General features: G+C 41.1%; 2 protein-coding genes and 2 pseudogenes across 4 annotated transcripts; 3 read left to right on the top strand and 1 right to left on the bottom strand.

Moving 5' to 3' along the window:
- Positions 1 to 10008: 10008 nt before the first annotated feature.
- Positions 10009 to 14179, top strand: LOC136335323 (high mobility group nucleosome-binding domain-containing protein 3 pseudogene; annotated as a pseudogene).
- An 8974-nt stretch (positions 14180 to 23153) lies between these two features.
- Positions 23154 to 24632, bottom strand: IL5 (interleukin 5). Its single transcript, XM_066277804.1, has 4 exons — positions 24489 to 24632; positions 24263 to 24295; positions 23361 to 23489; positions 23154 to 23252 (listed from the first exon to the last, which is right to left on the bottom strand). Exons 1-4 carry the CDS (start codon positions 24630 to 24632, stop codon positions 23154 to 23156), a joined length of 405 nt encoding a protein of 134 aa, XP_066133901.1.
- Positions 24633 to 37204: 12572 nt separating this feature from the next.
- Positions 37205 to 141797, top strand: RAD50 (RAD50 double strand break repair protein). Of its 3 annotated transcripts, XM_066278393.1 has the most exons (25): positions 37205 to 37575; positions 40998 to 41081; positions 65141 to 65292; positions 72000 to 72185; positions 73366 to 73570; positions 87974 to 88102; positions 88310 to 88475; positions 90755 to 90948; positions 91733 to 91939; positions 94055 to 94237; positions 94688 to 94845; positions 97023 to 97198; positions 99046 to 99283; positions 102119 to 102308; positions 102627 to 102753; positions 103197 to 103390; positions 105159 to 105269; positions 105677 to 105769; positions 105839 to 105952; positions 119057 to 119184; positions 121923 to 122147; positions 136865 to 136950; positions 137478 to 137620; positions 139932 to 140065; positions 141451 to 141797. In XM_066278393.1, exons 1-25 carry the CDS (start codon positions 37447 to 37449, stop codon positions 141635 to 141637), a joined length of 3939 nt encoding a protein of 1312 aa, XP_066134490.1. In that variant the 5' UTR covers positions 37205 to 37446; the 3' UTR covers positions 141638 to 141797. The 3 variants fall into 3 exon arrangements, with proteins under 3 accessions (XP_066134490.1, XP_066134492.1, XP_066134493.1); XM_066278395.1 differs by lacking the exon at positions 72000 to 72185; XM_066278396.1 differs by lacking the exons at positions 65141 to 65292; positions 72000 to 72185; positions 73366 to 73570.
- LOC136336013 (transcriptional adapter 1-like) lies at positions 55867 to 57178 on the top strand (annotated as a pseudogene).
- Positions 141798 to 144179: the final 2382 nt, after the last annotated feature.

Below are 144179 nucleotides of genomic sequence, written 5' to 3'. Positions count from 1 at the left end.
ATGGAGATCCAAGTTCAAGCCACCAACCCTAGAGCAATGCCTCCTAACTTATTTCCCTGGTTAGACATTGACACCTTGTCTGTTTCTACACAATGCAAGTTTAAAGAACATAAGTCAGATAATGTCCCTTCTTTGCTTTAAACCTTCAGTCACTTCCCATTACTAGAAGAAATGCAAAATACTCTCTGCAGCCTATGTGGATCCACCCTTTTCTCCCTAGCCTCATTTTCTACCTGCCAACTAATGTGTTCCAACCATCGCTGTCTTCCTGTTAGTCATCAACCACACCGGGTTCATTTCCACGCCAGGACTTCTACACTTGCTGATTTCTTCTGTTTAGCCCTCTCTTCCCCTATACTTTCACATAGCTGGCTCCTTTTTGTTATTTAGCTCTAAAATGTCACCTTTGCAGAGGTGACTTCCCTGACACATTAGGAGGCCCCTGCTTCCCAGTATCTACTTCCCTAATCTTGCTCTATCACATCAGTCCCTATCCTTACCGCTCTCTGAAATGGCCTTTGCTTATTCAGTGACTCTTCCTCCACTATGTTGTAAGCACACTGAAGCCAAGACCTTGCCTTTCATCTTTACTACTAACTCTCAGTGCCTGGTACATAGCGGTGCTCAGTAAATATTTTTTGAAAGAATAAACGTTGCCTGACCTGTGGTGGTGCAGTGAATAAAAGCATCGACCTGAAACACTTAGGTCACTGATTTGAAACCCTGGGTTTGCCTGGTCAAGGCACAGATGAGAGTTGATGCTTCCTGCTCCTCTCACCCTTCTCTCTCTCTCTCTCTTTTTCCTCTCTTTGAAATGAATAAATAAAAAACCTAAAAGAAAAAAAGAAAGTATGAATAAATGTTCAGGCCCTGGCTGTTTGGCTCAATGGATAGAGCATTGGCCCAGCATGCAAATGTCCCCAGTTTGATCCCCAGTCAGAGCACACATGAGAAGCTACCTTCTGCTTCTTTTCCTCTCCCTCTCCCTCTTCTCTCCCTCTTCCCTTCTCGCAGCCAGTGGCTCGATTGGTTGAAGCATCCATCCCAGGTGCTGACTAAAGCTCAGTTGATTTGAGCATTGACCCCAGACAGGGGGTTGCCAAGTGGATCCTGGTCAGGGCTCATGCGGGACTCTGTTTCACTATCTCCCCTCCTCTCACTTAAAAAAAAAAAAGAATAAATGTTCCATCAACTCTATTCAGTAGGTTTGATCACTTTCAATCTATAGAAAGGGAAACTGAGGTATAGAAAGTTTAATTAACTTGCCCAAAGTATAGATGCTAGAGGCAGACTGACTTTCAAGCTTATACCTGGACATTGGGTTATTTTACCTCTACCTCTGTCTGTACTTTCCTGGATAGCCAGTTTACAGCGGTTTTGTTTATTTTTTGCCTGGTCCCTCTGTGGGTGTGATGCTGCCAGAGCAGAGCTGTGTCCTGCTCCCTGACATGTCTCCAGTGCTTAGGACAGTGCCAAACACATTGGAGGTGCTCAGTGAGCATTTGCTGTGTGAATAAATAAACAACTGATTGAACAGACAGGGGAGGACTGAATGTGGAGGCATATGTGTACACTAGCAGTTCAGACTTTCCAAGGCCCCAGCTGGAGTCCAGTGCCCAGAGCCCAGCATTCCTTGGGGGAATGGGGTCTACTAAGAAGTTGATACTTGCTGTTGTGAAAGGCATCTTTTGGGGCAGATGAGGATGGCCTCGCTTGCTCTTACAGAAAGAGTCACTTGCTCTATGACTCTTCACCTTTAGGGTCATTCCCTGATGAAGGACCAGGGTTTGGCCTTTGCTCTGACCACAGCTGAGAAGACAGCCTGTCCACAGGGGTGATACCCAGGATTTTGGGTGGGTCTCTGTGAACAGCCTCCCTTCCACACTTTACAGTATGTCAGCACCTTTTTCAGCTTCTGAGAAACAGAAAAAAACCATGATGTGTGGTGGGATTTGAAAGGTTGATAAGAGACATGATCGTATTTCTTTGGTTTGGGTATGGAGGGCTGGAGTTCCTGTTTGCTCTGACTCTAGCTCATTACCTTTTTCCTTAAGCCAGGATTCTGGAGGATGAGGACTGCGTGGAAAATATGCCTTAGAGGGAAAAAAGAGCAAGGGGATAAGGGTTTTTAAAAGTATTATTATAAGATGAAAGGAGATTTTAGTTGGACTGGTGAACAAACAATACAATATACAGATGATGGATTATAGACCTGTCCACCTGAAACCTGTATAGTTTTATTAGCTAGTGTCACCCCAATAAATTTAAAAAAAATTAAACAAAAGAAAAAATATATAAAAAAGGAAAAAGGAATAAAATTATCATGAAACATATACATAACAAAAAATAACCAAATAAAAATCCATGTGTTCACCATCCCATCCCAATAGCATCACACTCCATCCTCACCAGAGTAACCGCATTCTTGATTTTTGTGGTTTATCATTTCTTTGCTATTCTTTAAAGTTTTATCACATTTGCAAATAACCGCAAATTATAGATGATTTTGTTTTGCTTATTTTTTACCTTTTTATAAATGGAATTGGGCTGAATGTGTTTCAGACTTGCTTTTCCTGCTCAACAAAATGTTTTTGGACTCATGCTGCCCATTCATTTACTCTATGATACTTACCTCACTATAATCCTGTGAAGGCGTAAACCACAACTTATATATCTATTTTATACTGATATTTAGGGTTTTGGTTTTTTCCAGTTTTAGCTATTAAAAACAATAATGCAAAAAAAAATTGTGGTAAACATTAAGGAAATATGGATAAGGTGGCCCTGGCCAGTTGGCTCAGTGGTAGAGCATTGGCCCAGTGTGTGGAAGTCCCGAGTTTGATTCCCAGTCAGGACACACAGGAGAAACGACCATTTGCTTCTCCACCCTTCCCCATTCTCTCTCTCTCCTCTCTCTCTCTACTCCCCCCCCTCACCCTGTAGCCATGGCTCAAACAGTTTGAGCAAGTTGGCCCTGGGGGTTGAGGATGGCTCTGTGGCCTCCTTCAGGTGCTAAAATAGCTCAGTAGCCGAGCAACAGAGCAGTGGCCTCAGATGGGCAGAGCATCGCCTGGTAGGGGGCTTGTCAGGTGGATCCCAGTCCCAGAATATGCGGGAATCTGTCTCTGCCTCCTCGCCTCTCAATTAATAATAATAAAAAAAAGAAATATGGATAAGGTATAGACTTTAGTTAATAATAATGTGTCCATATTGGTTCATTAATGTAACAAATGTACCATACTAATTTAAGATGTACTATTAGGGGAAATCGAGTGTGTAGTACATGGGGACTCCCTGTACTTGCTTCACAACTTTTCTGTAAATCTAAAATTATTCTAAAATGAAAAGGCTATTAAAATTGTTTTTTTCGCCCGACCAGGTGGTGGCGCAGTGGATAGAGCATCGGACTGGGATGCGGAGAACTCAGGTTCGAGACCGACGTCGCCAGCTTGAGCACGGGCTCATCTGGTTTGAGCAAAGCTCACCAGCTTGGACCCAAGGTCGCTGGCTTGAGCAAGGAGTTACTCAGTCTGCTGAAGGCCCACGGTCAAGGCACATATGAGAAAGCAGTCAATGAACAACTGAGGTGTCTCAACAAAAAACTGATGATTGATGCTTCTCATCTCTCTCCGTTCCTGTCTGTCTGTCCCTATCTATTCCTCTCTCTCTCTGTCTCTGTAAAAAAAAAATTTTTTTTAATTGTTTTTTTCAATTACAGTTCACATTCCATGTTATAAGAAGGTTATTTTGTTAAAAACCCAATTAGGAACATACTTGCTTATATCTTCTAATGCACATGTGCAAGAATTTCTGTAAAATATGCTCCAGATTGAAGTTCTGGGTCATAGAGTACATGCATCTTCAATTTTACTAGGCACTACGTGTCAGAAGTATCAATTGACTGTCCCCCACACAATGTATAAGAATTCCTTTTACATCCTGGGCAAGACTTGTAATATCTGACTTTTTAATTTTCGCCTGTCTGGTGGGTGTAAAATGTTATCTCTCTGTGGTTTAATTTTGCATTTCCCTGACTGCTAACAAGGTTGAACATCTCTTTATATGTTTATTGGCCATCTGTGTTTCCTGTTCTAAGAAATGCTTATTCATATCATTTACCTTTTTTAAAATTTTTTTCTAGTGAGTTATCTTTTTCCTATTGATTAAGAGGACTTTGTTACACATTCTGGAAACTACTCCTTTGTCATTAACAGTGATATATATTTGTCCTAGCTTGTGGCTTGTCTTTTCACTCTCTTTATAGTAAATTTGATGAATGTTAAATTTTCTCAGTGATCGGTGCTTTGGGTGGTTTATTCATAAAATCCTTCCATTTGGCTGGAGAGCTCCTGTTTGCTCCTTCAGATCCACTTCCAGCCCTCAGTTAGCCTTCTCTGTGTCCTGGGAGGGGAGGCAGATCTGTCTGGATTACATTAATGACTCCTTTGGTCATGGACTCCCCAGTGGGTTTGGCCATAAGGAGCACTGACAGGCAGTCAAAGGTAAGTGAAGTCAGGGTATTTGTCCTCCCAGCTCCGTCCTTGCAAAATTGTTGCAGGTTGGCCGTGTCGCTTGACTGAAGGTCCCCGCTCCTACCAGTGGCCCTCCCTGCACAGCCTTCTGTTTCTCAGAGTTTTAGTAGCTACTCCCTCTCCTATTACAGCCCCTGCCAGCCCCAGAGCACTGCATTTTTCCTCATGGTTTCTCTATGCCCTGTCCTCATGTTTGTAATGGACCCTTCATTAAATAAACTTTCCTAAATTACCCACAATAGGAGTATTGCAGCTGTTCTAGATGCATATGCTCACCCCAAGGCCATATTTTCTTTCTTTCTTAATTAGTTTTTTAATTGGTCTATCTCTACCCCCAGATTTCTCAACTTTGGCACTACTGTGCTGACTTTTTAAATGGGATACTACTTTGTTGTGGGGGCTGTCCTATGTATGGTGTAGTAGCATCTCTGGCCTTACCTGCTGCTGATGATAGTATCACCTTCTTCCTCTTCAGTTGTGACAACCAGTAATTGCCAAATATTTCCTGGGGTGTAGGGACAGGGGAGGGAAATCATTCTCTGTTGAAAACCACTGCTCGACCCCATGTCAATACTATGCCTACAGACCTAATTACTAAAGCTTGGTCTCTAGTGACACATGTTCCCTGATCTGATCTCCCTTAGGTCTGTATTGGCCATTCTGGTGCCCTCATTCTTCCATGCACATTTTAGTAAGCACCATGACCATTGGGATTTGATAGGAGTTACATTGAATTTCTAGATCCGTTTCCAAAGTATGGTTTTGGTTTTCCTATCCATGGACATAGTATAGTAGGTCTTTGCATTTGTTAAAGTTCTTTGTAATGTCTTTCAATAAAGTTTTAATTCTTTTTCCATTATTAGATTTATCCTTTGATACCTTATTTTTTGTAAGTATTATAAATATCTTTAAAATTATATTGCTATTTGTTGGTGATGTATGCAATTGATTTTGTATATGATCTAGCAGTCATTTAGCTGGCTCTATATTATTTTTGGTTTTATTTTTGTCACATTGTGTCATCTGCATTTATATGCATTGTGCATGCATATATATGAATTTTGTTTCTTCCATTACAATACTCATATTAATTAGTTCTACTTTTATATCTTATTGCAAAGCCAGGATTGTAAGTCACAGTTTTTAATAGAAATAAAGTTAATAGTATCCAGAACCACTACTAGCTCATATACAATCTTTGTGCATACAGGAAACAGGAACCTCTTCCTCAAGACACTTTACTTCCATCTGGTGGGAAATCATCACAATACATATTGAAATTTAAATGTCTACAATGTATAGTGCTCCTTGGTCTTGTGCAGCACACACAGTAGTCCTGCAGGTGTCCTGCTCTTAAAGGAATACTTTTTAACATATTGCACCATTTGAGCATGGTATTTGCTATAAGCTTAACAGATTAAAGAAGTTTCCTTCTGTTTCAACTTTGCTAAAACTAGTTCTAGTAAATGGATATTAAATTTCATAATGCTTTTTGTGCATTGCTATAATGTGATTTATGTCTTTAATTGGTTAATGTGGTAAATTACATTAATACGTTTTCTAATGTTCAATCTTGAATAAACTTGACTTTATTACTTTGTAATGTTCTTTTACACTAGTTTTGGATTGAAAACATTTTGCCTGCTATTTTAGTGTCCATATTCATGAGTGAATATAGGATCATAATATTCTAATCCTAATACTGTCTCCCTTTGATTTTACTATCTGTTAGCTTCACAAAAGCAGCTGGGAAATACTCCATTTTGTTTGTTTTATAGAAAAGTTTATCTATGGTTGGAATTACTATGACTTTAAAGTTTGGGAAGAAACTGGCCTTTGGATATTTTTTGCGGGAAGACTTTTTAAAACAATTTCTTCTATTTCTTTAATGGTTCTATAACCTTCGAATGTTCTGTTATTTTACATCAGTTTTTGTAAATTTTTTTTGTATTGGTCACAAACCTGTGCTGCTTCTCAGCTTTCTCCCACCTCCTTCTCTTTCTTGGTCAGCACCCACCCACAACAGGCTACCCCATCACTTCTGGATGTAGGTGAGATGCACACTGTGTGATGTGGGGTCCAGCTTCTTACATGGCCACCAGTGACCAGATGATGCGCTTCAGGAACTCAGGGAAGTAAGCTCCTGTGGAGTAGACCTTGACCAATGGGATACAAGAGAGAGAAAAGGAGGCAGCATATAAAAACTCCCACTCCTTTGCCTCTTCTTTGCTGTCGTAAGGTATACATGCTTTCAACACTTTGGGAGAAATTCCATTTAACAAACCAGCCTACCTGCTGAAACACTTGTGTCCTTATGCCTCAGTAGAGTGCCGTAACAGTGTAGTAGTGTCTCCCTTCACATTGCTGGCTCACATCACTCACTGCACACCTTCTTGTCTCACTTCCACTTTCATCCTCAACCTCACCAACCTAGGCTTATAACTCCCAGATAAATTGCCAGCACTTTCATCCTTGCCTCAGGCTCTGCTTTCAAAGGACACCTGAGCTATGACAATTGGTATCCAATGTAACACACCCTTGGAATGAAATTTAATAGTTGGATTGCTCACCTCTCTATAATAACAGAAACCTATTGCTGTTTTTAGGAGGTAGACAATAATTTCTAGCATTCAGTGGCTTTTCTTTTTCTGTTTCTTAAACTTTTTTTTTTTGAAGAGAGACAGATACAGAGAGAGACAGAGAGAGGGACAGATAGGGAGAGACAGACAGGAAGGGAGAGAGATGAGAAGCATCAGTTCTTTCTTGCGGTACCTTAGTTGTTCATTGACTGCTTTTTCATATGTGCCTTGACCGGGCAGGGGGCTACAGTTGAGCCAGTGACCCTTGCTCAAGCCAGTGACCTTGAGCTCAGGCCAGCGACCTTTGGGCTTAAGCCAGCAACCATGGGGTCATGCCTATGATTCCACTCTCGAGCCAGAGACCTTGCGCTCAAGCTGGTGAGGCTGCACTCAAGCCGGATGAGCCTGTGTTCCAGTCAGTGACCTTGGGGTTTCAAACCTGAGTCTTCTGCATCCCAGACAGACATTCACCCAGTGTGCCACTACCTGATTAGGCTCTGTTTCTTAAGCTTTTGACTCTGGTTCTTTCAGATGAAGGGCAGCGGGAAAGACAATGGACAATGAAATGAATGGAATATGTGAGAACCACATTTTTTTTTTTCATTTTTCCGAAGCTGGAAACGGGGAGGCAGTCAGACAGACTCCCGCATGTGCCCGACCGGGATCCACCCGGCATGCCCACCAGGGGGCGATGTTCTGCTCCTCTGGGGCGTCGCTCTGTTGCATCCAGAGCCATTCTAGCGCCTGAGGCAGAGGCCACAGAGCCATCCACAGAGCCATCCCCAGCGCCCGGGCCAACTTTGCTCCAGTGGAGCCTTGGCTACGGGAGGGGAAGAGAGAGACAGAGAGGAAGGAGAGGGGGAGGGGTGGAGAAGCAGATGGGCACTTCTCCTGTGTGCCCTGGCCGGGAATCGAACCTGGGAGTCCTACACGCCAGGCCGACGCTCTACCACTGAGCCAACCGGCTAGGGCCGTGAGAACCACATTAATAACAAGAAATACAGAGTACAGTGGCCCTTCTGATAGCACTGGAGAGCTTACTAAAGGCAATGGGAGGCTCAGGGAAATCTAATTCCAAGTAAAGTAAGCTGGGAATGCCAGGAGACTTCTGTGGAACTTCAAAGGTGGTCCTTATCTTCTGCAGCCACAGGCACACTGAGCTGAAAATTGGGCTCAGAGTCCAATGATCGATGATAGCGTGCAGGTGTTTTCTAGAGCTTAAAGGAGAATAGTTGTGCACCTGTGACACTCTTCTGGTCAAAGTTGGGGAAGGGTGTGACTGCGAGACCTGGATTAAGAACATTTCAGTGTAAACACCAGAGAAGACAGTAAGGGGGGACAAATGGTGATGGATGGAGACGACTTGGGGTGGTGAACACACAATACAGTATACAAACAGTGTGCTATAGAATTGTACACCAGAAACCTGTATAATTAACTAATATTATCCCATAAAATCAATTAAAGTTAAAAAAAAAAACCTGAACAGCAAGATTCTAGTAGCAATTACGGTACCTCATCTTTGACTCTCAGGGATCTATAGTGGTGGTTAATACATTAAAGTGTTCCTAGAGGCAAGAGAGGTGGATAATCAGTCAACATGCTAGTCGGTGTATATGTAGTCAGATAGAATCAAGAGATTGTGGGTGGAGGCCTGACATCAGCCACCACAATGGAAACTCGGGCCCTTCCACCACCTCTCCAATCTAAGGCAGTTCATAAACCCAGTCTCCATTCATCAAATAGGAGGACCTTCTGATTCCACTGCACATCCAGGCAATAAACTTTCTTCGGCTCTTTATTAAGGAGACTAGAGCCATTATCACAATAACCATGCGCTGGTAAAGGAAATTCCCAGGCTTTCAAAGATTAATACATACGAGGTCTGAGCTGACACTGACACCTGGAAAACCTAAATGCCACCATGATTATCTGGTTAGAATGGAACTTATATAGGATAAGTAATAAATAGAGCTGTGGCATAAACCATTTTACACCCTGTGATTCTTTTTCTAATGCTTCACTATATGAATAGAATATAGTGTGTCTGTAAAGTCATGGTGCACTTTTGACCGGTCACAGGAAAGCAACAAAAGATGATAGAAATGTGAAATCTGCACCAAATAAAAGGAAAACCCTCCTAGTTTCCATAGGATGATGTGGCAGAATGTGTGCATGCGCAGATGAAGATGTAACACCGTGTATACAGCGGAGCAGCCCACGGCCATGCCAGTTGAGATGTGGACGATACAGAGGAAAGTTCAGTGTGTTCTGTGGCTCGCTAAATTTGAATCCATGACCAAAGTGCAATGTGAATATCGGCGCGTTTATAACGAAGCGCCACCACATAGAGTAACATTACTTGGTGGGATAAGCAATTGAAGGAAACTGGCAGTTTGGTGGAGAAACCCCGTTCTGGTAGGCCATCAGTCAGTGACGAGTCTGTAGAGGCTATATGGGATAGCTACCTAAGGAGCCCTAAAAAATCTGTGCATGAGCCCACATTGAACTTCACTGAATAGGTATGAAACTGGGAGAGTTTTCCTTTTATTTGGTGCAGATTTCACATTTCTATCGTCTTTTGTTGCTTTCCTGTGACTGGTCACAAGTGCACCATGACTTTACGGACACACTGTAAATATTCCTAGCACCCGAAGGACTTTCATATGGGTTCTCAGATCTATGAAGTGAGGGTCAAATGGGAGACCTGGAAGTTATCAACCCTGATCAAGATAGTAGATCAAAGGCATTATACAATACAATACTATTTCTGGATCATTGCCACCATGGCAAACTTGAACCCACAAAAGTGCTGTTCCCTGTCACACTCCCATTTAGCTTTCCTTCCTGGCCTCTGTGAGAACCAGTACAGTCCAGCTCAGGCTGTGGCAGGCCATTCCTACCAGTTACGAACAAGTAGGAAAGCTTGTCAAATAGTTTTGAAAATCTGCTTGAAAGAAGCCGAAAGCTAACATGGCGATGAAGACTTGGGAGACTCTGTTTTGAGAAGGGAAGTGCAGAAGCAAGCCTGGCCATGGGCACAGCCCTTGCCTTGAGGCCCTTACAGACTGGAAAGTTGAGGTCTAGGGGTGGAGAAGCTGATAGACTGAGAAGCTGAAAGACAAGCTGTGGCCAAGAAACTGTAAGTAAAGCAGAATTTGGGGCAGTCTCAAGGGTATAGAGGAACAAAAATTGGAATTCAGAGCCCCCCAGAGGGAGGGGTTTCTGTAAATACTTTTAGGCTTTCCACTGGGACCCCTGAGGAGTTGTACTCTAAGAGTAAGAAACAACTTAAAATAGACCAGTCTTTTAAAACCAAACACAGCTGGCCCTGGCCGGTTGGCTCAGCAGTAGAGCGTCGGCCTAGCGTGCGGAGGACCCGGGTTCGATTCCCGGCCAGGGCATACAGGAGAAGCGCCCATTTGCTTCTCCACCCCTCCGCCGCGCTTTCCTCTCTGTCTCTCTCTTCCCCTCCCGCAGCCAAGGCTCCATTGGAGCAAGGATGGCCCGGGCGATGGGGATGGCTCTGTGGCCTCTGCCTCAGGCGCTAGAGTGGCTCTGGTCGCAACATGGCGACGCCCAGGATGGGCAGAGCATCGCCCCCTGGTGGGCAGAGCGTCGCCCCTGGTGGGCGTGCCAGGAGGATCCTGGTCGGGTGTATGCGGGAGTCTGTCTGACTGTCTCTCCCTGTTTCCAGCTTCAGAAAAATGGAAAAAAAAACAACTAAAAAACAAAAAACACAGCTGCCTGGCCAGTTGGTGGCGCAGTGGATAGAGCATCCACCTGGGATACAAAGGACCCAGGTTTGAAACCCTGAGGTCACCAGCTTGAGCAAGGGATCACTGGCTCTGCTCTAGCTCTCCCCCTCCCCCCACCGGCCAAGGCACATATGAGAAAGCAATCAATGAACAACTAAGGTGCCCCAGTGAAGAATTGATGCTTCTTATCTTTCTCGCTTCCGAGGGTATCTGGAAAACTGTATTTTCTGTTCAGTTTTGCTGTGAACCTAAAAGCTCCTCTAAAAAAAATTAAGTTTAGTTTTTAATAAATGGTTTTAGTTCATTCTTATTTTTGTAAGACAATTAACTGTCCACAAAATCTAGGTTAACCATTTCCCCATCTCAGCATTTGAAAATAACATTTTGCTGCTAAGACCTCAGCTCTCAGTCTTACTGCGTTTCCTTTGTAGGCGATCTAGCTTTTATTTTTTATTTTTATTTTATTTTATTTTTTACTGAGACAGAGAGAGGGATAGACAGGGACAGACAGGAACGGAGAGATGAGAAGCATCAATCATTAGTTTTTCGTTGCACATTGCGACACCTTAGTTGTTCATTGATTGCTTTCTCATATGTGCCTTGACCGTGGGCCTTCAGCAGACCAAGTAACCCCTTGCTTGAGCCAGCGACCTTGGGTCCAAGCTGGTGAGCTTTGCTCAAACCAGATGAGCCCACACTCAAGCTGGCGACCTTGGGATCTCGAACCTGAGTCTTCTGCATCCCAGTCCGACAGTCTATCCACTGTGCCACCGCCTGGTCAGGCAAGCTTTTATTTCTTAAGATCTCTTTTTCCTATGGCCCTCAGAGGAGTGAAGCTGCTGGCTGTGGGGTTGGGCACATACAAGGGAGCCATGGGTTCCTCTGCCCGGGCTCCAATGTCTTGGCAGAGGGTACTTTGTGCGGATGTCCATGCTGTACTATCATAAAAACCATGGGCCCCTGAGATGGTTTTCCACACTTTGTTTTCAGACATACAGCCTGCTGTCTCTAACCTCTGTGTGTTTCTAAAATAAAGGAGGAGAAATGTGATCTAGCTGCTCCTCATGGAGATGGACCCCTGGTGTCAGAGGAAAATGTTTCCTTTTAGTGTATATTATGGATTGAATTGTTTTCTCCCAAAATTCATATATTGAAGCCTTATCCATCGGTACCTCAGACTGACTGTATTTGGAAATAGGGCTTTTAAAGAGGTAGGCTCTAATGTGGCCTCTAGCATGGGCCATGACCCAATCTGACCGGCATCCTCATAAGATGAGGAGATTGATCCACAGAGAGAGATTCCAAGGAGGCACACACATGTGAGGACACAACGAGGAGGCGGCCATCTGCAAGCTGAGGAGAGAGGTGGCAGAGGAAACCAGCCCCACCAGCACCTTCATCTTGGAGTTTCAGCCTCCAAAATTGTGAGAAAATAAACTTCTGTCGTTAAAGCCGCCCAATCCCTGGCATTGTGTCATGGCAGACTGGCAAATAAATCCAGTGTGAACTAAACTTCAACCCTTACATCATCCTGCTGATTGTCAGCAGAGCAGAATCAACTGGGCTGGGGAAATCTCACTCTTTGAAGGCCTTGCAGGTAGTTTTGCAGTTATACAATAGTGATGAGGGATGGGGTCTTCCCCACATGAAAGCGACCAAGTCAGGTGTCTTAGCCTCAGTGTTTGTTCAGATTTCAGAGGCCCCTGAGCCATTTCCTCATGAAGATGTCTGCCGGGGACTAGGCTGATCTTGTCTAGCAGAAAACCTTGCATTGTATTGAGAGGAAGAAAGGGAGTCGGCCATTTCTGGTCTCTGAGCACTGATTTCTCTGCTCAGATGTAGCTAGTCACCTGGGATTTTTTGGCGTCTGCACTTGACTCTAGGCAGAATGGTTCGGAGGGAAATTGCTTAACAAGGACCTGTCCAGGTCGCCTGAGTACTTGTGGTGTGTCACTTGGTTGCTGGTTTAGTATGATTGAGATTTGGTCCAAAGACATAGAATGGTCCAATTTATTGGGAACCAGTTGTCAGTATACTGACCACAGCCCTGAGCCTTTCCTGTTGAAGGTGTTACTGTGTTGGCTCTCACTGGCTTGTGTCAGAAAGGTACAGGTCTGTTCTTCCGGAAAGCAAGCTTTCTTGGTTCCTGGGAACCACCACAGTCTGGCCACAGAGCAAGTGTGAGGTAGTGACTCCGGAAGAATTGAATGAATTTCTCAACTCTGCAGGTCTAGTCTTTTGGGCCTGGAATAGCCTCCTCTTCTTAAAAAAATTTTTTTTATTTTTCAATTACAGTTGACATTCTATATTATATTAGTTTTAGGTGTCAATTCCTTTCTTTACTCACTGGGTCAGCTGGACAATTTGGAAGAAAAGATACATGAGCTGGTGAACTGATAAGTGAGGTCAAAACCAAAGAACCATGCCTGCACTTCCTCCAGCCCACAGTGGGATGTGAAAACGGGCAGCAAAGACAGGATTCTATAGAGAAGAACTCGCTATCTTCCTCCACCCTTACCCTCCCTCTTTTCTTCTCCTTGTAGCCACTTACAGGTGCCACTAACTGTGATGAGGACCCCACAAACAGCCAGTATGGATGTGCTACTCAGCCATGTTATCCCCTTCCCTGATTTTTAAAACTTAAAATAAAATTTTTTTCCCACAGTGTGAGCAGCTGTAACAGTGGAGGCAACAACACCCAGCGGCAGCGGCAACAGTTTCAGCCCGTTGCTCCACTTTTAGCTGCGCGAGCATAGTCATTATGCCAAAAAGAAAGTCTCCAGAGAACATAGAGGGCAAGGATGGATCCAAAGTAACTAAACAGGAGCCCACAGACAGCCTGTCTGATTGTCAGGGAAACCTGCTCTGCCCAAACCTGAACCTAAACGAAGAAAAGCATCTGCTAAGACAGAACCTGGAACAAAGAGTAACAAAGGGGCAAAAGGAAAGAAGGAGGAGAAGCAGGAAGCTGGAAAGGAAGTTCCCACACAATCGGAAAATGGTGACACTAGAGTTGAAGAGGAACAGAAAATGGTATCTGTAGACAATGAGGGAGAATGAATTGTCATAAAAAATTGGGTTGATTTTACATACCTCTTGGGACAACCTTTAAAGCAATTTTTACCAAGTATTTTGTAAATGCTTTTTTTTTTTTTTTTTTTTGTATTTTTCTGAAGCCGGAAACGGGGAGGCAGTCAGACAGACTCCTGCATGCGCCCGACCGGGATCCACCCAGCATGCCCACTAGGGGGGTGATGCTCTGCCCATCTGGGGCATTGCTCTGTCACAACCAGAGCCATTCTAGCACCTGAGGTAGAGGCCACAGAGCCATCCTCAGTGCCCGGGCCAACTTTGCTCCAGTGGAGCCTTGGCTGCGGGAGGGGAAGAGAGAGACAGAGAGGAAGGAGGGGGGAGGGGTGGAGAAGCAGATGGGCGCTTCTCCTGTGTGCCCTGGCCAGGAATTGAACCCCGGACTTCTGCACGCCAGGCCAACGCTCTACCACTGACTGAGCCAACCGGCCAGGGCCAATGCTTTTTTTTAAGAACTCTACTAGTTGGCATACAAGAATATACAAGGATGAACATTTTACCTTCTCATAATCAATCTTTTTGGAAATTTCCATCATCCTCAAGTAAAATAAATTTAATATTGTAAACTGTGTGTAAAATTGATTCAGCATTCCACACATTTGCTTTAAAATTTTATTCCTGTGTATACTGTGGTGTTTTTACTATGCATATTTGAATTATTCACGTAGTTTTTCTAGAGCAATAATCCTGGGTGCTTTTGTTCCTAGGTTTATGTAATTTTAATGAAACATGGATAGTTGTGGCCACCAGCTATTTATGGTTTAAAATAAGAAGTTTTCTTGCCTGCAAAAATTTTTTTTTCCATTAATTGAGAGAGACAGAGACAGAAAGTAAGTGAAAGAGAGAGAGAGAGAGAGAAGCATCAACTCACTGTTCCACTTAGTTGTTCCATTTAGATGTGCACTCGGTGATTGCTTCCCATACATGCCCTGACTTGGGATCAAACACGCGACCTCAGTGCACCAGGATGACACTTTATCCACTGAGCCACCTGGCCAGCGCTGCTTAACTGATTTCTAAAGGTTAAGAGAATAAGACTTCTTCAGAATAAGACATATCAGGGTTTGAATTCCACATATTAACTGTGTGACCTTGGCTAATAATTTAAACTCTCTGAGACTTTGATTCTGTATTGTAAAAAAGGAATAATATTATCTTGCATTGTCTTGTGATGAGAATTGATTGAGATACTGATATAAAGGATCTAGGAAAGTCCTAATCCCAAGTAGTGGTGGCTTACTTTTCTTCCTCAGCAAAGCACTGGGACACTGTGAACATTTGTCGAGGGTCTATTGTGTTAGATATGGGTGCTACTTCTCAGTATTTCGATTGTCCTCTCTTCTCAAATGGTATTTCTGCTGCTTCTTGAAATTACTCATGGCAATGTGGCTTGCTCTAACTAATGTGATATGAATGGAAGTATTTAAGAATGGATATGTGATTCTCCGTGACTCTTGTTCTCTGCCATGGGAATGGCAAAAGAAAGTGAGGATATGGAGGCACCACAAGACAGAAGCATCATGGAATGAGAGCCAACATGGGGGAGAGGACCACGCCCACAGTAGACTCTGTGTGACTGAGAAACAAATTTCTGTTGTGCCCCACCACTGGGATTCAGGGATGAGCTGTTACTGTAGCATCACCTGGACTATTCAGACTGATAAATGTACAGAGATGTAGAAGGTGTATCTGGAAACACTGCAATATAAAAACCAGGGCTCTGATAGAGAAAAATGTTCACAGTACTGCAAGACTCTGAGAAGGGAGCAACTAATACTGCTGGGCTAGGCAGGAAGAGAATCAACAAGGAAGCATTTGAGTTGGACTGTGAGAGCCAAGGGGGAGGAATGAATGAAAACACCTATGGGACAGTTACCTGTTCCCTGTGTGGGGAAAGACAGATGTACTGAGTCAGTGTGGGCACACAGATGTGAACATTCACAGGGTGTTCTGGGAAAAATAAGACCTAGCACTCCCTATAGAGCATCTCCCCAATCAATGTTTTTTACAGAGAGCTTTTTTTCTTTTTCTTTTTAAAAATTTATTGATTGACTTTAAAGAGAGAGGAAGGGAAAGAGAAACATCTGTTCTGTACAAGCCAGCAACCTTTGCTTATCAGGAGGACACTCCAACCAACCCAGTTATCTGGCCAGGGCCACAGAGAACATTTCTTCATAGAACACACATGTCTTTCAATACAATGGCTGTCTACTAGTATTTACATAGGAAAAATATTATACTTACATCACCCAAACTTGATGCATTTGAAACAAAGTGGTAGGAGGAAGCTCAAAAGAGAAAGTTTTTAGGTTCACTCCAAATATGATTGGTAACATAAGCACATTCACAGAAGACAACCAGAGAGGCCCTGAAGCTTCACTAAGGGGACACGTGCATGTCGTACAGATACAGCAACCACGTTAATGATTTAGTGATCAGAGAGTAGTACTGCTTTAAATATTTTGCATCCTTATTTTACCACAGTTTACTAAATAAATAAATAAGTACCAAAAAAAGTTTTTTACAACCTAACAAGTTAGCTTATTGCTTATATACAGGCATTTTACTGTGTTTTATGTTTTGGAAAATTGGATTTTCATTTGAGATGTAATGCATTAAATATGTCAGTATTTCAAATAGTGGGAATGAGGCTCCTGGCTAGCATTTTCTCGCAAACAATGTTAAGTGAAAGATGCCCATATATCTTGGCAGGGCTTAGAGGGGGCAGGGGTATGAACTGTGAAGGAGCCTGGACTGGGATAGCAGTGAACCAGGGGTTTTCTTTTCTTTTTAAAAGATTTTATTTATTGCTTTTGGAGAGAAGGGTGTGTGAGAGAAAGAGAGAGAGAGAGAGGAAGAGGGGAGAGGAGTGGGAAGCACCAATTCACAGCAGTTGCTTTTCATATGTACCTTTGGGCAAGACTGGGCAAGCCTGGGCTTTCAAACCAGCGACCTCAGCATTCCATGGTCAATGCTTTTACCCACTCACCATGAGAGGTCAGGAGAGCCAGAGGTTTTCATGCACAGGAGAAACATGGGGACATAAGTGTATTTTATCAGCAGCCCTGCCACACACATGGGAGAGCCTGACCCAGCAAGCTAGCAGTGGCGAGTCTAAGTGAGAGGCCACAGGGGTGGAGACATCTCAGAGGCTGAATGCTGGTGGAAAGACACGGAGGGTGAGAGTCAGCAACTTCCTCAGAAAGGTGATGGAGAGGAAATCAGGGTTCTCAGAGCTAAAATGAGAAAACCTCAAAGGAAGAGGAGAAGGAAGGAGAAGAAGGAGAAATGTAAGGACCAAGAGAAGATCAGAAAATAAGCAGGGCACTAATGGAACAGGGAACTTAAGGGTTACAGGCAGGTCCTGCTCCTGTTCTGTTAGGAATAACATGCCCAAGGTTGTTCAAGAAGCAGAGACAGATAGGGACTCTGGGAGGCTGAAAGAAAGAGAGAGAAAAAAAGGAAAAAGAGACAAATGTTTGCATTCTATTGGTTAAGAGACCCTTATCAGAAGTTTATGTTTGAAATTCTCCACTGAGTAATACCCCCCCCCCGTAACTGCGCACAACCTCCCTAGCCAATGACTAACAGCCACATCAGCTTCTGTATGATGCTTGCTCATCCTAGACAGCCACCCTATAAAAAGGAGCCATTTTAGAAGCTCGGAGCTGCAGTCCCTGCGCAGGTTTGGGGGGCTGCAGTCCCTGTGCAGGTTTGGGGGGCTGCAGTCCCTGTGCACGTTTGGGGGGGCTGCAGTCCTGTGCAGTTTGTTAGCTGTGCAGGTTTGGGGGGCTGCAGTGCTCCAGTCTCTTCGGAGGCGTGGGTTGCCTGCAGTCCCTGCGCAGGTTTGGGGGGCTGCAGTGCTCCCTTGCATGGGTTGCCTGCAGTCCCTGTGCAGGTCTGCAATAAAACTTATAAAATTCACTTTGGGTCTGCTGCAGTCTATCTCGCTAGGATGTAACAGATGGAGGCCCCAGCGAGATTGGCCATGTAAGACCCCTCCTCACAGAGTGGGCTGCAGCAGACGTTGGTAGCTGGCCAGCCTCCGGCAGTTGCCGTTTGGAAACTGAATTTGGCTGATTCGAAACATTTAGAGTCTTGAGACTGTTTGTCAAGCCCCTCAGTGAGATCTTCTGAGCATGGCTTTTAAGGTCTATAGTGACCAAGGAAGTAACAGAAAAGGCAAATAAGGCCCAAAAGAAGTCAGGAAATACCAACTTTTGGCTCCAGCGCCCTAAGGGGCTTCATAGCTGTCATCAAGGCCCTGCTCCAGAGTGGAAAGAAAGGTCATTGAACTGAAGCCTGCCAGGCTTCCCGGCCCCATCAAGGGACACGTCTGTGCTGTGGAAAGAGGGACATGAGAAGGTAAGCTGCCCCTTTGCTCCATGGAGGGAGGGTTCAGTCTCTTCTAGTCCTGCTCCAGCTACCTGTGACCTGACCTTGCCCAGCGTGCTGGGAATTGCCACTGAAGGCCCAAGGACATCGTTCAGGAGCCTAAGGTATTTCTTCCAAGTAGCAGATAAGTTAATCTCATTTCTTGTAAACACAAGGGCCATCTACTATGCCTTGCTTGAATATTTAAGTTTTATTTATCCCTCAAAGATCTCTACTGTGGGTATTGACAGTCTGGTTTTATTGCTTTATGTTTAGTATCTCCTTTGATCCTCCTATCTCAATGCCCCATGCCTATTATAGGCTGGGACCTGCTGCTAATTCCAGCTAGAAGCAGTAGTCACTAGGACTTAAACTCTAACTGCAATGTGTAGAAATGTAACACCCTTTCCCTAAGTACTTACAGGTTTTATAGGTTACTCAGCAAACTGTTCAAAGACTGTCCAAGAGGCACTTCTAGCAGTACATCACCCAAGGACTGACTCCCACGTAGACGGGTCCACACACCATGAACCTGACCACTCCCACTACTGCCAAGGTAGAAGGCATACTCGCCTGGGTCCACCGCAGCCGGCTGAAGCTTGCAGTCCCAGCAGAGACACCTTTGTGGACAGCGAAGACTGACCCCACCAACCCTTGTAAGCTGACCCTGAGAAGGACAGCATGCCCTGCTTCAGCCACAAACCAGAAGTTAACTGGTCCACGCATGGAGACTTTGGGGAGGGAGGGAAACTAAGGTAAATGAAAGTTATGTATGTGCTCATAGCTACCACTATAGAATAATCTGTGAATATTGGTCATGTGTCCAATAGGCTACTTATGAAAAGGACACCTCCAAAAAGCAATCTTTAAAAGAGGATTACTTAGTACTAACTTAGTCTTTGCTGAAGGTTAAGGTTTTTAGGAATTAAGAATTCTGATAAATTAAAAAGGAATTGTATAGTTTTAATAATAAAAGGTATGAAATGTAGAGGTACTTTTGAAAAGAAAAGGAAAAGCAAATTATTATGAAAGCCAGTTATTTCTGGATAAGAAAGTACATAAAAGTTGAAGGTTTGTGTAAATTGCAGAAGGTTTGTGTAAGTTGCAGAAGGTTTGTGCAAGTTGTAAAAAGTTAGTACAGAGAAGAAAAATACAAGGCAAAAAGAAATTAGTCTATAAAGCTTGTAGTACTAAGGGCACACTATCAGCGTGCCAGCACATACTAGGGAGGACCCCTGACCTAATTAGCTTATAGCTACAGCTAAAGTAGAAAATTCTCATAAGCCCCAGACTTATACCATTCTCCCCACTGATGAAGAATCAAGGGTTTGATTTATGCCCTAAAAGGAGTAGGGAATGTAAGGACCAAGAGAAGATCAGAAAATAAGCAGGGCACTAATGGAACAGGGAACTTAAGGGTTACAGGCAGGTCCTGCTCCTGTTCTGTTAGGAATAACATGCCCAAGGTTGTTCAAGAAGCAGAGACAGATAGGGACTCTGGGAGGCTGAAAGAAAGAGAGAGAAAAAAAGGAAAAAGAGACAAATGTTTGCATTCTATTGGTTAAGAGACCCTTATCAGAAGTTTATGTTTGAAATTCTCCACTGAGTAATACCCCCCCCCCCCGTAACTGCGCACAACCTCCCTAGCCAATGACTAACAGCCACATCAGCTTCTGTATGATGCTTGCTCATCCTAGACAGCCACCCTATAAAAAGGAGCCATTTTAGAAGCTCGGAGCTGCAGTCCCTGCGCAGGTTTGGGGGGCTGCAGTCCCTGTGCAGGTTTGGGGGGGCTGCAGTCCCTGTGCAGTTTGTTAGCTGTGCAGGTTTGGGGGGCTGCAGTGCTCCAGTCTCTTCGGAGGCGTGGGTTGCCTGCAGTCCCTGCGCAGGTTTGGGGGGGGCTGCAGCGCTCCCTTGCATGGGTTGCCTGCAGTCCCTGTGCAGGTCTGCAATAAAACTTATAAAATTCACTTTGGGTCTGCTGCAGTCTATCTCGCTAGGATGTAACAAGAAACAGGGGCAGGTTTCACAGCATGAGGATGGTGGATAAACAGTGACTTTGGTTTGGGATGCATTATGTTGAGGGGCTCTCTGGGAGGTGTCCCTCAAAATCCAGCCTGATAGCCTGCACTGACTCCCCCCACTGGAAGTAATAGAGTCATTACTAAGGTAGAGTGAAAATGGAGGCTCTGTTAATGAGATAGGTTTTGGGAGGAAGAGCAAGACTCATCAAAGTATTCCAATAACTTGGAGCCTGCCAAATCCCTCTCCCCTGATCCGCTGGGCTCTGGAACCCCACAGAAATCAAGCTTGGGTGAGGGGCAATTGATGAAGTAACTGATAGACACCCTTCTCCCTCTGGCCAGGGTCCATTGGGATGGTTTTGCTTCTACAGAGAAGGCTGAACCAGCTGGAGAATATAGTGTCTGCCTTAAACATCCTTGGTACATCTAAGGACTTCCATTTTGCTCAGATGCATATAGCCCTGATTGCTTTCAGCTTCTTGAGTCCTGGCAGATTGATAAGAGTTCATCAGTGAGATTTTGGTAGGATATTCCAGTCTTAAATCCACATTAACTATAGTGGACCTTAATAAAGAAGTGGAAGATAACCCTTTTTGAGAGAATATAAGTCTATCAGGGCAGAGAATTTTGTCTGTTGTATTCAACGATGGATCCTAGTCCCTAGAACAGTCCTGGAACATATGGGAGCTAATACATATCTGCTGAATTGAATTAAATTGAGTCTGTTCACAAATGGAGTTTCCCACTTCCTGTCAGTTTCTAGAGCAGTCACTGTGGTGCTGTGCTGACCCATCTTCCTCTTCATTGACTCAGCACCAGCTCTCAGGGCTTGGTGGGAGCACAGGTTAGGGGCTGGGTCATGTTAGAGTGCTGGGTTTGTGCAGGAAGGAAAACACATCTTTCACAGCTGACTTGCATTCTCCCACCTGGGAATCTGTTGACTGCTCTGGCCCCTCTCTCATGCCCAGAAACAGTAGGAGAGGTTGCTTTACACAAGCAACTGAACACATCACTTGCAATCCATGCAGATAACCCCCAGGCAATGGCATCGTGTGTAAGGACCTTTAGCACATGCTCACAACTGTATCCCAGCAAACAGAATAGGGCCTGTGACTAGTAACTGAATGAGGAATCAGTGGCATAGCTAAATTTGTTACTGGGTCTCTCCTTTAGGTTTCAGAGGTTTTTAAAAAAGTTTTTTTTTTTTTTTTTATTAAGTGAGAGGTGGGGAGGCTGAGAGGCAGACTCCCGCATGTGCCCCGACCTGGATCCACCCGGCAAGCCCCCTACGGGGTGATGTTCTGCCCATCTGGGGCTGCTGCTCCATTGCTCCGCCACTGCAACCAAGTTATTTCAGTGCTTCAGGAGGGGAAGAGAGAAAGGCAAGAGCGAGAGCGAGAGAGTGAGAGAGAAGGAGGGAAGAGTAGAGAAGCAGATGGTTGCTTCTCCTGTGTGCCCTGACCGGGTATCAAACCCGGGACTTCTACATGCCGAGCCGATGCTCTATCGCTGAGCCAACAAGCCAGTGCCAGGTCTCAGTTTTAAAATACATTGTAAAGAATGTATTTTCTGAATCCTTGAGCAATTTTCTTAAGCAGGGCAACCTTTATTTATGATCCTGAGAGTCATAAACAGGCAGAGTGTTGTCTGCCTAATTTCCTTCTACCCCTGAGAATACAGAATGGTGGGGACCTTTAAAACCCAGCCTTCCCCATTTAACTACCTGCCAGTGCTTCTCTGCCCCTTTTGCTTTGCCACAATGCCAGGTGAAGAAGAACTCCCCTAGGCCACAGGAGTCTGGGCTCCACAGAGGGTTTCTGGTTCCTTCCCTGAACCAGTAGTAGAATTGGTCTGCCAAATTCTTCTCATAGGCTGAGATGAGGCCTAGTTACAGATTCATACATTATCCTCCTCCCAAGGGGAGTCCTGAAACTCATTTTTAACTATGTGGCCCATCCTGGAAAGCCCATTCAATCATGCATTCATCACCTATCATTTAGTGCCCATCATCCTGGCTCTGGGTATACCGTGGAAAGGACACTAGGGCCAGCCTCTGCCCATGTCCCCACTGCCCACGTCCTCCCTCAGTCCTGCTGCATCACTTCCGCTTGTGGTACGCCTAGCAGCCCTGGGACTTGTGCCCCAGGGGATGGGAGTGCTCGCCCACACCCCTGCAGGCTGCCCCTCCACACGCAGCCTGTTCTGACACAGAATGCCTTGCCCTCACTTTAAGAGTAAGACAAAGGCCTGACCTGTGGTGGCGCAGTGGATGAAGTGTCGACCTGGAAATGCTGAGGTCGCCGGTTCGAAACCCTGGGCTTGCCTGGTCAAGGCACATATGGGAGTTGATGCTTCCAGCTCCTCCCCCTTCTCTTTCTTTGTCTCTCCTCTCTCTCTCCCTCTCCTCTCTAAAATGAATAAATAAAAAATTTAAAAAAAAAAAAATGTTTAAAAAAAAAAAAAAAAAAAGAGTAAGACAAAGGCCGGCAACAAAATGAACCAGAGTCATCTACTTTTGTTTTATTGGAACACAGCCTGACATGAAATAAATATTAATCTTCCAAATTCTTAACCACTTAATAAATAATATTAAGTTAACAGACATTTGACAGGAGGTTGTATTAAATAAAAGTATGGATCTGTTCTGCCTGGAGTAAACTAGAGGAGAATTCTTCCACGACTCCTTTATCTAAAATATATATATCTCAAATATTTTATTTTTATGCTTTCTGCATATGTGAGGTAGTGAAGTAGCAGTATGCCTGAAATCCTTCGCTACAAGAAGCCAGCTTGCTCTCAACTTTCTGTTGTCCACTCAGTGTTGATCACACCAAGAAACACTTGAAGGTAGTCTAGGAATTTTTTGACTCTCCATCGCTCCCCTTCACATTTTTTCTGTGAAAAAGAACAGACAAGAGGTATTGTAGGAGCCCCTTCATCCCTGTAAAAATAGGCATAGCCAGACAAATATACTTAAGTTTCCACTAAACGTTTTTAACTTACTTTTTGGCGGTCTATGTATTCTTTTATTAAAGACAAGTTCTGGAAGAGCTTTTCCATGTCATCCTCTTGTGTGGTTTGATTCTTCAATGTGTCGATTCCCTGAAAGACTTCTTCAATGCATAGCTGGTACTAAAGGAGTAAGATTTAAAAAAATATTCAGTAGCCAAATCAAGGTTAAAAAAAGTTGGTCCAAAAAGCTAGACTTTGTTTCATGGTATCTACGTGAGTTCCCTTTTCTGAAGAGTATTTCACTCGCTTCTTTTCTAGGAACCCATACTAAAATACAGTTTCTGAGAGTAGATGATGTTTATATAATGACTGAGAAGTTTCACAAATTATATAAATTAAGTACTTAACCAAAAATAAAGTATTTAGGAAGTACAGTGCAACTATATTACTGATTGACCTCACATCAGTTTCCTTTTATTGTTCTAGCTGGTAATTTTCATCTGTTAAGACTAATGAAATCATATGTTTTTCATTTTAGTATGACCATGACATACTCCAAATGTATACAATTCCATTATATGTCATGATCATTTTAAAATGTGGCAATGACTGTTAAGGTAGAGCATTCATATTTTAATGTGTACTGACTCTGAATCTAAAAATGTTACACTCAGTTGCTAATACTTTCAAAAACACACTGAAGTGAGGAAAACAGTAGATAGAGCAGAGTGGAGAAGAGGAGGCTCCTCTCACCTGACAACATCCCCAAAGGTCCTGATCTACTTGTTTCATGGATTCTACTTGTAAAGACATTTCTAAGAGTTATAAATACATGCATTTATATCACACACCTAAAAACAAAATACAGAACATAAAACAGTTCCGGTGATAACTACTACTTTATAGCCTAAAATATGCAATTTACTGATTCATTCAATCATAATTTAACTTACATTATTATGTTCAGGAGTAGGAATCATCAGGTTCTGAAAAGGAAAGGAAATACATTCATTTCCAAAGCACTCTAGCATTCACAACTTAATAAAATGATTGTGAAATGGTTACCAATAATCTATTACTAACCCTAAGTTCATTATTAATAACAGATCTTTAAAAATTAAGCACCACGAATGATGACTGATGCCTTTTAAAGACTATAGCACTCAGAAATAAAATTACCCCATCGCCTATGAGCAGAGTCTGATGAGTGGAGAGCAGTGTCAACGTCTCTGCCACCAGTCTTCTCATGGGACTTTCTACGGCAATGGCACACATGCAGGCAGCTCCAAGAGCTAGGAAACTCAAATGCAGAAGCTTCCTCATGGCTCTGATAGGTTCAGCGATTGCCTTGGGCAAAGAAAGTGCATTGTACAAGATTGAATACCCAACCAATTTATTCTCTCTCTTTGAGGAAGTGAATAATTTCCAACAATCAGATAGAGACTAACAATGGCATACCATGAAACCGTTTCCAATGCCTTGTATCTTAAAAAATAATTTTACTTTCATCTTTTAATAATAAAAATCCCTGTTTTACCCCCTTCAAAAGCATTTCCTAGTAAAGAAAAATCTTTGGGTTGCTATATCATTGCCCCACATTTACATTTCTTAAAATCAGAAGACTGAATTTCCTCTTAAAAGACATACAAAAAAGAGAAGTGTAATGTAAACCACTAAATAGCATTTTGTGCTAAAATACACAAATATTGGAAATGGTTTCTTTTTCTGGTCTACTAGATTCTATCACAGTTGTTGCCGGATTAAGTTGCCTTAAAAGGGATTGAAACCTGGCGGGAAGATGGTGATGAAAGCAGCAGGGTCAGGCTTTGTTCACTGGGGTCTTGATTTGTGTTGCCAGTGACCAAAAACTAAACCCAAACTAGTTGAAGCCAACCAGGGTGTTTATTAGCTCATATAACCAAAGGGTCCTGTGTAGAGGCTCCCTTATATTTTACCTGCCTGGAGACTCTTCTTGACCACCTGGTCAGGCAGCTCTCCCACTGTGGTCCCAAGGTGATGCCAAAACCCCCGATCTTTATGTATCCTGTTCACAAGCAGCAGGAGAAAGCAAATTGTGCTTTTCTGGTTGCCAGATCAAAAGTCCTAGAATTCAGCCTCCTGTGACAGGAGATCCAAGGTTCACCCTTGAACAGGGACCAGAGGTATGGGATATACTGACTGGCTCTCCCTGGAGCTGGAGTGGGCTTAATTCCCCCCAAATGGCATACCTAAGATTTTTGGGGTCCTAGGCAGTTGTAAGAGGGATATGGATGCTGGGAAGGTGACCAATAAATATCCATCACAGCCACATAATGTAACATACGGGCATGGCCTTTCCTTCACAACCAACAGGGTGGAGGTATCCTTTTGTACCCTGGGTGGGCCAAGTATAATCAGGGGAATCAGCCTTTGTGTTCCTGAGGCTCACATCTGTAATCTCAGAAGGGAGCAAGTGAAGCCCCTTCTTACCCACACACTTTTTCCTTGGTCTGAGTACACACAATGGAGCTTGTAATGGAAGGTTTCAGCAAGCATCCCAAAGTGGTTCTGTGTTGGCAGCCTGAAAGCCTGCCTTTAGGACTATCATGAGCATCTAGGGCAGATGGTACCAAACACAAGTGGTTATGTAGAACCCCTTTCCAAAGCTGGATAGAGTTCTGTAGAAGCAGAGGCAGCTGGGAGGTAGACAGGCCTCTCGCATGCATGTGATCAGAGCTCTGCTCAGGCAAGATAACAGTCGTGTAGGATTGGGTGCAGCCATCCTGTACCATACCTGCTTTTGTTTGTGCTGAAGTTTGGAACTCTTGGTTAGCTGCGCCCGATCTGAACACTGGAAAGGCCTTTTCCTTGAAACTGTCTGGGAGATACTGGCTCACTTCAGGAGTCAGGTAGGAGGCACAGTAGACTTGGATCAAGGTGTTCTTGAAATGTGTGATCAGAACCAAAGCTGAGGTCCGGCTGGAGCCTCTCTGCCCAGAAGGTTTCCTGTGAGACTGTTTGCTCCCGTTCTCTTCAGACTTACTTGGGCTACGCTGAGGACGTGTGGGCTTGGCCCAAGGTTTCAGAGGAGTTGCTTAATGACTTGTTATTTTAATACCTTAAATACGCCAAGTTCTGAGCTTTTAACTTCTATCACGTGCACGTGCAAGTGTGGCGGAGGACTGAGAAAACACTGCACTAGCCTTCACTAAGCTGGAGCAAACTCACCAACCACACATGCCTTTTAGGAGTCATACTTGCTGACTATGAAAATGAGTGTAATGAGAAAGGTGTACCACCACAAAGGTGCTGGGGCTATGACAAGCTGATTGTTGCCATGTGACACCCTTGGGCTTATGTTGCCAGATCATTAATTTTTTCAAAGAAGCCAGAAATCCTGATTATTATATATATTCTCTTGATTTTTAAATGTTGGTGATTCATATTTTTAAAAACTGCATAGGGCGCCATTCTGCAGCCTTTGGTTTCCTGTCTAGCTGTGGATCCTTATTGGAGGCCATTATTTTTTAAAAAGACTATTTAAAATATTTTAAAATTTTTTAAATTGTGGTGAAATACATATAAAAAATTTAACATCTTAACCATTTTCATTTGTATGGTTCAGTGGTGTTAAGTACGTTTGCAACACTGTACAATCCATCTCCAGAATTCTTTTCACTTTGCAAAACTGAAGCCCTAAGTCGATTAAACAAGAACTCCCCACTGCTCCTCACCCTACCCTGACAACCACACTTCTACTTTCTGTCTGTATGAATTTGACTATTCTAGGTAACTCATGTAAATGAAATCGTACAATATTTATCTTTTTGTTACTGATTTATTTGACTTAGCATAACATTTTTAAGGTTTATCCATGTAGTAGCATGTGAGACAGAACATCCTTCATTTTTAAGGTAGAATAATGGTATATCATTGTATGAATATACCACATTTTGTTTATCTATTTATCCTCAATAGATATTTGAGTTTCTTCCATACTTTGGCTTTTGTGAATAATGGTGCTATGAACATGGGTGTACAAAATTATAGTTCTTATAATGTTATGTTTGTCATTAAGTTTCCTTCTATGGCTCTGATCTCCCCAACTTGACTGAAAACACTCTTAGAGCAGTGATCATCAAATAATGTATTTGAAAAAACTTTATTAATGCAAAACTTCAGACAAATTAATGGTTTTAATCTCCTGTGCAGAAGAATCCCAAATAACTTATGTAGCTAATTCCACTGTCAAAGAAGTAGAGCACAACCTGACTGAAGTGTGGGATACACAGCGACTTTATTTAAAAGAGTATGGCATAACTGGTGGTGGCGCAGTGGATAGAGCATTGTTGACCTGAGACACTGAGGTCCCTGGTTGGAAACCCCAAGGTCACCTGCTTGAGCACAAGCTCATCCAATTTAAGAACAAGCTCACCAGCTTGAGCGTGTCATAGCTGGCTTGAGCATGGGGTCATTGACATAATCCTAAGGTCACTGGCTTGAGCAAGGGGTCACTGGCTCAGCTGGAGTCTCCTGGTTAAGGCACATATGAGAACCAATCAAGGAATAACTAATGTGCCGCAACTACAAATTGATGCTTCTCATATCTCTCCCTTCCTGTCTCTGTCTCTTGAGTTCTCTCTTTCTCTCTCACTAAAATAAATAAATGAAATTAAGTAAAATAGTACAGTATAGAAAGGAGATTATAAGAAAAGTGACTCTGCAAGGGAGAAGTCTGTCAAACCTCGGCCAGGTAATCAAGGTCAATATCAACAGTGTTAAGTCATGTTAGTAGCATGTACCCTTAATATGATGTGCTAAGAATGGCATTTTATCTCTGTGGTCTTCTTCCCAAAACCCATATGCTCTGTTTAACTATGAGAAAAACATCACACATACCCAAATTAAAGGACAAAATACCTGAGCAATACTCCTTAACACTGTCAAGGTTATCAAACACTAGCAGTCTGAAGAATTGTCACTGCCCAGAGGAGCCTAAGGAGACATGACTAAATGTAATGTGTTATCCTAGATGAGATCCAGGAACAGAAAAAGGACAATAAGGACCCACCAGCCCCAAAGAAACTGTGGAGTCTAGTAATATGCCAACATGGGTTCTTCAGTTGTAACAAATGTGGCTACTAATGTGAACAACAGAGGGAACTGGGTGCAGGGTACACAGGGACTCTTTACAATAAATAGTCTTGCAACTTTAATGCAAATCTAAAATTATTTAAAATAACCAGTTTATTAAAAATAACCTTGCATGTTAAAAGTTGGCTCTGGCTGGGTGGATAAAGCATCAACCCAGCGTTCCAGAGGTCATGGGTCAGGACATACATGAGAAGCATTCAATGAGTGCACAACTAAATGGAACAACTAAATGAAACAGCAAATTGATGCCTCTCTCTCTCTCTCTCTCTCTCTCTCTCTCTCTATTTCTCTCCTCTTTTCCCCATTCCCTTTCTCTCTCAAATCAATGGAAAATTAAAAAAAAATAACATTGCACATTGAAAAAAGTAATTATTTTTATAATTGTTATTAAAGAGACTTTGTTTCCTATAAATGTTATAGACTTGGGACCTTTTGACTTTGCTAGACTGTGAGCACCTTAAAAATGAGGATTTTTCCTGACCATGTGATGACACAGTATATAGAGCATCGGTCTGGGATGCTGAGGACCCAGATTCAAAACTGAGGTTGCCTGCTTGAGCGCAGGCTCACTAGCTTGAGGACAGGCTCACCAGTTTGAGGGCAGGGACACCGACTCGAGCATGAGATCATAGACATGACCTCATGGTCACTGGCTTGAGCCCAAAGCCACTAACTTGAACAAGGGGTCACTAGCTCGGCTGGAGCTCTCTGATCAAGGCACATATGAGAAAGCAACCAATGAACAACTAAGGTGCCGTACTATGAGTTGATGCTTCTCATATCTCTCCCTTCCTGTCCCTTGTCTTTCCCTCTATCATGCTCACTCTCCCTCGCAAAAAAAACAAAAAAAAAACACACAAAAACTTAAAATAAGGATTTTATGTAATTGACCTCTTCACTCTCAATGACCTGCCTATTGTAGGCACTCAATTAATGTTTGTTGAACAAATAAGTGAATGAATAAGCAGCCACTTGGTTGTATTAGTTGAATAAATTAACACAAATACTGTGGAAACTCAACTTTGATAGGACCCATAACAAAAAGAGCTAAACTTTAAGGCTAAGCTAGAGACTGAGCCAATGTGAACTCCATGGCAGTTTTTAAAAATCTAAGGAGAACAGAAATAAATTAGCAACCAGTATTTAGAATTAAGAATTATTAGTCATTATATCATTTAGAAAATGGACTTTTATTACTGTTGAAAAGGTGTGTTAGTGAGTAGCATCTATGCTTTTGCCCTAAAAACCTTTATCTCTGTTAGTGGCTTCCAAGTTGGCAACCTATTTTGAAAACTGTTAACTGTGGTTTTTACTAACTGTGTAGTCATGTAAGGTCAAATGATTTTTCTATGAACTGATTCTAATCAATCAACTGGGCATGATGCCACAAAATTTTTTTGGTAACTAAATGTAAAATGATAGTATCTCTTTCTTTTTTGACCTTATTCTCACCTTCATCATTTCAATCCTCAAGCATACATTTAAAATAATTTTTTATTGAATAAATAACATTATAAGGAAATAAACAAAAAATTTCTTCCTTTTGGCCTAACAACTATCAGTTTTGTGATAACTTTTTGCAAACTTTACTAACACAGAAAGCTTTGGAGTTCTAATCAATAAATATATGCAATTTGTGTTTATATTTTTTGCTTATTATTACTTCTTCATGTATCTACTTGTTATTTTAAATGTTACCTGCTATTAGCTGAAATTGATGTACCACCATTTACTTCAACATTTGGGTTGCTTACAGTATTCCACAATTATAAACAATGCTACTAGGAAGCTCATTGTATCATTGCTTTTTTCTTTTTCTTTCTTTCTTTTTTTTTTTTTTTTTTTTTTGAGAGAGTCAGGGAGAAAGAGAGAGACAGGAACATTGATCTGCTCCTGTATGTGCCCTGACCAGGGAATCAATCCGATAACCCTCATTCTCCAGGACAATGATCCAACCAACAGAGCTATCTGGCCAGGGATTATTGTATTATTTGTAAAAATATTTCCTAATGCTAAGAAACTTGTGTGATAATTTTTTAAGCTTTTGTTACATTTTAGCAGATCACCCCTCTGAAAATACTCAATGCACAAAAAAATTAAATCTCTTTCATTTTTACAGTGTTTTGCAACTTGTAAAGTACTTTTAAAAAATAACTTTGTTTAATCAGACATCAGCACTGCAAGATAGATTTCTTTCCCTGAAGGCTCTTTAGCAATAGGGTTTAATCATTTTGCCAATGGAATGAGTGAAATGAACCCTGAAAGAAGGTGTGATGCCAGAAGCAGTGGTAATCAAAGAGAGTGACAAATATGTTGGTAAACCTAAATAAATAATGCTGTTTAAAAATAATTTATCTAAGGGATTTCAAGACAGCAAGAAACAAAGATACTAAATAATAAAATAGGAGACAGAAGGAGTGATCAGGGTTGGTGCATTTTATGGTTCTTATACTGTTTGGGAAGATGCTGAAGATATTAACTTTAGACTTCAGAACAGACATGTAAAAACTTTAAGAGTAACCACTAAAATAACAGAAATTGAATGTATAATCAAGCCAGAAACTGAGAAAGGAGAAAAAGTAAAGAAAAAGCACAGAAAAAAACAAATAATAAATACTTCCAAACTTCTCAGAAATCACAGTAGTCGAAAATGAATTAAATCACCTATTAAAAGGAAGATACTGAAAAATATATTAAAATCATCTCAGCTATTTTCAAGAGATATACTTCATGGAAAATTACATTATAAGGTTGAAAATCAAGGGATAAAAAGAAAGACGACATATGGTAAACAAAGTAAAGCTGATGTACAAATACAAATACTAGAAAAAGAATTTAAATGAGAAAGTATTATAAGGATAAAGAGATACAATAAGGTATAAGATAATATCTCATGGTTATTTTATTTTCCATTTCATTGCGGATGATATAAGCGAAACCAAACATTTTTCAGTAGTACTTTAATGAGAACTGGGAACTAGACTGATTTGCCTTTTAGTTTTTTTTTTTTTACAAATTAATCATTTTTATTGCAAATATTTTCCACCTTCCTCCTTGAGTTATCTTAGTTTTAGGGTTTCCTATAAAAATATAAATTTTTGTACAGGAATTTACCTTGTGTCCATTTGTTCTGCAACTCATAATTTTTTCCTGAAGTATTTTAAATGACAGAAAGCATGACACTATCATTAACACTCAAAAATATCATTCAAGATGCGCTCAAAAATAATCATTTTCTTACATAGCAAAGTATTATCACATCTAATATAATGAACAACAATAATTATTTATTTTACTGATTGTTTTTAGAGAGACAGAGAGGAAGGGGAAAAGGGGGGAGAGAGAGAGAGAGAGAGAGAGAGAGAGAGAGAGAGAGAGATATTTGTTGTTTCACTTAACTGTACACACATTGGTTGCTTCCCACCTTGGTTAGGGGTCATACCCGCAACTTTGGTGTTTCCCCACGACACTCTAACCAACTGAGCTAACCATCTAGGACCCAACAATAATTCTTCTTAGCAGTTAATTTCCAGTCTACTTTCAGAAAATGTTTGTCCACGCATCCCGCAAATTCCCTTCATATCTCTGTGTTCAAACCAGGAGTAATTCCAGGGCCATGTGTTATATCTGGGATACATGTAACTCAAATTTCTTTCAATTTGCAAGTCCTTTAAAAAAATAGCACTGTTTAAAATTTTCTAGTTTTAATGGCAAGGAGAGCCTGTTTTTCCCATCCTTATGGTGTTATTAGCTTAAATTAATCCTTAATTTCTGTGAGAGTAAAAAGGTGTATTTAAAGTTTAATCTTAAAAAAAAAAAACTGTGTAAGAGATGATGTTGGATACTTCATGTTAAGACCACAGAAGGAGACATCTGGTTGTCCCAGTCATTGCTAACTTCTTGTTACTTTGAGTCATAAAATTCTCCTTTAAAAGGGAGGGTAATTACATATCTAGGTTTTTCTTTTATTGCTTTCAGAAATATTTAGATCTTGATTAACCTGGAACTTAGATAAGTAAAATGTAGTTTTGCTTTTTTCTTCTTACTAACATCCAAGTATGTATCCAAATATTTGTTTAAATGGTGGTGGCGGTGGTGAAAAAGTGATCTTGGTGGTTATACATCTGTTTACATTTGTCAGAATTCATGGAACTGTACACTGGAAAGTTTAAATTTTAGTATATGTAAACCATGCTTCAGTAAACCTGACCTTAAAAAAATTAGCTTTCAGTGCCTGACCCGTGGCAGGGCAGTGGATTAAAGCGTCAGCCTGGAGCACTGAGGTTGCTGGTTTGAAACCCTGGGCTTGCCTGGTCAAAGTGCATATGGGAGTTGATACTTCTTGCTCCTCCCCCCTTCTTTCTCTCCTCTCTAAGATGAATAAATAAAATCTTAAAAAATAATAATAATTTAGTTTTATTGTTTTATTACATACACTTGGTTGGTCACATAAATCATTACTGTAAAATTTCAATGTTTTGTTCCATTGATAATTTAAAATATATACTATAATAACTGACACTTTTATATTTTCTTACATCAAATACTCTTCACTGGCACTCTCCACTTGCATCCTTTGACATGAAAATTTTTAGCTTCTTTTTAAGTTCTATGAAAGATTTGTTTGGGAGTATGTGATTAGAAAGTGTTTCTTACATTTTTCTATATTAGTAGTCCAAAGTTTTGGTTTGTTTTAATTTCAATGTCTTCCATTATTGTTTTTTTTTTAATTTTATCTCTAGACCCATCCTTACATGTGATATCCTTCCATTAAACTGGTTTCCAAAAGACAATATTCTTGTTTTTGAAAAAGGTAATTTCTCTTTCTCTTATTTTACATTAATTTTTTTAACACAATAAGTTGACACAAGAAGTAAAACTGATAAGACATACTTGATATATACAATGTGATGCCTTTGGAGATGTCTACTCCAGTCACTACCATTAGCATATCCATCACCTCCAAAAGTTTTCTTCCACCTTCTTTATTTATTCATATTTTTTGTAAAAGCAATAAGATTTACCCTCTTAGCAAAAATTTAAGCATGCAATATAGTATTGTTAACTGTAAGCACTATGGTATACAGTGGATCTCTTATTATTCATCTTGCATAACTGAAACTTTCTTTTTTGAAAGGAGTCTATTCTTATCTTGTGTCAGTACTTATAGGAGTGGGCTTCACAAGTGAATTTTTACCAAACATTCAGAGAAGAACTAGCAACAGTCCATCTCAAACTACTTCAAGAAATTTAAAAGGAGAGAAGTTTTTTTATGAGGTCAGCATTATCCTAATTCCAAAACCAGATAAAAAATTCCAAAACCACAAGTAAGAAAACTATAGGCCAATATCCCCGATGAACACAGATTCTAAAACACGCAATAAAATATTAGCAAACAAGATCCAGCAATACATTAAAAAAATCATAGACCATGATAAAGTGGTATTTATTGTAGGGATACAAAAATACAAAGTTGGTTCAATATTCACAAATTAATAACTGTGTTACAGCACATAAACAAAATCAAAATGAAGGATAAAATCACATATGCAGAAAAAGTATTTGATTAAATCCAGCACCCATTTATGATAAAAACTCTCAGCAAATAGAGGACTAGAGGGACCATAACTCAACATAATAAAAGCCATATATGACAAACCCATAGCTAACATCAATCTCAATGGGCAAAAACTAGAAGTGTTTCCCTGAAAAGAAGAAACAAGACAGAGGTGTCTGTTTTCACTATTTTTATTCAACATAGTACTAGAAGTTCTAGCCACAGCAATCAGACAAGAAGAAATAAAAGGCATCCAAATTGGAAAAAAAGAAGTAAAACTGTCATTATTCATAGGTGACACGATACTGTACATAGAAAACCCTAAAGACTCCACCAAAAAAGTACTAGAACTGATAAATGAATTCAGTAAGGTAGCAGGATACAAAATTAATACTAAAAAATCAGTGGCATATTTATACACCAATAAACTAAAAAGCTTTTGCACAGCAAAGGAAACCATCAACAAAATGAAAAGGCAAATGCATTGCAGGAGAACATATTTGCCAGTGATACATCTAATAAGGGGTTACTTTCCAAAATATATAAAGAACTTATAAAAACTCAACAACAAGAAGACAAGCAACCCGCCTGACCAGGCAGTGGTTCAGTGGATAGAGCGTCGAACTGGGACATGGAGGACCCAGGGTTGAAACCCCAAGGTTGCTGGCTTGAGCACAGGTTCACCTGGGAGCATGGGCTCACCAGCTTGAGCGCAGGATCATAGACATGACCTCATGTCTATGAGGTTGCTGGTTTGAGCCCTAAGGTCATTGGCTTGAAGCCCAAGGTCAGTGGCTTGAGCCCAAGGTCGCTGGCTTGAGCAAGGGGTCACTCACTCTGCTGTATCCCCCCAATCAGGGCACATATGAGAAAGCAATCAATGAACAACTAAGGAGACTAAGGAACTGCAATGAAGAATCGATGCTTCTTATCTCTCTCCCTTCCTGTCTGTCCCTATCTGTCCCTCTCTCTCTCTGTCAAAAAAAAAAAAAAAAAAAAAAAAGACAAGCAACCCAATTTTAAAAACTGGCAAAGGATCTGAATAGACATCGCTCCAAAGAGGTCATTCAGATGGCCAATGGTCATATGAAACAATGCTCAATGTCACTAGATATCAGAGATGCAAATTAAAGCCACAATGAGGTATCACTTCTTCCCTGTCAGAATGGCTATTATCAATAAATCAACAAACAAATGCTGGGGAGGATGTGGAGAAAAGGGAACCCTTGTGCACTGTTGGTGGAAATGCAAACTGGTGCAGCCACTGTGGAAAACAGTATGGAATTTCCTTAAAAAATTAAAAGTGGAACTACTCTTTAACCCAGCAATCCCACTTCTGGGAATACACCTGAAGAAACCCAGTTTTAAAAAAATGTACCTATGTTCACTGCAGCATTATTTACACTAGCCATATTCTGGCAACAGCCAAAGTGCCCATCAGTAGATGACTGGATAAAAAAGCGGGTACATTTACAGAATGGAATACTACTTGGCCATAAAAAGAAAAAAAAACTTACCTTTTGCAACAGCATGGATGGACCTGGAAATTATTATGCTAAGTGAAATAAGCCAGTCAGAGAAATACAGATACCGTATGATGTCACTTATACGTGGAATCGGATCAGCAAAATAATTTAACAAACAAAATAGAAACACAAGTATAGATAGATATATAGAAAGACTGACAGCTGTCAGAGGGGAGGAGAATTGGGGGGCCTGGGTAGAAAAAGATGGAGGGATTAAACAAACAAACAAATAAAAAATATATATATATGAGACATAGACAGGGACAACACAGTATGGTGATAGCCAGAGGTAAGGGAGGGGGTGGAAGTGGGCAAAGTGGTACAGATGAGGATGGAAAGAGACTTGACTTTGAGCATTGAGCACACCATGCAGTAGGCAGATGATGTTTTACTGAGTTGTACATTTGAAACTTACATGATTTTATTAACCCATGTCACCCCAATAAATTCAATAGAATAAAATTTAAAATTATTAAAAAATAAGTAAAGGCATTTTAGATTTAAAAAATACTAACAGGAGTGATATTTCCTTCATGTTATATTTGTGTAACATTTTAGTTTTATAGCAGCATTTGACTTTTCTTAAGCACCTCTCTATATTACTAAAAATTACTGAGGACCCCAGAGAGCTTTAAATTTTTATTTTTATTAAAAGAGTTGCCCTGGCCGGTTGGCTCAGAGGTAGAGCGTCGGCCTAGCATGCGGAGGAACCGGGTTCGATTCCCGGCCAGGGCACACAGGAGAAGCGCCCATTTGCTTCTCCACCCCTCCCCCTCTCCTTCCTCTCTGTCTCTCTCTTCCCCTCCTGCAGCCAAGGCTCCACTGGAGCCAAGATGGCCCGGGCGCTGGGGATGGCTCTGTGGCCTCTGCCTCAGGCGCTAGAGTGGCTCTGGTCCCAATATGGCGACGCCCAGGATGGGCAGAGCATCGCCCCATGGTGGGCGTGCCGGGTGGATCCCGGTCGGGCGCATGCGGGACTCTGTCTGACTGTCTCTCCCTGTTTCTAGCTTCAGAAAAAATGCAAAAAAAAAAAGAGTTGGCTTACAATATTATATTAATTTAAGGTGTACAACAGTGATTCCAGACTTATATACCTTATGATGTGATTACTACAAGTCCAGTAACCCTCTGCCATCGTCCAAGTGTTCAGTATTACTGAGTATATTCCCTGTTGTACAACCACATACCCAAAGAGCTTTTATGTGGTTTATAACTATCAGTATTTACTCACTTGGAAATTAAAATTGAGATTCTCTATAAAGCACAAGAGTATACAAGCTACAAGCACACATTTCTTTAGTCCCTATTGCAATGGCGTCACCACACGTCATGCGAAAACACTACATTAGGGAGCGAAAGAGGGTAGAAAAGGCAAATAACGTCTGAGTACTTTTAGAAAAGCAGTTTTGACGTTAGGGGACATTGCACTCCCCTCCATTCCCGGATCGTACTTTGAGAACTGTTGTACGTCACAAATCTTTGTCTCCCCTTGAGTTAGCGCCTCTCCGTGCGCCCCGACCCCCACAAGAAGCATCAATTCACCGCCACCCCCGAGACTCAGCGCCCAACTCTAGTGGTCGGAACAGCGCCCGAGAGCAGAGCTGCGCACGCACCGCGGACTTCCGACTTCCCGGCGTGCCCCGGGCTTGCGGCGTGAATGCGCGCCCGCTGTAGCGACTCACGTGGCCCGCGGCCTGCAGAGGCGGGAGTGTGAGTGAGAGCGGTGGTGGGCTTCCTCCGCTGGTGTTCTGTGTCTCCTGTGGGCGCCCTCACCCCTCCCGCCCGCCAGCCGGGAAGGAAGCCGGTGTGAGAGGAAGGGCTGCAGCCGGAGCCGTCGCTCCCACCTGGACCCTCAGCGCCTCACGACTAAACTCTGCTGGGCCATTGGACCCTGGTGTTGAGATCAGAAACATTTACAAACATGTCCCGGATCGAAAAGATGAGCATTCTGGGCGTGCGCAGTTTTGGAATAGAGGACAAAGATAAGCAAATTATCACTTTCTTCAGTCCCCTCACAATTTTGGTTGGGCCCAATGGGGCGGGCAAGACGGTAAGTCCGGAGTAACCTCCTGCTGTTTAAGGGTATCGACCTCCAACAAATCTGGAGAATAAAATACTTGGAGAGTTAAGAACGCTGATGAGGATGAGGGGTGTCAGTACGGCTTCGTTCTCGGGGCCCCAGAAGTGCCTGTTCCCCGGGGGACTCCCCGACCCCGGGGCGTGGCCAGCGACCTCAAGAGTCGCCCAGACCCAGCACCCTCAGGGTGTCTCGGCCTGTCTGACGGAACAAGTCTACTCGAGACGCCCACGAAGCCGGGCTCCCAGAGTTCAGGCCTACAAGAAGCCTTTTTGTGTGAATTCATTTTTTTAAACACTCCTTGCTCCTAAAGCATAGCACTCACTTCCCAGTAGTTGTCTCAAAGCAGGAACTTAATAAAAAGTTATAAACTAAATAGGTGAGTTTACAAGTATGCCGACTGTTTAAGCATAGTGGGAAATAACTGGCTTAATTTTAAGATGAAACTGATGTGGTGGGGCTTAAATTACAAAACTGCAGGCAGACCTCATTTTATTGCACGTGGTTTCATTGGCTCTCAACAGGTGCTATATTTTTTACAAACTGAAGGCAAGCCCCTCCACTAGCAAAAAAAAACAAAACAAAAAACCACTCGTTTTATTGCAGTGGTCTGTAACCACACCTGCAATATCTGTGAGGTATGCCTGTATTTTGTTTTTAGGATGCTCTTACCTAGCCAAAAAATTGAGCGCAACTTATTTACTGTGCTTTTTTTTTTTAAGCCCTGAGAATATTTAGAAATTTGAGTTGGGCCCTGGCGGGACAAGCAGTTATGAAAAAAGTACAGCCAAGAAGCTGTTGGTTCTGGAACGATGGCTTGAGAAAAAGCAAGGCAGTTTTAGTGTACCATGGAGAAGGTTAAGTGAAGTTTTGTTAAAAGTGTAGAGAAAAAGATAAGGTTTAGTGCTGAATGCCTGACTCTTGTCTACTTTTATGTAAAAATGTTATATTTATTGAATGCCTATTATGTTATGTACCTAGCATTGTATTAAGTGGTCTGTAAAGGAGACTAGAATAGTGTTTATGAGTACTGGCTGCTTGAATACAATTTTTTTGCCTTGCCATTCGTTAACTTTAGCTGTGCAGGAGTGACCTAGATGTCCTGTACCTTACTTTTCTCATTTATAAAGTGGAGGTAAAAGTTTCTACAGTCTAGGATTCATGTGAGAAATATTACTGTATATAGCAGTGGTTAGCACAATACCTGGCGCATAATAAGGTCTATGTAACTGTTGGCCATTGGTTTTGATGTGTTTTTCTTTTAACTTTTTTAAAAATTTCAATTTTATTGAGGTATAGTTGACATGTAAAATTTTAAGCTATTTAACCTGACCAGGCAGTGGTGCAGTGGATAGAGCATTGACTTGGGATGCTGACGAACCTTGGAACCCCGAGGTTGCCAGCTCCAGCACTGGTCTTTGGCTTGAGCATAGCTTGAAGCCCATGGTCGCTGTCTTGAGCAAGGGGTCAGTGGAGCCCCTAGTCAAGGCACATACGAGATACCAGTGTGCAAGTCAAGGCACATACGAGAACCAGTGTGCAACTAAAGTGCCAAAGGTGTTGATGCTTCTCATCTCTCCCTTCCTGTCTTTCTCTTGCTTAAAAAAAAAAAGATTATAAGGTATTTAAAGTATACATACATCCTGGTGATTTGATAATACCTAATGGTAAAAGGATCCCCCCATCTAGTTAATTAACAAATCCATCACTTCACCTATTTATCTTTTTTTTAGTGAAAACAGTTAAGTTTAGCAAATTTCAATTATACAATAGTGTTATTAACGGTGGTAACCATGTTTTACATTAGTTGTTATTATTAAATTAGCTTAAAAGGGTTTAAATAGAAACAGCATTTTTTCCAAATACTATAATTCTTTTTTATTTTTTTGGCAAGAGACAGAGAGAGGGAAAGACAAGGACAGACAGACATGAAGGGAGAGAGATGAGAAGCATTAACTCATAGTTGTGTCACTTTAGTTGTTCATTGATTGCTTTCTCATACATGCCTTGACTGGAGGGCCCCAGCTGAGCCAGCGTCCCCTTGCTCAAGCCAGTGACCTTGGGCTTCAAGCCAGCGACCATGGGTTCATGTCCACGATCCCACGCCCAAGCTGGCAACCCAGTGCTGAAGCTGATGAGCTGCAGATGAGCTTACACTCAAGCCGGCAACCTCAGGGTTTCCACCCTGGGTTCTCAGCGTCCCAGGTTGATGCTCTATCCACTGCGCCACCACCTGGTCAGGCCCAAGTAATTATTTTATTTTTATTACACTTTCTTAACTATATAATTTTTTATGAACTTCCAGCAATTATTCTTTTTTTTTATATATATATATAAATAAATTTTTATTTTAATGGGGTGACATCAATAAATCAGGGTACATACATTCAAAGAAAACATTTCCAGGTTATCTTGTCATTTAGTTATGTTGCATACCCATCACCCAAAGAGAGATCGTCCTCTGCCACCCTCCATCCAGTTCTCTCTGTACCCCTCCCCCTCTCCTCCCCCTCTCCCTCCTTCCCTCCCCCCACCCCCCATAGCCACCACACTCCTGTTCATGCCTCTCAGTCTCGCTTTTATGTCCCACTAATGTATGGAATCGTGCAGTTCCTGTTTTTTTCTGATTCGCTTATTTCACTCCGCACAATGCTACCAAGACTCCACCATTCCGCTATAAGTGATCCAATATCACCATTTCTCCTAGCTGAATAATATACCATGGTGTATATGTGCCCCATCTTCTTCATCTAGTCCTCTTTTTTTTTTTACAGTGATTAAAAGCCTTTAAGCAAACTCTTGGCCAATACAGCAAGAATCCATAAATGAGTAGTGTCCTTAACATGTTCCCCAAGTCCAAGTTGGCCCCCTCACCATGCCAAATCCCTGAAAAATGCAACCCAACCACAGTTCAGTCTGTTAGGAGCTGTCACAGGGAGCAGGAATCCAGGAAAGTTCCCCACAGGAAAAGTCCGTATGGCACTGGAATTGTTGTCACCATTCTATACTTTGCAGCTCATGTCCAAGTCCCAATGACCGCTGCTTCTAGCTGGTAATGATTCAGGTAGACTGGAAAAAGCCATTTGCAGCATGCGTGGATATGGAGCTTCTGTTCTCCTCTGCCTGGAGAGTTGAGACCAGGTTGCTTTTCCCTGGAGCTCTGTGACTGTGGCCTGGTAAAGAGAACCTTGGGCTACACTAAGCTGGGTGGCAAAGGTAAATTCATAATACAAGTTGGCAAAACACTTAGTTGTATCTGTATTATAGGTTTAATGTCAAATTTTATCTGATTATATCCTTTATGTTTTCTGTGGTAATATTTTTATAATAAATATTTTATGATTAACTTTTGTTGTTCCTTTATGACTAGATAATATACTTTTTTCTTTCTTTAGACCATCATTGAATGTCTAAAATATATTTGTACTGGAGATTTTCCTCCTGGAACCAAAGGAAATACATTTGTTCATGATCCCAAGGTAATGGTGCTAATAAAATTTTGTTCTTCTAAAAGAAAATTTTTGTAATTATAAAAATGGTAACAGTATAACAGCTTATTGTAGAAATCTAGCAATGGAGAAGTATAAAGAGATACGAATGTCACCCACACAGCCTTAGCACCCAATGAAAACCATTGTTGACATTTTCATGTACTTCTACTTTGCATACTGTTTTACATAGCAGAAGTAACACTCAAATTTTGTGTTCTGAGGTGTTTTTCCACTTAACATCATAAAGTGCTGAGTCATTGCACAATTATATTAAGTGCTTAATCTAGGTGCTTAGTTTATGGGTTCTTTTAATCTTTATACTTTTTATATGTCTAAGACATTTTCTTAAAACGTAACCTTTTAGGCCCTGGCCGGTTGGCTCAGCGGTAGAGCGTCAGCCTGGTGTGCGGGGGACCCGGGTTCGATTCCCGGCCAGGGCACATAGGAGAAGCGCCCATTTGCTTCTCCACCCTGCCCCCCTCCTTCCTCTCTGTCTCTCTCTTCCCTTCCCGCAGCCAAGGCTCCATTGGAGCAAAGATGGCCTGGGCGCTGGGGATGGCTCCTTGGCCTCTGCCCCAGGCGCTAGAGTGGCTCTGGTTGCAGCAGAGCGAAGCCCCGGAGGGGCAGAGCGTCGCCCCTGGTGGGTGTGCCGGGTGGATCCCGGTCGGGCACATGCAAGAGTCTATCTGACTGTCTCTCCCCGTTTCCAGCAACCTTTTAGGAACATTTTTAATAATTGTAAAACTTTCTTACATTAGATTGCTTTTAGTTTTTTTTTTGTTTTTTTTACTTTTTGTTTTTGTTTTTGTTTTTTTTGCATTTTTCTGAAGCTGGAAACAGGGAGAGACAGTCAGACTCCCGCATGCGCCCAACCGGGATCCACCCGGCACTCCCACCAGGGCGAGGCTCTGCCCACCAGGGGGCGATGCTCTGCCCCTCCTGGGCGTCGCCATGTTGCGACCAGAGCCACTCTGGCACCTGAGGCAGAGGCCACAGAGCCATCCCCAGCACCCGGGCCATCTTTGCTCCAATGGAGCCTTGGCTGCGGGAGGGGAAGAGAGAGACAGAGAGGAAGGTGCGGCGGAGGGATGGAGAAGCAAATGGGCGCTTCTCCTGTGTGCCCTGGCCGGGAATGGAACCTGTGTCCTCCGCACGCTAGGTCGACGCTCTACGGCTGAGCCAACCGGCCAGGGCTAGATTGCTTTTAGTTTTTTACTAAAATGTACCATGATGAAAATCTTTGAATCTTTGTTTTAATTAGGGTGTTTATTCTATTGGTGAGGGTAAAGAACAGCATTTTCTATATATATTTGGCTTGTTTCATACACTATATCATGAAGTCATGTGCCTTTCTGAATACCTACCCTTCACAAGAGTACATTGTATGTATATTTCAGGCTTTTTTCTGTGTTAAGGAAAACATGTATATGCATATATAAGTACACTCACATATGTATTTTAATACATGAATTTTTAATACATGAATAGAATTTTATTTATATCATTTTACAAATCAACTTATTTTGTGCTATACTGCCTTCTGTTTATAGATACTGGGGTGGGCAAACATAGGTTTACAGTTGTGAGTATGCAAAACAGTATATTTTTGTAGTATTATTTATTAATTGTATTATTTTCCATTCCTGTACACACACACACACATTTTTATTTTATTCTTTTACTAAATAATATTTCATTGAGTTTAAATTGGTTCTCTGTATGAGTTTGTTTCTGTTTGTTTTGTTTTTTGGATTTCAGATATAAGTGAAATAGTATGGTATTTGTGTTTTTCTGACTTATTTCACTTAGCTTAATACCCTCTGGATCAATCCATGTTGTTGCAAATGGCAAGGTTTTTTTTTTTTCTTAATGACCGATTAATATTCCATTGTAAATGTACCACATCATCATTCTTCTGCTGATGGACATTTAGGTTGTTTTCATATCTTGGTCATTGTATATAATGCTGTAGTGAATACAGAGGTGCATAGATCTTTTCAGATTGGTGTTTTGGATATCTCCAGATAAATACCTAGAAGTGTAATTGGTTGGTCATATGGTAGTTCTATTTTTAAGTTTTTGAGGAACCTCCATACTGATTTCTATAGTGGCTGTATCAATGTACATTCTCACCAACAGTGCAGGAGGGCCCCCTTTCTCTACATCCTTGCCAACACTTGTTTGTTGATTTATTGATAATAGCCATTCTGACAGGTATGAAGTGATATCTTATTGTAGTTTTAATTTGCATTTTCCTGATAATTAGTGATGTTGAGCATCTATTCATATGTCTATTGGCTGTCTGTCCTTTTAGAGGAATGTCTCTTCATGGTCTCTGCCCATTTTTTAATCGGATTGTTTGGGGGTTTTTGCTGTTAAGTTATATTAGTTTTTTATATATTTTGGATATTAACCCTTTTTTGGATGTAACATTGGTAAATATGTTCTGCTATTAAGTAGGCTGTCTTTTCATTTCGTTTTATTGATGGTTTTCTTTTATTTTTTCTTTTGTTTCCCTTGTCTGAGGAGACATCCCCCCAAAATATAGCTGAGAGCAATGAATATGTTTTCTTCAAGGAGTTTTATGGTTTCAGGGTTTTTTTGTTTGTTTTTGGTTTTATACATAAAGTTTGATTAATTTTAATGGGGTGACATCAATAAGTCAGGGTACATATATTCAAAGTAAACATGTCCAGGTTATCTTGTCATTCAATTATGTTGCATACCCATCACCCAAAGTCAGATTGTCCTCCGTCACCTTTTATCTAGTTTTCTTTGTGCCCCTCCCCCTCCCCCTCCTTCCCCCCCCCCCTCCCCCACATAACCACCACACTCTTGCCCATGTCCCTTAGTCTCGTTTTTATGTCCCACCAATGTATGGAATCATGCAGTTCTTGTTTTTTTCTTATTTACTTATTTCATTTCGTATAATGTTATCAAGATCCCACCATTTTGTTGTAGATGATCTGATGTCATCATTTCTTATAGCTGAGTAGTATATCATAGTGTATATGTGCCACATCTTCTTTATCCAGTCATATATATATATTTTTTTTAACTGTGATTAAAGCCTTTAAGCAAATTCTTGACCAATACAACAAGAATCCATAAAAGAGTAGTGTCCTTAACGTGTTCACCAAGTCCAAGTTGGCACCAACACTATTCCAAATCCCTGCGAATGCAACCCAACCCCAGTTCAGTCCGTTAGGAGCTATCACAAGGAGCAGGAGTCCAGGAAAAGTCCGCATGGCACTGGAATTGTTGTCACAATTCTATACTTTGCAGCTCACGTCCAAGTCCCAATGTCCACTTCTTCTAGCTGGTAATGATTCAGGTAGACTGGAAAAGCCATCTGCAGCATGTGTGGAGATGGAGCCTCTGCTCTCCTCTGCCTGGAGAGATGAGACCAGGGTGCTTTTCCCTGGAGCTCTGCAACTGTGGTGTGGTAAAGGGAACCTTGGGATACACTAAGCTGGGTGGCAAAGGTAAATTCACAATAGAAGTTGGCAAAAGGGGGAGAGAGAGCTCTAAATTAGGAATAGGTCCCAGCCTGAAATATGAGTGGGGCAATGAGGTTGGAGGAATAAAGGAAACACTATATATTGAACAAAGCAGCAGAAAATAGGACTATCAATACCCACAACAGAGATCTTTGAGGGAAGAATAAAAAACCTGACTATTCAGGCAAGACATATTTAAGTGGCCCTTGTGCAAATGAGATCAGTTTACCTGCCTCTTGGAATAAATACCGTAGGCTCGTCCACAGTGTTGTAGATGGGGCCGACGGCCCTGGGCACCTTCAGCCTTCAGTGGCAAACCCCAGCATTCTGGGCAAGGTTAGGGCATAGGTGGCTGGAGCAGGGCTGGAAGAGACTGAACCCTCCCTTAGAGGAGCAAGGGGGAAGCCTACCTTCCAGTGTCCCTTTTCCTCACAGCAAAGGCATGTAAGCCTGGCAGGCTTTAGCTCAATGACCTTCTTTTTCACTATTGAAGCAGGACCCAGGTGGATTCCTATGAGACCTCTTTGGGGCGTTGGAGCCTTTAAGGGCATATCCTAAAAGCTGGTAATTCACCTGATCTCTATTGGGCTTTTTCTGCCTCTTGGTACCTTAAAGGCCATGGTCAGAAGATCTCGCTGAGGGGTTTGAGGATCCCCATCTGCCTATATAAACCTTTTCCGTATATCTGGAGCTATTTGGAAAAAGACAAAACAGTGTTATTAGTTGGATCAAATAAAAGAAGGTAGAAGTTTGCAGGAGAAGATTTGGCGTCTCCTGTTCATCAGCATTCAAAAGAAATTTAAAAATTTTTAAGTAAAAAGCATGATATGGTAGACCCGTAGGAGTTCCAGGATATGACTCCCCCCTTTAAAAAATTTTTTTAATTGACCTTAAAATATTTTCTGGGTACACTTTAATAATACCTTGACTTTAACGATTGTAAGAGATACTCCTAATTCGAAAGGTTTGACAAAATACAGTAAATGCTTTTGCTACATATGCAGGAGCATTGTCAGGTTAACCAGTTTAGGAAATCCAATAATAGAAAAATGCATACAGACAATGAGCTATATGCTATAACATGCTTAGCAGCCTCTCCGGTTCTGGCAGAGGTTTCTATAAATCCATAATAGGTATCCACTGTCCCGTGGACATAGGACTGTTTGCCAAATGAAGGTATATGAGTAACATTCATTTGCCAAAGTTGTCCTGGTAAGAGTTCTTTAGGGTTAACTCCAAATGAAGGGACAGATTGTAGTATAGGACCCCTTGGACAGGATTTACCAATCTGCCCTGCTGCTTTCCAAGAAAGTCGAAACTGTCTACACAGGGCTGCAGCGTTCTGGTGATGAATAGTATGAGACTGAATTGCTCGATCTGTCATAGTTGCTCCAAATAATTTTCTTTTGGGTAGCTTGATCAACAAGGGCATTCCCTTGTCCTAAAGCTCCAGGGAGCATGGAGTGAGCTCGAGTATGTCCTATAAAACATGGAGCTCTATGTTGACATACAAGTCTTCGAAGAAGGAGGAACTGCTGAAATAGTTCATCAGCAGTTGTCCCTAAGACAGCAGTCTTTATAGTGGAAACAACCATAAGTAAATATTTGCTGTCTGTATATAGATTAGAGGAGGAATATGGCAAATGCTGAAAAGCCATGATAATGGCATATATTTCTAGTCTTTGAGCTGATTTTAAGTTGACTGTTTCAGTATAAATTTGTCCATTGACTTGCAAGAGCGATTTGCCATTTAGTGGAAGTTTCCCAGAGCCATTGTTGTTGATCCTTTGAAAAAAGGAACAACAATAATTTTGAGGCTCAAAACCTATAAGCTGTAAGGGTCGCCTATGCCCCTTGATAATCAAGGATTCGACAGATCAAAATATGGAAGTGTGTTCCATGGGCTATTAGATGGTTCAATGTGCCCAAGCTGTAGCTGCTCTTGTACCAATCTAGCAGCTGCCCTAAGTTTCTCCTGAGAAAGGGGCCATTGGTCTACCCATACAGGATTATCTGATTCTAAGTAATTGGGTCTGCACAATGCATTATTGAGGTAGCAGGAGCTACCAAGGCCCCTATGCTAAATTTTGATATCCTAATCCACACCTTCTGGTATTGGGTGACACTTCTATGGGGGTGAGAATTCCTCGCTGTTCTTTCCCTAGTCCCTTAATGGGCAAAAATCCCCGATCAGGCATCCGAGTACTGACTAAACCATTAGGACTGACAAGCAACGCTCCCGTATTTTTCAAAACATCTCAACCCCACAAGTTAACTGGCCATCCAGGTAGCGCATAAGGCTTTAAAAATCCAGAATGACCTTCTTAATCTTCCCAATGTAAAAAACTATAACTTTGTTAAGGGGATTTACTCTGCCCTATACCTTGTAATTCTGTGGCTGCTGCATGAGTGGGCCAGGAAGGAGGCCAGTGTAGCTTAGCAATAACAGATACATCAGCTCCAGTATCTAACAGTCCTTTAAATTTATGCCCATGTATTGTTAGTTCCATTTCAGGACATTCCTGGCCTTTTTTTTTTAATCCAATTGGCAAAATCAGAAGAGTCAAATCGCCACTTTTCTTGGGGCCCCTTTTGCAGGATGTGGCCTGAGAAGCAGAATTAGCATCCTTATACTATTCTTCTACCTGCCTGAATTAGCCCTGAGACAAATTCTTTTTTTTTGATTAATTTTAATGGGGTGACATTGATAAATCAGGGTACATTTGTTCAGAGAAAACAGCTCTAGGTTATTTTGCCATTTGCTTATGCTGCATTCCCATCACCCAGCATCCAATTGTCTTTCGTTACCTTCTAACTGGTTTTCTTTGTGCCCCTCCCCCATTCCCCTCCCTCTTGTCCCGCCCACCTCATAACCCCCACACTCTTGTCCATGTCTCTGAGCCTCATTTTTATGTCCCTCCTATGTATGGAATCATATAGTTCTTAGTTTTTTCTGATTTACTTATTTCGCTCAGTATAATGTTATCAAGGTCATCCATGTTGTTGTAAATGATCCGATGTCATCATTTCTTATGGCTGAGTAGTATTCCATAGTATATATGTACCAAAGCTTTTTAATCCACTCGTCCTCTGAGGGACACTTGGGCTGTTCCCAGATCTTCGCTATTGTGAACAATGTTGCCATAAACATGGGGGTGCATTTCTTCTTTTCATACAGTGCTATGGTGTTCTTGGGGTGTATTCCTAACAGTGGGATAGCTGGGTCAAAAGGCAGTTCGATTTTTAATTTTTTGAGGAATCTCCATACTGTTTTCCACAGAGGCTGCACCAGTCTGCATTCCCACCAGCAGTGCAGGAGGGTTCCCTTTTCTCCACATCCTCACCAGCACTTATTCTGTGTTGTTTTCTTGATGAGCGCCATTCTGACTGGTGTGAGGTGATATCTCATTGTGGTTTTAATTTGCATTTCTCTAATGATTAGTGATTTTGAGCATTTTTTCATATGCCTATTGGCCATCTGTGTGTCCTCTTTGGAGAAGTGTCTATTCATTTCTTTTGCCCATTTTTGGATTGGATTGTTTGTCTTCCTGGTATTGAGTTTTACAGGTTCTTTATAAATTTTGGTTATTAACCCCTTATCAGACGCATTGTCAAATACGTTCTCCCATGGTGTAGTTTGTCTTTTTATTCTGTTCTTATTGTCTTTAGCCGTGCAGAAGCTTTTTAGTTTGATATAGTCCCATTTGTTTATCCTGTCTTTTATTTCACTTGCCTGTGGAGACAAATCCGCAAATATATTGCTGTGAGAAATGTCAGAGAGCTTACTGCCTATGTTTTCTTCTAAGATGCTTATGGTTTCATGGCTTACATTTAAGTCTTTTATCCATTTTGAGTTTATTTTTGTGAATGGTGTAAGTTGGTGGTTTAGTTTCATTTTTTTGCAGGTAGCTTTCCAATTTTCCCAACACCATTTGTTGAAGAGGCTGTCTTTACTCCAATGTATGATCTTACCTCCTTTGTCAAGTATCAGTTGTCCATAAAGGTGTGGGTGTATTTCTGGGTTCTCAGTTCTGTTCCATTGATCTAAATGCCTGTTCTTATGCCAGTAACAGGCTGTTTTGAATACAGTGGCCTTGTAGTATAACTTGATATCCGGAAGTTTGATACCTCCCATTCTATTCTTCCTTTTCAAGATTGCTGAGGTTATTCGTGTTCTCTTTTGGTTCCATATAAATTTTTGGAATATGTGTTCTATATCTTTGAAGTAAGTCATTGGTATTTTAATCGGTATTGCATTGAATTTATAAATTGCTTTGGGTAATATAGACATTTTAATGATGTTTACATTTCCTAACCATGAGCACGGTATATGCTTCCACTTGTTTGTATCTTCCCTGATTTCTTTTATCAATGTTTTATAATTTTCCGAGTACAAGTCTTTAATCTCCCTGGTTAAATTTATTCCTAGGTACTTTATTTTTTTGATTGCAATGGTAAAGGGGATTGATTCCTTAATTTCTCTTTCTGACAGTTCATTGTTAGTGTATAAAAATGCCTCTGATTTCTGAGTATTAATTTTGTATCCTGCCACCTTGCTGAATTCATTTATCAGGTCTAGTAGTTTTTTGACTGAGACTTTAGGGTTTTTTATATACAATATCATATCATCTGCAAATAATGATAATTTTACTTCTTCTTTTCCAATTTGGATGCCTTTTATTTCTTTTTCTTGTCTGATTGCTGTGGCTAGGACTTCCAGAACTATGTTGAATAAGAGTGGTGAAAGGGGGGCACCCCTGCCTTGTTCCTGATCTTAAGGGGATTGCTTTTAATTTTTGCCCATTGAATATGATGTTGACTGTGGGTTTGTGATAGATGGCCTTTATCATGTTGAGGTATGTTCCCTGTATTCCCACTCTGCTGAGAGTTTTGATCATGAATGGGTGCTGGATTTTATCAAATGCTTTTTCTGCATCTATTGAAAATATCATGTGGTTTTTCTCCTTCCTTTTGTTTATGTGATGAATCACATTGATTGATTTGCAAAAATTGTACCAGCCTTGCCTCCCAAGAATAAATCCCACTTGATCATGGTGTATGATTTTTTTCATACATTGCTGGATCCGGTTTGCTAATATTTTGTTGAGGATTTTAGCATCTAAATTCGTCAGGGATATTGGCCTATAATTTTCTTTCTTTGAGTTGTCTTTGCCTGGTTTTGGAATCAGAATTATGCTCGCCTCATAAAAGGAGCTTGGAAGTCTTTCTTCCTCTTGAATTTTTTGAAATAGCTTGAGAAGGATAGGAGTTAGTTCTTCTTTGAATATTTGGTAGAATTCACTTGTGAAGCCATCAGTCCCAGGACTTTTCTTTTTTGGGAGCTTTTTGATAACTGTTTCAATCTCATTTGTTGTAATTGGTCTGTTTAGGTTTTCTGAGTCTTCCAGATTAATTTTTGGAAGATTATATGTTTCAAGGAATTTGTCCATTTGATCTAGGTTGTCTAGTTTTTTGGCGTACATTTCTTCATAGTATTTTCTTACAATATTTTGTATTTCTGTTGTGTCAGTTGTTATTTCTCCACTCTCATTTCTAATTTTATTTATTTGAGTCCTCTCTCTTTTTTTCTTGGTGAGTCTGGTTAAAGGTTCATCGATCTTGTTTACCTTTTCAAAGAATCAGCTCCTGGTTTCATTGATCCTCTGTATTGTTTCTTTAGCCTCTATGTCATTTATTTCTGCTCTGATCTTTATTATTTCCTTCCTTCTAGTAGCTCTGGGGTTTACTTGCTGTTCTTTTTCTAGTTCTTTTAGATGTAGGGTCAAGTTGTTTATATGAGCTTTTTCTAGGTTCTTTAGGTATGCCTGTAATGCTATGAACTTCTCTCTCAAGACTGCTTTTGCTGTGTCCCATAAATTTTGAGTTGATGTATGCTCATTATCGTTCGTTTCTAGGAATTTTTAAATTTCTTCTTTGATCTCATTGTTTACCCATTCATTATTTAATAACATGCTATTTAGTTTCCAAGTGTTTGAGTATTTTTCAGTTTTTCTGTTGTGGTTGATTTCTAGTTTTATGCCATTGTGATCAGAGAAAGTGCTTGATATGATTTCAGTCTTCTTAAATTTGTTGAGACCGCTTTTGTGCCCTAACATGTGGTCAATTCTAGAGAATGTACCATGAGCACTTGAAAAGAATGTATTCAATATATTCTGCTGCTTTAGGGTGAAAGGTTCTAAAGATATCTATTAAATCGAGTTGATCTAGTATGTCCTTTAAGTCTGCTGTTTCTTTGTTAATTTTCTTTCTTGAGGATCTATCTAGTGATGTTATTGGGGTATTGAAATCCCCTACTATTATAGTATTGCTGTTGATCTCTCCCTTTAAATCCATCAAAGTCTGCTTTATATATTTAGGTGCTACTATATTAGGTGCATAGATATTTATAATGGTTATATCTTCCTGTTGGATTGCTCCCTTTATCATTATGTAGTGACCTTCTTTATCTCTTACTATAGTCTTTGTTTTAAAGTCCATTTTGTCTGATATAAGTATTGCTACCCCAACTTTTTTTCATTTCCATTTGCGTGAAATATTTTTTTCCATCTACTTATCTTCAGTCTATGTGCATCTTTTTTTTAAGGTGTGTCTCTTGTAGACAGCATACGTATGGTCCTGTTTTCTTATCCACGCAGCTACCCTATGTCTTTTGATTGGATCATTTAATCCATTTACATTTAAGGTTATTATTGATATGTAATTGTTTATTGCCATTTTATTCTTTAAAATTGTATTCCTCTTTTACTATATTCTTTTTCTCCTTTGATTTGTTTACAACAGGCCCCTTAGCATTTCTTGCAGCCTTGGTTTGGTTGTATGAATTCCTTGAGATTTTTTTTTGTCTTGAAAGCTTTTTATTTCTCCTTTAATTTTAAATGATAGCCTTGCTGGATAAAGTAGTCTTAGTTGTAGTCTCTTGTTCTGCATTACTTTGAATATTTCTTGCCATTCTCTTCTGGCTTCAAGTGTTTCTGTTGAGAAGTCGGAAGTCATCCTTATGGGGGCTCCTTTGTAGGTGATAGTCTTTTTTTCTCTAGCAGCTTTTAATATTTTCTCTTTATCACTTAGCTTTGGTTTTTTAATTATGATGTGTCTTGGTGTTGATTTCTTTGGGTTTCTCTTTAATGGAGTTCTCTGTGCTTCCTGAACATGTGAGATGTTTTCCTGCCTTAATTGAGGGAAATTTTCAGCTATGATATGCTTGAACAAAGTCTCTATCCCTTGTTCTTTCTCTTCTTCTTCAGGAACCCCTATGATGCGGATGTTATTTCTCTTCATGTTGTCACAGAGCTCTCTTAGAGTTTCCTCAGACTTTTTGAGTCTCTTTTCTTTTTTCTGCTCTGCTTCCGTGCCTTTATTTATTGTGCCCTCTAACTCGCTGATTTGATTCTCAGCTTCATCATTCTTGCTTTTAATTCCTTCCATTGTGTTCTTCATTTCTGATATTGTATTTGTCATTTCTGACTGATTCTTTTTTATTATTTCAATGTCCGTTTTTATATCTGCTATCTCTTTATTTAGGTGTTAGTAATGACCATCTATTGTTGTTCTAATATCTTTGAGCATCCTAATAATTCTTATTTTAAACTCTGCATCTGGTAATTTGGTTATATCTGATTCATGCAGGTCCTTTTCTGGGGATTTCTCTTGACTCATTTGTGTTGCATTTCTCTGCCTTCTCATCTTCTCTGTGTAAAAGAAGGTCTTGGTCACTGGAGTCCACTAGGTGTGGCCTCTGTTACTTAGGTGTCGTCTGTCTGCAGGCCCGCCACCCTCTCTGCTGTTGCTGCCTAGGGCGTTTAGGTATGGGCATTGCCGGTGCCTTCCCACTAGGGCTGTTGCTGTGGTTTCTGCCTTTCCTTTACGGGGAGTGGCTGTGATCACGTGCTTGGGTATACAAGCCTTGGTGGCCTTGGCCTTCACCCCGCCCCCATGGGTGGCATTATGCTCGGCCCTGAGGACAGTGGCCCCCACCTTTGCTCAACTGTGGGTCTCTGCCTGATTCTGGGCTTTCGCCCGGCCCTTGCAGGAGGAGCCCTCTCGTGGGACTGCTGCAAGCCTTAGCTCCACAGGCCAGGCGGGACTGCGTGCCCATGCTCAGTAGCAGGACTCCACCTGTTCTGGGCTTTTGGCTCCACCCCCGTGGGTGGAGCCGGCTCCCAAGTCAGGCCACAAGCCTTAGTTCCGTGGGTGGGGCAAGGCTGTGCTCCTGTGCCCTTGCTTAAGGGCTGGTCTCTACCCCTTCCATGGTTCCCACCTTTCTCCCGCAGGCTGGAATACAGGCAGCCGCAGCTGGGCTTGACCACTTTTGTATGCCCCCTCCTCTCCAGCCAGGCAAGACTGAGCTCACACCTGGGCCCAGTGGTGGCCACCCAGCTTCCACCCTTGCCGACAGAACCGCATTTCCGCGTCCCGCCGCTGCCCGCCCTCCAGCGAGCCCTCAGCCATGTGGGTGCGGGTGCTGCTGGTCAGACCCTAAGACTCACTACTATCTCCTGCTACTCCAGTCCTCTCCTCTCTCCCTCTTCCCCACAGCCCCGGGAGAGTGGTTGTGAGAGAGGTGTTCTGTGCGGTCCCTTTAAGAAGAATCCTGGGTCTGAGAAATCAGTCTCTTTTTCACAAACAGTATCCTGACTTGTTTCCAGCTAAATACTGTCCTTACGCCTCTTCTGGGCTCTGGGGCTGCAGGCTGGGGCTTTGTTCCTGGGATTCAGAACCCTCCCCTCTCTGCTAAACTCACTTCCCGCCACGTGAGTCTCTCCCAGCTGCCATTTGCTCTGGGAAGCTGGGCAGCCCTCTCCGCGTTTCCGCTTTTCCTACCAGTCTCAGTGTGGCTTCTTCAGTGTTCCTTGGTTGAAGAGTCCTCTTAGTTTAGTCCAAAGTTGGTTTTTCCAGATGATAGTTCTTAAAATTAGTTTGTAATCCACTTTGGTTCTGGGAGGTGGGAGTTGGTACGTCCGCCTACTCCAGCACCATCTTGTCTTCTCTGGTTTCAGGTTTTCCATTTAAGTCTTTAATTCATTTTGAGTTTATTCTTGTAAATAGCATGAGAAAATGGTCTAGCTTCATTTATTTGCATGTACAGTATCTGTTTGCTTTTGCCAACACCATTGATTGAAGAGAGAGTCTTTACCCCATTCTATATTCTTGCTGCCTTTTTTTTTTTTTTTTTTTTGTATTTTTCTGAAGCTGGAAATGGGGAGGCAGTCAGACAGACTCCCGCATGCGCCCAACCGGGATCCACCTGGCACGCCCACCAGGGGGCGATGCTCTGCCCATCCGGGGCATCGCTCTATCGCTACCAGAGCCACTCTAGCGCCTGGGGCAGAGGCCAAGGAGTTATCCCCAGCGCCCGGGCCATCTTTTGCTCCAATGGAGTCTTGGCTGAAGGAGGGGAAGAGAGATACAGAGAGGAAGGAGAGGGGAAGTGGTGGAGAAGCAGATGGGCGCTTCTCCTGTGTGCCCTGGCCGGGAATCGAACCTGGGACTCCTGCACGCCAGGCCGATGCTCTACCACTGAGCCAACCAGCCAGGGCCTCTTGCTTCTTTTGTCATAGATTTATTGACCATATAGGTGTGGGTTTATTTCTGGTCTCTGTATTCTGTCCAATTGATATGTATGTCAGTTTTTATGTTAGTACCATGCTATTTTGATTACTGTAACCTTGTAGTGTATTTTGATGTCATGTAGTGTGACTTTGTTCTTTTTCAAGATTTCTTTGGATATTTAGTATCTTTCATAGTTTCATATGAATTTTAGGATTATTTATTTTAGTTCTGTGAAAAATGCCATCGGTATTTTGATAAGGATTACATTGAATCTGTAATTTTTTTTGTGTAGTGTGAACATTTGAACAATATTAATGTAGTTATGGATATGTGCAGATTTTCTGTTTTTTGATTCGGTCTTATAAGATTTTATGTTTCTAAGAATTTATCCAGTTCTTCTAGGTTGTCTAGTTTGTTGGTATAATAGTTCATAGTATTCTTTTATAATCCTTTGTGTTTCTGTGGTATTAGTTCCATTTCTCTTTCTTTTTTTATTTTGTTTATTTGAGCCTTCTCTTTTTCTTGTTGAGTCTGGTTAAAGGTTTAACAATTTTATCTTTTCAAAGAACCAGCTCTTGGTTTTATTGATATTTTGTATTTTTTTTTAGATTCTATTTTATTTCTGATCTTCATTATTTTCTTCTTCCTATTCACTTAGGGCTTTGTTTGTTCTATTTCTAGTTTCTTTAGGTGTAAGATTAGATTGCATATTAGTGAGTTTTTTTATTTATTTCTTGAGGTAGAGCTGGATTGCTATGAATTTCTTAGAACTACATTAGCTGTGTCCCATAGATTTTGGATTATTGCATTTTCATTTGTATCTTTTGATTTCTTCCTTGATCTCTGTTAACTCATTCATTGTTTAGTAACATGTTATTTAACCTCCATGTGTTTGTGTGTTTTCAGTTTTCTTCTTGTAAATGATTTCTAGTTTCATATCATTGTCATCAGAGAACATACTTGGTATGATTTCAGTCTTCTTAAATTTATTGAGACTTATTTTGTGGCCTAACATGTTCTATCCTGGAAAATGTTTCATGCGCCTTGAAAAGAATGTATGTTCTGCTTTGAGTTGAAATGTTCTAAAAAATATCAATTAAAATTTTCTAGTCTAATGTGTTGTTTTAGGCTGCTGGGGTTTTTTTTGTTGTTGTTGATTTTCTTTCTGGATGACCTATCCATAGCTGTCAGTGGGGTGTTAAAGTGCCTTACTTTTACTGTATTATTGATGATCTCTTTATGTCCATCCATATTTGCTTTATTTAGGTGCTCCTATGTTGGGTGCATAAATGTTTACAAGGATTATATCCTCTTCTTGTATTAATCCCTTTATCATTATGAAATGTTTTTCTTTGTCTCTTGTTACTGCCTTTGTTTTAAAGTCTATTTTGTCCAATAGTATTGCTACTCCACCTTATTTTTTGTTTACATTTGCATGAAATAATTTTTTCCATCCCTTTATATTCTGTGTGTGTCTACCAGTGTGTGTCTGAAGTGTGTCTCTTTTAGTATATGTGTATGGGTCTTGTTTTACATCTATTTAGCCATTTTGTCTTTTGATTGGAGCATTTAGCCAATTTACATTTAAAGTAATTATTGGAGAATAGACTGGACCTCTGGTGTGAGGCCTTTGCCGCATTGGTTTTCTTGGTTGTTGATCATAGTTGCTGAGCTGTCTATGGTTGGGCTGAGAGTTGGGAGAAATGGTGACCTTTGTGAGTGAGCTGGAGGTGGCTATGGAGAACCTGAGCAAGGCCTTGGTGGACAATGTGAAATAATACTTGGCCAATTTAAAGTTGTGGTTCAAGCAAAAGATCAGCAAGGAAAAGTTTGACCTTGAAACTCAGACTTTTTTGGTGTGGGACAGAGACAGAGGGACAGATAGGGACAGATAGACAGGAAGGGAGAGAAATGAGAAGCATCAGTTCTTTGTTGTGCTCCTTAGTTGTTCATTGATTGCTTTCTCATATGTGCCTTGACGGGGGGGGGGGGGGAGGCTATAGCAGAGCGAGTGACCCCTTGCTCAAACTAGCGACCATGGGGTCATGTATATGATCCCATGCTCAAGTCAGCGACCCTGTACTCAAGCCGGTGACCTCAGAATTTCAAACCTGGCTCCTCCACACCCCAATCCGACACTCTATCCACTGTGCCACCTCCTGGTCATTCAAAGCTCATAGACTTCTTATGCAAGATAATGTCTATTACGAATTTCTCCTGGCTGTTGTCACACAGCAGATTTTGGTGTCTACACCAAAGGGTGCTGGTTCCTTGTCCTGGATATAGTGTTGTGTAGTCAAACCTGAAAACCCAAAGGGAAGGAGAAAGCTTTCTTCTGTTCATCAGAAATTTCACAGATTCACACCTCAGAACTCCCTCTTGGAAGCCAGGCAGTTTGTGGCAAAGGATCCCCAAGATGACAATGGCCTGAAATTTTGTTCCTACAATGATACTCCCCACTCAGGGTCAGCTGGATAGAGGGGTGATTGTGATGGCTTACAAGTATGGTGTCCAACCAAGGAGGTGTGTTAGCTGTGTCATCTGTGGTCTATGCAGTGGAGAATCTTTAAAGATACATTGGAATCAGTTGTGTTAAAAAGGAAAGCTTATCAGTTACGTGATAGTCACTTTAAATGTGCCTTTAAATAATGTGAGCCCACAGTCATACCTGAAGAATACTGTCACGGTGTACAACTTGATAGAAGCCTTCCAGCCTTTTTGCTCCTTGCTTCAGAACCTAGCTTCCCACCTGGACCCTGATGAGGTGGAGCAATAGGCCACACTCCTGCAAATATGCTCTGGGGACATCCACCCTGCGTCTCTCTCTCCTGTGAACATAAACAACCTTTTAAAGCTTTGCAGATGCAGAGGGAACTTATTCCCACACACACCATGTATGTTCTCAACAGTCGACAGGGTCATCACAAAACTCGGGATCCCAACCACAAGGAACTATAGCAAGACAAGGTCCACAGGCATTGCCTGGCTGCCAAGGAAGGGCTTTTGCTCTGCTGAGTCATGTCTTGAGGGGGTAGGCCCTCGGGAAGCCAATTGATTCTTGAGGATTGAATGTTCTTGTGGTCCGCACATCAAGACTGAAGTGAGTAGTGTAAATATAACTTTTCCTTTGGAAATGTGACATTGAGTACATTTTGTGTTGCTACTGTGAAGCTATTCATAGAAATCTTTGATAGGGACCCATATCTGTGTGTGTATGTGTTCCCAATAGATTGAGCACTGATAAAACTCTGCCTGGAGTGGGAATGTTCAGGCCCCTGAGGTTTAGTATCCTATGGTCTGTGTGTCTGATAGGTGACATCCTAGAACAAAGAAGCTTTTAAAACTTTGCCCCTTATCTGCAGGACATCTGTGTGTTCAGTGACACTATATGTTCTGTATCTGTCAAATCTAAATATTCTGCCTTTCTCCTGAAAGAATTATGCTCTCGGAATTTGGCTGAAGTAACCTACCTAGAGTTAAGAATCAGATACCTCCTTTAGGGACCACCTTAATTTTTAACAGGTAGAGGTAGCACCCTAAAAATTCATCACTCTAAAATTCACCACTCCATATACAGTATGACTCAGAAATGCTATGCTGTTAGACAAAAGCAACATCAAAACAAAATTCTTAAAATGTAGTTAGTTAACCATATAAAATGTCTTTTCATAACTCAAGTTTTCTCCATATAGTTAATATGCCCCAAAACTTTGATTGACAGGTTCATTTATTAACTATTCCTAAATTTATTTATTTTTTTGTATTTTTTTCCAAAGTTAGACGCAGGGAGGCAGTCAGATTCCTGCATGTGCCCAACCGGGATCCACCCTGCATGCCCACCAGGGGACGATGCTCTGCCCATCTGGGGCATTGCTCCATTGCAACCAGAGCCATTGTAGCGCCTGAGGAAGAGGCCATGGAGCCATCCTCAGCACCCGGGCCAACTTTGCTTCAATGGAACCTTGGCTGCAGGAGGGGAAGTGAGACAGAGAGGAAGGAGAGGGAGAGGGGTGAAGCAGATGGGCGCTTCTCCTGTGTGCCCTGGCTGGGAATCAAACCTGGGACTTCCACATGCCAGGCTGATGCTCTACCACTGAGCCAACCAGCCAGGGCCTATTATTCTTAAATTTTAAGAGGTCCACATTTCTACTTGGTAATTCTCCTATTTCTATTAAATATCTATTTCTATTGTTTCAAACTATAAAGTAAAAACTTATATTTGGAGTGTTAGTGATAACCACCTTTGTTCTTTTAGAGATATATTGCTTTTTACTCTAGATAGTGTTGGTGGATATACAGTTGAACCTTGAACAATGCAGGCATTAGGGGCAGCAACCCCTGATATAGTAAAAAATTTGCTTATAACATGTAACTGATTCCAGGACCTCCCACTGATAATAAATCCGTGTATGCTCAAGTCCCCAATATAATATGGTGTAGAAAAACTAGAAGAACAATGTCTGGAATCCCAACCACAATCTTAAATAGTAAAGTATTTTTATTGAGGAAAATACATGGCCTGTGCAGTTCAAACCCATGTTGTTCAAGGGTCAGCCACATTAGAATGGGTTTCTGTACGTTTAGTAATACAGGTATAAATATGTACAAATCGGTCGGTATTTGGATCTGTGTATTTGATTTTGTACTTTAAATGTGACAAACCTTTTGCAAAAAAAAAAAAGAATTATTGACAGGTGGATAGTTATTACCATTTTATTGTTTTCTGAATGTATTTTAGTTCTTCATTCTTATTTTCTTACTCCCTTCTCTTTTATGTTGATAACTTTCTATGGTGTTCTGTTTGGATTCCTTTCACTTTATTTCTAGTATATATCTTGTAGATTTTTGGCTTGTAGTTACCATGTGCTTTCTATATACCAAGCTATGTATACAGCAGTCTAAGTTGATGGTCACTTAAGTTCAGACATATTCTAAAATCACTACAATTTTTAATTGTCCCTTTCATGTTTATGTTTTTGTCATTATTTTACTTTTGTGTCTGTGTGTGCATTCCTTAATTTATTGTTGTAATTACACATGAACTACTTTTTTCTTTTACTCTCTGTACTAGCTTTATAGTTGATTGATCTACTGCTTTTTCTATTTGCTTTTGTCAGTGAGAATATTTTTCCTATATTTTCTTATTTATATTTTTGAACTTTTCTTAAAGAAGTTCCTTTAACATTTCTTATAATACTGGTTTAGTGGTAATAAATTCCTTTAGCTTTTTCTTGTCTGGGAAACTCTTAATATCATTTGATTCTAAATGATAACCTTTCTGGGTAGAATAATCTTGGTTGTAGGTCCTTGCTTTTCATTACTTTGAATAATTTTCTTCCAGTTTTTTTCTGGCCTGTTAAATAATCAGCTGGTGATTTTATGGGAGCTCCCTTGTATGTAGCAAACTGCTTTTCTCTTGCTACTTTTAAGAGTCTCTCTTTTTCTTTAAGTTGTGACATTTTAATTATGATGTCTTGGTGTGGACCTCTTTGAGTTTATCTTGCCTAGGACTCTGTGCTTTCTTGACTGTTATGGCCATTTCCTTGGCCAGGTTAAGGAAGTTTTCTGTCATTATTTTCTTTCTTTCTTTCTTTCTTTCTTTCTCTCTTTCTTTCTTTCTTTCTCTCTCTCTCTCTCTCTCTCTCTCTCTCTCTCTCTCTTTCTTTCTTTCTTTCTTCTTTTTCTTTTTTTTTTAGGTGAGAAGAGGGGAGATAGTGAGGCAGACTCCCACATGCACCCTCCCACTGGTGCATCAAAGCCGGCAACCCCATCTAGGGCCAATGCTTGAGTACTAAGCTATTTTTAGTACTTTAGGCTGACGTTCTCCAACAGAGTTATCCTTGGCACCTGGGGCCAATGCTTGAACCAGTTGAGCCACTGGCTGCAAGAGGGGAAGAGGAAGAGGGAGAGAAGCAGATGGCCGCTTCTCCTACGTGCCCTGACCAGGTTGAACCTGGGATGTCCATACACTGGGCTGATGCTCTACCCACTGAGTCACTGGCCAGGACTCAGTCATTATTTTTTTAATAGTTTTTTAATCTCTTGCTTTCTCTCTTTTTTTTTTAATTTTTTGTATTTTTCTGAAGTAAACAGGGAGGCAATCAGACAGACTCCCACATGCGCCAGACTGGGATCCACCTGGCATGCTCACCAGGGGGCGATGCTTTGCCCATCTGGGGTGTCGCTCTGTTGCAACCAGAGCCATTCTAGCGCCTGAGGCAGAGCCATCCTCAGCGCCCGGGCCAACTTTGCTCCAATGGAGCCTTGGCTGCAGGAGGGGAAGAGAGAGACAGAGAGGAAGGAGAGGGGGAGGGGTGGAGAAGCAGATGGGCACTTCTCCTGTGTGCCCTGGCCGGGAATCGAACCCGGGACTCCTGCACGCCAGGCCGACGCTCTACCACTGAGCCAACCAGCCAGGGCCTTGCTTTCTCTCTTCTTTTTTTGGTATTCTTATGATACTTAATGTTGTCCCAAAAGTCCCTTAAATTATCCTCAGTTTTTAAAATTCTTTTTTCTTTTTGCTACTCTGATTGGGTGTTTTCTGCTACCTTGTATTCCAGATCATTGATTTGATAATCTGCTTCATGTAATCTGTTGATTCCTTTCAATATATTTTTCATTTCTGTTATTATAATCTTAATTTCTGACTGGTTCTTTCTTTCTTTCTTTCTTTTTTTGGTATTTTTCTTAAGTGAGAAGGGGCAAGGCCAGGGGTCCCCAAACTTTTTATACAGGGGGCCAGTTCACCGTCCCTCAGACCATTGGAGGGCCAGACTATAAAAAAAACTATGAACAAATCCCTATGCACACTGCACATATCTTATTTTAAAGTAAAAAAACAAAACAGGAACAAATACAATATTTAAAGTAAAGAACAAGTAAATTTAAATCAATAAACTGACCAGTATTTCAATGGGAACTACGGGCCTGCTTTTGGCTAATGAGATGGTCAATGTCTGGTTCCATATTTGTCACTGCTAGATGTAACAAGTGATGTGACGTGCTTCCGGAGCTGTGAGGCGTGCATCCCACGTCACTGGAAGTAGTACTGTATGTGAGCGATGCCATGCTTTGTGTCTCTCACTGACCACCAATGAAAGAGGTACCCCTTCCGGAAGTGTGGCGGGGGCCGGATAAATGGCCTCAGGGGGCCACATGTGGCCCGCGGGCTGTAGTTTGGAGACCCCTGGGCAAGGCAGAAAGACAGACTCCTGCATACGCCCCGACTGGTATCCACCCCACAAGCCCCACTAGGGAGCAATGAATGCTCTTCCCATCTGGGCTGTTGCTCCAATTGCAACCAGAGCCATTCTAGCCCCTGAAGCGGAGGCCATGGAGCCATCCTCAGCGCCCGGACCAACTTTGCTCCAATGGAGCCTTGGCTGCGGGAGGAGAAGAGAAAGACAGAGAGGAAGGAGAGGGGGAGGGGTGGAGAAGCAAATGGATGCTTCTCCTGTGTGCCCTGGCCAGGAATTGAACCTGGGACTTCCACAAGCCGGGCCAACACTCTACACTCGACCACTGAGCAGACTGGCCAGGGCCTCACTGGTTCTTTTTTATGTTTTATACCTCTTTGTTGAATTTCTCACTGAGTCCCTCTATTCTTCCCCTAAGTTCATTGAGCATCCATTATCCTCTGTTTTGAACTCTGTATCTGGTAGGTTGCTTGACTCTATTTCATATAGTTGTTTTTCTGGGATTTTGCCCTGTTCTTTCATTTGGGACATGTTTCTTTGTTTCCTCATTTGGGCTGCCTCTCAGCATTTGCTTCTATGTTTTAGGTAGACCTGCTCTGCTTCCCAGTCTTTCTAGAGTGGCCTTATGTAGTACATGTCTTGTGATCCCAGTGGCACAGTCTGTCTGGTTACCTCAACCAGATGTTCCAGGGTTGCCCCTTGTGTGGGTTGTTTGTGCCCTTCTGTTGTACTTGAGCTTTAATTGCTGTTGGTATGTCATAAGATTTAGTTGACTCTCAAGCTAATTGAGTGCTGGCTCTGACTACAGTGGGTCAGCTGTTGTGCCAGGGCTGACCCCATAAAGAGGGAGTCTGCTCTTGGGGGGGGTGTTGTTTCTGGAGCTGGATGGGTGGTGCTTTGGTGTGGTCTGAAGCTGGTCACTGGGTGTGTTGGTTCTGTAGCCTTTGGGAGGGGCTCCAGTGTAGACCAAAGTCATTTGCCACTTGTGCTAAGCTTGAGGTCACCTGGTAGGAGCTACAAAGTGATTTGCAGTTGATTGCTGAATGTGCTGGGCTTAGAGGTGCTTGGGAGATGCTATGCTGGGAATCAAAGCCAGCTGCTACTGTGTCAAGCTTGGGACCCTTTGATGGGTACCTTGATGTAAGCTGAGGCCAGTGCCAACTTGTGCCTGGCTACGACTGCTTATTTGTAGCTACTTTTTAAGCTAAGACTGGCCACCGTTTATTCCAGGTTTGTGGCCACCTGATGGAAGTTACAGTGCAAGCTGACACCAGTCACTGCTTATGCAGGACAAGAGGGCTCACTGAGGTCAGCTGCTGCTCATTCGGGGCTTGTGGACCATTGAAAGAGTTTAGGCAGCACAAACCTAGGCAGAGCACCTGTATGGAGCAGCCACTGGAAGAGGTTCCTGGTTGGTGCTCAGCTTGAATGGGGTGGGGTTTCAGGTAGTCAGCAGGGCAGGGCTAATAGTGTTAGCCAGGTTAAGGGAAAGCTCAGATTTGGTGTCCACTTGTGTCCACTGACTGAGTGGAAGGAGTGTTGAACAAAGGAATAATTATGCCTGCTAGCACTTCCTTCCCTCAGAAAGAGCTGCCTGGACCCTGCCCCTCTAGCCCTGGCCCCGATGCTAGTTCCTCCCCAGCTGTCCCTGGTGCTTTTCAAGATGCTCTCCCTGCTCTGGAGCTCAGAGGAATGAGTTTGTCAGCAAGTGAGTTTGTTTAGTCCCTTTTAGAAGATAACTTGATCTCCAGCAGTCCTCTGGCTCACTTGCACTCAATTCTTGCTAGTTTTCACAGCCAGATTTATGGGGACTTCTTTTCCTGGCACTGGTGCCATGGGCTGAGGCCAGTCACTCCTCAGGGGGAACTTCAGCAGCCTAGATATCTCTCCTGATTCTTTTTTTTTTCTTGTGGGAGAGACAGAGAGAGGGACAGATAGGGACAGACAGACAGGAAGGGAGAGAGATGAGAAACATCAATTCTTCGTTGTGGTTCCTTAGTTGTTCATTGATTGATTTCTCATATGTGCCTTGACCGGGGGCTACAGCAGACCGAGTGACCCCTTGCTCAAGCCAGCGACCTTGGATCCAAGCTGGTGAGCTTTGCTCAAACCAGATGAGCCCGCACTCAAGCTGGCGACCTTGGGGTCTCGAACCTGGGTCCTTCACATCCCAGTCCGACGCTCTATCCACTGCGCCACTGCCTGGTTAGGCTCTCCTGATTCTTAATTGCCACATTTTGGGTGTGAGACCTGGTGGTTCCACATCTCTGCCCCTCATACCAGTCTCAACATGGCTCATTTATATCCTTAGTTATGGAACTTCTGTTCAACTGGTCTTCATGTAGATTCAATGATCGTTGTTCTATAACTTACTTGTAATTTTAATGTGCCCATGGGCGTAGGTGGGGACAGATTTAGCTACTCTTCCATTTTGACTGGAAGTTCATAGAATCTTAACTAATAAATGTAGGAGAAATAATGGAACTAGAAAATTACTACTTGACAGCTATTAGTAATAGTCATTCATGTAAGAAACATTACTAGATGCTAAAACTCATGGAGGAAAGCTTAATAAGGTATGAGATACCTACATGATCTTAATATCTCTCTCCTCCAATAATTATTAATAGCAAAGTAGAAAAATATTACTTGATGTTGGAAAAGCCTGGCCGATACCACTTATCAAGAGATTGGCATTACCATTCCCAGTTAATGAGATAAATTGAAATGGTATTCCATTTTAGGATGCAATGAGTGGAACTCATTTATCACTTCTATAATATTCCTCCCAAAGATATATAATCTGATTATAGTCATAAAGAAATATTCTGACCAGTGGTGGAACAGTGGATAGAATGTCAACCTGGAATGCTGAGATCCCAGGTTTGAAACCCTGAGGTCTCTGGCTTGAGAGTGGGCACATCCAGTTCAGCGTGGGCTCACCAGCTTAAGCATGGGGTCACCAACTTGAGCATGGGATCCCATGGTCGCTGGCTTGAGCCCAAAGATCACTGGCTTGAGCAAAGGGTTATTGGCTTGGCTGGAGCCCCCCAGTCAAGGCACGTATGAGAAGCAATCAATGAAAAACTAAGATGCCGTAACTGTGTTGATTCTTCTCACCTTTCTCCCTTCCTGCTGTCTGTCTCTCTCTTGCTCGCTTAAAAAAAAAAAAGGTATCTCAGACAAATACAAAATATGGGGAAACATTCTGTAATTTTCAAAATTTAGGAAAATCTGAGGAACTGTTGTTCCAGACTGAAACTAATTGACATGACAACAATGTGTAATTCTGAACTGGGTTTTTGTTATAAAAGATGTATTGGAACAATTAGCAGAACTTGAATGGGACCTGAGGACTATATGGTAGTAATAATATATCAATTTTCTGATTTTTATGATTGAGAATGACCTTGTTTTATAAGAAATATTGGTAATGGGACAGCTGATCAGCAACTTCCTCTCAAGTGTTATTGGAGGAAAAGTTATGTATACTGACTGTAATGTATTTCTACCTTTCTGTAATCTTGAGTTGTTTAAAAATATTTTTTAAATGCTTTTGGTGCTAAAAAACTAAAATTTGTTTTTTTGAAAAATCACATATGTGATTGATTTCTTAATGATGCTGAATAATGGAGGGAGATATTTAGTTTTAATACATCAATTAAATAGTACAATTCTTTTCTCTCATTTTCAGTATTGCTTATATCTTTTCTTTCAGGACTAACGTGCTGATGCTTATTAATTAAGGTAGCATATTTTTTTTTGTATTTTATCTTGAAAGGTTGCTCAAGAAACAGATGTTAGAGCCCAAATTCGTCTGCAGTTTCGTGATGTCAATGGAGAATTTATGGCTGTGCATAGATCTATGGTGTGTACTCAGAAAAGCAAAAAAACAGAATTTAAAACCCTGGAAGGAGTCATTACTAGAATAAAGTAGGTGTTAATTTTATATTTAATTATCTGTTTATTTTCTGTCTTTTAGTTTCTTTATGGTTTTTTCCTGCTATTTTAAGTATATTTTAGGAGAGCATATTAATTTTTTTAATAGACTTTTTTTTTTTGTATTTTTCTGAAGTGAGAAGCAGGGAGGCAGAGAGACAAACTCCCGCATGTGCCCGATCAAGATCTACCCGGCATGCCCACCAGGGGGCGATGCTCTGCTCATCTGGGGCACTGCAACTGGAGCCATTCTAGCACCTGAGATGGAGGCCATGGAGCCATCCTCAGCGCTCGGGGCCAACTTTGCTCCAATGGAGGGGAAGAGAGAGATAGAAAGGAGAAGGGGAAGGGTGGAGAAGCAGATGGGCATTTCTCCTGGTGCCCTGACCAGAAATTGAACTCAGGACATCTATGCACCGGGCCGGTGCTCTACCACTGAGCCAACTGGCCAGGGCAACAGACTTTATTTTTATGGCAATTTTAGGTTCTCAGCATAATTGAGCAGAAAGTGAATCCTGTCTCCTCCTTACCCCAGTACCTACACAGCCTTACCTACCATCACCATATTAAAAAGATTTTTTTAGAGATTTTATTTACTGATTTGACAGAGAGAGCAGAGTGAAGGGAGGTGGAGTGAGAAGTACAATTCATAGTTGTCTCGCTTCAGTTGTTCATTGATTGCTTGTCATATGTGCCTTGACTAGACAAGCTCAGGGTTTTGAACCAGCAACCTCAGCATTAAAGGTCAACACTCCATCCACTGAGCCACCACAGGCCAGGCACCATTTAATTTTTATTTGATTACAACTTACTAGTTAAACACAATGATCCCATTAAAAATTTAATGATAATGCTTTATTCCTTTGTGTAATTTATGAACAATTGCTGAATTGGAGGTGCATAATTATTCAAATATAGATCACGTGAATGAAAAAATGCTAGTATCAGCTATAGGGATGGATGAGATGAGAAGTAGATAAGTAGAAAAGAGTAATAATTTGTCCATTTCAACTGTAAACATTCTGCTAGAGCAGATGTCATCTTGTAGTGAGGATCAATTTTGGAATTAGGCTGTTCTGGATTCAGGACTTTTATCTTTGTTGAGCAAATTACTGAACTATAACCTTACACTTTCCTTTCATTTGTTTATTTGTTAAATTAATTAAATTGTCCTTTCATTTAACCAATAATGTTTAGCATCTCTTTTTTTAATTTTTAAATTTTATTTTTTATTTTATTTTATATATTTTTTGTATTTTTCTGAAGTTGGAAACTGGGAGACAGTCAGACTCACGCATGCGCCTGACTGGGATCCACTCGGCATGCCCACCATGGGGCGATGCTCTGTCCATCTGGGGTGTTGCTCCATTGCAACCAGAGCCATTCTAGTGCCTGAGGCAGAGGCCACAGAGCCATCCTCAGTGCCCGGGCCAACTTTGCTCCAGTGGAGCCTCGGCTGCGGGAGGGGAAGAGAGAGACAGAGAGGAAGGAGAGGGGGAGGGGTGGAGAAGCAGATGGGCACTTCTCCTGTGTGCCCTGGTAAGGAATCGAACCCAGGACTCCTGCACGCCAGGCCGATGCTCTACCACTGAGCCAACCAGCCAGGCCTAGCATCTCTTATGTGCTAAAGGCACCATACTAGTCGCTCGCTTCTCAAGTGGGTTCTTTTCATTGGCTTTTAAGCACACTCATGTCTCTCCCATACCCTCGATTTCATTTCATTCCAGTTACTGTTTCTGTCTTCCCCTTTACAGCCAACTGTCTCAAAAGAATTGTTGACACTCATTGTATCCATTTCTTCTCACTCCTGCACTAGCCTCTTCCTTTATTGAAACAGCTCCAATGAAGGTCACTAATAACCTCTGTATTCTGATAATGCTATTGCTATACAGAATAGACCTCAGCAAGCGAACCCTTATTTTTTCATTTGTAAAATAGGGGCTCATTATCACTGTACATACCAAGAAAAATGTTGTGTAAGGATTGAACTAATATATAGAAAATGCTTAATATATAGTAAGAGCTCATGTATTAGTTTTCTAAAACTAATCACAGAAGATTTAGTGGCTTAAAATGCAAATTTATCATCTGTAATTTAGAAGTTTGAATTGGGGCTTACTGGCCTAAAATCAAGGTGTGGGCAGGGCTCTGTTACTTTTTGGAGGCTCTCAGGATAATCTGTCTTCTTGCATTTTCTACCTCTTAGAGGCCACCTACATTCTCATGGCTCTCTTCCTCCATCTTCAAACTCAGCAACAGTGGACAGAGTCTCACATCATGACTCTGAGTTCCACTTCTGTCTCCCTCTCCCAAATTTAAGGACCTTTCTCATTACCTTGGCCCCACCCAGCTAATCCAGGATAATGTATTTTAAAGTCATATGATGTGCAACCTTAATTTCATTAGTTATCTTTAAAAAAAATGTTTTTTAATTAATTTTTAGAGTGAGAGGAAGCGGGGGAGAGAGAAACATTGACTTGTTCCACTTATTCATGCCATCATTGGTTGACTTCTTATATGTACCCTGACCAGGGATTGAACTCGCAACCTCGGTATGTTGGGGTGACGCTTTAATCAATTGAGCTACCTGGCCAAGGCCTCATCTGTATATTAATTCCCCTTTGCCATGAAACCTAATACATTCACAAATAACAGAGTTAGAATATACAGATCTTTGGAGGGCCATTGCTGTGTGTACTACAACTTAATGAGTGATAGATATTAATCACTTCTTGAACATCTTTTTAGACTTCCATGGCATGTCACAACACTGTTCCCTCTTTCTTTCCCTTACAGCCACATCCTACCCAGCCAGGAAGGATTAGAGCTCCCCAGACTCAATCCTAGATCCTTTTTAATTTGTGCTCTCTATTCTCCTCTTAGATAATCTTGTTTACATCTGTTACTCAAATGACTGCATATTCATAGGTTACAGCAGGGGTCCCCAAACTTTTTACACAGGGGGCCAGTTCACTGTCCCTCAGACCGTTGGAAGGCCGCCACATACAGTGCTCCTCTCACTGACCACCAATGAAAGAGGTGCCCCTTCCGGAAGTGCGGTGGGGGCCGGATAAATGGCCTCAGGGGGCCGCATGCGGCCTGTGGGTCGTAGTTTGGGGACACCTGGGTTACAGATTTATGTCTCCAGGCCAGACCTCTGTTTCCAGACAGCCTCTCTTATATTCTACCATTTATTTCAAAGACATCTCATATTCAACTATATGAAGTTCATGATTCTTCCCCTTTTTCTCCCCTTAAAAACCTCCCACAACCTAGTCCTCTTGCAGTTCTTCTTCTCTCAGTGAATGACACCACTATCTATCGAGTGACACAAGCCAAGAACCTAAGTCTATCTTGACACCTTCCTTGCCCTCCATCTTCAGTTCATTACCAAGTCATATGAATTTAACCTAAATGTCTTTGAGTTTGTTTCTCTCTATCTGAAGGACAACCATTCCAGTTCAAGACTTTAAACATATACAAATGACATACATACAAAGAATATATAAATGACAGTAGAGACAGACGCTACCTCTGCCCACTTGACTGAGTTGTTAACAGATACTGGACAGAAGATCCTTCTGCTGAAAGATACTAAGAGATCTCTTGTAATCCAAGGGCAGGGATGCTCCTGGCTCTGAGTAGTGATGTAGGGAACTCCTTTAAAAGATTCCAAGGCAGGCCCTGGCCGGTTGGCTCAGCGGTAGAGCGTCGGCCTGGCGTGCGGGGGACCCGGGTTCAATTCCCGGCCAGGGCACATAGGAGAAGCACCCATTTGCTTCTCCACCCCCCCCTCCTTCCTCTCTGTCTCTCTCTTCCCCTCCCGCAGCCAAGGCTCCATTGGAGCAAAGATGGCCCGGGCGTTGGGGATGGCTCCTTGGCCTCTGCCCCAGGCGCTAGAGTGGCTCTGGTCGCGGCAGAGCGACACCCCGGAGGGGCAGAGCATCGCCCCCTGGTGGGCAGAGTGTCGCCCCTGGTGGGCGTGCCAGGTGGATCCCGGTCGGGCGCATGCGGGAGTCTGTCTGACTGTCTCTCCCGGTTTCCAACTTCAGAAAAATACAAAAAATAAATAAATAAATAAAAGGAAAAAATAAAATAAAAGATTCCAAGGCAGTTCTCTCTGTTGGATTGCTTTGTTAATGTGACCCTAGAACTTGAGGTCTACCGATTTAAGAATCCTCCCTGGATTTGCTTAGATGGGCACCACTGAAGTTTGCTTGCTTTCACTCTCCTTTTACTATGTGTCTGTTACTGAACAACCACTTACCTAAACTACAGTCTTTAGATGTTTTTGATTAAGGCATCTTTGCCTGTCTGCTGTGAATCATCATGTTTTCTTTTATTCTTTTAAGTCCTTTATTTTCCTTATTTTTAAGTTCTGGCGGCCTTGGATGGTTGGTTCAGTGGTAGAGTGTCGACCTGGTGTGTGGATATCCCAGTTCGATTCCCAGTCAGGACACATAGGAGAAGTGCCCATCTGCTTCTCCACCCCTCCTCCTCTCGCTTCTCTTTCTTTCTCTCTTTCTTTTCCTGCCCTCCTGCAGCCATGGCTTGATTGGAGCGAGTTGGTCCCAGATGCTAAGGATGGCTCTGCCTCAGGCACTTAAAAATGACTCTGGTTGCAGTGGAGCAATTGTCCCGCATGGGCAGAACATCGCCCCCTAGTGAGCTTGCCAGGTGGATCCTGGTTGGGGCACATGCTGGAGTCTGTTTCTGCCTCCCCTCCTCTCGCTAAATAAAAAAAAGTTCTAGCGATGGAAGATATTTTATTTTATTCTATGCATTGTTTGTGAATATTATAAATAATATTTATTTTATTGATTTTAGAAAGAGAAAGGGAGTGAGCAGGAGAGAGACAGAAATATCTCTTCCTATATGTGCCCTAACTGGGGATTGAACTGGCAACCAGACGATGCTCTAACCATCTGAGCTATCCAGCCAGGACTAAATGATTATATTTAAAAGTCCAGTCCCGGCCCTGGCCGGTTGGCTCAGTGGTAGAGCGTCGGCCTGGCGTGCAGAAGTCCCGGGTTTGATTCCTGGCCAGGGCACACAGGAGAAGCGCCCATCTGCTTCTCCACCCCTCCCCCTCTCCTTCCTCTCTGTCTCTCTCTTCCCCTCCCGCAGCCGAGGCTCCATTGGAGCAAAGATGGCCCAGTGCTGGGGATGGCTCCTTGGCCTCTGCCCCAGGTGCTAGAGTGGCTCTGGTCTCGGCAGAGCGATGCCCCGGAGGGGCAGAGCATCACCCCTGGTGGGCGTGCCAGGTGGATCCTGGTCGGGCGCATGCGGGAGTCTGTCTGACTGTCTCTCCCCGTTTCTAGCTACAGAAAAATACAAAAAAAAAAAAGTCCAGTCCCTAGCCGTTGGCTCAGTGGATAGAGCATCGGCCCGGTGTATGGATGTCCTGGGTTTGATTCCTGGTCAGTGCACACAAGAGAAGCGACCATCTGCTTCTCTCTCCCACCCTTTACCTCTTCTCTCCCCCTTATCTTCCCTTTCTCTTTCCCCCTCTCCTCCCGCAGCCAGTGGCTTGTTTGGTCAGGCCTTGGCCTGGGCACTGAGGATGGCTTGGTTGGTCTGAGTGAGTCACCCTTAGGTACTGAGGATAGCTTAGTTGATTCAAGCTTGGGCCCCAGATGAGGATTGCCCAGTGGATCCCAGTCAGGGCGCATGTGGGAGTATATCTCACTATCTTCCCCTCCTCTCACTTAAAAAATAAATGAATAAAGTTCAAATATGCCTGGCTGAGTAGCTCAGTTGGTTAGAGCACTATCTCAATAAACCAAGGCTGTAGGTTTGATACTCAGGGCACATACAAAAATTAACCAATACATATGCATCAACCAGTGAATGCATAAATAAGGGGAACAACAATTCTCTCTCAAAAAAAGTCCAAATATGTAAAAAATTATTCTTACATCTTTTTCTGTATCACATTTTTACATACTTTTTTTAAATAAGTGAATTGCTGAATTATTTCAGAATACTTTTTAGCATGAGGAAGCTATTTTAAGAGAATAAAGGAAAGAGCTTTTTTTTTTTTTTAATAGAGACAGAGCAAGAGTCAGAGAGAGGGACATATAGGGCAGACAGGAACAGAGAGAGATGAGAAGCATCAATCATTAGTTTTTCGTTGCGACACCTTAGTTGTTCACTGATTGGTTTTTGTTTTTTTGTTGTTTTTTTTTATTTATTCATTTTAGAGAGGAGAGAGAGGAGAGAGAGAGAGAGAGAGAGAAGGGGGAGGAGCAGGAAGCATCAACTCCCATATGTGCCTTGACCAGGCAGCCAGAGTTTTGAACCGGCAACCTCAGTGTTTCCAGGTTGACACTTTATCCACTGCACCACCACAGGTCAGGCCATTGATTGTTTTTTCATATGTGCCTTGACCATGGGGCTACAGCAGACCGAGTAACCCCTTGCTCGAACCAGCGACCTTGGGTCCAAGCTGGTGAGCTTTGCTCAAACCAGATGAGCCTGCGCTCAAGCTGGCGACCTCGGGGTCTCGAACCTGGGTCATCCACATTCACATCCCAGTCCGATGCTCTGTCCACTGCACCACCGCCTGGTCAGGTGAAAGAGCTTTTTTTTTTTTTTTTTTTTTAAATTACAAGTACAGCATGAAGGATTGATTAAGCAATAGAATAGATACAATTAGAAGTTATTTTACATACTAAATGATTAATTTTTATTTTCTATAGGAATGGTGAAAAGATCAGTCTCAGCTCTAAGTGTGCAGAAATTGACCGAGAGATGATAAGTTCTCTTGGGGTTTCCAAGTCTGTGCTTAATAATGTCATCTTCTGTCATCAAGAAGATTCTAATTGGCCTTTAAGTGAAGGAAAGGCTTTGAAGCAAAAATTTGATGAGATTTTTTCAGCAACAAGGTTTGTAACCTTCAATTAGACTTTATAACCCAATGAATTATTGACCCATGGTTGCAATTTAAATGTTTATTTTTTAAAACACAATATTTTTTTTATAATTTTATTTTTTTAATGGGGTGACATCAATAAATCAGGGTACATATATTCAAAGAAAACATGTCCAGGTTATCTTGTCATTCAATTATGTTGCATACCCATCACCCAAAGTCAGATTGTCCTCTGTCACCTTCTATCTAGTTTTCTTTGTCCCCCTCTCCCTCCCCCTCTCCCTTTCCCTCTCCCTCTCCCCCGTAACCACCACACTCTTATCAATGTCTCTTAGTCTCGCTTTTATATCCCACCTACGTATGGAATAATGCAGTTCCTGGTTTTTTCTGATTTACTTATTTCACTTCGTATAGTGTTATCAAGATCCCACCATTTTGCTGTAAATGATCCGATGTCATCATTTCTTATGGCTGAGTAGTATTCCATAGTGTATATGTGCCACATCTTCTTTATCCAGTCATCTATTGATGGGCTTTTTGGTTGTTTCCATGTCCTGGCCACTGTGAACAATGCTGCAGTGAACATGAGGCTACATGTGTCTTTACATATCAATGTTTCTGAGTTTTGGGGGTATATACCCAGAAGAGGGATTGCTGGGTCATAAGGTAGTTCTATTTTCAGTTTTTTGAGGAACCACCATACTTTCTTCCATAATGGTTGTACTACTTTACATTCCCACCAACAGTGTATGAGGGTTCCTTTTTCTCCCCAGCCTCTCCAACATTTGCTATTACCTGTCTTGTTGATAATAGCTAATCTAACAGGTGTGAGGTGGTATCTCATTGCAGTTTTGATTTGCATTTCTCTAATAACTAAAGAAGATGAGCATCTTTTCATATATCTGTTGGCTATTTGTATTTCTTCCTGGGAGAAGTGTTTTAAAACTACAATATTTTAAAAGCAAAAGTCATTACCTCTCACTCAGTGGCAACCAGTGGGCATATTTTCTTTCAATTTTTTTTCTGTGCATGTTTATTTACTACCTAGCTGACAGTATATATGTAACTTTCTCACCATTATGTCATAAACATTTTCTAAGTTATTAAAAACTCTTAATTACTGCATAATATTCCATTGTATGAATGTACATACTATCATTTAGAATTTTTATTTTTATTTTATATCTTCAAAGGTACATTAAAGCCTTGGAAACACTTCGGCAGGTACGCCAGACACAAAGTCTGAAAGTAAAAGACTGCCAAACAGAACTAAAGTATCTGAAGCAGAATAAGGAAAAAGCTTGTGAGATTCGCAGTCAGATTACTAGTAAGGAAGCCCAGTTAACATCTTCAAAGGAAATGGTCAAATCCTATGAAAATGAACTTGATCCATTGAAGGTAATTTGATTTCTTATATGCTAAGGAGAGTCTCCTTTTACCATGGTAGCACTCGCCCCTAAAGCACTTAATTTTTTTATGAATTTGAGTGATATTTATATCAGGTCTACCGGAAAGTTCTGTCCGTTTCTATCACAACAAGTTTCAACATGTAAGCACATGTTTATTTGGCGCATGTGTGCCTCTCTATTTTTATTACTTAATGTATATATACTGATGTAGCAAATTAACTAAAACAAAGTTGATTCATGTTAGTCTTATGTGTGAAGTGATAGTGTACTCATGGCTACTGATAAAGTTCATTTACACCACTGTATTTTTACGAATTTCAACAAGGAAGAAATGCTACAGAAGCATGTAGAAATTTATTGAAAGTGTTTGGTGAAGGTATAGTTTCTGATAGGACATGCAGAAGATGGTTCAAAAAATTCAAAACAGGTGATTTCAACCTTTCTGATAAGCCACGTTCTGGGCAACCATCTTTTTTTTTTTTTTGTATTTTTCTGAAGCTGGAAACGGGGAGAGACAGTCAAACAGACTCCCGCATGCGCCCAACCGGGATCCACCCGGCACGCCCACCAGGGGCGACGCTCTGCCCACCAGGGGGCGATGCTCTGCCCCTCCGGGGCGTCGCTCTGCCACGACCAGAGCCACTCTAGCGCCTGGGGCAGAGGCCAAGGAGCCATCCCCAGCGCCCCGGCCATCTTTGCTCCAATGGAGCCTTGGCTGCGGGAGGGGAAGAGAGAGACAGAGAGGAAGGAGGGGGTGGGGGTGGAGAAGCAAATGGGTGCTTCTCCTATGTGCCCTGGCCGGGAATCAAACCCGGGTCCCCCGCACGCCAGGCCGACACTCTACCGCTGAGCCAACCGGCCAGGGCCTCTGGGCAACCATCTTTGATGGATGACAATGTTGTTAAGACCATGTTGCAGCAAGATCCTTTTCTGACAACATCGGAGATCGCAGAAAGGCTTAATTCAGCTCAGCAAACCATTTTGGACTATATTTGGAAGATAGGATTGGTGTGGAAATATTCAAGATGGGTGCCACATGAAATAAGTCAGAAGAATTTGGATGATCGAGTCATCATATGCACATCTCTGCTTGCTCGGAACAAAATCGAGCCCTTCTTGAACCGGATGATAACTGGGGATGAAAGTGGATTACCTACGAAAACATCGAAAGGAAAAGGGCATATTGTGAACCCGGAAAACCTAGCCCTTCCACTTCTAAACCAAATTTGACTCTGAATAAGAGAATGTTGTGTATATGGTGGGACATTCGAGGACCGATACATTATGAGCTTTTAAAACCGAACGAAAAGCTCAATTCGAAGAAGTATTGTCAGCAACTGGATAATTTAAAGAGAGTCCAAGAAAAGAGGCCGGCGATGTTCAATAGGAAGAACATCATACTGCATTATGATAATGCCAGGCCACATGCTGCTTTGGGGACTTGTCAAAAAATTGCAGAACTAGGCTGGGAAATTCTGTCGCATCCACCATATTCCCCAGACTTAGCACCCTCCAGCTATCACTTGTTTTTGTCCTTACAAAATTTTTTGAAGGGCAAAAAATTCAAAAATGAAGAAGATATCAAACAAGCACTGGTTCAATTTTTTGCATCAAAAGATAAAACATTTTTCAAAAATGGGATATACAAATTGCCCTCACGCTGGCAAGAAATCATTACTAATAATGGCAATTATATTATTTAATAAAGTTTATTGACGGTAAGAAAATTTGTATTTTGTTTTATTCCAAAAACGGACAGAACTTTCCAGTAGACCGTGTATACACACACACACACACACACACACACACACTTGAAAAAATTATAAGAGACTATATACTGTTATGGTTTAATGTGTTAAGTCTACATTAATGGTTAGTGTTAAAATTGCCCAAAGACCTTGGATTTGAGAGTAAACAAATTTGTTAATTATCAGTGTAATGACCCAACTGTACAGTTTTATATTCCTCAGAATTTTTTACCTGACCAAATTTTTTAGAGAATTTTTAATTTGCAGGATGTTCTTGGCATTGCATCATTTGTAATTGATGCATAACGTTGATATACAGTCATGTGCCACATGATGATATTTTGGTCAGCAATGGACCATTCATATGACAGTGGTCCCATAAGATTATAATGGAGCTAAAAATTTTCTATCACCTAGTGACTTTGTAGCCATCCTGATATCATAATATAGTGTGGTGCTCATGGGTTTGTGGTGATGCTGAGTAAACAAACCTGCACTGCCGGTTGCATAAAAGTCTAGCACATACAGTTATGCACAGTACATAACACTTGGGAATGAATGACTGTCTTACTGTTTTATGCATTTATTACACTGTATTTTTTATCATTATTTTAGAGTATACTCTTTTTACTTATTAAAAAATTTTCTGTAAAACAGTATGCCTCGTTATACCAGCAGCAGCCTCATACATGTCTCTCTTGATAGCATCATTTTCTCTTGTGCTTGATTTAAGGTCATGTTGTTTTGTCAGCGTGGGCCCTAAGTGTACAGAATCCACTGCTGATGTTGACAGTAAGAAGCTACATTAAGTATTTGACCTAGAAATGAAATTCAAAGTGATTAAAGACTACAAAGGTGGAAAATCAGTGATGGTTATTGCCTACCAGTCAGGCATGTTCCATTTCACCATAGCTACAGTCTTAACAAAAACAAAGTGATAAAAAATATTAAATGAATCTGATTCATTGAAGGTAGAGAGCGTAATAAAAATTCAAGAAGGGCCTATATCAGACATAGTCTGGATTGAAGACTAGACAAAGAAGTGCTGGATTGAAGACCAAAGAAGTGTATCCCTCTCAGCACCATAACGTTTGCAGCCAAAGCAAAAAATTTATGATGTTGAAAGAAAAGGCTGGACCCCACAATGATGTTGAATTTACTGCTAGCTGTGGGCAGTTTGATCTATTCAAGAATAGTTATTCATTTCGTAATGTGAAAGTGAGTGGTGAGTCTGTGAGTGCTGATGTGAAAGCAGTTAAAGAATTTTTGGAAACTGTAGATAAGCCGATGGGGGAAGAAAATAACTTGCCAGAGCAAATATTCAGTATGGATAAAGCCACCCTATTCTGGAAATAGATGCCTGAAAGGACTTTTATCTATAAGGAGGCCAAGTCAATGCCAGGTTTCAAGGTTTTTAAGGACAGAATCATAGTCTTATTTGGAGGCATTGTTGCAGGCAGCAAATTGGAACCCTTTGTGTGATCTGGCACAGAGAGAACTCCAGGGTTTACAAGCATGTCAGGAAGCGCACACTGCCAGTGTACTACAAGAGTTATAAGAAGTCATGGATGCCTAAACTCCTCTTCCAAGATGCTTTCCTGAATTTCTGTGCCCGCTAAATGGAGAAGTAATATTAGGAGAATAACAGACCTATCAAAATACTACTTATTGTTTATAGTGCTCTCGGACATCCTCCTTTTGTTGGTGGTCTTCATCCCAATATAGAAGTTGTCTTTTCTCCTCAAAACACCACCAGTTTGATCCAACCTCTGGATTAACAAGTTATAGCAGCTTTTTTATATATATACAATTTTTATTTATTTATTTATTTTTTTGTGGCAGAGACAGGAGAGTCAGAGAGAGGGACAGACAGATAGGAAGGGAGAGAGATGAGAAACATCAATTCTTCATTGTGGTTCCTTAGTTGTCCATTGATTGATTTATCATATGTGCCTTGACTGTGGGCCTTTAGCAGACCAAGTAAGTGACCCCTTGCTCGAGCCAGCGACCTTGGGCTTAAGCTGATAAGCCCTGCTCAAACCCGATTCGCCCGTGCTCAAACTGACGACCTTAGGGTCTTGAACCTGGGTCCTCTGCGTCCCAGTCCGACGCTCTATCCACTGCGCCACCACCTGGTCAGGCAAGTTATAGCAGCTTTTAAGGCCTTTTACATGAAGAGGATTTTTCCCCTATTCCTGCAACTTAGGAACACTCCGAGAAGACACTGATGCAGTTCTGGAAGGATTGCAGCATCTATGACTGCATCAGGAAAGTTGCTTGAGCTTGGGGTGGTGTCACCAGGGAGTGTATGGATGGCATCTGAAGAAGACACTTAAAAGGTTCATCCATGACTTCCAAGAATTTGCCAGGATAAGGAGGTTGCAAAAATCAACAAGACTGTGTTGAGGTGGCCAACAACTTTAACCTGGGTGTAGATAAGGATGACATGGAGGAGCTTTTAGAAGTGGTTCCTGAGGAATTGACTAACGAGGAGTTGTTAGAACTGGAACAGAAATGAGTAACAGGAGGAGGCCAAGAAAAGGAATCTGCAAGAGAAGAAAAAGAACCCCCAAGAAAATTCATAGTGAAGCCTTTAACAGAAGCTTTTGCAAATCTCAGCAAGCTCCTTAAAAAGTGTGATAACATGGACCCCAACCCTGAAAGGTTTTCATTAATAGAGAGGAATGTTCATGGTGCATTATCTGTTTACTAGCAAATCTCTGATGAGAAAAAGAAAAAACCAAGCAAACCACCATGGACATATGAAAAGAGTGAGTGACACCTACTTAAGAAAATCCTCAGGCAGCTCCTTTAGAAGGTGTTCCAGAAGAAGGCATTGCTATCATAGGTGTGAACAGCTCCATGTGTGCTGAGGTGTAGAGATGGAAAACAGTGATATTGATGATCCTGACCCTCTGTAAGCCTAGGCTAATGTTTGTGTTTGATCTTAGGTGTTGTTTTTTTTTTAATTTTCTGAAGCTGGAAATGGGGAGGCAGTCAGACAGACTCCCGCATGCGCCCGACCGGGATCCACCCGGCACGCCCACCAGGGCGATGCTCTGCCCATCCGGGGCATCGCTCTGTCGCGACCAGAGCCACTCTAGTGCCTGGGGCAGAGGCCAAGGAGCCATCCCCAGCGCCCGGGCCATCTTTTTGCTCCAATGGAGCCTCGGCTGCGGGAGGGGAAGAGAGAGACAGAGAGGAAGGAGGGGGGGGCGTGGAGAAGCATATGGGTGCCTTTCCTGTGTGTCTTGGCCGGGAATCGAACCTGGGACTCCTGCACGCCAGGCCAATGCTCTACCACTGAGCCAACCGGCCAGGGCCTTAGGTTTTATTTTTAAAAAATGGCCCAGGCTCAGTGGATAGAGCTCCGGCTTAGCATATGGATGTTTTGGATTCAATTTCCTGTCATGGCACACAAGAAAAGCGACCATCTGCTTTCCCCCTCCTCCTTATCCTTCTTTTGGTTCAAGCGTGGCCCGGGGCACTGAGGCACATCGGCCTCAGGCACTAAAAATAGTTCGGAACTCTAGCATCAGCCCTAGATAGGGTTGCCAGGTGGATCCCAATTGGGGTGCATGTGGGAGTCTGTCTCACTATCTTTGCTCCTCTCACTTTAAAAAAAAGGTTTAAAAGGTTAAAAATATTTTAAGAGTAGAAATAAGATTATAGATAGAAAAATATTATAGGATATAAAGGAAAAATTTTTTGTACAACTGTACAGTATATTTGTGTTTTAAGCTAAGTGTTATTACAGAAGAGTCAAAAAGTTAAAAAAATTAAAGTTTACAAAGTAAAAACATTACACAGTAAGCTAAGGTTAACTTGAAGAAAGAAAAATATTTTTTATAAATTTAGTATAGCCTGAGTGCAGTAGTCTTTATGTAGTTTACATTAGTGTATGAAGTATACAGTAATGTCATAGGCCTTCACATTTTCACCACCCATTCATTGACTCACCTAGAGTAAGTAGTCTGGCAAACCCCATTCATGGAAAGTGGGTATAAGTGGACCTATGCAATTCAAACCTGTGTTGTTCAAGAATCTACTGTACCTTTTCAGTGTTTAGATGTGTTTAGATACACAAATACCATTATGGTACAATTGCCTACAGTATTTAGTACAGTAACATGCTGTACTATACAAACTCCTAGGAGCAATAGGCTATCTCCTAGAGCCTAGGTATGTAGTAGGTTATACCACCTAGATTTGTGTAAGTGTACTCTATGATACTCTCACAAAGACAGAATCACTTAATGCATATCTCGGAACATATCCCCCTTGTTAAGTGATGCATGACTCTGCTTGCAAATGAGTATAGCTTTGTAAACTCTTTGGTTTGTTAAAAAAAAAAAACCCACCTTATGCTAATCCCATTCTTTCAGTGTTTCTTGTGTGCAAGGGGATACTATACTTGGAGCAGCAGGTACAATGAGGGTCTTCCCCTAAGTCTAACTAAGGAAGAACATTCTTGAAAATGGCTATTTTTGAGGTTTCAGATAGGTTTTTTTTGAAAAGCCATTTAAAAATTGTTGATTTGGTTTTTTAAAACTCACCTATAAATACTGGTATAGATCTTCGAACTATAAACTAGAAAACTTTGGTTTTGTTTCTGTCTCAATGTCCATTGATATTATACTTTATTCTCTCTCTCTCTCTCTTTTTAAAGATTTTATTGATTTTACAGAGAAAGGAGGAGAGGTGAAATTAGAAGTAGTTGCTTCAGCCTGACCAGGTGGTGGCGCAGTGGATAGAGTGTCGGACTGGGATGCGGAAGGACCCAAGGGCGCTGGCTCCAGCAGGGGGTTACTTGGTCTGCTGAAGGCCCATGGTCAAGGCACATATGAGAAAGCAATCAATGAACAACTAAGGTGTTGCAATGCGCAACAAAAAACTAATGATTGATGCTTCTCATCTCTCCGTTCCTGTCTGTCCCTGTCTATCCCTCACTCTGACTTTCTCTGTCTCTGTAAATAAATAAATAAATAAATAAATAAATAAAATAAATTAAAAAAAAAAGTAGTTCCTTCACTATAGCTGTTCATTGGTTGCTTATTTTATGTTTCTTGACTGGGCAAGCCTAGGGTTTTGAACCGGCAACCTCAGAGCTCCAGGGTGGTGCTCTATCCATCACTGCGTCACTACAGGCCAGGCAATTCCCATTGATATTAATGCATTATTTAGTAAATACTTAGATTGTTCTGTGCATAGCACTATGCCAGGTGCTCTTGGGAATGAGGAAGCCAAGACTTGGGCCTTGCTTTTAAAGAATTTAAAATCTAGTTGGAAAAACAAGAAAACTCAAAAGATTGATTATAAAGAAGTAAATTGAAGGCTACATCAATGATATAGTTTGGAACATAGGTTCTCTAGAAGCTAAAAGATAGCGACTGTGCCTGACCAGGTGATGACGCAGTGGATAGAGCGTTGGACTGGGATGCTGAAGACCCAGGTTCGAAACCCAGAGGTCACCAGCTTGAGCGCGGGCTCATCTGGTTTGAGCAAAGCTCACCAGCTTGGACCCAAGGTTGCAGGCTCGAGCAAGGGGTTACTCAGTCTGCTGTAGCCCCACAGTCAAGGCACATATGAGAAAGCAATCAATGAACAACTAAGGTGTCACAACAAAAAACTGATGATTAATGCTTCTCATCTCTCTCCGTTCCTGTGTCTGACTCTCTGTCTCTGTAAAAAAAAAAAAAAATAGTGACTGCAACATAAATGAGAAAAACATAAATTGGACTTCATCAAAATAAGAAAAAGTTCTGTTTTGCAAACTATACCATCAAGAAAGCAAAAAGACAACCCACAAAATGGGAGGAAATATTTGCAAGTCATGTATCTGATAAGGGACTTGTATCTGGACCATGAAAATAACAGGTATAACTCAATAACAAAAATTGAATAACAATTTGACAGTGGACAAAGGATCTGAGTAGTTCTCCAGGGTAGATATATATGTGTCCTATGAGCATGTGAAAAAATACTTGACATTCATCAGGAAAATGCAAATCAAAGCCACAATGAGATGCCACTTCATACCCACTAGAATGAGTATAAATAAAAAAAAAAATGTGTGGGTGAGGATGTAGAAAGATTGGAGCCTCATACATGCCAGTGGGAATGTAAAATGGTGCAGTTACTTTGGAAAATAGTTCAGCAAGTTCCTCAAGATGTTAGGCATAGAGGTACCATATGATCTAGCAATTTTACTCTGAAGTATCTTATACCCACAAGAAATTAAAACATACATCTGCACAAAAATTTGTATTGGAATGTTTGTAGCAGCATTATTTATAATGGCCCAAAATGAAAATATCTCATGTCTATTAATAACTGATCAATAAAATGTGGAATATCCATATATTGGGTTATTAGTTAGCCATAAAAAGGAATGAATTTCTGAACATGCAAAACCTCAAAAACATGCTAAGTGAAAGAAGTGAATAATCAAAGACCACATATGATATGACTCCATTTATTTGAAATATCCAGAATTGGCAAGTCAATAAAAACAGATAACAGCTTAGTGATTGCCTAGGGTAGGGTAGAGAAGAATGAATAGTGACTTCTAGTGTGAGAGCATTTCTGTTTAGAAACTGAAAATGTCTTAAAATTACATTATGGTGATGGTTGTACAACTTTGTGAATACACTGAAAAGCATTGAACTGCCCACTTTAAAAAGGATGAATTGTGTGGTGTGTGAGTTATATCTCAATGGTGCTTTAAAAAAAAAAATGATGGCCTTGAATAGAAATCTGTCATAGGGCCTTCAGGGAGGAAGCATGGCTGAGCTGGGCCTTAAAGAAGGGGGGGGGGGGTAGTCTGACCAGGCACAGTAGATAGAGCGTCGGGCTGGGACGTGGAGGACCCAGATTCGAGACCCCGAGGTTGCCAGCCTGAGCTCAGGCTCATCGGGTTTGAGCAAGGCTCACCAGCTTGAGCCTAAGGTCGGTGGCTGGAGCAAGGGGTCACTGGTCTGCTGTAGCCTCCAGGTCAAGGCACATATGACAAATCAATCAATGAACAACTAAGGAACTGCTATGAAGAATTGATGCTTCTCATCTCTATCCCTTTCTATCTGTCCCTATCTGTCCCTCTCTCTGACTCTCTCTATCTCTGCCACAAAAAAAAAAAAAAAGGAAAAAGTAAATCAAGAGATTGGTCGACATTTTATGTTTGTATTTATTTTGTGTTTTTAAGGTAATATATGCTCATAATGAAAAACTTACAGAATATTAATTGAAATAAGAGATGTTCTTCCCACTCTTTGACTTCCCAGATCCATCTAACCAATAGAGCTTTTTTGCATGTAATACATGTGTGCATTCACATGTATATATGTATTTATATATATTTACACACATAAAGCTTATCAAGACAGGATTGTGTGAGGTAGAGCTTGGACTAAGTAAATCAGTATAAAGGGAGTGAGAGAATTGTGGTCAGATTATAAAGAACTTATGGGTTTAGAATTTAGTTCAGTAGATAAAAGAATGAAAAAGTATGCTGTATCTCAGGGTGAGTTGTCTTAATAGCTATGTGTAGGCACTGTAATAATTACCAAGAGATTGGAACATACTTTGTTTTCTTCAGGAGTAGCCTGGTTGGAAAGATGACAAGCACACTAAGTCAGAAAAAGATAAACACTGTAAGAGCTCTGAGGTGGCTAGGGAGGATTTTATGGGACTGAATTTGGTGTATGATTTTTAAAACCATGAATGGGTAGGTAATTAGAGACATAGGGACAGTGAAATGCAAGCTGTCTTTGAATACTGTCAAGGAAATTCATATACAGTAGTTGAAGTGGAGCATTTGTATGTCAAGATAGGGCTCTGATAATACCTGCTATTGATTAAGTGGTGCCGAAATTCTAAGGCTGTAAGCAGACATCAAGGAGTTAGTACATTTCTTTAATTTGACTAGTTCTCCAAAGGTTTAATCTTATTCTCTGTACCCTCAGAGCCTAGTTCAGTGCCAGGCATGTTGCAGATAGGTCAGTAAATATTAAACAGATAATTTCCAAAGTTCTTTTTTAGCTCTGATACATGAGGATTCTCTTCATAGAACTCAACATAAAGTTTGGGTCAAATTACCTTCCCAGCAGCTATCCAGGGCAAGCTTCATTTCACTACTGCACTATAACTTGTGCTTTGCCATTTTTATAGACTCCCTCCATCTGCAGGAACTCTCTCATAAACTATTTTTATACCACCCCATCTTATCCTGACTTTGGCCCATTTAGCCCTCTTTTCATTTCTTGTCTTCAATGCAGACTGCTTGAGAAATATGTTTCCAAGTTCAAAAACACCCTCTAGCCCTCTTATTTATTTTTTCACACACAAGTTCATGGTCATTGTGTACGTAATAGCCAAACTGTCCCATTCATTGGTCTCATTTTACACTAATGCCTTTGGTTTAAACACTGTGCACTTTAATTTTTGTTGTATACCAATTTGTCTTAGCTCCTTTTATTATGTTGTGTGCTCTGGGGATAGAGCCAAAACACAAGTGTCAAAAAATGAATCACAGCCTGACCCGGCGGTTGTGCAGTGGTTAGAGCATTGGGCTAGGATGCAGAGGACCCAGATTCAAAACCCTGAGGTCACAGGCTTAAGCACTGAGATCACAGGCTTAAGTGCAGGCACATCCGGCTTGAGCGTGGGCTCACCAGCTTGAGCATGGGGTTGTTGGCTTGAGCGTGGGGTCATAGACATGACCTCATGGTTGCTGGCTTGAGCCCAAAGGTTGCTGGCTTGAAGCCCAAGGTCGCTGGCTTGAGCCCAAGGTCACTGGCTTGAGCAAGGGGTCACTCGGTCTGCTGTAACCCCCTGGTCAAGGCACATATGAGAAAGCAATCAATGAACAACTAAGGAGCTGCAACGAAGAATTGATGCTTCTTTTTTTTTTCTTTTTTTTTTTCTTTTTTTCTGAAGCTGGAAACAGGGAGAGACAGTCAGACAGACTCCCGCATGCGCCCAACCGGGATCCACCCAGCACGCCCACCAGGGGGCGATGCTCTGCCCATCCTGGGCGTCGCCATGTTGCGACCAGAGCCACTCTAGCGCCTGAGGCAGAGGCCACAGAGCCATCCCCAGCGCCCAGGCCATCCTTGCTCCAATGGAGCCTTGGCTGCGGGAGGGGAAGAGAGAGACAGAGAGGAAAGCGCAGTAGAGGGGTGGAGAAGCAAATGGACGCCTCTCCTGTGTGCCCTGGCCGGGAATCGAACCCGGGTCCTCCGCACGCTAGGCCGGAGTTGATGCTTCTTATCTCCCGTCCTGTCTGTCTGTCCCTCTGTCTCTGTGTCATACACACAAAAAAAAAGAATCCACAGGATCTGGTGACTGGCTGGATTTTAAAAATGAAGCAGTTAGAGATGTCACAAAAGATCCAAGCCCAGATCATGTTAATGCCACCAAGAGGCAGTGAAAACACTGATAGAGAGAAGCCAAACAGTTTCTGAGAAGTAGAGTACCATAGCTGAGGTGTTAATACACACATACTTTGGAGATAGTGTAGGTTTGGTTCCAGACCACCACATTAAAGCAAGCTGTAATTTTTTTGCTGGTGGAGAATCTTTCAATTCTGCGAAGCACAATAAAACAAGGTCTGCCTATAGTCAGTACTTTGAAGGATCAATCTATTCTCTTTGTTAGACTGTTCAAAAGGTATTTTCTGAACACAGAATTTTTTTCATAAGTGACGTCTATGGTCCCATTCATTTAGGGCCAACTGTATGTCAGTCATTGCTATTAATGTAAGCTCCACATTAATCCTATCAGGTTTGTAGGCAAGAAAACTAAGTAACAGGTTCACATTGGAAGGAAGGAGTAAACCTAGGATTTTAGTCCAGGCCTGCTGATTTCTAAGCCCATAATTATTACTTTTTTTAAGTGAGAGGAAGGGAGATAGCGAGACAGACTCTCACATGGCCGTGATGGTGATCCACCAGGCAGCCTTTATCTGGGACCAATGCTCAAATCACCCAAGCCTCCCTCAGCGCCTGAGGCTGACGCTCAGACCAACTAAGCTATCCTCAGCACCAGGGGCGACGGTCGAGCCAGTCAAGCCACTGACTGTGAAAGGGGAAGAGAGAGAGAGTAAAGGGGGTGGGGGAGAAGCAGATGGTCTTTTCTCCTGTGTACCCTGACTGAGAATCAAACCCAGGATATCCATACACTAGGCCTTTGAGGCACTGGCCAGTGCCAAGCCCATACTTTTTAAAGTCAGATTTATTGAAGTATAATTTACATATTAGTACATTCTACCCTTTTAAAAGTGTATAGGTCAATCAGTTTAGGAAAATGCATGTGGTATCATAGTCACCACTATAATCAAGATACAGAGCATTTCCATTTCCCCCAAAAGTTCTTTCAAGTCTTTTTGTAGTCAGTCCCCTCCCTCCACTCCCAGGCCTTGGTAACCACTGATTTGTTTTCTGTCATAGTTTTGTCTTTTCCAGAACGTCACATAAATGGAATCATATTTGGCTTCTTAGCATGTTGCTTTTTACTTAATCTCTGTTATTGCACATATGGGTAATCATTTCCTTTTATTGCTGAGGGTATTCCACTGTATGGATATATAATAGTACAGTATGTTCTTCTGTTCCCTGGTTGATGGACATTAGGTTGCTTCTAGCTCTTAGCTATTACCAGTGCGACTGTTTTAAATTTTTGTGTACAGATCTTTGTTTAAAGTATGTTTCTTGGGTGACTTCCTAGGAGTGGGGTTACTAGGTAATATGGTAAGTGTATGTTTAACCTTATGAGCTGCCACTTTTTCAAAATGGCTGTGCCACTTCATGGTCCTAACCAATAACGTTTAAGATTAGAGTTGCTTTACATCCTTGTCAGCCCTTGATATTGTTAGTCTTTTTTTTAATTGTGGTTTTAATTTTCAATTTCCTAATATCTGTGGATATTGAACATCCTTTTTATGTGTTTATTTGCCATCTGAATATTGTCTTTAGTAAAGTGTCTTCATTTTTTTGCCTATTTTTTGTCTTCCTATGAACTGAATATTGAGTTCTTCATATATTGATACAAGTCCTTAGCAGATTTGTATTTTGCAAATATTTTATTTACTGCTTTTCACAGGGAAAGAGTTTTTAGTTTTGATGAAGTTCAGTGTATCATCTTTTTCTTTTATAGTTTATACTTTTTGTTTTCTATCTAGGCAATCTTTGTCTGACTCAAGATCACAAAGATTTTCTTCTGTGTTTTCTTGAAGTTTTATACTGTAGTTTAAGTTCTTACACTTAAATATATGCTCCATTTAAAGTTAATTTTTAAATATGGTACAAAATAGGGTTGAGGTTTACATTTTGCATACATATGTCCAGTTTTAGCACACAGACCCTGCAATCATATCCATGATACAACCCTGCCTTCCAGGAAAAGTTGGTAGCTTTATACAAATGTGTTGCTACAAATCAGTAGCAGTACTGAGCACGTGTAGTCACATAAAGATGAAAGAGAATTATAGCAGCACCTAGTACAATATCTGCAATTTGGTGGGCATTCAGTCAATGATAGCTATAACTGTAATCATAAAATTACTTTTTAATAATCTTATTTTATTCAACTAACATACTGAATACCCATTACATGTCCTGGTGTTGTATTAGTGAACAAAGTAAACAAAGTTTCTACTTTTGTGGTGATTACGTGTTACTCATTAATATACAAATCACAAAATAATGATATTAATATAATTTTTTAAAATGACATTAAAGTTGGGAATGCATTTTGGTGCAGCTTTGAAAGCTTCCAGTTAATAACTAAGCACTCTAGTAATGTGTTAGTTTAAATATTAGGTTCTACAATGTCTTGGAAGAGGAATCAGTCAGCCTTGGAAATGTAGTGGCCACAGTATACCACTATCCCCAGCATCACCCAGGGAGAGACTAATCTGAGCCAGGTCACACATACTCCTAGGGGATGAAGCAGCCAGCTCTCCCAGGAAGCAGGCCACTGAGATCATTTATCACATTTCACTTGTTCAAAGTCTTCTGTGCTTGAGCAAACTTTGAATTAAAATATTGTCTTCCATGTAAATTTGCCTACACACTCAGAACACATGGATGACTTACCATGAGTCTCTAGCCCACTCAGTTGTTACTTATTTTTTTAATTGAGAGGAGGGGAGATAGACTCCTGCATCTGCCCTGACTGGGATCTAGAGGGAGGGAAGAGAAGCAAATAATCACTTCTCATGTGTGCCATGACTGGGGATCAAACCCGGGACGTCTGTATGCTGGGCTGATGCTCTATCCACGGAGTCAATAGGCCAGGGCCTAATTTTTTAAATAAATTAAATAGCTAGCCTTTTGAAGATTAAATTCTTAAAATGTGATACTTCACATATTGTGACTCTAAATACCCAGCTAATAAATGATTGTGGGAGGTGTTGAAGACAGGGCATGGGCTTTGGAGTTAGATTTGGAGTTTAGTCCTGCTCTTCTCTGAGGAGGTGGGCAAGTGACTTCAGGTCTCTGTTTCTCTATACCCCCTTTATGGTGTTATTAGCATTAAATGAGATCACTTTTACCAAGTGCCTGGCTCCAGCACATCTTATTACTTGTCATTCATATATAGTGTGAACTATAGAGGATTTTATTTATGTAGAGTGTCTTTATTTTCAGAATCGTCTAAGAGAAATTGAACAAAATCTCTCTAAAGTAATGAAACTTGACAATGAAATTAAAGCCTTGGAAAGCCGAAAGAAGCAAATGGAGAAAGATAATAGTGAACTGGAACAGAAAATGGAAAAGGTTTGTGGTGGTAGAATTTATTCTATTTCAAAATTCTGAGATTATTGTAGTAAACCTCATTTTGAAAGAAAACCACATTGTGTTGTCTGTCTTCCATGTATATGTTAAGTGGAAAGATATTGAATAAACTTTGGTGCATATTTTGTACCTCAGAATGATATCTTCTTATACTTAATCATTAAAGCTTTTTATTTTGGTTCTGCATAGGTTTTTCAAGGGACTGATGAGCAACTAAATGATTTATATCATAATCACCAGAGAACAGTAAGGGAGAAAGAAAGGAGATTGGTAGACTGTCAGCGTGAACTAGAAAAATTAAATAAAGAATCTAGGCTTCTCAATCAAGAAAAATCAGAGCTACTTGTTGAACAAGGTAGGACAAAGTGTTTACTTGGTCTTTCTTATTGTAATGTTATGCTTTTTCTGTGTGCATGATGAATCTCCAGGAAATTATACTAAGTGGAAAAAGCAGTTACAAAATATTATATACAGCGTATTTTCATTTATGTAACATTTTTGAAATGCCAAAATTTTAGAAATGGAAGACAGGTTAGTGGTTGCTAGGTTTACTGAGTAGGAGGAGGGGCAAGAAAAAGGTTAGTGTGGTTATGGTTATAAAAGCAGCCAGAGGGCCTGGCCTGTGATGGCACAGTGGATAGAGCATAGACCTGGAACTCTGTGGTCACCGTTTGGAAACCCTGGGCTTGCCCGGTCAAGGCTCATACCACAAGCAAGCAATGAACAACTAAAGTGAAGCAACTTTGAGCTGATATTTCTCACTCCCCCTACTCTTCTCTGTAAAATCAATAAATAAAGTATTTAAAAAAATAAAGCAACAAGAGGGATTCTTTTGGTATTGGAACTGTTCGGTATCTTGACTGTTGTAGTAGATACATGAGCCAATGCAAATAATTATATAAAACTAAAATACACACAAATGGGTACAAGTAAAACTGGGGAAATCTGAGTAAGATTGATGGCTTATATCAGTGTCTGTATCTGGTTGTCATTATATTACACATGTCCTCGAATAACTGTTTTGTTATAATGTTTTTGAGATGTGTAGGAACCTAACTTTTGTCTATATCAAGTAGTCTGTGGTAAATTTTGTTTCATTATAGGTCATTTCACTTAAAGTTGCAGAATCCTTCCACTACTTAAAGTAGGGCTTACTTGATAGTTTTGCAAAATGTTACTTAAAACAATATAATTCTGACATTGGGTGTGCATTTTTCCACACCAAGCAATTCTTCAATTCTTGGCAACTGGATGTCCTATAATTTAATTCAGTTCTGATACTGTCTGGAATTAGCACAGACCCCACAGATTAAGGGCTCAGTCCCATGAGACTGCTTCCCACTTCTAATGCCAGTTGCAAGGTTAAGGTTCAGGTTGTCTGTCACCTGTATTTCTGACCAACTGGCTATAAGCCGGACGTTTCCACAATCCCTTCCTTAGGTTCAGTAATTTGCAATAACAGCTCACAGAACTCAGGGAAACACTCTTACCAGTTTATTATAAAGAGAAACAGTCAAATGGAAGAGATGCATAGAGCAAGGTATGGGGAAAGGCCATGGCACTCTCCCAGCACCTCCATGTGTTTACCGACCTGGAAATTTTGAGCCCCATTGTTTAGGGCAGGGGTCTCAAACTCGCGGCCCGCCAAACAATTTTGTGTGGCCCGCAGACTAATCCACGAAGTTCAAAATATTTTGGATAAAATTAAGTAAACCTGTGGATTAGTCTGCGGGCCGCACAAAATTGTTCGGCAGGCCACATGCGGCCCGTGGGCCGCGAGTTTGAGACCCCTGGTTTAGGGGTTTTGTGGAAGTTCCATTATGTAAACATGATTGATTAATCATTGGCCATCTGTGATTGAACTGAATTTCAGCTTCTCCCCAGAGTTGGGGAGGAGGTACTGAAAATTCCTACTCTCTAATCATATATTTGGTTCCTCTGATGACCAGCTGCCATCCTCATCAGAACAAACTCAGGTGTGGTTGACAGGGACTTATAATGAATAACAAAAGATACTCCCCTCACCTGACCAGGCACTGGCACAGTGGATAGAGCGTTGGACTGGGGTGCTGTGGATCCTGGTTTGAAACACTGAGGTCGCTGGCTTGAACATGGGCTCATCTGGTTTGAGCAAGGCTTACCAGCTTGAGCCCAAGGTTGCTGGCTTGAGCAAGGAGTCACTCGGTCTGCTGTAGCCCCCCGGTCAAGGCACATAGGAGAAAGCAATCAATGAACAACAAAGGTGCCGCAACGAAGAATTGATGCTTCTCATCTCTCTCCCTTCCTGTCTGTCTGTCCCTATCTGTTCCTCTCTCTGTCTCTGTCACACAAAAAAAGACAAAAAACAACTGAACAAAGGAATAAATACTGGTACATTTAAAAAAAGAAAGAAAGAAAAAGTCCCCTCGCCTCTATCAGTCAGAAATTCTGAGAGTTTTAGGAACTCTGTGCCAGGAACCAGGGACAAAGACCAAATATGTATTTCTTATTATATTATAATATCACAGTTACCATTTGGAGAAACTGGACAAAGAAGGTAAGAGATTTTGCTGTATTATTTTTTACATCTGCGTGAGAACATACAGTTACCTCAATTTTTAAAAAATAAGCTGAAAAAAATATGGTTTTTTAAAGGTCGTCTACAGCTACAAGCAGATCGCCATCAAGAAGATATCCGAGCTAGAGACTCGTTAATTCAGTCTTTGGCAACACAGTTAGAATTGGATGGCTTTGAGCGTGGACCGTTCAGTGAAAGACAGATTAAAAATTTTCACCAACTTGTGAAAGAGAGACTAGAAAAGGAAGCAGAAACTGCCAGCCAATTGATGGTAAATATTGTTACTTACTTTTGTTTGTGTCAGATTCTCTAATTCAATTGTTTTCATTTTTGGATAGACCTTATTTTGTCATATTTTTGTATTAGTGTTAGGATAGAATCTGCTACAAGGTAGAAGAAACCTTTATGAAAGCAAATTTTTTAACGTGTATAAGGCTAAAAATATAAAGAAAATGCAGAACATTTTTTATTTTTTATTTGATTTTAAGTAAAAAAATTTATTTTTTTAGTGAGAAGAGGGAAGGCAGAGAGGCAGACTCCTGTATGTACCCCCCAGGATCCACCCAACAAGCCCTCTAGGGGGCAGTACTCTGCCCATCTGGGGCTGTTGTTCTATTGCTTAGCTAACGAGCCATTTTTTTTTAGCCCCTGAGACAGAGGCCAGGAGCCATTCTCAGCGCCCGAGGCCAATCGAACCAATCAAGCTATGGCTGCAGGAGCCATAGCTACGGGAGGGGGAAAGGGAAAGGAGAGAGCGGAGAAGCAGATGATCGCTTCTCTTGTGTGCCCTGATCAGGAATTGAACCCAGACATCCATATGCCGTGCCAATGCTCTATCACTGAGCCAACTGGCCAGGGCCTATAAAATTTCTTTTTAAAGCTAACGGGTAAAGAAGAAGTTTGCTTAGAGTTAATTATTATCTCTGGGTAATAGCCATTCCATCTTTTTATACTTTTTAATATTTTCCTAGTGTACGTGCGTTACTTTTACAATGAAGAAACTGTTGTTTAATGAATTGTTTAGTGAAAAGATAGTCATTCTTACATGTCTTTAGAATGACTTTGCAGAAAAAGAAGCTCTGAAACAAAAACAGATAGATGAGATAAGGGATAAGAAAATTGGACTGGGAAGAATAATTGAGCTGAAATCAGAAATCCTGAGTAAGAAGCAGAATGAGCTGAAAAATGTGAAGTACGAATTACAGCAATTGGAAGGATCTTCAGACAGGATTCTTGAACTGGACCAGGACCTCAGAAAAACTGTAAGACATAATAATTTTAAGGTGTAACACATCTTGAATCTTGCATTTTGAAGTATTTTGTTTTTAATCTTAAAATTATAGCATGTTAATTAAAATATCAACCTTGTCTAACAATCTCATGTAAAACGAATTCATCTAAATATCTTAATCACTCAACTCTTTGTTTCTGCAACCTGGTGGATTAAAAATTAGAATCACTTAATGGCTCGCCTAGGAATTTTTTTGTGTGTGTGTGACAGAGACAGACAGGAAGGGAGAGAGATGAGAAGCATCAGTTATTTCTTGTGGCACCTTAGTTGTTCATTGATTACTTTCTCATTCTCATATGAGCCTTGACCGCGGGAGGGGGGGTTGCTACAGCAGACCGAGTGACCCCTTGCTCAAGCTAACGACCTTGGGCTCAAGCTGGTGAGTCTTACTCAAACCAGATGAACCTGCGCTCAAGCTGGCGACCTTGGGGTTTTGAACCTGGGTCCTCTGCATCCCAGTTCGACTCTGTGCCAGCGCCTGGTCAGGCTCACCTAGGAAACTTTTAAAAAATGCTTATACTTAGACCTTACTTCAGACCTTCCAAATCAAATCTCTAAGAGTAGAGCACAGAAACATGCATTCAAAACAACTAGGTTATTCTTTTGAGACCTGGGTTAAAAACCATTTACTTGCCCTGGCCGGTTGGCTCAGCGGTAGAGCGTCAGCCTAGCGTGCGGAGGACCCGGGTTCGATTCCCGGCCAGGGCACATAGGAGAGGCGCCCATTTGCTTCTCCACCCCTCCACCGCGCTTTCCTCTCTGTCTCTCTCTTCCCCTCCTGCAGCCAAGGCTCCGTTGGAGCAAAGATGGCCCGGGCGCTGGGGATGGCTTTGTGGCCTCTGCCTCAGGCGCTGGAGTGGCTCTGGTCCCAACATGGCGACGCCCAGGATGGGCAGAGCATCGCCCCCTGGTGGGCAGAGCGTCGCCCCTGGTGGGCGTGCCGGGTGGATCCCGGTCGGGCGCATGCGGGAGTCTGTCTGACTGTCTCTCCCTGTTTCCAGCTTCAGAAAAATGCGAAGAAAAAAAAACAAAAAAAAAAACCATTTACTTACGTTAAACGAAAACAAATATTTTTCTTCTAGGTTCTGTACACCATAGATTTAATAAGATTTTTGCCATGTTATCACTTTTTCTATGGTGGAAATTTTCTTAGCCCATCTATTCTTTTCATGAATTTCTAAATTTTCTTTCTTTCTAATCTCTTCTTTTATATCTCTACCCCCCAAATAAGCATCCAGAAACTTGGCAAATGTCCCTCTCAGATCCCATTTTGATAATTTTTTTTTTTAATCAAGTGAGAGGCAGGGAGACAGAGAGACAGACTCTCACATGTGTCTGACTGGGATGCACTCAGCAGTCCCTGTCTGGGGCTGATGTTCCATTGCTCACAACCAAGCTATTTTAGTGTCTAAGGCAAGGCGGTGGAGCCATCCTCATCACCTGGGGCCAACTTGCTCATTCGAGTAGGAGGAGAATAGAAAGGTGGGGGTGGAGAAGCAGATGGTCACTTCTCCTGTCTGCCCTGACCAGGAATCAAACCTGAAACTTCCACATACTGGGCTGACACTGTACCGCTGAGCCAACTGGCCAGAGTCACATTTTGATAATTTAAGTAAACATTCCATTTTACTCCCTAACTTAACATCTAGTGTATGTTTTGTCAGTTTGGCATTTTATCACAATATTGTCTTGTAACACGGTTGCATCGGTCAGGAACAGCATCACACTGTTTTTGTAGTTTCTACATGCCAGGCAACATAATAAGTTACATGAGTACTTGATGAATACAATACTTAAGTATTAACTGAAGAGTCATGAAACTACATACTTAGACACATTTCTTTTAATTTTTCACTAATTCTCAACTCTGTCCCCCCATTTGACCCTTCCAGATTTATTTACTAATTCTCTAGTATTATAACACAGTAAGGTAACTTCATAAGATTTTCCTTAAAAATCTTATTCCTTATGTTTTTTTTTCTCTGTTGGATAATAGCAAATAGGAGTGAGTAGTTGACTTCTAATACACTTTGTCATTATTTTAATACAAATTATATAAACGTGGTTTGTTTGAATTATTGATAAGGAACATGAACTAAGCAAGGCTGAGAAAAACTGCAATGTAGAAACTCTAAAAACAGAAGTAATAAGTCTTCAAAATGAGAAAGCAGACCTAGACAGGACCCTGCGTAAATTGGACCAGGAGATGGAGCAGTTAAACCACCATACAACAACACGCACCCAGATGGAGATGCTGACCAAAGACAAAGTATGGCCTTTCTTTTTGTTCTGAATATATTTTCTGGTATTTTAAATAATTTATCTCACATTTATAATTGACTATGAAGTATTTAGTCGGTGCTATCTTTTTATTTGAGGGGCTAAGTGAGCTTAATTCACTATAAAATAGACTTTCAAGCTTAAAAACTTTTCTAATTACAAAATAATATAGCAGTATATATACACAAACACATGTACATTGCTGTTAATTTTTATATCTCATACAGAAGTTTTAATTTTTATATTATCAGACTTGTTACCCTTTTATGGCTTAGAAGGGTCATCTCTACTTTAAGACTTTAAGGAATTACACATTTTCTTCTTGCATTCTTATAGTTTTATTTTTTAAGCCTAGAACTTTAATCAGTTTGAAATTAATTTTTGTTCTTGATATAATGTGGAGTTACTGAGCTTTGTTTTTAAAAGATTTTTTTTATAGGTTGACAAAGAAGAACAAATCAGAAAAATAAAATCTAGACACAGTGATGAATTAAATTCATTGTTAGGTTATTTTCCAAAAAAAAACCAGCTTGAAGACTGGCTTCATAGTAAATCAAAAGAAATTAATCAGACCAGGGACAGGATTGCCAAATTCAAGTAAGTAATAAAAATGTAACAGAAATCTCTTATCTCATGCTTTTATTTTTAATTGTTCTAAAATCATTTATTGTCACAAAATGGTATGTCTTACTAATTGACTTCGGTTCTCCTCTATTTTACGAATTAAGTAAAATGGTAACAGTGATTTGGGGGCTTCTTGTTCTTTGAAAGTTTGTAGAATTAAGTGAGAGAATTAAAATTCTTTTTTATAAAAAGTGAGACCTGAAATTCTTAAAACACGTAGGAGGAAATATAGGGGGAAAACTTTATTATATTCAAATTGGCAATCATTTCATGAATATGACTACAAAAGCAAAATAGACAGATGGTGCTACATCAAACTTCTACACAGCAAAAGAAACAGTAAACAGAGGGAAAAGGCAGCGTAGAGAATGGGAGAATATATTTGCAAACCATGTATCTAATACAGGGGTAATACTGAAAATATATCAAGAACTCCAACTGAACAATTAAAAAAAAACAAAAAAAAAGCTGGATTTTAAAAATAGGCAAAGGACTTGAATAGATACTTGTCCAAAGAAGATACAAATGGCTGATGAGCATGTGAAAAGATGCTCATCATTATGTCATCAGAGAAATGCAAATCAAAACCACTTCATTTCACACTGGTTTGGATGGCCACTATCAAAAACAGAAAATAACAAGTGTTGGTGAGTATGTTATGTTAAGAAACTGCCATCCTTTTGTACTGTCTTTGAGAATGTAAAAAAGTGCAGCTGGGCCCTGGCCGGTTGGCTCAGTGGTAGAGTGTCGGCCTGGCATGCAGGAGTCCCGTGTCCAATACCCAGCCAGGGCACACAGGAGAAGCGCCCATCTGCTTCACCCCTCCTCCTTGCCTTCCTTTCTGTCTTTCTCTTCCTCTCCCACAGCCAAGGTTCCATTGGAGCAAGGTTGGCCCAGGTACTGAGGATGGCTCTATGGCCTCTGCCTCAGGTGCTAGAATGGCTCTGGTTGCAACAGAGCAGTGCTCCAGATGGGCAGAGCATCGCCCCCTGGTGGGCATGCCGGGTGGATCCCGGTCGGGCACATGCGGGAGTCTGTCTGACTGCCTCCCCACTTCCAACTTCAGAAAAATACAAAAAAAAAAAAAAAAAGTGCAGCTGCTGTAGAAAACAATGGGAAGTATCTAGATGAAGCACGTGTGCACTCACACATTTATCTGAAACAGATTTCTCAAAATAGTACCTGTCTTATGTATGTACAGTCTGCTTTGATATAGTCTATTCTGTTGCATTTTGTTAAAATAATCCTGAGATGGGTCCTGGCCCGGTAGCTCAGTTAGACTCTAACTGTTAGAGTATCATCCCAATACACCAAGGTTGTGGATTTGATCCCTGGTCAGGGCACACACCAGAATCAACCAATGAATGAATACGTAAGTGGAACAACAAATCAATGTTTCTCTCTCCCTCTCTCTTTATTTTATTTATTTTTTTATTTTTTGTATTTTTCTGAAGCTGGAAACGGGGAGGCAGTCAGACAGACTCCCAATGCGCCTGACCAGGATCCACCTGGCACACCCACCAGGGGGCGATGCTCTGCCCATCCGGGGCGTCGCTCTGTTGCGACCAGAGCCACTCTAGCACCTAAGGCAGAGGCCATGGAGCCATCCTCAGCACCCGGGCCATCTTTGCTCCAATGGAGCCTTGGCTGCAGGAGAGGAAGAAAGAGACAGAGGAAGGAGAGAGGGAGGGGTGGAGAAGCAGATGGGCGCTTCTCCTGTGTGCCCTGGCCGGGAATCGAACCCGGGACTCCTGCCCGCCGGGCCGACGCTCTACCACTGAGCCAATCAAGATGTAAGTAAGTAAATAACAACAACAAGGAGGGGACAAAGGAAAAGTTTACAAGAAGGAAAGGAAGTAATACTGTGAAAAGGTCCAAAGGGAATTCAGAGGATGTTCTCCCCAGATGAGTGCCCAGAAACCAGGCAGAATTTCACCTACACTACACGTTTCTCTGGGATTAGGCCCATGACACTGATGGGTAGTGGGTCAGGCAGAAGTGACTATTGCCAGGACTTCTAAAAAAAGTACTTAGTCTCAGTAAATATTTGTAATATTTATTGGCAGAAAGAATTTGTCTTATATCTACCTACTCAAACTTACCAAACTCATTTTCTATGTTTTAAAATTGTATTTATTCTTATTTTATAGCAAGGAACTAGCTTCAGCTGAGCAAAATAAAAATCATATAAATAATGAGCTGAAAAGAAAGGAAGAGCAGTTGTCCAGTTATGAAGACAAGCTGTTTGATGTTTGTGGTAGCCAGGATTTTGAAAGCGATTTAGACAGGCTTAAAGAAGAAATCGAAAAATCTTCAAAACAACGAGGTAAGTTACCTTCCTAATATTATCCAGGCGCTTTCACACCTGTGCATTTTCTTTTTTTTTTTTTTTTTTTTTTGTATTTTTCTGAAGCTGGAAATGGGGAGAGACAGTCAGACAGATTCCTGCATGCGCCCGACCGGGATCCACCGGCACGCCCACCAGGGGCGACGCTCTGCCCACCAGGGGGAGATGCTCTGCCCCTCTGGGCGTCGCTCTGCCGCAACCAGAGCCACTCTAGCGCCTGGGGCAGAGGCCAAGGAGCCATCCCCAGCGCCTGGGCCATCCCTGCTCCAATGGAGCCTTGGCTGCGGGAGGGGAAGAGAGAGAGAGGAAGGAGGGGGGGGGGATGGAGAAGCAAATGGGTGCTTCTCCTATGTGCCCTGGCCGGGAATCGAACCCGGGTCCCCCGCACGCCAGGCCGACGCTCTACCGCTGACCCAACCGGCCAGGGCCACCTGTGCATTTTCACTGCCAGGTAATGAAGGACAGCTGATATAAAAGCTTGGTTCTGAAGCCAGATGGCTTAAGTTTTAGTCTTTTTTTTTTAAAAAATAAATAAATTTTTATTTTAATGGGGTGACATCAATAAATCAGGGTACATATATTCAAAGAAAACATATCCAGGTTATCTTGTCATTTAGTTCTATCATCCATCACCCAAAGAGAGATTGTCCTCCATCACCTTCTATCTAGTTTTCTTTGTGCCCCTCCCCCTCCCCGTAACCACCATACTCTTGTCCATGCCTCTTAGTCTCGTTCTTATGTCCCACCAATGTATGGAATCCTGCAGTTCTTGTTTTTTTCTGATTTACTTATTTCACTCCGTATAATGTTATCAAGATTCCACCATTTTGTTGTAAGTGATCCGATGTCATCATTTCTTTTAGCTGAATAGTATACCATGGTGTATATGTGCTCATCTTCTTTATCTAGTCTTCCATTTTTTTTTACAGTGATTAAAGCCTTTAAGCAAAGGTTTAGTCTTGGTTCTATAACTTATTTGCTGTGTGGCTTTGTGCAAATTATTGAAACCTTTCTGTACTTCAGATTCATCATCTGAGGATAATTACCTATACCCTAGGCTGTTAGGGAGGAGTAAATGAGATTATAGCTCTAAAACTCATAGAAGAGTTTCTGGCACATAACGAGCTCTAAAATTTTGTTATGCTTTTAGTGTGATAACATAAAATAATTTATACAGACCTAAATAGTTTGTAGCCAGAAATTTGAAAGTGATTTAGACAGACATAAAGAAGAAATTGAAAATAAATGAGAATTTAGAAATTTCTAATAATGTGTTTATAAAGCAAGAAAAACAATGATATATTTACAGAAGAGGATGTGACCATGTTAACAAAACTATTTTATTTTCTCCTCACTGGAAATATATTTTCTTAAAAATAGCCATGTTGGTTGTTTAAAATGTCATCCTGACATGTCAAGGTTCCAAGTTCAATCCCTGGGCAGGGCACATCAACTAACAAATACATGAATAAGTGGAGCAACAAATTGATCTTTTTTTCTCTCTCTCCCCTGTCTCCCTCTCCCTCTCTCCCTCTTCTCCCTCTCTTTCCTCTTCTCCCTCCTCCCTCTCTCCTTTTCTCCTTCTTCCCTTCCTCCCCCACCCTCTCTTCTCTCTCCCACCCTCTCTCCCTCCCCTCTCTTCTCTCTCTCTCCCTTCCCCACTCCCATACCCCCTCTCTTCTTCTCTCTCTCTCTTTTCCTACCTCCCTCCCTTTCTCCTTCCCTCTCTCCTTCCCTCCTTCTCTCTCTCCCTCTACCCTTTCTCCCTCTTCCCCCCAAATCAATTTTTTCTAATTGAAAAAATACATATATTCTTTAAAAAATAGCCGTGCTGGCAGGAGCCACAGCAGTTTACTCCCAGTTCATTACTCAGCTGTCAGATGAAAACCAGTCCTGTTGCCCCATCTGTCAGAGAGTTTTTCAGACAGAAGCGGAATTACAAGAAGTCATCAGTGACTTGCAGTCTAAGCTGCGGCTGGCTCCAGATAAACTCAAGTCAACAGAATCAGAGCTAAAGAAAAAAGAAAAGCGGCGTGATGAAATGCTGGGGCTTGTGCCCATGAGGTGAGACTAGGGACTCACCAGAACTGCACTTGTAGTGGCAGCAGCACTGAAAGGTACCAGTCCTGTGCCTGGCGCCCGGTGTGGGCTGGTGGCTTAGGAGCACAGCTTGAATGAGTAAAAGTTAAAGTGAGGATCCTGAGCCAGTGTGCCCCAGCTCCTGTTATTTATATGATAGAAAGAAATAATTATTTTGTTTCTTTTTGTTTCCTTTTTTGTTTTCTTCTAAAGATAAATTTGGTTTTTTTGTTTGTTTTTTGAGAGAGACACACAGACAGGAAAGGAGAGAATGAGAAGCATCACTCAGCACTTTTTTCGTTGTTCATTGATACTCATACGTGCCTTGACCAAGGGGCTCTAGCCGAGCCAGTGACCCCTTGCTCAGCCAGCGACCTTGGTACCATGTTGGTGATTCCATGCTTAAGCCAGCATCCTTGGTCCTCAGTGTCCCGGTTGATGCTCTATCCACTGTGCCACCACTGGTTAGGCTAAATTTGCTTCTTAATCTAGTCCCAGGGTAGAATACTTGTGTGTGTATTTTTGTGTGTGTATTTATTTAATTCCTCAGACTTGGCTTGAGGGCAAAAGTTTGGACTAATTTAGAACTGTTTTCTGATATGTAATTTTCTAAACTCAGCAAAAGAATTAAAATCCTGAAAAGCTCTCCCAAGACATGAATTTTAAATTGTATTACATCTTTCCCACTTTCTAAAGGAATGAATCTGAGATGATTTTTATTGTTTATTTTTCCCTTGGTTGTACAAGAAATTCAGGTGATGGTCAAAGCAAATCAGACAGTATGTGATGCTTGCCTTGGTGTCTTGCAGAACAGAGCACAGAGCTGGTCACAGACACTGCCAAGACATAACCCTCAAGGAGTTGATGTCCCAAGAAAGGAGAAAAGCTTTCAGAATCAGATGTTTAGAAAGCTGGGCTTAGTAAAGTACATAATTAGTTCAAATACATTATTTAGGGAGAACTAAAGAAGCCAGTGGAAGAGTGAGAAAAGGATTTTGAGAACAAAGTAGGAAGGGGAATGTAAACCATAGGAAAGGTGCCTCAACTCAGTTAAGAAAAGGAAAGGGGAGAGGGAAATGAGGGCAGTATGTGTAAAGGATCGGAGAGTGTGCGTCATGCTGCAATGGCAATGTTATCTAGAGTTTGGGGAGTTATTTGTAGGGATTGATTCCCATACATTGGGAAGATAGGACTGTGGTGTGTTCAGGTATAGTTATATCTCAGATGATGAGGAGCCATTCTGAAGGATCTCATCAACATTGTGTTTTTAGGAAAATTAATCTTAATTAGAGTAGATAAATTTAATTAGATTAGATAAATTTAATTAGATGAGATAGATTAATTTTAATTAGATTTAATTAATGTGTTGAACAGATGAGAATAAAACTGTGGAAGCAGAAAAACCAAGAGGGTCTGTAGTCCTAAAAAACCGAAGAAGAGTTTCAGGAAAAGGTCTATGAAGATGTGCTTTGTGGTGGCTAGCCTCTAAGAGGGCCCCCAGTGATCCCTGCCTCCTGGCATACACAGTCTCTGTGTAGTCTACCCTCATGTTCCAGGATTGGTTTCTGTAACTGATAAAATTTGACAGAAGCAATAGCATGTCCCTGCCAGGATTAGGTAATATAGGCACTAAAGCCTCCTGCTCTCCCTTTTTTATTTCTGGGGTCTGGGGGAAGCCAGCTGTGATGTTGTAACCAGCCCTGTGGACAGACCCACTTAGTGAGGACCAGAGGCTTTTAAACAACCACGTGAGTTAGTGGACCATTTGGAAGCAGATTCTCTAGCAGTCAGGCGTTGAGATGACTGCAGCCCTGGCCATTAGCTCGACTGCAGCTTCGACAAGAAACCCAAGTCAGGAGTACCCAGATAGCTGCACCTGATTCTCATATCTATGAGAAATGAGTGCGTTGTTTTTAGCTGCTAAGTTTTGGCCTATTTTGTTATGCAGCAGTAGATAATGAATACAATAATCAAGGATGAAAGCAGATTATTACAAGCTACAGGGAGAATGTGAGGAGACAAAAACAGTACTTTGCAAATGAAAAGGTAGAGAAATAACTCAGTATCTTGAAAAGAAAAAGGTCAAATAAAAGATAAAGAAGTTGGTAGGAAGTGCCTGACCAGTGGTGGCACAGTAGATAGAATGTCAGCCTGGGACACTAACGTCCCAGGTTTGAAACCCCAAGGTCACTGGCTCACCAGCTTGAGCATGGGGTTTCCACTTGAGCATGGGATCATAGACATAATCCCATGGTCTCTGGATTGAGCCCAAAGGTTGCTGGCTCAGCAGCCTTTCCATGAGTGTCCTTTTTCTGTTTTAGGATCCAACCTGGGATCCCACACTGCAACACTGCATCTAGTTATTTCTCCTTAGGCTCCTGCAGTCTGTAACAGTTCTTCAGTCTTTGACTTTCATGATCTTGACACTTTTAATGAGCGTGATCAGTTAACTTCTTTGTAGAATATCTCTGTTTGGCAAACAGTACAGTAATAATTATTACAAACAAGTCTACCAATGGATACTAAAATCAGTAGGCAGAAGTTTGAGGAGAAACAGGATATTTCCATAGTCTCAATCTGTATCTCTCCTAAGATATTTATTAATTACAAAAAGAAAATAATAACTTTACAGTGGATGGATCTGGCTGACAACATCTTAACCAAGTGAATACTGGAGTTAACATCTCCAGTAATAAGAAATACTGACATGTATCCACTGATATGATGCCCTGAGAAGAATATAATATCACTTCAATGATATTATTGCCAAAAATACAAAACATTAGATAACTTATTTTTAATTGTTTGTTTTCTGTTAAGGCAAAGCATAATTGATTTGAAAGAGAAGGAAATACCAGAATTAAGAAACAAACTGCAAAATGTCAATAGAGACATACAGCGCCTAAAGAGTGACACAGAAGAACAGGAAACACTCTTGGGTACAATCATGCCTGAAGAAGAAAGTGCTAAAGTGTCTCTGACAGATGTTACAATTATGGAGAGATTTCAGGTATGTTTATTGTAGTTTGAGGCAGAATAAAACTTGTTTTGCTGTGGTTTGCATGTAAAGTGTGAGAGTGTTAACAGTAGCTGGTATTCAAATACACACCCTGTTTAAAGTTCCCCATCCTGATTATTCATAAATTATGAAAAATAGGTAGTAGTCCTGTTTGTTTTCATGTTTAGTCTGCTTCCTTTGCTTGCAGCATTAAAATTATTAAAAATTAACTTCATTTTCATCCTATTAAACTTTGTTCAAATTATATCTGAAAGCAGTTGTAAATTGCAGTAAGTTTCCTAAAGGAAATAACTTTGTTTTATTCTTAAGATGGAACTTAAAGATGTTGAAAGAAAAATTGCACAACAGGCAGCTAAGCTACAAGGAGTAGACTTGGATAGAACTGTTCAACAAGTAAACCAGGAAAAACAAGAAAAACAACACAAATTAGATACAGGTAATATAGTCTATTTCCTCATATACCCATTAAAGACGTCAGTATCCCCAGCTTAGACTTTTTACCATAAATCTCACACCTGTTATGTGGATAAGGAACTCTTTCTTCTCACAATATATTCATTTTTTTTCTCAAAAGTATCATCTCTCCTCTGTTTCCTTGCTTTGCATGACAGATTTTAAATGATGAATACTGATGAGCTGTGCTATTTTTCAATCATACCTCCCCCATGAGCTTCACCTCTGAGTGGCCAGGAGGAGACAAAAAGCTGGTTTGGGGGGCAAGGGGGTAGACAGGTTCTAGTAGCACTTTTGTTGCAGTGGATGGGACCCATAGAAACTTGTCTTTGTGAAATCCATAGACCTGTAAAACTAGAAGGGTGCTGGACATAGCATTTTCTGTACTCTGACATTAATCACTGTGCCCATAATGTTGTTGTGCAGTTTCCAGTAAGATTGAATTGAATCGTAAGCTTATACAGGACCAGCAGGAACAGATTCAACACCTAAGAAGTAAAACACATGAACTTAAATCAGAGAAACTTCAGATATCCACTAATTTACAATGTCGTCAGCAACTGGAGGAGCAGACTGTGGAATTATCCACTGAAGTTCAGTCCTTATACAGAGAGATAAAGGTAAGAACATTTGTACCTGTTCTTTGTTTTTTTTTGTTTAACTCTTCTGAAGTGAGAAGTGGGGAGGCAGAGAGACAGACTCCCACATGCGCCTGACAGGAATTCACCCAGCATACCCACCAGGGAGTGGTGCTCTGCCCATCTGGGCCCTTGCTCCGTTGCAACTGGAGCCATTCTAGTGCCTGAGGTGGAGGCCATGGAGCCATCCTCAGTGCCCAGGCCAACCTTGCTCCAATGGAGCCTTGGCTGTGGGAGGGGAAGAGAGAAATAGAGAAAAAGGAAAGGGGGAGGGGTGGAGAAGCAGATGGGTGCTTCTCCTGTGTGCCCTGACCAGGAATTGAACCTGGGACATCCACATGCTGGGCCAACGCTCTACTGCTGAGCCAACCAGCCCGGGCCTGTACATGGTTGGTTTTTTAATTAGTTCAAATGTATGGAATGTTTTTTATTGGTATCATGGCTAGAATTATGGTTGTAAGGATAAAATGAAAATGGTATTATAATAATTCTTTGTGTGGCTCCTTGGTGACAGAATGTGTACTAATAGTAAAGATTTCTGGGATAGGATTTTTTGGTCATAATAAGGAAGAACTGGCTGCCAAGTTGATTTAGTAGTAACTGTCCCTTTATTGGTCAGGTGGTGGCTAGCTGACTGTGTAAGGATTCCTCCATAAGAGGATTGTCTTATTTACAGACTCTATGTCTATGGCAGACACTGCCTTAGTTGCAGCACTTTTTCTGTTTGATTTCAGATGTAGTTTTGGAATCCATACCCAGATAGCAAACAGGCACTGAGCTGCCACATGGAATGGAACCCATTTGGAATCCCTCGTCTAGATTAATCAAATCTAAGGCCCAACCAATTAAGTTTTTGAATAGGTTTTCATAATTATACACATTCAGAAAGTACTAAATATATTACTGAATCTATAGGTACTATGTTACTTAAGTATTTTTGGATTAAAAACTCTCAGAGGCTTTAAGTATGATATAAAATAATACTACCTTTGGGCTTGAGCCAGCAACCTTAGGGTCACGTCTATGATCCCACGCTCAAGCCTGCGACTCCTCACTCAGGCCGGATGAGCCTGCACTCAAGCCGGCGACCTCAGGGTTTTGAACCTAGGTCCTCAGCGCCCCCAGGCAATGCTCTGTCCACTTTACCACCGCCTAGCTTTCTTAGTCATCTTGGAAATGAGGACCCAGGAGAGCCAGACTTCTGATTAGCAAATTAGTTTGTTACTTGAAACCCCATTTCCTTCCAAAGTGGTATGCACATGTCAGTGATATCAATGTGTACAGTACACTTTTCTTTTTCCTGTAAAAAATCTACCCAGTCTTAGTAAACTAAGCTTAAAGACAGAAGTGTCCTTTATAATCCTATTCCTATCTGTAAAAGACCTGGAGTAAATGAACTTTCCTATTCTTTGGTCACAAAGAGCTCACATGGGCCCTTGCAGACTTTTAAAAACTTATACCTGAAGCCACACGTTCAAATAATTGGGAGAGAGACTCTGAAGCTGGATGGGATTTGAATCACGGCTCCTTTGTTTACTGGCTGTTCTGTCACTGGACAAATCATTTCTGTACCTGTCTACTTATCTGAAATATGGGATGAAAATAATGCTACCTTCCCCATAGGGTTGCTAGAAGAGGCAAATGAGTTGATTTTTAAGGCCTGATACATGGGAAAGGGCTTTTATGTTAAGTCTGATGCCTGAAATAAGATAACAGAATGTATGTAAGACTTTGTTTTTTATATTTTTAGGATGCTAAAGAGCAGATAAGCCCTTTGGAAACAACAATGGAGAAGTTTCAGCAGGAAAAAGAAGAATTAATCTACAGAAAAAATACAAGCAACAAAATAACACAGGATAAAGTAAGATTTAATTTATGTGTTTACTTACCACATATAAATATTAAACATTATGTTCAGAGCACCATGTTGGACACTGTTATTTCACATGAAATTAAAAGCATGATAAAATAAGTAGTATTTTCAGATTTGTGAAATTCTTGTTAGAATAAGAATTAAACTTAAATCACTTTGTTTTCTTGATCTATAATAAAAGTTGAGAATTGAGACTATTTAATCCAGTTCCATAGGTGATGAAGGGAATTATCTGAGATAATATAATTTGCTGGTGATGGAAACTGGAACCCAAGGCAGCATTTCACTGTGCTCTCCAAATAAGTTTTTGTTACCTTAATATAATTCTTTGGAAATAAATGTTCTTAAATGCCCTGATTCTCAACCAGTGTGTATTTAATAATATTTTTCCACAGATGAATGATATCAAAGAGAAGGTTAAAAATATTTATGGTTTTGTGAAAAACATTGAGAATTATATTCAAGATGGGAAAGACGACTATAAGAAGGTAATTTAAAACTTAAAACTTGTTTATATTTTTTCATTTCTTATGCTTAAAGAATTTTCTTTCTTGTAGCAAAAAGAAACTGAACTTAATAAAGTAATAGCTCAACTAAGTGAAAGCGAGAATCACAAAGAAAAGATAAACAAGGAAATGGAAATCATGAGAAAAGATATTGATACACAGAAGGTAGGTCTTTTTTTTTGCTCATAGCTTCTGGTATCGCTTATACCAATAACATTCTTTATTTTTTACTTCTATTTTCAATATGTCCAGTAAGTAGAAATGCAAATAGTAGAGAATATCAATTCCAATAACATTATTTTATTTCCTTTTATTCATTTTTATTTTCAATAAAAGTTCCACTTGATAAAAACTTAAAATCCTAAAATTAGAACTCTCCCTCCCTTTCCGTGAATTCCCAATCTCACTCCTAGGTCATTACCATTAATAGCCTTTTGTTCTTAAAGGAGTTTCTTACTCATGTACCAGCAGACAGATAACGTGTATATGTGTATGCATTTACTTTTTACAGATGTGATTATACCACTCATTCTGCACCTTGCTTTTTTCATTTAATGTAATTTAATCTTATATATAAACTCATTTCACAGATTGGTAATATTCCTTTTAGTGATTATAAAATATTTCATTTTGTAGTATATATGTATTATAATTTACTTGATTACTTTTTTCTTTTTGCAAACTGTGGCAGTAAACATCCTATATACATCTGTATTTTTTCTTATTCTTGCTTTTTTTTCCCCCCGAAGTTAGAAGCAGGGAGGCAGTCAGACAGACTTCCGCATGCTCCTGACCAGGATCCACCTGGCATACCCACCAGGGGGTGATGCTCTGCCCATCTGGGGCGTTGCTCCATTGAGGCCGGAGCCATTCTAGGGTCTGAGGCTTAGACCATGGAGCCGTCCTCAGCACCCAGCCCAACTTTGCTCCAATGGAGCCTTGGAACCTTCACATTGTCCCAAAGCTATAAAGAGAGAGATAGAGAGGAAGGAGAGGGGGAAGGGTGGAGAAGCAGATGGGCACTTCTCCTGTGTGGCCTGGCTGGGAATCGAACCCGGGACTTCCACATGCTGGGCCGACACTTTACTGCTGAGCCAACTGGCCAGGGCCTTATTCTAGCATATTTTTACATAGGATAAATTACACAAAATTGATTGAGGTATAACAATATATTTTTTAAAGTCTGTAAGTAAAATACCTATATATTAGATAATCTTTTAGATAATTCCTATATCATTAATTTTCTCTGTTAAAGAAGTTTATTTCCACAATATAATTAAAATCACATAGAAAAACTATCTTCAACATGCCTTTTGCAAGCATGACCGTTCATCTACCTTTAAAAACTACACTTGATCCTTGAACAATGCAGAGGTTAGGAGTAACCACTCCCCGCAACCTTGCACAGTTGAAATTTCATGTATAACTTCTGATTTCCCCAAGACTTAGTTGTTCCTTGTATCTATGGAAGATTGGTTCCAGGACAGCCTATGGATACCAAAATTTGAGGATGCTGAAGTTCCCTATATAAGATGGCTAGTTCAGTGCATACAGGTGATGTTCTGCACCCTCAGATTCCCAACCATGGGTCAAAAACAGTACAGGTATTCAAGTGTTTTTGGAAAAAAATTCATGTATAACTAACTGGACATGCACAGTTCAAACCTGTGTTGTGCAAGGGTCAATTGTACACAATTTTTTTGTTCCTGCTGCTTTAAACAAAATTTGCTATTTGAATGCTTTAATCACTTAGATATAAGTAGTGGTTAAAAATCTCTTTGAACTATATGATTTCACACATAGGTGGGATACAAAACTGAGACTCAGGGACATAGATAAAAGTGAAGTGGTTACTGGGGGAGAGGAGTAAAGAGGGACAAATATAAACTAACAGAAAATGATTTGACTTTGGGTGATGGACACATATGCAGTCAACAGTTCAAATGTGATAGAAATGTTTACCTGAAACCTGTGTACTCTTATTGATCAATATCACCCCATTAAATTTAATTTTAAACAAAAAAAATCTCTTTGAAGATTAGCTGTATCAGCTTTTTTCAGGGTCTCTGACTATAGTGCCAGGAATTTCAAGTATAGGAATGTCAGTCAAAGAAATTAAATCTGCCATGTAATATATGCTGACCAACTACATAAACTTATGATGCATATATAACAAAATACTAAGTTATCTTTTATGAAGGTAACCTATTTTAAATCACAGTCTATAAATCAGTAATATATCCTTCCATATACATATACTAAGATGAGTAAGATTTACCAATCTGTGACCCTTTTCATGTTGAAGGTCTAAACTTAGTGAATCTGGCTGTATTAGTTTGCTGTAACATACCTTGTTGCAGAAATTATTTACTAACATATATATAGAGCCATGTCAAATAACATTTTAAATTAAAGGGAAAATGAGACAATGTGGAAATAAGGACAAAAAGTTAATGAAACCAAGGAAGTAGTAAGTATAGTAGGTCCTTAAATAACATTGTTATAATGTTGATGAGATGCTTAGGAACTTAACTCATGTTTATAGCAATGAGCCTGTGGTAAAATTGGTTTTGTTATATATCATTTCACTGAAAGTTGTGAAACCTATTGATGATATTATATAAGCATTTATTTCTTATAAAATGTAGGCCATGAAATTTGATATTCTTGCCAAAGGTTTTAGTAGTCACATGAAGAAAGGAAGTCACAATTAGATAGGTAAGTTTCACCTTATCCCAAAGCTAAAAGGAAACCAGTTCGCTGTACTGGAGAAAAATGGCTCCGTAAGCATACACAGAAAGGAGGACATGGTAAAGAATAATAGAAACCATATCTTCAGCAAACTTCATGGGACCACTCTTTTAAAGTGTATATTAGCATTTTTGTCATCCCTTGATGAGGTTCCATAAATGGTGGTATAACTGAAGCCTAAAATAAATATTTGAGTGTTTAGAGAGCAAAGTTATTAGGGTAAGCACCCATCAAAACTAGCTAGGCTTTTTCACTCCTAGGTATTTAACCAAGAAAATTTAAAACATTTTTCACATGATGGGAACTGGAAGTGACCTAACTTACCCAAGGTCAAAAAGTAGTAACAGGTAGAACTTGACCCTACATTGTCAAATTACTAGTATAATAGAAAAACAATTCTGATGTACTATAACTGCATCTGGTTTCTTCTCTGCCTTTCTCTGATATTTGACATCTTGTAGAATGTAATTAGAATTCTCATGGCATAAAGTATAAGATCAGATTTGACCCTAGAGGCATTTTACTAGCAATTACTGTGGTGGGCACTGTGCTGATTACTTTACATACATTAAATCATTTAATCTTCACAGTAGCTCTGTATAACAGGTGCTATCACCATGTTATAGTTAAACTGAGGCTCAGAGACTAAACTAATTTGCCCAAAGTCATCCACTTTGAAAGTATAATGCTGAGATTTGAGCTGAACAGAATTCCTGAAACTAAGAATATAAAGAAGCCACATTGAGACTGGTAGGAGGGGAATAGGTGCGGAATGGGCAGGTCTCATACCCACAATGTGGAAATTAAGAACGGGAGGGAGCCTGACCTGTGGTGGCGAAGTGGATAAAGCTATGACTTGGAATACTGAGGTCACTGGTTCAAAACCCCAGCTTGCCCAGTCAAGGCACATATGAGAAGCAAATACTACCAATTGATGCTTCCCACTCCTCACCCTACTTGCTCTCTCCCTCATTCTCTCCCCTCTTTCGAAAATCAATCAATAAAAATATTTTAAAAAATGAATTGGGAAGGGCCCTGGCCGGTTGTCTCAGTGGTAGAGCGTCGGCCTGGCGTGCAGAAGTCCCAGGTTTGATTCCCGGCCAGGGCACACAGGAGAGGCGCCCATCTGCTTCTCCACCCCTCCCCCTCTCCTTCCTCTTTGTCTCTCTCTTCCCCTCCCGCAGCCGCAGCCGAGGCTCCATTGGAGCAGGGATGGCCCGGGCGCTGGGGGTGGCTCCTTGGCCTCTGCCCCAGGTGCTAGAGTGGCTCTGGTCGAGGCAGAGCGACGCCCCAGAGGGGCAGAGCATCGCTCCCTGGTGGGCGTGCCGGGTGGATCCCCGTCGGGCGCATGCGGGAGTCTGTCTGTCTCTCCCCGTTTCTAGCTTCAGAAAAATACAAAAAAAAAAAAAATGAATTGGGAAGGATATCTCAGCTGTGGAGTCCTTGCTGAGGAGTGAGGGTCCCAGCCCAGGGCACCAATGCTAGGAGGAGAAGTCTCCATAATATCTTACTATGAAAGCCAGTGGGTATTGTGTCTGAGAAAAAAAACGGGCAGCTAGAGACCCAGGTGCTGCAGGTCTTATCAGGCCTGAGCTCAGACTCACTCGCTCTGAGTTTCAACATAGGAGCAACCGCTCAAAAAGTTCCAGAGACATGGGAAGGGACTAAATTGACTAGCTTTATGGCAAGGGCTGGAGGTGCAGGGGTCAGATCAGCTCTCCAGGGACTAATGTACTGGTGGATGCCATTGTTCCTCTATTGAGCCTTCTTCCCACCCAGCCAGCAGGCAGATACCAAATCTAAGCTTTCTGTTAACCTGGGTAACACTCTGCCCCATCCTGGTGATTCCCTGAGACCCTACCCCACCCAGTTTGCATAGCCAGAACCTCTTTCAGTGCTTTTCCACACAAGCAGTGTGCCTCAGCTGCAAACTTTCATAAAGTCTCTCAAAGATTCACAAAGTCCAACCAAGCAGCAGCTGGCCTTGGTGTACCTTGCATCTCTTATTAAGCAGCCCCAAGCTTGGCTGTAGTGGCAGCTGGCCCCAGTTCACTGTGTAGCCAATCCCAGGTATCTTCAAGCCCAGCACAGATAGCAATCAACCACAGATCACTGTGTGGCTCCTACCAGGTGGCCCCAGACAAGGCACAAACAGCAGCTGACATTGGCTTGTAATAGGGCCCCTCACAAGATACCCCAGAATTAACACACCTGTTGGCTAGTTTCAGGCTACACCACAGAAGCACCCAACCAGCTCTACAAATGATATACCCAAATGGCAGACTTGGCAGGCACTAGAACCCTGCTAACATGAATCTTACTCCATTGGGTCAGTCCCTAGACAATAGCTTGTCCACTGTAGTCATAGCCATCGGCTTGAGGATCATTCCCACCCACTCACTGATTTGCCAGCAGCATTCAAGACAACTACGACAGGAAGACACACAGCCCACTGAAGGGACACCCCTGGTGTACCTGGCTCAGGTGATCAGGGAGACTACACCACTGGGCCCCATAGGACACCTACTACATAAGGCCAGCCTACAAGACTGGGAAATACATCTATCTAATACATAGACCAAATTCAGGGAGTCAGCCAAAATGAGAGACAAAGAAACATCCCAAATGAAAGAACAGGACAAAACTTCCCAAAAAGAACCAAATGAAATGGAGACAAGCAACCTATCAGAGATACAGAGTTCAAAATACTGGGTGTAAAGATGCTCAGTGAACTCTGGGGAAGATGAACTCAGTGAGAAATTCAACAGAAAATAAAATAGCCACTCAGAAATGAAAATTACAATAACTGAAATGAAAAGAAAACACTAGAGGGAATCAACAGCAGATTACATTAAGTATATAATCAAATCAGCAATCTGGAAGACAAGGTAGTGGAAAACACCCAATCAGAACAGTAAAAAGAAAAAATAAATAAAATAATAATTTAAAAATGAAGATAGTTAAAGGGACTTCTGGGACAACATTTGCATCATAGGGGTAGCAGAAGGGAAGAGAGAGAGAAAGGGATTAAAAATCTATTTTAAAAAAATAAATAAAAATAAAAACCTATTTTAAAAAAATGACTGAAACCTGACCTGTGGTGGCATAGTGGATAAAGTATCAACCTGGAATGCTGAGGTCCCTGGCTCAAAACCCTGGGCTTACTTGCACATATGAGAAGCAACTAGTACAATTTGATGCTTCCTGCTCCTCCTCCACCCCCTTTCTCTAATAAATTAGTAAATAAAATATTTTGAAAAAATAATAATGATTGAAAACTTCTCTAACCTGGGAAAGGAAGTAGACATACGAATCCAGGAAGTGCAGAACCCCCAAAAAGATGAACCCAAGAAGCCCACACCAAGACACATTATAATTAAAATACAAAAGGTTAAAGACAAAGAGAGAATCTAAAAGCAAGAGAAAAGTAGTTAATTACCTACAAGGGAGTTCCTATAAGACTGTCAGCTAATTTCTCAACAGAAATTGCAAGTATTGGCAAGAAATACTTAAAGTGATGAAAAGAAAGAACCTACAACCAAGATAGCTCTACCCAGTAAAGCTATCATTTAGAACAGTGGTCCCCAACCTTTTTGGGCCACAGACCAGTTTAATGTCAGAAAATATTTTCGCGGACTGGCCTTTAGGGTGGGACAGATAAGTGTATCACGTGACCGAGACAAGCGTCAAGAGTGAGTCTTAGACGGAAGTAACAGGGAATCTGGTCATTTTTAAAAAATAAAACATCGTTCAGACTTAAATATAAATAAAACAGAAATAATATAAGTTATTTATTCTTTCTCTGCGGACCGGTACCAAATGGCCCACAGACCGGTACTGGTCTGTGGCCCGGGGGTTGGGGACCACTGATTTAGAACCAAAGGACAGATGAAAAACTTCCCAGACAAGTAAAAGCTAAAAGACTTCATCACCACCAAACTAGTATTACAAGAAATATTAAAGGGACTTCTTTTAGAAGAAAATTAAAAGATCAAAAATATGAGTAAGAAAATATAGGAGAGGAAAAATACTGTCACTGACAGTAAGCAATAAAACCAGTGGGTCAAACAACTGAAAAGCTAGTACAAAGGTTAAAAGGCAAAAGTAGAAAGATCATGTGTAATTACAACAGTAAATCGAGGCATACACACACTTACAAAAGAAGTAAAAAATAATAAATATGGAGGGAGTAAAAATTGTAGTGATTTTAGATGTTTGAACTTAAATGTCCATCAATTTAAAATAGATTATCCAAAATCTAGCTTGGTATATATGAAGTACATGTTAACCACAAACCAAATATCTACAAGAGATGCAAGAAATAGGAATCCAAACACAACACTATAGAAAGTCATCAACATAGAACAGAGCAAGAGAATAAGAAAGGAACAGAGAAGAACTACAAAAACAATCAAAATAATTCATAAAGGACAGTTCTTACATACCTATCAATAATTACTTGCACCTTGACCAGGTAGTGGCCCAGTGGATAGAGTGTTGGACTGGGAAACAGAGGACCCAGGTTTGATACCCCAAGGTCACTGGCTTCAGCATAGGATCAGACAAGACCCCATGGTTGGCTGGCTTGAGCAAGGGGTCACTTGCTCTGTTATAACTATCCAGTCAAGGCACATATGAGAAAGGAATCAATGAACAACTAAGGAGATTAAGGAACCACAATGAAGAACTGATGCTTCTCATCTCCCTTCCTGTTTGTTTCTCTCTCTGTCACAAAAAATAATAATAATTACTTTCAATGTAAACAATGTACTCCAATCAAAACATAGGATGACTGAATAGATTAAAAAAAAAGACCCATACATATGCTGCCTACAGGAGACCCACTTTAAATTGATAGATGCACACAGAATAAAAGTAAAGGGATGGGAAAAGATATTTTATACAAGTACAGTGTGTCCGTAGTCATGGTGCACTTTTGACCGGTCACAGGAAAGCAACAAAAGACGATAGAAATGTGAAATCTGCACCAAATAAAAGAACTCTCCCAGTTTCATATCTATTCAGTGCAGTTTGATGTGGGCTCACGCACAGATTTTTTAGGCTCCTTAAATAGCTATCCCGTATAGCCTCTACAGCAGGGGTCTCAAACTCGCGGCCCACGGGCCGCATGCGGCCCGCCGAACAATTTTGTGCGGCCCGCAGACTAATCCACGAAGTTCAAAATATTTTGAATAAAATTAAGTAAGCCTAGGGGCCTACTTGTATTTTTCATTTCTCTAGCATCCTAGCTAGATATTAGCTTAGTTAACAGCAGTTGTGATGCGAACTACAGTTTCTGGTCGTTTTGTGACACCAAGTAAACTGCATGTACGATTGTGCTTGTTGTACTGATTTTTTTTTTGTTTTCAACTGCAGTGAGAAAAGTGTTGCGTAACAGTTGCCTTTTGTAGACCTAGTGCGGCCCGCCGAACGGCTGTGCTCTTGCTCTGCGGCCCACATGCTGAGTTGAGTTTGAGACCCCTGCTCTACAGACTCGTCACTGACTGATAGCCTACCAGAACGGGGTTTCTCCACCAAACTGTCAGTTTCCTTCAACTGCTTATCCCACCAAGTAATGTTATTCCTATGTGGTGGCGCTTTGTTATAAACGCGCCAATATTCACGTTGCACTTTGGTCATGGATTTGAATTTAGCGAGCCACAGAACACACTGAACTTTCCTCTGTACTGTCCACATCTCGACTGGCATGGCCATGGGCTGCTCCGCTGTATACACGGTGTTACATCATCTGCGCATGCGCACATGCTGCCACATCATTCTACAGAAACTGGGAGAATTTTCCTTTTATTTGGTGCAGATTTCACATTTCTATCGTCTTGTTGCTTTCCTGTGACCAGTCAAAAGTGCACCATGACTTTACGTACACACTGTAGATTGAAAAAAAACTGAGTTATAACAAGAAACACCAAAGGACCCAGCAGTTCCACTTATGGATATTTATCTGAAGAAACTCAAAACACTAATTTAAAAAGACATGCATCCCTATGCTTATTGCAGCATTATTTACAACAGCCAAGCTATAGGAGCAATCTAAGTATACATCAATAGATGAATGAAAATATGGGACACATATACAATGGAATATTATTTAGCCCTACAAAGAGGGAAATTTTCCCATTTGCAACCACATGGATGGACCTCTAGAGGATATTCTGCTGAGTGAAATCAGAGAAAGACAAATACCTTATAATTTCACATATATACGGAATCCGACGAACAGAACAAAAACTCATACAGAGAACATTTTGATGGGTGCCAGATGAGGTGGGAGATAGGATGGGTGAAAGCAGGTAAAGGATTAAGATGTGAAAATTGCCATTTATAAAAACAGTCATAGGGGGCCCTGGCTGGTTGGCTCAGTGGTAGAGCGTCGGCCTGGCGTGCAGAAGTCCCGGGTTCGATTCCCGGCCAGGGCACACAGGAGAAGCGCCCATCTGCTTCTCCACCCCTCCCCCTCTCCTTCCTCTCTGTCTCTCTCTTCCCCTCCCGCAGCCGAGGCTCCATTGGAGCAAAGATGGCCCGGGCGCTGGGGATGGCTCCTTGGCCTCTGCCCCAGGCACTAGAGTGGCTCTGGTCGTGACAGTGACACCCCGGAGGGGCAGAGCATCGCCCCCTGGTGGGCGTGCCGGGTGGATCCCGGTTGGGCGCTTGCGGGAGTCTGTCTGACTGTCTATCCCCGTTTCCAGCTTCAGAAAAATACACACACACACACACACACACACACAAAACAGTCACAGGGATGTACAGTATAACATAGGGAATATAGTCAATAACATTGTAATAACTTTATGGTGCCAGGTGGGTATTAGACTTATGGGGATAATAACTTCTTAATATAAATGTCTAGTAACTACATTGTACACCTGAAACTAATATCGTACATCAACTATAATTGAAAAATAATTTTGTGGCCCTGGCTGGAGGCTCAGTGGATAGAGCGTTGGCCTGGCATATGAACATCCCAAGTTCAATTCCCAGTCAGGGTACACAGAAGAAGCAACTATATGCTTCTTCCCCTTCTCTCCTTCTTCCCCTCCCACAACCAGTGGCTCTGTTGGTTCGCACATGTGGCCCAGAGTGCTAAGAATAGCTCTGTAGGAGCATGACAGCCTCAGGCACTAAAAATAGCTCAGTACTCCAGCATCAGTCCCAGATAGGGTTGCCAGGTGGATCTCGGTCAGGGTGCATGTGGGAGTCTGCCTTGCCATCTCCCCTCCTCTCACCTAAAAATAAATAAAAATAAATTTTTAAGAAATGAAGTTATTTCATGTGGTCATGAAAGCAAATTCCAGTGTTATATAATATTAGCTGAAGGCAAGCAATAGCCTGATTTCTTATTCCTGGTAAGGAAAAAGTACAAGGACAGTCTCCCATAGAAGAATCTTAAGAGAGTCACAGCAACTGCAGTGGTACATTAAGATGTCTTGGCAACAAAAGGACATTTACAATCCTATTATTCTAGTCACCTTTGCCTTTAATAGGTGAGTATATATTTATATTATTTCCAGGAAAACTGATGACAGTTTGGGGGAAAACCCTCAAAATTGTGATTTATAGGTGGGCAAGTTGGCTAGGACACTAAACATGTGAGAAAAGTCCTGTGCCTCTCCCACCTCCCAAGTGCACTTTCCCTGGTGACTGTGCCTTTACTCTTGGCAACAAGATACTGTGAAGATCCGCCTCTCCCTCCCACTTCCCACATGACTCTGAGTTTATCTCAGCTGAAAGGGTTATTGAAGGAGAGTCTTAGCTCCCTCCTTCAGAAGTCTTGATTTTGGACTTGTGATGAGTTTTCTATAGTCAGGCTTTTATGGCCAAACATTGATTCTACAGGAAAATTTTTTGTCTAAATTTCAAAGAACTTACAATTTTTTTTCTTAATGTTTGTCTTGACAATATACTCCATTGTAGTCACTAGGAAACCTACTGAAATAATTGTGTTGCTGCTGTTACTGCTAAATGATTAGGTCTTTTTAAGGACAAACAGCTCAATAAGAACAGCCAACTTTGTTTATTGTAAATAATGCCATCTTTATTTGTCCTTTTGAAGCAAAATGTGAGATAGCTGTACCTGTAGATAGTACTAGTCACCACATGCTTTGTAGAATCTTCAAAGACTTGGTGTGCTTGTCACCTTTTAAGGCTGGCTTGCTTTTATTTATTTATTTATTTATTTATTTATTTATTTATTTGTTACCACAAACATATTTAGACTTGCCAAGCACAGGAATAAAGTTTACCCCAAAATTACAATAACAATTTATTATATTTAAGTAACATTGCATTAATTTTCCTAATATGAATGTTAGATATAAATTCTTCATAGTAGTAATGTTCATTTAAAATTTTTTCTTATTATAAAAATGTTACATGCTCACTGTAGAAATTCTGATTAAAAAAACAAAAACAAGAAACGAACTCACTTTTAGTAGTGAAATCCTTTGTTAACATTTTGTTATACAGAATTTTCTTACAGTTTTTCTATGCATATATGTGTATATATTCTAAACAATAAGCATAATCAATAAGCATTATCAATTCCATGAAGAGTTCTTCAGAAACTTAATTTTTATTTTTCACTTATTTGTTGGATATGAAAATCATTTTCATATTTTTCACCACTACAAATAACACTAAGATGAACATCTTTGTGATTATTTAACTGTCGTATTTGATTGTAGAACTACTTTTATAAGAATTCAAGACAAAGTCATATGTAAAGTTCATCCAGTTTGTTTAACTTATTACTCCTAACTTCTTGAAACCACATTTAAACAAGTACTTTCAAAACTTGAATATCTCCTTAAAGGCCTAAATATTAAGTCTTTTGCCAGAAGCCAGTCCTATTATAACACCAGTTTGGCTTTTCTAAAATATGTGCTCTTTTTTAAAAATAATTTTAAAAATTTTATTATGTTAACATGGATTCAAGTGTCCCACTCAATATAACACCCTCACCCCCCAACAACATGGTCCCCCATTACACCCCTTTTGGCTCCTTTCCCCTGACCCCCTCCCTCCTTTCCCTCTGTGATGTGCTGTCCTGTTATCTGTATCTATGTATTATGTATATATCATATAATTTCACTAATCCCTTCACCATCTCTGATTCTACCCCCTCATCCCCCTTCCCTCTGACAGCTGTTCCTCTGCACCCTGTGACCCCACCTCTACCTCTATTCCATTCCTCAGTTCACTGTGTTCATTAGATTCCACATGGAAGTGAGATCATATGATATTTGTCTTTCTCTTCCTGGCTAATTTCACTTAGCATAATAATCTCCAGGTCCATCCATGCCATCACAAAAGATAAGATTTCATTCTTTTTCAGTCACGTAGGACTCCATTGTGTGTACGTACCACAGCTTTTTTTTTTTTTTTTTTTTTTTTTTTTTTTTTTTTTTGTACCACAGCTTTTTCATTCAGTTTGTCCACTGATGGACACTTGGGCTGTTTTCAGATCTTAGCTATTGTAAACAATGCTGCAATAAACATAGGGGTGCATTTCTTCTTTTGAATCAGTGTTTTGAGATTCTTAGGATATATTCCTAAAACTGGGATAGCTAGGTCAAAAGGCAGTTCCATTTTTAATTTTTTGAGGAAATACCATACCTTTTTTTTCCACAGTGGCTACGCAAGTCTGCATTCCCACCAGCAGTGCAGGAAGGTTCCCTTTTCTTCACACCCTCGACAGCTCTTGTTTGCTGATTTGTTAATGAGAACCATTCTGACAGGTGTGAGGTGGTATTTCATTGTGGTTTTAATTTGCATTTCTCTGATGATTAGGGTCGTTGAACATTTTTTCATATACCTATTGGCCATCTGTATTTCCTCTTTGGAGAAGTGTCTCTTCAAGTCCTTTGCCCTTTTTTTATTGGATTGTTTACCTTATGTTGAGTTTTGAAATTCTTTATAAATTTTGGTTATTAACCCCTTATCAGACGTAATGGCAAGTAAGAACAGCCCACTTTTTAAACTTTCAGTTCAGTTCAGTGGCCATGAAAGCATCAAGTAAATACATATTTACTATTTTTGTGGCACTTAACTTATCTTGTATGATTATTATTTGTCAGCTTGGAGGTAAGGATCTTATCTGACATACTTAATAGTGTCTAACAGTATTGACACATGTTAGGAGACAAATACAATTAGGCAAAAAAAATAAGAGTGGGGGAGATTTTGATGGTAGTATTGCTGTCTTGTGATCTTTTAGATCAGTATTCCTGTGCAAGGTGATTCATTGGATTATAGGTATAAAATATTTGCATATTTAGTTACAGTTTTTATTTCATCATGTAAATTTCTGTTCTGTGTGTATATGTGCCATCCAGATTAGCCCAAGCTAAGGGATCCTTCACCCTGACTTACTCTCCCTTTCTTGAGTTTAACATGATTCTAAGTAAGGCAGAATTAGCACTACCTGTCAGTAGTTGCCTGCTCTGAATCACATGTTGGTAATTTGATCATTTTGTTAACTGATTTAATATTTACATTTAGATACAAGAAAGATGGCTGCAGGATAACCTTACGTTAAGAAAAAGAAATGAAGAACTAAAAGAAGTCGAAGAAGAAAGAAAACAACATTTGAAAGAAATGGGTCAAATGCAGGTTTTACAAATGAAAAAGTATGTTTTTAAAATAGTCTTTAGTTTAAAGATCTATTATTGAATTATGAAGAAAATTGAATTTTTTTTTTTAATGATTTAAGCCTTTCGCCTAAGTGTCCCTTGAGACTTAAGGACAGTAGACAGTTGTTTTTTTTGTTTGTTTTGGTTTTTTTTTTGTATTTTTCTGAAGCTGGAAACGGGGAGAGACAGTCAGACAGACTCCCGCATGCGCCCGACCGGGATCCACCCGGCACGCCCACCAGGTGGTGAGGCTCTGCCCACCAGGGGGCGATGCTCTGCCCCTCCGGGGCATCGCTCTGTTGCAACCAGAGCCACTCCAGCGCCTGGGGCAGAGGCCAAGGAGCCATCCCCAGCGCCCGGGCCATCTTTGCTCCAATGGAGCCTCAGCTGCGGGAGGGGAAGAGAGAGACAGAGAGGAAGGAGAGGGGGAGGGGTGGAGAAGCAGATGGGCGCTTCTCCTATGTGCCCTGGCCGGGAATCGAACCCGGGACTTCTGCACGCCAGGCCGACGCTCTACCACTGAGCCAACCGGCCAGGGCCGGTGGACAGTTTTTATACAAATACATTTCAAGACCTTATGAATTAAATGACTGAAAAAGTGATATAAAATTCATACTTCTACTGCAGTAGATAGGCAGGATTAAAAATGCCAAGTCCCCAGATTTCTGCTAACCTGCTTTATAAGATAATGGTACCAAGCTAAAAGAATAGATGGCCTGTGGACTCCGCCTGGGTCAGAGCTTGTGCAGTCTGTAGTATTGCCAAAGTGATTTGGCATTGGAGACCCATTTTAGATGGTCCTAGTTGTAATTATGTGACAACCAGGCAGGTTTTTATATTTGTTTTTTGAAGATTACCTTGATTCTTCTTACATCTGGTTTTGTTAGTGGCAACTACAGCTTCTACCTTCCTGTTGCGACAGAAGAGATTTTGTTCTTGCCTTGTCTGCCTTAGAGTTCTTTGCCTTAGGAATTCTGTAAGAGCCCAGTCATGCTAAGGCACTGGACTGGTATAAAAAGGTTGTGCTCACCAAATACACTTTTGAACTACCTCATTTGGTTAAACAGGTCTCTCATTCATTCAACCATTCCTTGTAAATTTTTCATTTGTCTTCTTAACTTTATACAGACATCTGAAACAAAGAATGCTTTAGGTTTTTTTAAAGGATATAGTAAATTGAAATTTTAATTTAATTTATAAAACATTACCAATGGTTTAGCTATTTAAAATCTGTTTCATATAATGAAGAAATAGACTTTATAACTGGAAGAGCTCTTCATCTTTAGCTTCTTTATTTTTTTATACATTAGGACACTGAGATCCAGAACAGAATCACAGGGAATTGTGATGCATCCAGGAATGTGACCCAGGTGTCCTAGCTCCCAAGTTTCAGCTCTTTAACGCGTTATCGGGGCAAGTTGGAAAAAGTAAAGCTTTTAGAAGAAACTCTTAAATGAAATAGTTTATTCTTTGCTACTGAAGATCCAAACAAGATATTTTTATAATTCCTTCTGTGATTGAACATAACAGTGTTTTTTACATCCATTCAGACTTCCAAGTACAGCTGCTTTTTTTCAAACTTCTTCAACCAGAACTCAACAGAAATACAAACAAAACATAGGCCAGTTCTGTAAGGATGCCCATAAACTTGACGGCAGTGCCTGGCATGTAAGAGGGTGCTTAGTAAGTAATTGTTAACGGCCCTGGCCGGTTGGCTCAGTGGTAGAGCGTTGGCCTGGCGTGCAGAAGTCCTGGGTTCGATTCCCAGCCAGGGTATACAGGAGAAGCGCCCATCTGCTTCTCCACCCCTCCCCCTCTCCTTCCTCTCTGTCTCTCTCTTCCCCTCCCGCAGCCGAGGCTCCATTGGAGCAAAGATGGCCCGGGCGCTGGGGATGGCTCCTTGGCCTCTGCCCCAGGCGCTACGGTGGCTCTGGTCGCAACAGAGGACTCACCGGAGAGGCAGAGCATCACCCCTTGGTGAGCAGGGTGTCGCCCCTGGTGGGCGTGCCGGGTGGGTCCCGGTCGGGCGCATGAGGGAGTCTGTCTGACTGTCTCTCCCCGTTTCCAGCTTCAGAAAAATACAAAAAATAATAATAATAATAATAAGTAATTGTTAACAAATGAAAATTCTTAAAGCACATGTTAAATTCCGTATTATCTACCAAGTTTTTAGAAGAGTTTGGGGATTTTACTTTTTTTGGTCAATGTCAGGCTTTTGTTCACTTGTGTGAGGAATTTTTTCATAGAGGGAGTACAAACTTTTAGCAGGTATTACTATAGAAATTAATTGTTTAATTGATATAAAATTATATTTGTTTTTGACATTGTGAACAAAATTATGACACCTGTCATTCAATAACTTTTCAGTGTTTGTACACTCTCTATTCACAGAAGTTTGTGAATGTGTAATATTTTTCATTAAGGGTGTTCTACTTTGTGTCTAAAAGTCAGGAACCTTCTCAGTGCTCTCATGTTATGAGAGTTCTTTATTCAGCACACAAAAATCAACAGTTTAGCACATAAGAGGGTGCTAAATCTTCAAGGGATTTGGAAGGAAGTTTTCTTTCGTACTGAAGCCTTAAATAAAAAGCAGGGAGACTCTGTTATATGCTGATTGCTATGATAAGTGATAAAGGAGAATGATAAGTGATATTTATCTCTCTTAGAGATCTGGCTTTTCCACTTCAAGCTGTTAAAAGCTAAAAATGGTCCTCATTTATCATTCCCTTTTATAGTGAACATCAGAACTTGGAAGAAAAAATAGACAATATAAAAAGGAATCACAGTTTGGTAATAGGGCGACAGAGAGGTTATGAGGAAGAAATTATTCGCTTTAAGAAAGAACTTCGAGAGCCTCAATTTCGAGATGCTGAAGAAAAGTATAGAGAAATGATGATTGTTATGAGGACAACAGAGCTTGTGAACAAGGACCTGGACATTTATTATAAGACCTTGGACCAGTAAGTATTGGACTGGGAAATGGTTCTAATTGCAATTAATATCAACTGGCTCCTTTTAGTCATATTTTTTTCCTTTTTTCCTTATTAATTATATACATACCAAAGAATGGAAAAATGCGTGTGTGTATGACTACACACACAAGCTAAAGTGATGAAGGTAAGTCATAAAGCATATTAATACTAAGGAGTAGACTTAAGACCACCCCTCACACACACGCAGTCAAGAACTCTGCCATCATTACTAGCTGGCATCCACTGAAATGCTTCTCCTGATCTCAGCCTTCTGTCATTCCCACTCCCTGTAATCACTGGCACAGATTTTTGATTCTGTGCTTTTAAAAAATAATAATTTTATTATATGTATGTTGTTTTTTTGAGCTTTTAAAAAATATATTCTGTGTACTCTTCTAGGATTTGCTTGTACCACTAGCAGAATATAAAGATTTTTTAGACAGATCCTCTGACATTGATTTTGTCAGTGTCTTAATTTTTGCCAGTCTGAGGCTTTAAAATGGTAAATTGTGGTCTTCACCTATAGTCTCCTGATTTCTAATATTGCTGAACGTCTTTTTCATGTTTGACCATTTTGTTTCCTCTTTGACGTGTTTGTGTCTTTTGCCTTTATTTAATGCATTGTCAGTCATCTTACAGATTTGCAGGTGTTCTTTATCTCTTCTGCATTTTAATTCCTTTTCAGTTATATGTGTTACAAATATTTTTTCAAGCTTTTTATATTTTCACTTTTTTGTATTTTTTTTTTTGACAGAGACAGAGAGAAGGATAGATAGGGACAGACAGGAAGGGAGAGAAATGAGAAGCATCAATTCTTCATTGCAGCATCTCATGTGTGCCTTGATTGCTTTCTCATGTGTGCCTTGACCGGGGACTACAGCAGACCGAGTGACCCCTTGCTTAAGCCGGCGACCTCGGAGTCTCGAACCTGGGTCCTCCAGTATCCCAGTCTGAAACTCTATCCACTCAGGCTCTTTTCACTTTCTTACAGTGTCTTTTAATGGACAGATTTGATTTTAAGATTGTTGAATTTACCAATCTTTTTTTTCTGCTTAGCTCTTTTTGTGTGTATTGTTTAAGAAATTCTTCCTTACTTCTGTGTTTTCTTTTAAAGATTTAAAATTTTGCTTTTCACATTTAAGTATTTAATCCTAAATTGAATTTTATGTACAGTGTGAGGTAGGAATCCAATTTCAGTTTTTCCCTTATGGCTAACCAGTCATCCTGGCTCTATTCAATGAGCAATGTGTCCTTTTCTTAATGATCTACAATGTCACATATGCCGTCTATCAGAATTCCCTGCATGTATGGGTTGGTTTTTGGTTTTCCATTCTGTTTCACTGGTCATTTTGCTATCTCTGTGCCATTGCCTAGACTGCCTTATTTATTACATCTTTATAATAAATTCAGCATATAACTTTGTTTTTTATTTAGTTTGACCATCTGTTCTTTTATCCCTTTCAATTCATGGTGATCAGTTAAATATTATATTTATTTCTGTCTTGTTTTCTACTTTCCTGCTTTCTGTGGAATTTTTCTTTATTCCTTTGTTTCTTCTTCTTTGGGTTGTAAATTATATATTCTACACTAGTTTGGTAGGTGTTTACCTCTACATTTTTATCGTACATATTCTAAAATCAAATATGTTGATTCTCAAAGTAGTTCTGAAGCAGCATTATCAGTATCATCTTGGAACTTATTAGAGAGGTAGGAGGGGTGGAGACTCATTTCCACATCTACAGTGTGGAGATTAACAAGTACAAGTATGGCTTCTGAGGTTCCCCTGAGGAGCAAAATGTAAAGATGTGGGGAAAAGGGAACCGTATATACTTTTTGTGGGATTGCAGACTGGTACAGCCACTGTGGAAAACAGTATGGAGGTTCCTCAACAAATTAAAAGTAGAGCTGCCATACGACTCAGTAATTCTGCTTCTGGGTATTTATTGAAAGAAACCTGAAACACTAATTCAAAAAGACATATGCACTCCTATGCAGCAGTATTTACAATAGCCAATATGTGAACGCCATCTACATGTCCATCAATAGATGAATGGATAAAGAAGTTGTGGTACCCAACCATAAAGAATAAAAACTTGCCATTTGCAACAACATAGATGGACCTAGAGGGCATTATGATCAGTGAAATAAGCCAATCAGAGAAAGATAAATACCATATGATTTCTCTTGTATGTGGAATCTAAACAATATAAACAAAGGCCCTGGCTGGTTGGCTCAGCGGTAGAGCGTCGGCCTGGCGTGCGAGGGACCTGGGTTCGATTCCCGGCCAGGGCACATAGGAGAAGCGCCCATTTGCTTCTCCACCCCCCCCCTTCCTCTCTGTCTCTCTCTTCCCCTCCCGCAGCCAAGGCTCCATTGGAGCAAAGATGGCCCAGGCGCTAGAGTGGCTCTGGTTGCGGCAAAGCGACGCCCCGGAGGGGCAGAGCATCGCCCCCTGGTGGGCGTGCTGGGTGGATCCCGGTCGGGCACATGCGGGAGTCTGTCTCTCCCCGTTTCCAGCTTCAGAAAAATACAAAAAAAAAAAAAAAAAACAAAAAAAAACAATATAAACAGATAAAACAAGAATAAACTAATAGATTCTTACAGAGAACTGATTGTTGTCAGATGGGAAGGGATCGGCAAGATGGGTTAAAAAGGTGAAGGGGATTAAGAATGTAATGCCAATTGGAGTAGTGACCGATAACATTAAAACAGACAAAAGACACAAATGTTTCAAAGAGGAAACAAAATAATCAAGTGCGAAAAGCTGTTCAGTGACATGAGAAATCAAGGACTGCAAATAAAGGTAAGTGTCAGTTATAAAAGTAATCACGGGGTGTGTAAATCATAAGGTATGGAAATCTCTAATCACTATGTTGTAGACCTAAGACTCATTTTTTTTTTAGATTTCTTCAATGTTTGGGCATATATTTAAAAGGCAAACTCGCATTTCCTCATCAATACATTGAAGAATTCCTCTCTTTTTACTCTTGTGTTAAGTGCAGAAAACCCCTACCTTAATCATCTTAACTTTACACCAAACAAAAGATAGAAGAAACTTGCCTCCAGTCTTTCCGGGGAACATTGGGGGTAGTGTAAATTACAGCACCACAGCTTAATAGCCTTTTGCAACCTAATCGGGCAAGTGAGGTGGGGGGGGGGGGACAGACTGTCAGCTTACAGCCAATTTCCCACACTTCTGTCCCCCAAAAATCTAAACTCCAAAAACCCTGTTGGTGTTTTGGTCCCCAACAGGCACATATTTCTCTGGAATACCATAGGGTGCACCTGGAAATCTTCTAGGGTGCACACTTTGAGAACCACTGCTCTATCCAATGAGCCAATGTATAGAGCCATCAATTAATTAATTTAAAAGTGAGATTATCAGCCAAAGGGAGAAAGCAGACGGGTTGGGGTTTTGGAGAGGTATGAAATAGCTAAGACTCATTTTAAATAAACGTTTTTCAAAAATCAGAAACTCACTGAAACTTAAGGGGAAAAAAGTGGCCTGATCCTTGAAGTTGACAAAATGGAGGTTGTTTAATGACTTTGGAGAACAATCTTGGTGGCTGGATTGGAACTGAAGCCTTGAAGTTGGATGAGGAAAGGACAGGTGGTAGGAAATGGAGACACTGAGTCTAGGTAGTTCTTCATAGTTCTGTGAAGGGGAGCAGAAAAATGGGGTGTTAGCTTGAGGGGCCCAGTTAGGTAGATAGGTTTTGTTTTAAATTTTACTTGCATATATTCTGCTGTAAGGTACTTCCTCCACTTACTTAGTACACTTATCTGTAGACCTGGTTTCATGTTAATTGATTGAATAGAAAACTACATGTAGGAGCCGTCCGGCTATCCCTGCAGCCCCTGAGAGCCAGTGATGGCCAGAAGAGGAACTCCCTCAGTGAGGCACACGTTCATTCCCAAATCCCTGTTCTGTCCTCTTTTGTCAGGCTTTGGGAAGACAAAGATACTTGTGTCTTATCCCTCCTGCACCCTGCTAAGACTCCAACAGGGGACACTGTGGCATGTGCCCCACAGTCCGTGTTTGACCTGGGCCTTGAACAATGAAGGAAGGGCATTTCAGGAGAGAAGAGTGCCTCAATCACAGAGGCATCATGCTGAGCCAAGTGAGGGCGGGTGAGGGGCTTGATGTGGCCAGTCAGGGCTGCGGAGGCGGGGAGGTGCAGGGGTGATTTCCAGCAACTTAGTCTGACAGAAGGAACAAAGCCAAGCTGTTTACTGAGGTGTTATCTGGTAATCAGATGGATTCTACTAAATGCGAAGAAAAGGGGTGGTACACATTTCCCCAAAACTGAGTCTTTGTGGGATTGTGCTTGCAAACAGTGGCCTTGCTAAGGTTTCTACTATGAGCCTTAAATTTGCCTTCTCACCTAGAAGAAAGTGAAGTCTAAAATTTCCCTCATTGTTTCACCTCTTAGAAGAATACAGTCAGTGTAATTGTTGCATTTAGCTGTCTATTTAAGGTAACACAGGAAATTAGCAATGCATTTTCAAGAAAAGCTGATTAGTATCTGTTATTAGTAATCATCTAAAAACATCACTGATTATAAGCATTACCAGTGGTCAAAGAGACACTGGCTGAGAAAGGGAGAAAGGGGAAAACACTCAGCATTTAGAATGTAGTACTTCTTGCCCTTTAATAGAATATATAAATTAAAGTTAGATGATTTTAGAATACAGCAAAGTACACTGTTCTACCCTATGCCAATTTACACTATCAGCCTTCCCCAAATGTGGAATGTTGCATGTTAAGCCACACTTCTGAGACTCAGTGAAAACATGTAACTCTTACAGTTTTGACTCCAAGGCAGCCAGCCAGCTCTCTGTGAATCTCTTCAGAGCTTGGCTCCTGGAACCTGGGGAGGGCTTAGCCAGGGCTCACTTTTCACAGCCGCCATTCTTGTGTTCACCTTGAATACAGGACAGTTTCACGCCACTGGGCCCTGCAGCATCCAGCCAGACACTTAGTAAACCAAGATAGCCAGAGACCTTTCACACTTAATGCAGTTTTTATTAACCAGTTGTCTCTTGCGGTAGTGGTTGAACCATTGCCTGAATTTTAAAAGCTGCTTTTTGGGGAGTCTGGCCAAAGGAAATTAGTTCAGTAGTTTTAAGAATTTAGTAATAGTCTTAAGGGTTTTATCTAGAAAAAGAGGTAATTTTTCTTTTAAATGTGCAACTTGTTTGGCAAATTAGGGATTTTGAGTTTTGCTAGGTAATTAAAATCATGATTAGTAGAACATGATACTTATGATACCATTTCCTTTACATGAGAGGGTTTCCGCTGACCTAAATATTGGGAGACAGGAAGTTCTCACGGTGGCGTACCAGGGCAGCTGGGAAGAGTATCCAGTGTAGAAATGAATAACAATGGTCACAGCCAAGTTCTTAGCAACCTATATATTTCAAAGTTTGGTCTAGTTTTAAATACAAGGATGAGAATAATGTTGGAAAATGTCTTTTGTTAAGTATAATCTATTTTGCTTTTTTCCAACTTGTTTAATTTTTATTAACCTAGTTTTTCCATACTTCTGAACTAATATTTGTTATTAGAAAGGCATGTTTGTATTTGGCCCTTTTAATTAATATTTTATTCAGCCTGACCAGGTGGTGGTGCAATGGATAGCGCATTGGACTGGGATGCAGAGGACCTAGGTTCGAAACCCCGAGGTCACCCGCTTGAGCACAGACTCATCTGGCTTTAGCGCAGGCTCACCAGCTTGAGTGCGGAATCACTGGCTTGAGTGTGGAATCACTGTCTTGAGTGTGAGATCATAGACATGACCCAAGGTTGCTGTCTTGAACCCAAGGTCAGTTGCTTGACAAGAGGTTACTCTCTGCTGTAGCGCCCCCTAGCCTCCCCCTCTACCCCGCCGTCAAGGCACATATGAGAAAGCAATCAAAGAACAACTAAGGTGTCACAACGAAGAATTGATGCTTCTCATATCTCCTACCTGTCTGTCCCTCTCTCTGTCTCTCACTGCTTCTGTCACACAAAAAAAATATTCAATAAGATAGCTTGAGACTATGGGGCAATACAGTTAAAGATTTGCCATTTTATGTGCACTTCTGATATTGAGGATTAGTTCACATTTTGCAGAATGGTAGCTAACCTTCCTTAGTACTTTGAGCCCTGGAAGTGGTTTAAATAATAGAAAAAGCAGGTCCTAGAAAGGTTTTTACCTGGCAGGTGAGGTTTTGGACTATTTAGATGCTATTTTCCATCCCCTTAGACACCTGTTCTCTAATGACTCCATTTCAGGCGTTCAGGTCTCTGCTAATGGCTAAACCCTGAAGGGATTTAGAAAGCAGCTCAAAACAGCAGCAGTAACCTTGAACGACTGTCTTGGGAAGGTCTGATATGCTTCATTTGTGACATCATGTACTCAGGAAGAAGATAATTCAGAAGCTTTTCATTAAATGTCCAAGTGTAGGAGGCAGTTTGGCAGCTTAGAACAAAAAGGAAAGTCATCTTATTGCTGAGGCAGAAGCCATGGTGCAAAGTGGCCCTGAAGACAGTTCAATGAGCCTAACATTTAAAGGAGGTGTGTTTATAAAGAAGGAGAGGGACATGGAGGGCAACAGCTGCACAAGTAACACTGGCACACCTCTCTTGCTTGCTCGCTCACTTTCTTTTAATAGGTTTTTTAGAACAGTTTTATTTTTAATTTTTTTTCCCAAATCAATAAATGACTTTTATTGCATCTTTAAAATATTGCAAATAAGTGAGGAATCATGCAGCATCTTGCTGTTTCTATAGCTGGACAACTTAGACCTTGTCAGCCTACTGAACTATTCCTTTTCCAGAAAATAGATACCATCCGAGATTTTAACTGTTCTGGCTTGCTGAATCAAGGCAGTTAAATTTGTTACAAGTTACAAGTTCAAGGTCATTTCCTTCATCTTTCTAAGCTTGAGATACTGAATAAGCAATGTGTGACCTTTTCTGAACCCTGCAGATGTATTTTTCCCTGAGAAATTTCTGTTTTCAACAAGAAAACCATTCTGTATAAAGACGATGATGAGGAAGTGAGTGTACAGGGTCACACCCTTGGTCACATTCTGTACATGACAGCAGGTAGTTCCCCACCATTTGTCAACCCCAAGCCTCTGCTTCTTCTTCCCAAGGGGACTGAGTTCTACCTTGATGTGATTGAAGTCCGTCCACAGGGTGCCCTTGGAGCCCTTCACAATATCTGTGCCTCCCTTCAGAGTGATGTCCACGTTTTCTGGGATGTCAACCATCTGATTGCTGAGAATGGTCTTCATCCTCACAGTATTTGTGGCAAACAGTTCAGGGCAGTTTTAGGTTCATAGCAAAATCAAGCCAAAAATACAGAGGTTTCCTCCAACCCAACGGCCATAACTACCCACTGTCAACATTCTTCACCAGAGTAGTACATTTGGTGGACCTGCACTGACATATCATGATCCCCTGAAGTCTGTATTTTACATCAAGGCTCATTTCACTCTTGGTGTTGTCCATTCTGTGGTTTGGACAGATGAATGATGGCATGTATACTACCATATACTATCACATAGAGTAGTTTCGCTGGCACGTGTCTTTGTCTTTCTGGCCTCGTGGTGCCCTCTTTCAGACAGGAAATCAGTAGGCCCTGTCATGTGTGCAGGTCACATCCTAAGGCTTTCATGGATCACCACAATTATCCACACCACCATTGTCATCAGTTGTCCTCATAAAAATGCCATAGATTGTTACTGAAATTTTTAAGGAAATCTTTCAAGTTAAATATAAGAACAAATAATTTTGTTGACCACTAAATTCTTAGATCTTAGACCTTTTCACTTTCTTACAGGAACCAGTTTTCACAAAACCTCTTGCTTCATGTTATGCATTGAACTGAGCAATATGCACACTCCGGGCACATGGTGGGGCTGGTGCAACTAGCCAGATGCCACTTACCCACAAGTTTCCAGCTCATGAAATTCATATCTTTGCCTCAGCAGAATGATTGTTTACTAGAGATTGTGGGCCTTCAAGGTCATTCTTAAATGTTAATTACCTATAAAGTCCAGGTGTTAAAGGTGCGTGAAGTTCATCTTGGGCCTGGACTGTTAATCATCAGTTTGCTGTCCCAGTCTGCACAGCACTGTCACACCTGCTTGTCCTCCACAGCCCTCCTCAGTCAGAGTCAGATAAGAGTAGTGTCCCCACCTTCTTATCCCTCCTGCCTCCATTATACTTCCACCAGGTTCCTGTTCCTAATGGTGGTGCTCTCTGTTCCCTGCTCGTTTTAGGCAGACTTCCACCCTGGCCTTCCCCATTTCCTCTCACAATACTATATTCTAAGCAAGCTGAACATTTTGTTCCCTTTAGACATCTCACATTTTCCCATGCTATTTCTCTTCCTTGGAATGTTACCTTGATGAAACCTTTCCCAAGCAGGTGTAATTTTTCCCTCCTGTGTACTCCATAACATTTTATACAACTTACACCACTTAACTCATTGGTTTTTCAATGAGTTTTTTACAGTTGGGAACTGGTGAAAATAGTAGAATTGTTTCAGGGACCCCTAAGGCAGAAATCACCCTGAGCCTAAAGAAATTCAACTAAGATCATTGGGTCTCTATAATCATACATCAGGGTGGTTACCTCTTTCGTGGACCGATACAAAATTTCTGGCAGACTATAGTCTGCGGACCAGCGGTTGAAAACCACTGATCTTAACCCATTCAACCTTGTATTACAGATATTTACGTTTCCCTGTATTTACTCCATTACTGTGCAAATCACCATGGTTCACACTGGACTTAGGTTTATTTCCATGACATTGTCTAAGTTTATTTGTCACTTAAGGATTAATACATTGGTAACATATTTTATTTCCCTCACAGTCCTTTGCATGTATGTATACACAAATATATCATTTTTGTTTTAATGTGAATAGTATAACCCTGTAGGTATTTTTCTGTTGGCTTTTCTGCCACTTAATGTGATGAAAATCTTTTATGTTTATATATATAAGTACTTCATTTTTAACAGCTGCATAATATATAAAATGGGTGTTACCTACTTTAACTACTGATGGATGTATTAGGAAGCTTTTAAATGTTTACTGTTACAGACAGTGCTACTATGGATGCATTTGCACACTGGTACATATACGCTAGGAAGATAGCTTCTTAGAAATAGTTAATGGGTCACAGGGTATGTATATTTTCACATTATTGCCAAGTTGCCTTCCAAACACACTTGTAAAATTTGTATCCACTAATAGTGTATAAAAGTACCCATTTCTCCATGTCTGCACTTCATATTATCATCCTTTGGAGTTTTTGCCAATACGTTGCACACACAAAGAATGCTCACTTTAATTTATATTTCCGTTTCCTAGTGAGGTTAAACAGTTTTATACATGTTGGCTATTTGTAGTTCTTTCTGAGAATTGCTTGTTCATATCTCTCTGCAAATTTTTCTGTTAGGTTGTCTTTTTCTCAATACTTTGTACCACTTAAATATATATTCTGGATATTAGTCCTTTTCACATACATTGCAAGTAATTTCTAGTTTGTGTTTTTAAATTTCTTTAGGATGCTATTGTGACTTTTAATTTTTAGGTAGGCAAATCTTTAATCTTAATTTCTGGGTTCTTGATTAGAAGCATGTCCCCAATCCTAAGATTATAAAATTATTCTATTCTGATAGTTTTATTTAACTTTTAATCCTTTAATTTGTTTTAATTTTATTTGAGGTTTGATAAAGGGTGGTAATATGTTTGTTTTTCCTCTCTCCAAGACTATTAAAACCTTCCCTGTTGATTTAAAATGTCATTTATAAACTAAAGTTCTGTATGTATTTGGTTTATTTCATTTTGATTCCTGTCCCAGTACTGTGATTTTATCCTTTTGAATTTTTTTTTTTTTTTTTTAGCAAGAGAGAGGAGGGCACAGAGAGAGGGATGAGGAACAGATAGGAAGGGAGAGAGAGAACTATCAGCTCATAGTTGTGACATTTTAGTTGTTCATTGATTGCCTTTTCATATGTGCTTTGACTGGGGGGCTCCAGCCAAGCCAGTGACCCCTTGTTCAAGCCAGCAACCTTGGGCTCATGCCAGTGACCATGGGGTCATGTCTATGATCCCACTCTCAAGCTAGCAACCTTGCGCTCAAGGTGGTGAGCCCATGCTCAAGCCAGAAACCTCAGGGTTTCAAACCTGGGTCCTCAGCATCCCAGGCCAACACTCTATCCACTGTGCCACCACCTGTTCAGGCTGTCCTTTTGAAATACGAACTTTAGAGTCACCTTATGAATTTCATTTAAAAATGTTTTTAATCTTGTTGGGAGTTTTGTTTAGATATCATTTACTTATGGATTACTGAGGAGAATGGACACCTTTGCAATGTTGAATCTCCCATTTTGGATCTTACAGTATGTCTTCCCTATTTAATCAGTTATTTTTTGTCCTATAATAAAGTTTTATAGCTTTTCCCTTTAGATTCTCTACCATTTGGTAAGGCTTCTTCCTAGTTTATTTCAATGTTTTGTTTAGTTTTCACGCATGCACATGTGTGTATTTTTCTGAAGTGAGAAGCAGGGAGTCAGAGAGACAGACTCCCACATGCACCCGACCGGATCCACCCAGCAAGCTCACTAGGGGGTGATGCTGTGCCCATCTGGGGCGTTGCTCCACTGCAACCAGAGCCATTCTAGCACCTGAGGCAGAGGCCATGGAGCCATCCTCAGTGCCCGGGCCAACTTTGCTCCAGTGGAACCTTGGCTGCGGGAGAGGAAGAGAGAGATAGAGAGAAAGGTGAGGGGGAAGGGTGGAGAAGCAGATGGGTGCTTCTCCTGTGTGCCCTGGCCAGGGATCAAACCCAGGACTTCCACATACTGGGCTGACGCTCTACCACTGAGCCAACCGGCCAGGGCTGTTTTGTTTTCTTTAGTGCAAGTGAGAGACAGGCAGGAAAGGTGAGAGAAAGATGAGAAGCATCAACTCATAGTTGCAGCACTTTAGTTGTTCATTGATTGCTTCTCATTTGTGCCTTCTTCAGTCAAGCCAGTGATCTTGGGCTCAAGCCAGTGACCTTTGGGCTCAAGCTGGCGACCTGCACTCAAGCTGGTGAGCCTGCACTCAAGCCGGCAACTCCAGGTTTTGAACCTGGGTTCTCAGTGTCCCAAGTCAATGCTCTATCACTGTGCCACCACCGGTCAGGCTTCAGTTTTTATTGCCCTGTGAATAAGATCATTTTTCTATTGTTTTCTATTGAACTTTGCTACTAGATAATAAAATTATTAATTTCTGAGTATGTACTTTATTTGACTACCTTATTAGTCTTGTTTTTCAGTTGATTTCTTAGATTGCCTAAGTGCACAATTATATCACCTTCAGAAATAATGACATGTTTTGGGCTCCCCCCCCCCCTTTGACTCTCCTTTTTTAAATTTTTCTTAAATTGTTAAGGATCTCTAGGATATTATTTTAGGGTAGCCATAATAAGAGGCATCTTTCTCTTGTTTTTATCTTTAGGAGGAACACTTCTGTAAATTTTAACATTAAATTTGATGTCACTGTGGATATCTGATAGAGTCATTTTGTCAAAGTAAGAAGATTTTCTATTATTTTTCACTGAGGATTTTTATCAAAACTCAGTATTACAAGTACTTTTTTGACATCTATTAAGACATCTATTATTTTTTATTTTAATCCATTAATGCAGTGAATCATCTAAAAAAATTTTCTGTTGTACTAATCTTGCTTTCTTATTATAAACATTCCTTGATTATGATATATTCTTTTTAATACCTCACTGCTAAATTCGATCTTATTTAGAATGTTTGTATTTATAGTTGTACACAAAATAGGCTTATACTTTTTCTTCCTTTCTGCTTATGTTTCCTTGTGCTATGTAGTATTTTATATACTTGAGATTAAAGTGTACCAGTGTACCTTGAAGAGCTGATAACATTTACTCATAAAACTATCTGAGCTTGGTGGCTTTAAAATGGCATTTTGACTGCGTGTTTTTTTTTTAATGATCATATTCAAGGGCTGTTAATATTCTATCCACTTTTCTCTGATCATGAGCAAGTTACTAACTTCATCAAATCTCAGTTTTCAAAATGTGAAGATGGGGATAACCAACCTAACTCTGCCAGTACTTTTGTAAGGATTAAATGAGAAAATATGATTGTTTAAGCATGACTGTGCCTCTTATCCATAAGGTAATGCTCGTCAATAGTAACCACTATTACCACTGTTACTCCCTCAGGTAGACTAATGTAGTCACCTTAATCATCTCCAGTTATTGCACAGTGGGCTTATCAGCTCCAGACGAGAAAGAGGATACAGCCAGCGTAGCATCCGCTTTCTCTGATGCACCCCTTGGTGATTCTAGATCAGGCCTGGCCAACATACGGCCCGCGGGCCGAATCCAGCCCGCATAATGAGTTTATGCAGCCCACGATTAAATTTTTAATATTCTCCGCTACTTTAAAATCTCAGCTACTCAGAAGCGGAAGAGTCTTTGATTATTGGAAATCGAGATATTTAAGAAGATAGTGATACACGGAAAAGAATTCCGCATGTGACTAATCTAGGGTTAACTTCCAATAATTGGTCGAATGGATTCGCGATACGTATTTTTTTAAATTCCATTATAAAGATTTACAACTTTTGTACTCATCTGTACTCGATATGAACTGTTTGACGTTTAGCGGCAATGTGAAACCCACATTCCTTTAGGTGGAGTTTGCCACTGTGCACCCAAGGTCAAACAATTCGTTATTTTTGTGGTCAAGTGTGCTGAATCAAGTGGCATTGTAGCATAGACAATAGCTGCAGTTGATAACTGAAAACGTGTCCAGGCTGTTTGTAAAACGAAGTAATTGTTTTGCAATATAACCCCTTCAAGCTCATTCTATTAATCAAATTGTTTCGATTGATTGCGATACAGTTTGGATATTTATATGGTATGTACTTATATTTTTATTAAAATAATATTGCATATTAAAATTTTTTTCACTCACATTTATTCATAAACAAATTACATAATAAAATTTTGTTTACTTAAATGAATCGTTTTTGTATTTAACATTTTTTAATTTTAATATTTCGTCTGGCCCATGAAAAAAGTTTTCTTTCTAATCTGGCCCGGGGGCAAAAACTGTTGGCCATGCCTGGTCTAGATCTTTCTCAGGACCAGAACTTCTACCTGCAGTGCTCTGAGCACACCCACCGATGGGCCAGAACGCAGCCCCTCAGTGCAGGGAGCCACGGCAGAGGCTGTGTCTGCACCTTGCACCCCTGCCTCACCTGAGCTTGCTCTGCATTGGGAATGCTTATTTATGGAAGATTTTTAACTTGAATGGAAAGATGACTTTTTTAAAAATTAAATTTATTGGAGTGACACTGGTTAGAAAAGATGATTTTTTAAAAATGTAATCTGAAAAATCAGGAACGTAATGTATGAAACTATAAATTACATGACTGGTCCCGAAACATTCTCTGGGGCTGTGTGTGTTTTAAGCAGATATTCAGAAGTTTCATCTCCATCCTATGAAAGGAGTATAAAATGTTAGGCTGAGACAGATATGTAAAGTAGAAAATGGAGATGCTGTATTCTCATCAACAAACAGAATATGGTTTTTTCCAGCCTATTACTTCAAAATCCTTCATCTGATATTTAAAATGTATTTATGTTGAGTCATTTCTTTCTCTTTTGCTGGTGAGAGAGAAGATCCTGAAATGATTGTGCAGAGGCAGAGTATTACGTTCAGTTTCTTTTTTTGTATACATCAGATAAGAGGCTTGCAAATGGAAGTAAGGCGCCTCACATCCTTTGTGTGGTAGTGGCTCTGACGGGTGCCTGTCACCAGTGCAGCCGGTATTAGTTCACAAACCTGCTTCCAAAGAACCTGAGGGCTTTGTGATGAAAGGTGACAATAGTAAGAACAGCATTAGATTTTGAAAAGCTACATTTGTTTTTACAAACATTTCTTTCCTTCTTTTTAGTGTTTAGAGCTACTAGTTTTTTAGGAGTGATGCAAGGGTGCGGGGAAGGGTGTACATACTTAGAGTTAGCATTTCTGATTCTTTGACTAGGAAGAGAAAAGTTTGAGGTTCAGCACAGCTTAAGTCTCTAAATTGCCCTTTATGTACCAAAGCTTTGTAGATAAAAAGCTCACAGATCTGAGGAATAAAAGCAGCCCGAGAGGCTGGCTTTGGTGATCCTTAATAGTAACAGAAGAGGGAAGAGGCAGCAGTTCTGAAGATACGGCCTTTCCCCACAGAGTAAGGGGCCCTTCCTCCCCTCTAACTCACTGTCTTCCATTCAGCAGGACTTCTGTAACCGGTGGGCATCCGTGGAAAGAGTTCTTCCAATAAGCCTAAGAAAAGTCTACTAAAATCTATTTTCTGAAATTTTTACAGTATTTAAGGAAATGTTTGTCATATCATAAAGAGTAAAAATGGAGAAGGGTAGGCACCCTAGAGCTCTGGAAATATGACTAGCAGTTTTCATTATTATCTAAGCAGCAAGGTTTTGGTCCTGCTTATTTTTTCTAGTTTTACTATAGCCTACTTTTATCACTGAAATATTAGGGAAGTTACTTTGTGGTATTGTTATGAGGTTACTTAACATTATTATATTTTTCATATTTTAATATATTACTATTATAAATAATAATATGTTCTATTCCATTCAAGTACCACTGGCTTTTTTTCTAGAGCAATAATGAAATTTCACAGTATAAAAATGGAAGAAATCAATAAAATCATCCGTGACCTTTGGCGAAGCACCTATCGTGGACAAGGTAACAGCATGGTGTATCACGAGTGCCCCGTCCCCAGCTCTCACCCACACGGCTTTCCATCATGCCAGCATTATTACCTCCTTGACCCTTTACTGAACATCTTTTTGATGTTTTCTAAGAATCCTTGACATCTTGTAGCAAGAAAAAAATGCAAAGCTTTCTATTCCAGGGCCTGACAGGACTTAACATATTTGGCTAGAATGCACATTATATTTAGCTGATGACATAATAGGTTCTGTTGAGTGTCGATAGGAATAAGCCAAAATGTGATAAGAAAACCATCAGGAGGAAACTCTTAATACAGGAACTGAGACAGGCAGAGCCAAGACTGAGGGTTGGGTTTCTGGGTTGCTTCTAGCAGAAATCCGTGTGAACCCTCTCAGCCAGAGGAAAGGGTTCCAAGCCGGTCAGGTTTCCCCCGTACTGTCAGCCTCACATGCTGCTCCTAGGCTTATTTGATCATGTTTGCAAACAACAGAAGGCTATAGAGGGTAGCTTCCTCTAAAATCTTCTTCCTTCTGTGTCAGACATTGAATACATAGAAATCCGGTCTGATGCTGATGAAAACGTGTCGGCTTCTGATAAACGGCGGAATTACAACTACCGAGTGGTGATGCTGAAGGGAGACGTGGCCTTGGACATGCGAGGACGGTGCAGTGCTGGACAAAAGGCAGGTGTCTCGAGAACCTAGGGCCACCTGTACCCAGAGGACTGACAGAAACATGTCAGTGCAGTGGAAGCACCCAAGGCCGCCTTGACAGATGGGAAGCTCTGTACAGCACTCTGGGCTGCCCCGTGAAGTGGACCAGGATTTGCTAACCCCATCACACTCACCCACTCCTAACCAGCATTTCCTGCACTGTTATGGAAGTAGGCCTTTAGGAGGAGGGCCTGAAACAGTCTCACAGGATAGTCTAAATATAAAACCAGGAGCCAAAGACCACTCCTTGTTTTACAGCATTCCTTATAAGAATAAGGTTACTCTGTTGTTGATTGTCAGGCACAAGCTATTTTATGAGTCACCAAGAAGGAAAAAAGCAATTGTATTATAGTTATAAGATGTATCCTGATTTCAGAGAAGTCAAGAGGGGAGGGACGTGTATTTTAGAATTGGTGACATGCAGTATTAGGAAACCAGATCCTAGGCTGACCCAGATGAGGCATTACAATATGTGAGAGTCTCACTGAAAATGCAGCCCCATTGTAGGTCTGAGCCCCCCAACACCACCCAGCCTAGCCTTTAGGCCTGCACACCATCGAAAAGAAAGGTCTTGAGCTAAAGGCCGTGATACCCACAGGGGCCTCTACCGTGTACAGAGACAGCTGCCAGGCAGGTCGCCTGGCTCTGTGTGGGGCTCTGGAAAGACAGCCTGGGTTGGGTGTGGGGCACAGAGCAAATCAGAAATACAGAGGAGTTTTAGAATTGGGAAAGTAGGACCCACATCCGTGTGGAATAGGCTGATCCTTTCGCTTGCACAGGTTTGTACCCAAGATGTCAGAGTCTTGAGCGTCCTTCTTTCAGTTTAAAAGCAGAGTATATTAATAATATCTCTGGACCCTTGATTTTCTTAACAAATTTTTTAAATTCTAGAAATGGATGCTCATATTACCTGAGTTATTTTCATAAGTAGTTTCTATTCTTACCCAAAGACACTCCATGCATGTATTTTATTGTCAGCCCAGACAGCTATACCAATTTAAGGCATCTGCAGATTATTATCGTAATCATAGTCTGCAAAAAAAGACAAATTTGTGATCTGTAATCAGTATCCCCTACTTGCTTTGGTGATTTTTAGTGGTAATTATGAATGGGAAAATATAGTTTGAAACATGTCTCTTTGGATTAAAAATACTTTCAAAAATAGTTTCTGAACAAAAGTAGATTTCCTGTAGCTACTCTAAGTTATAAAAATTAGCAGTAATTGCTTTCTTGGTGTTGGGGGAGAAGTCAAATGGTTTGGTGGAGGTGGTCCATGCCCTCCCTTAGACTACCCACGGAGCAGGTGGGAGTGGAGGCAGCAGCAGTGGGGTCCAAACGCAGAAGGAAGTGCCCATGCAAAGGGCTGAGCACTGCCCGGCTTCTGCAGTCCACCGGCCTGCCCTGGGCATCAAGGAAAGGCTGTGCACTGTCCTGAATCCTTCCCTCACAGATACTCCTTCCCTCACAGATACTCCTTCACTCACAGATACTCCTTCACTCACAGATTCTGGGAGCAGTGACTGGCAGCTCACCCAAAGGCAGTGTAGACTTCCCAGAATCATCCTTCGCTCTTACTCTGTGTGGCTTGTGCCCTTAGACGGTTTCAGCTGGGCCTAAGGGATTAGTATCAGGTTTCTATGAACCATGAAAATGCCTCACTTTCAGTTGCTTGGGTTTCCTGCGGGTAAGCTGAAATAGTACCATACTTCTGCACTCCTGATACATGGCCCAGACATTCATTCTCTGCCTCTGTCAGAATTATATACACAAGCATCTGTGTGTGGGTTAGAGCGTGATGTAGGCAGGTGTTCATTTTGGACCACAGAACATGGAGGTTTAAGGAAGACTCTAAGGCTCTGGAAAATGTAGTGTCCAAGTTTTTGAGGAATCTCATTATCAGGAAAATAAAAAAGGTGAATTTTCACAGTTATACCATTACTAAAATTATTAGGTACAGATACATGGTAATGTGTTTCGATTCACAGCTATGATTTCAAGTTTTGTTATAGCTAATGTTACTGGGGAAGGGGGTGGGGATCAGCATTCTTTTAGCATTTTATTTTATTGCAAATAATAAGCTGAGATAATGCACCTGATGTTTCATCTTCTGGAAAGGCATAAGAGTCTGGTCAGAGTGCCAGGCTCTCACAAACAAAAGAGCAGTGCAGTCAGTGACCTGTGACCTTTCCTGTCTGAAGAGATGAAGCCAGGCCTGCGTGCCTTCCTGGGTGAATGAGGAGAGGGTGTGTGCCGTACAGCTCACGTTGCTGCTTTTCTCCAGGTGTTAGCCTCGCTCATTATTCGCCTGGCCCTAGCTGAGACGTTCTGCTTGAACTGTGGTATCCTAGGCTTGGACGAGCCAACAACGAATCTTGACCGAGAAAACATTGAATCACTTGCACATGCTCTGGTTGAGTAAGTTTCTCAAATTTGGGGACAGGTTACGATAATTTTTGAAGTAAGATTAAAAGAGTTCTGTGGCAAAACCCCACTCTACATGTATCTTCTTTGGGGGAGCTGGTTAGGTTTACCTTTTCATAGTAATTCATCAGCTTTGTTAAAAAAGAACTAGGTGTTGAGCAACAGCAGCATACACACCCTAACCTCCCGTTGTGCTCACGGGAAACTCATGGTGAGAGTTTCTGGGTTGGTGTGGCTTTCCTGTAAACCCACCAAGCAGCCACGTGTCATGTACAGGAGTCACCATCACTTGCTAAAACATCCCAGGTGGCAGCAGTGGTTTGGTACTGTCTCCCCAGCTTCTCACACGTGTCACATATCTGTGAGGGATGGCAACTCTTATTCAGAAAAGTATATTAGTGGTTAAGTAGAATCCAGAAAGGGTAAATTACACAAACCTTTGAACCACATTCACCCACAGCAGGGCCGGCTGCGAGGCAGGCAGCCCTGGGCTAGGGATAGTGCCGGCAGCACTTGGCCCAAAGCTGAGAAACCATTCAGGTACTCCTGGCTCCAGGTGGACTCTCTGGCAGACATAATGGTTCTGGTCTGGTAGCAGGTACAGGGCCTGAGAAGAGCTGACCAGCCACCTCCCAGGTGTCCTCTGTAACCAGCCTGTAAGAGCGAGTGCTTTGAGACCCAAGTGCACCCAGCTCCAGGCAAGGGGGTGTCAGTGGTTAATTAAAAGAAAGTCTTCCAGGTCCCAGTCTTGTAGCTAGTCACCTCAGCCTATAGAGCAGTGTTCTCAGTCCACCCACTCTGGCTCCATGTGTCACTAATGATGCATCTAGTGACTGGTGGTGGCAGAGTTCTAAGTAGACAGAGTTCCTAAAAAGGCAGCGGTCTTGCCTATGTTATTCCCCTTGCCTGTAGTCTGTCTTTTAAAAAAATTTTTCTTCCAGAGAAAAGTAGTGATGGGTCAAGAAAAACCCAGGCAAAGAATTAACTCAGACTCCTAAAGTTGAGTGGCATAGACATTAAGGAAAACTTAGTAGAGCATTTCCACCTGCTATAGTAAGAACTTTGTGTTCTGGAAGCAACTAGATCACGCATTCTTACCAGTCCATAAGCCAGATCTATGTGAAGAGTCAAGCCATGCACTCTGCCGTCAGAAGAGGAGATGGGAGTCCTACCTGGCTGGGTGGGGGTCGGGGTCCACTCCACCCCTCTCCCACTTCCTGCAGGGCTGTCAGAGGCCCTGACACTCACGTGGCACAGGAAAAGCCAGTCATCACAGCACACAGTCATGTGTCTGACAGGGTCCTCAGTTGCTTTTTCAAATAAAGGAAAGGGTTATTTATGCTCTTTAGTAACAAAATGTTCTAAATATATTGTTTCAGAATAATAAAAAGTCGCTCACAGCAACGTAACTTCCAGCTGCTGGTAATCACTCACGATGAAGATTTTGTGGAGCTGTTAGGGCGTTCTGAATATGTGGAGAAATTCTACAGGATTAAGAAGAACATTGACCAGTGCTCAGAGATTGTGAAATGTAGTGTCAGCTCTCTGGGATCTTATGTTCATTAAAAGTACTCAAGATTGAATTGCCTTAGAAACACAAGTCCTCAAGCAGCTGCTTATTTCTGGTATCAACTGAGTCAGTAAGCAAATACATTCTTTAAAAGGAGGTCTGTGTCTAGGATTTTTGAATGTCTGAGAGGTTCTTACATGATTAAAATTGTTTCACATGAAATCCGGACTGATTCCTGAACTGCACCCTCCAGGCAGCTGGACCACCAGCAGGGCTCTGCTGCACAGGCGGCCGGCCACCCTCCCTCCCCAGGTCAGCCTGGCGGGCGCCCCGGACCCCGCTGCCTCCCCCTTCTAGAGCACTGTGGAGAAGTAGGTTCTCACTGCCTTGACGAAAGTCAGTGTTAAATGTTACCACTAAATTTATTTCCTTGGAAGTGGTTTTTAAAAACTGAGTTATCAGTTTACTATCTGAAAATTACCATAAATGATGAGATTTTAATGTATGGCTCCACTCTTAATTCTCTAAGTCCAGCCAACTGACCACTCTGGGCCTCAGTTTCCCCAACTAAAATTTTAAGTAGTTGAGTGGGGCTTCAGGGTTTCATGGGCACATTAAGTAATCTAGTTCAGTATCCCCTGCCCCCCTCCCCACACATCCCTGTAGGTTGTCATCCAGACTCTGGGTTCTCTGCAGAGAGCAAGGTCCCCACTTTGCACATCACCTTGGAAAACGGAGAAAGAGCAGGGCCTCCCTGCACTTGGGGGCTGATTTCCCATCACGAAGCCTTTTGCTCCTGTAAGACTCCCCATTCACTCCAGATCTCAGAGCTAATGAAAGCCCAGTCACCCTTGTTCTGGGGATTGCCAGCTGACACCTTGAAGCCTTTCACAAGCATTGCATGCAGAGTGCTACCAAATCACACTTTTGAGTTAGACTTTGTGGAGTTTTATCATTCAGAGTCAGTCCTGTGGCTCAGATCTTTGTCATCTGCAGACCTGATGAGGATACGGTCTAGACGGCCTTCCTCAGCCAGGGTCTAGGAGAGAATCACTAAGGCCCTTAAGGGAGGAGAAGTGGTGATGGAAGGAGGTTAGACTTTGGGTAGTGATCACCAAATACAATATGCAGTTGATGTGCTATAGAGTGGTACACCTGAAACCTGTATAATTTTATGAACCAACGTCACCCCAACAAATATGATTTAAAAACTGGGTTGGGGGAAAGCCCTAAGGTCCAGAGGTATGTGTGGTAGGCTGATTAATGGCCTGGAAAGGCACCAAGGTCTTAATCCCTGGGGCCTGTAACACTACCTTATATAGCAAAAGGGGCTTTGCAGGTGTGGTTAAAGCTAAGGATCTTGAGATGGGATTATCCTGGAGATTCCTAAAGGTAATCAGTAGTATCCTTATGAGAAGGAGGCAGAGCCCTGGCCAATGGCACAGTGGATAGAGCCTCATCCCAGAGCACTAAGGTCACTGATTTGGTCCCAGGGTGCTGGCTTGACCCCAACATTGCTGATTCAAGCCCCGGTTAGGGCATGTATGAGAAGCAATCAATGAGTGCACAACTACATGGAACAATGAGTTGATGCTTCTCTCTCAAAATTAAAAAAACAACAACAAAAAAAAAAACAGGAAGCAGAGAGACCAGTCTGTAGAAGAGGAGAAGGGAATGTGTTGACAGATGCCAGGGAATTCAAGTGACCACTAGAAGCTAAAATAGTCAAAGAAACCAATTTTTCCCTCCAAGCCTCCAAAGAACCAGTGCTGCTGGCACCTGACTTTAGCCCAGCGAGGTCTGGACTCCTAACCTCTAGAACTACAAGAGAGTAAATTCGCGTTGTTTTAAGCTGCTGGGTTTGCGGTCATTTGTTACAGCAGCAATAGGACACTAATACAGTATCCACTGTATGTAATCAACTTCTGTGCATATAAAATGATACTAATTAGGTACTGTCCTTGAGAGAATAGAAAAAATATTCAAATTATTTTCTGTGTTGTGTGGTTCCCACAAAGAACGCTGGTTGAAAAGGCTGGTCTAGTTCGTCACCCAGTCCCTAGATGAAAGGGCCAAGCAGCACAGCTGCCACACCAAGCACCTTTGTCCAAAGCCCCTTCTCGTGTCCATGCTCAGTCATCTTAATTAGCATTGAAAAACTAAAATTACCCATATTTACCAAATTAGCAGTATCTTGACAAAGGTGCCTAAAGAGCAGATGCATTCACTCAGAGCATAGATTAGGAACTCATCAATTAATAGCAATCAATCCCAGTCATATTGAAATAAACATAATTAACCAATGTGTTTTTATCCCAAGAGTTCAAAACTATTTCAGAAAATGAGAAATCTGTTCCTAAATCATCAGCATGATAAAGCCAAAGGGGAAAATTTCTGATAGACGCCTAACACTGGCCATTATTTGATAAAACTATCTCCTAGCTTTGGCAAACTCATAACATTGCAAAGAATAAAAGAATATTTTATTGATGTTATTTGTCATCAAATCAGAATTAAACTCAAGCAAAAGATAAAAAAAACACTAAATAATAAAACTGGTCACCTTCTATCAACATGTTTCTGAAAGCTCTAGCCATT

The sequence above is a fragment of the Saccopteryx bilineata genome, chromosome 4 (assembly GCF_036850765.1).
Source record: "Saccopteryx bilineata isolate mSacBil1 chromosome 4, mSacBil1_pri_phased_curated, whole genome shotgun sequence".
NCBI classification, from domain to species: domain Eukaryota; kingdom Metazoa; phylum Chordata; class Mammalia; order Chiroptera; family Emballonuridae; genus Saccopteryx; species Saccopteryx bilineata.
This window is presented reverse-complemented; position numbering and strand designations above follow the sequence as displayed.

Bases quoted from the DNA above. Each gene is read 5' to 3' on its own strand.
- IL5 (XM_066277804.1), bottom strand. From the start codon at position 24,632: ATGAGGAAGCTTCTGCATTTGAGTTTCCTAGCTCTTGGAGCTGCCTGC. The intron at 23,490-24,262 runs GTAAGTTAAATT...TTACTCCTTTAG, and splicing joins CTACTCCTGAACATAATAAT to TACCAGCTATGCATTGAAGA. The intron at 23,253-23,360 runs GTAAGTTAAAAA...TCTTTTTCACAG, and splicing joins AATACATAGACCGCCAAAAA to AAAAAATGTGAAGGGGAGCG.
- RAD50 (XM_066278393.1), top strand. From the start codon at position 37,447: ATGTCCCGGATCGAAAAGATGAGCATTCTGGGCGTGCGCAGTTTTGGA. The intron at 105,270-105,676 runs GTAAGATTTAAT...ATTTTTCCACAG, and splicing joins ACAAAATAACACAGGATAAA to ATGAATGATATCAAAGAGAA. The intron at 137,621-139,931 runs GCAGGTGTCTCG...GCTTTTCTCCAG, and splicing joins GGTGCAGTGCTGGACAAAAG to GTGTTAGCCTCGCTCATTAT.